We start from the raw sequence: 105,197 nt of genomic DNA on the forward strand, positions 1-105,197 counted from the left end.
TCTTAAAAAGTAAAAAAAGCTCTTTGACGGCAATGAAATGGCTGTTTATTTTGTATTTATTTAATTTTGAATAAAAATGAAAAAAACTACCAGTAAATTATTGGAATTATTACAATCATAAAATCACATAATTCCCTAAACAAAGCTTTCATAATAAAATAAGAAAACATATCTAGAAAACATTATGGTGAATAAATAATTCACGAAAATTTAAGCTATTTAACAAGATTTAAATAGTACAACTGACAATGAGTTCAGTTGACAAGAAATATTTTCTAAATTATAATGATTTCTTTCTTGGGTTTGGTAAAATTTCTCAATTTTCTTATTAATTTTCATTGACCTGGTGTGTATCTTGATACTATTTGCACGTTTAAAACATTATTAAACAAAAAACGCGTGTAAATTTGAATTGCGACTGACAAAGTTTTCGCCTGCAAATTTTCTACGAATTTTCAATGGCATCACCTGTGGAATTCCAAGTGAGAGAAATAGATTGGTGCTCTACAGTAAAAAGTTGTTGACGTCAAATCTCACTCAATTTACTTCATCAAGCGAATCACCGCACGGAGAGATGAAGAACATGGAACATCGTGCCTGAGCGGTACTTGTGAACTTTGCGAGCTTTGCACGGCAAACTGCTCTCGATGAATGATCGCGTAAAGTTTTTCACCATTATTTCGCGGTTTGCTGGTTAAGTATGCAAAACATAGGGAAAGATTTGAATAACTTGCTTCAAATTGCTTTTTGATTGGAATGCTTTTAAAAATTTCTTTTAATCGATGAAATAAGAATAACGATTTGCATCATTATTAACTGAAAGAGGGCTGATAATTATGAAATTAGATAATTTAATGAATTAATCAACAAAATTGGAAATATTTGTTTGCAGTTTATTTAAATTAAACATAAAATTTTTTATCAGAGCTTACTTAATGTTATCGAATCGTTAGAATCATCCATAATTATATTCTTTTTCTAAAAAGAAATAACAAATATTTTATTATAGTAAAAGTGCTGTTTCGTTGTACAGAAGTACTATCAATTATATCCATAAGAACCATGCTATTATTCCAATTATTTTCTTCAGAACGCTACAAATATCTGACCCAATTAATTTTAAAAATATAACGCATTTGCAGAAGGAAAAAAAATGTAAATTAAGAATATTATTCTTTATTAGTATATTCAATGATAATAATATAAATTCAAAACAATTTTATATTTAAGATATAATGACATCTGTAATTCAATTAATTTTATTTTCAAATATTTTTTGCATCTTTATATCAAAGCGGCCAACCAATTATCTATTATTTTTTTTTCTTAAAGAAAATTGCGCTTGAGAGGCAAATCATGATAAATGATAAACAAGATTCTTCCTAAATGACCGCTCAATATTAGAGTTGTTTCGAAAATAAAAACTGACTTCCTTTCAGCCGTTCAGCTTTTAGCTGCAGCCCCGATTTCATTATTGGCTTGGTTAATAAGGTCGTCAGTACTGTTGTGAAATTTTGGTTGCTTCGCTGTTGTTGATATTTTTAATCTGATAATTTTTGTCTTGTATTTTTTCTCGTGAATTAGAGCTTATTAGCCAAAATAAGCCTTGATTTTTAATAAAAATAGACAAAATTTTCGACTAGGAAAATCTCCGTACATCGTTTTTAATTTAGTATATCAAAGTATTTACAAGAAAGTTATTTGATTTTTACAATTAATATACAACTATATTTCTTAGGTGAAATAAATTATTTGTAAAAACTTTTGTTTCTTTCACAATTAAGATTGATGCAAACAAAATTTAAAATTAATTGTGGATGGCAACTGTAAACTGGTCAGAACTGCCACTCTTGTTTTGTTAATGCTACAGTAGAGCAAGTTTTAGCCGATTTAACGTGAATTGTGTAGCTGCTGGAGAAGTTTTGTAAGCGAATTATTCCAGTCACTTGGAAATGACCTCGACGCGAAGTTGGCGGCAAATGGCACCTTATTCACTCTTGCTGGCATAATTTCCGCGAGACTGTGCAGCAAGTGATTTAATTGTGAGGAAAATCCATTAAGGGAGCGAAGAAAAATGTGAATGTTTTAAAACAATTTGCTGCGAAGTTAAGTACATGATTGTTCCGCACGCCACGTGCCTGATTGTGAGATGCTCGCTTGGTACCGATTGCCGGCATCTCGAGTTCGCTGAAATGATCCGCGAGAGGCAATCATCGCAGAGTTAATTAATTAAAGCACGAGACACGTTTGCAGAAATGTGATGAGCACGCGCCGCATCATTGTACATAATACGAAGAGGAGTGATGAAAACAAATATCTCTACTCCTGCTGGTTGAAATTTGATCAGACAAAAAAAACGAAATAAACAAAAAGAAAGAAGCGCGCAACAGCATCTTCTCTAATTGCTTTCAAATAATCTTGATCAAGAAAAACATTAATTTCCGCTTCTTTCAAGGAGAATCTAGGCGTATTTTTTCATTTTTTACTGGAAATTTTCTTTGTGAATTGAAAGAGTCAACGCGGTAATTTTGATTTTTTTTTATTCTGGTCTTGATTTCAAACGAAATTGCGTGATTAAAAAATTGCTCACGTAAGCTTTGAAACCGTGTTTGGCTCTATCATTATTTATTTAACCTTTGCAGGAGAGTCAATATTAATTTCCAGAATTAGCAGATTATATCGCTGTGTATGACAATATTCAATTGAATGATTTAGCAACGGTGATTGAATTCCCTTGTGGCACAAACTCATTAATCGAGGTGATGATTCTTGGAATGAGAAACTTTTTAGTATAAAAGTACAAATATTTTTAGCACTGTTAACTCTTTCAGCATGTGAAATTTTTAGCCTCCCACACTAAAAAAATCTAAAATTAACCTATTTACGGCAGGTACGGCTGACTTGGCATTTTTGACAGAGTTAAACAAGTACATAAATCATACTTATTTAATTGTGAGTTTCATAGGTCAATTTGCAAAGAGAGAATGAGAAGGGAACTTACTTTTCCGGCTGCGAGTCTGGCTTATGAGCTGCTCTGCTGACTCACTTCTCTGATTCGCTCACTAGAACTCTCCTTCTCATGATGTATTTCGGCGGATTTTTGCCTATTTCGGGTAGAATTTGGGCTCATTCTTGACCCCGGCATGGCGCGATGTACTCCGTCAACAAAGAAAGCCAGCTAATCATATGTGGACGTGTCTGATTGTCTTGTGGGAGAGAGAAAAGCGGGAACGAGTTTAGCAACCCGACAAAGTTGTCCAGACGGAGTTATTCAAAATATCGCTGTGATCGAAAGTTATATAATATTTCTAGCGACTGAAAAGTTTACATTTCCTAGAATCATTAAAGCATGAGGAAAATCGCGGTGTAATTTATTTTTTGATCCGAGCAGCCGTTGTCGCTCTGTGAGTATAAATACGCGACGGCCTCTACTTATGTACTGTACTTTTTCTGTATAGTTTTTTTTGCTGTATTCATGACTCATGACTGTATCGAATGGAGAATAAATAAATAATTTTCCATATATTCTAGAGTTCAAAAGTGCAAAAAATTAGAGACGAAATCAAAATCCCAATTTTTTTATTATTATTTTTATTATTAAGGAGGCATTTTCTTGCAATCAACGAACGTTGGGCCGATGTTACGTAATCAAATTAGTGCGAGCAGGTTGTTCTCATTATTTGCCAATTTATTTGGCGCGCGCGACACGCAATTATCCGCGGTCGAAGGAGGGCGACGGTGCGGCCAAGTCGAGGGTGGTGTATCGCGCGGCGGGGTTCGAGTTTGAGGGTGTGCTTTGCAGACTTGGCAAGTTGTTATCTGGCACAAGCACCCTTGGGCGCCCCCGCCCTGCGAATGTGCCCCTCTCGCGCCTCCCCCGCCGATATAGGCTCGGCGGACGCTTTTCCACTCATTGTGCGCGTTTGCTCGGCTGATTTTTCGAAATGCCCATTCGTTTTTCGCAGATACATTCTCATTTTGATGACCGCCGCTGGCTGGCTGCTCTCGCATTGTTTTCCGCGGACTCTTTCCACTTGGCCGTTTGTTATTTTTCGTCGAGTGTCCTTATTGCTCTTTCGGTGCCGTCGTGATTATAATAAAAATCGTGAAATGATTTTTATTCCTATCGTCCGAGTGGACACGCGTCGGCGATTTCCCAACCCTCGGTGACGTCAAGTTGTTGTATTAATGTTTTGCCATTGGGCATCACTCGAGTTATTGTGGAATTTATCTCCCTATGGAGACGGTTTTCATGATTGTCGAAATCAAATTTTGTATTTTTATTTTTGAACCACCTTGTTATACAGTTTTGTTGTCCAACGCGGTGCGGATCTTAATCGTTTTTGATTAACCACCCATGTAGATTGCAAAATATTATTTTCAAATATTTTTTGACACAGCCAATTTGAATGACAATTAACCACATTTCCAACTTGCAGATAATTACTTGATCAATTTTTGATCAACTTTATATTTTTGAATTATTATGAATGAATGTTGGTTTATAACGAAATATTCATGGTGAAAAAAATAAAAATTAAATCATTTATCTTAAACAACACTCTTTAGGGAATTTAACTGTTAAATAAGGTTAAATTAGATGTTTTTAAGAAGTTTTCTCTCTGTTTATAAATAATGGAAGCCTTAGAAAAGTATTGTTAGTGCTTTCAAAACTAGAACTTTTATTTTGAAAACGTCAAAAAGTTGTTAAAAGCTGATAAAAATCTCAATTTAAATGCAATTGAACTCGATTTCAAGATCATGAAAAAAGATTTGCACATTGAGATAGGAATTTTCTGTGTATAGTTGTAGTTTTATTTGAAGTATGTAGAGACTGCGAATATTTCATGAGGCTGAAAAAACAAAATGAATCATTTTCTACTTGCAGTTCAGACGATTTCAAATTTCCATCAAAATATGATATTTCATGTATATCTCTTTCAATTTTTTATCATCTCCTCTCTCTCTCTGTCTCACGAAATAGTAACAGATCATGAGTGAAATTAGTGGTGGGTTTTAGGTAAAGTAAACAAAATTTAATCCGGTGTTTTAAAATGGATTTTATTTTTAGTGCAATTTTGTTTTGATAATTTTCAAAAATTTACCTCAACGAATATCTGCAAACTTTTAAAAATTTATATTTTCTAAATTAATTAGCAGTTAATTAGGGTTCATACCAAATTTATATTATAATGGTTCAATATTCGTTCAGTGGTGCCTCATTCATGGATTAAAAAAAAAAATTCAAACGTAAAAATAATTATCAACTTTTTCTTGCAAATATAACACAAACACTTGTCATGTGCAATATAAGGAACAAGGAAGTGTGAATTCACAAACTAAGTTTGCCCAAAATTTTGTTCAAAACTCTCAGTTGATTGTAATAATATCAAAGTTCGTGAACTTTAACTGACAATGAGTGGTTTATAGTTATATAATTCTTCCCACAGCTGTACGCCTAAGTTTATGTTTCGATAAGGTTTTTGTCGAATCTCCAATTTGGCACAGTGCGTGGGACGAATCCATGTCCACCCAATTTTCAATATAATAATAAAGCTTTGTGCCAATAAGGGACAATTTGCTATCCAGAAACATTGATAACTGTTTCTCTGTCGAAACTAGAAAGTTTAGTGGGCGCAAAATTCGCCGAGATCAAAACGCAGAGAGGCGAGTGAATCTGATTCGCCCACGTTGAGCGACTTTTGTAGTACGTTAGGGATGAGCGCAAAATGCCAATATTATCGTTTTTTCTCTCAAACATAATGTGCTGGTTGGATCGAAAGCTTGACAATGAGGGCGGAACATATTATATTCAAATTGGAGCGTATTGCTGCAAAGTCAATATTTGATTTATTTTCCATCCCGTTCTATATTGGCAGCCAGAAAATAACAATAAAAGACACGTTTCGTCCTCGAATTTTTCCAGAAAGTCTACAATTTTTAGTTTGGAAAGGTTGATTATAATTATGGGAAATGGGAAAATGGCATTACTTTGGTCAATATATTTATTTATTGTAATTGTTTTTTTTTATATTGTTTATAAAATTTCTATTTACATTAAGTTGAAAATGAACATTTTATTGTGAGGTAAAGGGCGCGTTGAAAAAATTACATATAGATATTGAAAATCACATCTATTTATTTAACTAATTAACCAATTATTTCTTTAATTTTACTCCGAGTTCCACTGAATTTTAATTGAATAAATATTATAAGAAAAAAATATGTTACTTGCACAAATCTCATTAGCATAATTAGTGAATATGCCACAAATGTCCAGTAACAAAGGTCCAAATCAGAAGCAATTCAGCATAAAAATTTATCACAGTGCCTCGTCATTTTTCCAAGTTGTAGGAGTTTGGTGCACGCGTTGTGTGTTGACGGCCGGTGCGCCGCCGGTATATTCAATTCCCAGCGGTGCTCATCATCAGCGCGGCAGCAGCTCAATCAAAATAATGTTCTGCAGCGTCAACGCCGACTGAGTTTCGTAAAAAATACAAACCTGCATTCGCTGGTTTGTGTTTTTTGCGGCGGGACAAAAAAGGAGAGCTTTGAAGTCTGTTCGCTGTGGATAATTATAAATTTGTGTTTGCGAGGCATTGCGACATGTATTGTTAAAAATCAAATTGATTTTAACACAGCGCAAGTGGTTTTGAAAAATCTCCAAATCCTAATTAATATCATATTAATTAATGAAGTCAATATTTATACCCATCTGGGTAAAATTCAATAAAATCATGTAATTAAATTGTCACTAATTGTTAATGTAGTACAATTCCAAGTTAAATTTTTTATAATATTTTGATACCAATCTTTCATAAGTAACATTTCTATTGATTTTAAGCTTGTCAATAATACATATAATAATAAATAATTAAAGGCGAAGACATTTATTTCCATAGACTATAGATTTTCATGATTTTCAACTATATTTTTCATAAATATTATAAAATTTTGAAGCACCGTGTCACTTGCAATTAATTATTAGATAAATTAATAATACTAATAATTAGTAATTAGATTATTTATTTATTATTTAAATGCCAACTTTTGGGTGAAAAAAGCGACAATTTAAATCATATATAACTGAAAATGAACTAATATATTCCCCTCAAAAATTAACTGTTTTTTTTTCATGCTGGAAGTTTTTGATTGTTTTAATGTCTTTTTTTGTCCATTAATTTCCCTTTGAAATTGAAAAGAAGCACTTTGAAACAAGTATAAAACCCGCAGAAAAGGCCTTCCGTATTTTCTTCTTTTTTTGTGTGCATATAGTGTGAGCAAACTGACTCAATTTGGCTCGCCTGGTGAAGATTTGGCGCAAAAGGCGGACCCAGCTGGCTTTTAGCACCGCCGTAAATGGAGTCTGTGTTTCACTTGATTAAAAACAATTAATCTCTGTTTACCTTAAAAACGACGAAACTCCATTATAGCAATTGCACCGAATTTATCAAGCTCGGTATAATCAAAAGAAAGGAAAGTAAACAATCGACCTTTTTCGTCGGTGCTGATTTTTATTTAAATACTGCATAAACATTTGCGTACACACAAAACCAACTCCGTCCATCATGGTGTGTTGCGACAGTTTGCTGAATGTGCACATGACACTGATTTATTTACTCGCCACTCGAGATGAAAGTTAGCGGAGAATTTACTCATCGCTCCCCTGTTTTTGGTGTCACTCACAGCACGAGCACAACAGGTGCAAATAAACAAACAAAAGCAGCAGGAACGGACCAAGTGAGATGAACACGCGGTGCACGTGCCGCTGCAATCCGCGGTAATCAAGCTGCCTAGACTTATCGATTCTGCACACGCACCGCACGGCCTTCTCTTGTCTGTCTGCCGGACATTCCATTAATTAACACCACGTCCCACCAACTTTCAACAAATGTGTTGGAGTTGAAGCTAAATAAAAACAAAGGCGATTTCGATTTTTTGTTTGTACAAACTTGAAATGACTCAGTAGAAGAGAATGATTTAAAAAAAAATTTAAACACATATATTAATTTGTATCGGCAGTGAAATTGAAATGAGAGCTTTAGAACCTTCATTATGGTTTATTTCAGTCTCAGGATTTAGGAGCGGCGCATAATTGAAGTCGCCTTGATTTGGCCGCTCCAATTTAACGCGGCTCTATTTAAAATGCACGACGCAGAGACCTTCTTAAGAAACTGTGAAATTTAAATACTATTTATTTTAAATGTATTATTAAATTGAAGTTTTTAAACCAACAAATTATAATTCTTTTACTGCGTATATTTGCAGATTTTAATTATTTAATGTAATAAATGTATTTTAATTAATATTTTATAATACAATGATATAATAATATAAATATTTTATTTTTAATTTGTTATTTAATTCTGTAATAACATAGTCAATTGGCTATTAGCAAGATATTTATTTTTATTAAAAAATTACATCAACATCAGACTTAATTATTAATCTTCACAAGTCTAGTGACAACCTTCCCATATCTGTCGGTTTCAATGAACTTATACCTCTTTATTAATTGCATATTCATCGTTTCCATTCCGCTCAACGTCTGGTTACGGCAATAATACAAATAGAAGAACGTGATTAAAAAATCAAGGGTCTAAATGAACTCATTCCATTGTCTTAAATGAGAATTAAATCGCTTCTAGCGCTAATCCTGGTGGCGTTTCTCATTCTCAATTGTCTGGTTTAAGTAAAAAAAGATAAAAAAAACTTACATAATTCTATGATTTTATTTGAGAAAATTGAATTTGTTCAAAATCTTCCTCCTTTCATAATATTTAACTCCCAAGTTATTTACGGCCACTTGGGTTCCACTTTATTTTCATCATTAATTAATTTAATTATCCGCTCGAATTAATTAACGTATACTTTACGTCCTGCCAAAAGTTTCAAAACGTTTCCTATTTATATACATCTTTGATATCTTCCTGCAAAGAAGTTTCCCCGCATATATTACAATCTTCTCACTCACCGTAATAAATTATAAACTTGAGTTTCCGAAAACTTATATCCCATTCCTAAAATACACGAGGAAAAATATGTGATTAAAAGAGTTTTGCAATCTCCGCAACCCCTTCGTCGGAACGCGCGACGGCACAGCGTTTCCTCAACCTATGGCATATTTTTTCGCGAGCACACTACAGACGTAATCTTGTTTTTTCATCGCCTTTTATTCGATGACAACGAAATCGTTTTCCTCTCTCTTTCTTTCCAAACCTTATCAGAGGGCAATAAAAAAATCAGCGACTTGAAAATTAGAAAAAATAAATTGGAAAAACGGGCAAATAATCCCGCCCCTCCAACGAAGTGATTTTTCCACTCATGTGAGTCTTTTGACGTGAGCTCATCCTGGGCGGCACACTTGCCCGTCCTACCGATGAAATTATACACAATAATTTCCAGAAGTAGTGGTGTATCAGCCCAGGACAAATGGAGCAAATAGCTCTCGCAATTTTCCGGCCGATCGCTCCACAAAAGCCGCTCCAACTCATTTCCCCCTTTTTATTGCCACCGCCGAATGTTTAGCCCCATATTTTTTTACTCTATTTCGTTTTTCTCGTCACAGCTTTGCAGCAAATAAAGGCAGAATAAAAAGGAGAAAAAAATGAATCAGATTCCGACCCACCCATTCGTCTTTTCCGAGGGAGCAAAAATGACGTCGAGAGAGTTGTTTGCGACTTCTTCGCGGGGGACACTTATTTGAGACACTTAGCAGCGTTTCTAGGGTCTGTCGAGAGCACGGCCGCGCATATTAAAATGAAACGAGAGGGACCCACCCTATGCCCGGCCGGCTCTTCACTTTTATCTCCGCAGCACGGCCCTTCCGAGCGAGTCTGCATTAATCCAGCAGAAGACGCATCGGCCAACTAAATTCGCAGAACTTTGTCTTTTCTTCGCGATGGACTAGCTTTCATCTTTTTTTAATAATACAAGATTATAAATGAAGGCCGAATTTCAAAGACGGCACCCTCTGCATTGCAGTAGTTCAACACACCACGCGGTAGTTTGAGAAAACCTGTGCAAACAGTTAAGGACCTCATCACTGGAAAAATTATTTTCAGCAAAATGGGGAGGAAACTGCTGTGAAAAGTTTGTACCGGTGATGAAATTTGAGTGGAATCAAACAGGAAACTCAAGAAGGAAAACCATTTCTCTCATTAACATAATTAATTTTGCGTTTTTAAATGTCAAACTTAATTACTTAATTGGTCAATACTTTTTATTTTTATTTATATTTATATTGAATCACGTCAAATAAAATTTTATTGATTTGACCTAAGGTAGTTGAAAATTTAAAAAGCTTCTTGAAAAAAAGTCAAGACTAATTTTAAACATACAGAGGCTGGATAAAACATTCTATCCCAATTTTTTTGTGCGATGTGTTTATAGGAGCAGAAAGGCGAATCCTTTGACTAGATCAACTGTTAACTGTTACCAGAGCGCCCAAACTTCTTTTTATGATGTTATTTTACAAAATGACCCTTAAAGATTGAAAATGAAATTTACATATTGTATTATTTGAGTACAGTAAAAATAGTTATTTGCACAACGAGTTTTTCATTTCAAAGTTATGTTTGGACAAATATTGACTTTGCCGGGCGGAAACTATTTCACTAACCCATAAAAAGGCCAATGCAAATAATATATGGCTCCCCTGGGGAAATTTTGCAAGTTAACCAGGCCTTCAATTTTTGTCTAGAAAAATTATTTCCTGAAAAAAAACGTTCAAATCGCTTTGGAAATAATCTCATTCTATAAAATTTTCCTTTGACCTTTATGCAAAAATATTTTCAATTTGAGACCATCGCAGAGAAAACTGAAAATGTGAATTTCCTCCTTATATAAACACAGAATGAAAAATTATTGAATAAGTAGCTCACTTTTAAAAGCTTAAAAGAGAGATACTTCATAAAACCGTTTTGCTTTGAGTTTGGCCTCGGCATCGGAGAACAAGGCGCGGTTCGTTCCTCTGCCTATTCGCAGTTGGCAACTTTTGCGCCAAAATACGAAACAAACGAGTGCAGTGCGCAAACAAGTTAACGAGTTTAAAGCTGCCGACGCTGAATTGCTTATGAGAAAACGAAAAAGTTGGGCCTCGCAACTTGACGGAGAGCTGCTGCTGTTGAGAGCAGCCTATTTTACGAACTTTGGCGTGTGTACACACCCGCTTGATTTTCACACAGGCTTTATTATTTATATTCGCTCTCGTGGAATTGAGCTACAACCAAGGTTCCAATAAATCCGCATGGGATTTTCGTTGACAAGGTTGAATGAAAAACAAAAAATTACAACAACAAAAACTCGTCACCTGAAATTGGCAATGGTGTTCTTCGGAATCATTTCCGCATTTTGCCAACACGTTTTCTATTGAACGCTCAAACAAGAAGTTTTATTGAGAAAAGCACGTGTTTACCTTGATTGATCACAGCCCGCAGCAATCGAGTACACGTGAGCCGCGATCACATTTCCTTTCTCCCTCGCGCTCCCCCGCTTCATCCGACGCAATTCTCAGTAATAGACTCCCACACCAATTCATACACGTCGCTAATCCGGGCAGTTACCCCTCGGGTATTGATTGATTCCAATCTGCAGGCAAGATTTGTTTTATTTCAATGGGGTCTATAACAAAGTTTGCCAGTTTCGCAATAAAAGTATAAGGTCAGTCGGCACGCACCCCCTTTCGTAAGACCGTAATCGATTGTCTAGAGGCCTTATTTTGGGTTGAGAGCTCTTTAAACCTGTCAGTCAGCGAAAAAGATGCCAATTTTGAGGACCGCACTTCCTTTTACTATTTTTACTCTTTCTTCAGCTGAAAATTTGAATGAATTAAGAGGATCATTTTAATAGCAGCTGCCAATTACACCTTCATTTGAACATCCACACGTTAAATTGTCATCTTTAGTAAATATTTCTGATTATTTTTAGCTAGTTTGAACATAAATAAATAATTTTTTGAGGGGGGGGGGGACATAATTAGTGCAATAATTTTCATGATAGAGTTAGAAATATCTTTACCACACATAGAGACTTGGTCAACTTAATTTGTTTGCTTGTCCTTATGTGCTTAAAACTGCCTTTTTATTAATTTTTTTTTAAATAAGTTTTTAAACTTTATAATAATATTATTTAGTAATTTTGAAAGTTTTAATGCTCACCAATATTGGCAACAACTTTTTTCTACTGCTTCTTTTCAAATTTGTTGAAAATTAAAAAAATAATGTATAATTAAATTCTTTTCTTAATTTTAAATAAGTGTATGTATGAATTTCCTTCTTCCGAGTAGCAAAATAAAAATTCATTTTTATAGACTGCAAAAAGCTTTAAATAAGATTTATTTTGCCTTTATAAAATAAAAAATGGTTTTATTGGGTTAGATTTTACTTAGAATTTTCAATTAAATTTAAGTAGTTAATTGACTAATGGTATCTTATATAGTTTTGCTAACAAAAAGTTCATGTTTGCTGAATCTAAACTCAACTATGCTTTGGTGAGTTAAATAAAAGACTATTGTGTTTACCTGCTGACTTTAAATTTGTTTGAGCAAGGCAGGATATTGCTTTTCCATTTCAATTAAACATCACCATGAGAAACAATCAAATGTCATTTACAAAACTCATCAAGGAATAATAGCAGAGTCGACAACTCAACAAAAGTAAAATTAATCATATACCTCAAATACATTTGATTAGAAAGGAATAAAACATTCCAAGATATCATTTTTGTGTGTAATTGGAAATTTCAGCAGTGGAACTCTCAAATTTTACTTAATTTTAATTTTTTAAAAATTATCACAATTATTCACCAGGGTCATTTAAACATTAAACATAAAATTAGTATTTAAGGTTCACCGAATCAATAATAAATGATTCAGCGAGAGCTAACCACCTTTTTTTGTCTGACTGACAGAGAAGAAGAAAACTGGCGCAATTAGTTGTGCGTTAAAAAAAGACCGTGAAGGCGCTATAGATGTGTAGGCTCCACGTTCTTACATTCACAAAACACAAGGCAGCGCAACGAGTCAAGAACAAAAATAAAAAATGACTCTTTTCTTGTGCTTTCTCATCTCTTTCAAAAGAACAATGAAGACGATTTCAAAAGAGCGCCGGATTACGAGAAAAATTGAGAGGGAGAGGAAAAGAGAAGCGAGGGCGCCGGCGTTTTGCATGTTTCGCCCGACATCCCGTCTCTCTCTGTCGGCCAAAAGCCTATCTCGCGCTCGCACACGTCCAAATCCGATGATGCGTATTTTCGGCCAACTATATATGCATGTCCCGAGACGGTTTTTTAATATTAAAAGGGTCGAATTTAAAACCTCACACTTTCGTCTGGGGAGCTTTGCCCAGTGGTTTCACCCGTGATATATATTTTAATGCGACTTTGGCACGAAATTCGCAAGGATGCTGGATTTCCAGAGCAAACCGTGCTGCTAAATAAGCAAAAAGCCCGCCTGTGCCGGAACTCACGGCTCTCTTTGATCTGCGCCCGCTGCTATTCAGGACGTATAATATATACGCTGGCCAAATTTTTTCCACCAAACGGACTATGTATCTTTTATCCGAATTGGGAAACTTTCCTTTCACTATAGCGGAATTTGTATTCAAAATGAGCTCCGTATCACTTTTGAGTGGAATTTCGTTCGGATTACTGAAATGTTTGGCCGTCCTCTTGTTCAAGTATGTTCTATGTCAAAACGCTTTCACTTTCAGCAACAAGGAAATAGGATACATGCATAGCGATATGTGTACAACAACAAAATTGCTTAGAAATGTAATAACATAATTATTTTTATTTCAAATCACCAAAAAATTCATAATTTACAAGCCATGTTAGTAAAATAATGCTCAAATCTGTGAAAAACAAACAGATTTTGGGTGAGCATAATATTGTATGTTTTGTTAGTTTAAACGATAATTGCGTGAATTTCATTTTGTATACAAATTGAAATTGATCAGCTAGATTCCATCCTTTCTTGAATTATGGCCAGGACCTGACCAAGATGAAAAGAAGCTTTTTTCATTTCCTCCGAAGCCTGGGTTTTGAGAGATGATTTACGAGGGTTGGTCGTGGGTAATGACGCAAGGTTGACTATCACATTCGACCAGGCACCCGCAACACACGCCTCCAAACAGCGAGCTCCGACCTAGGATTAAAATAAATAGATTAAATTGAATTAAGATTTAAAAAAATATATAATTTATTTTATTAAGAGTCCAAATTCAATTGAAAAAGGGCTAATAAATAATTGATAATTAATGAACATTTTATTTAAATAAAAGCCCTTCGGTGTTCCTCGATTTTCATAATTAAATTTAAATATTCAATTTTTTGAGACTGAAATATTTGAATGTGAGACAAGCGCTTTTGGAATTGAATTTTATGTACATACACGCAAATACATGGGTGAAAGGAGGAAACACAAAATCGGCTAGTGGGCGCGCTTTTGCATTTTTTAAGAATAATGCAAATACGCCGCTAATTGAAGCCAGTCTTTAGCAAATAAAGCGTCTAACTGCTGCAAAGAGCAAATATTTGGTATCCGTTAGCACACGGACAGGAGGGATTAGGGGTGCAGAGCGGCGTGCCGGTCGTTTTCAATGGCAAAATTGTACGGAACGCCGACGCTCGCTCGATTTACTGTCTTTCTTCGCTCCGTATTCCCCCATGAGCAGAACACAGAGCTCAATTTTCGACAATGGCCTAGTCTGCTCCAGTGAGCCCATTTTGACAAATGCGCGAAATAAGAGTGGTTAATTTAGTCTGTTTGCAGCCGAAATGAGCATTTTGAAGAGGGAGCAGAATAAAGGCGACGTCAAGGAAATTAAATTATTTGTGGAGGAACGAGTCTGAACGTCGCTTTTGTTTCTTGTCAATGAAAGGCACTCAAGAAAATTCACCGCGAATCCAGTAGTATATCCTAGCGTGAATTTTTTTTTCCAATATTTATATTATTTACTAGATTTCTATTCAGAGCATTCTGTTCAAAATTAAAAAAAAAATCTCTTCCTTTTGAACCTTAAAAATTCGATAATTATGCCTTCAATCCCATTGAAACGTAATATGTATTAATACATTCCCCCTCCCCCCCCCCCATCGCCATTTTTACATGTAAGTTTTTTTTTAATTTTATATCTGAAATATTTTTAATATTACCGGCTGCTGTTACCATTATTTTTAATTTGGCAATGACTGATAAAACTTTTCCAGGTAACAGAAATATCTTGGAAAAGCTAAAAATGTTATAGAAAAAGTTACAGAAAAAAACATGTTTCATTACAAACATTATAAAATGCATTACTTCGATCAATTAATTTTTTCACAAATTTATTTTTTATTTTTCCAAAATCGCAATGACTTACCTGCATGTCTGACGCGGTTTGAATGTTGCAAACCTTTGCGATTTCAGTGAGGACGGGCCATGTTTCGTTGGCGAGGGTGGCTACCTGCAGCGGAACTTGAATTGCCCTGTCCAAAGCAGCCGACAAAGCCCTTTCTCTGGCGGCCACTTCCTCGGCGGTGCATTTTGGCATTTTGCTGGCGGTCTGGAAGTTGAATGAGAAAGAGAGAGCATAAAACACATGACATTTCCGGCCCGGTTCTGAAGTTCCCGCTGGAAAATGAATGAAAACGCGGGCAAGGTGGGCGGATTGTTTGCGCTTCTGCTTTTTTGCTCTGAGCGCATGAAAAGAGCCAAAATCATACTTTGTTGGTTCCGGTGGAAAGAGATTTGCCAGGGAGTCATAAAGTAATCCACTTGGCTCTCCCATTCATGCGCATTAATCTTTTCAACGAGCAGTAAAAAAAATGCGATTGAAAACTTGAAGAGATGAGTTTTTATCTCAAATGTGTGAATACCATGTACTGATTGAATGCATCGGAGTCCGAGTCGATCATTGGGATTAGATTTTTCATCGAGAGGTGAGTGATTGGCAGATGAGTCCTCATTGTTTGGTCTAAATGATCCCATTGTTTCTTGCCGTAGGTCATTAGGCCACACATCGTCACCAAGCCGCATCCCTGAAAGTAACAATTTCTTGAACAAAATATCTTTTAATGTCCAAATTTTAAAATGAATTCATTTTCGTTGCATGAAGTCAAATTTAATTTGTGAGAAAGCTTTCCCTTTCACATTTCCTTTCCCAAAATGCGAGATCCAAAGTAAATATTTGCTAACGGAGAGAAATCAATTCTAATTAATTAATATATGTATTTGATGACACAATGGGAATGAAATTCTTGATTCAATTTGCGTAAATTAGTACTTACAAGAGAGCCGAGAAGAGCTGCGACGGAGCCGCCTCCGGGGGCAGGGGTGCGTGCGGCGACCGCCTCCACGAAGCCCCTGAGCGAGAGGGTAGTGAGGGGGGCGGCTTGTGCGGGCAGCCGGTACTCAATCACCCTCTCCCTGCGGACAAAAAGCAGAAGTCTCTTTCACAGGCGCAGGCAATTTTGAACAACTTAAAGTGGAGCGCACACGCGTTCCCGAAAATGGCACGCGCTGTTTTGACACATTTTTAACTTCACTGAAAAGATTTTGTATTCTGATTTTCCTGTGGGATTTTTCTTTTTTATAACAACAAACGGCTCAATACACAGGAAAAACTAAAATAACAATTAGCAACTCTTGATCTTGAAATATTTTTAAAAAGCTAATAATTGAATTTTCTCCTTGCCTTCTAAATGAAGAAAATCCCAATTACGTCTTATGTATTTTTTCTCAATCCAATCGAGTAATGAAAAAAATTATTCACTCTTTCACTTTCTCATTAAGCCGCGTCTTTATCAATCACCAAAAAGAGTATGCGAGAAAAAAGACCGTGCAATTATAAAATAAAAAATCAAAGCGGCTTCAAACTGACGCACTGGTGCGACTGGTGGCCGCTTTTTGCTCTCTCAAAACGGGAGAGGCAAAGTATGTACGCATATTCATTATTAGCACCAGCAGTCACGGTCTTTCCTTCAGCGAGAGAGCAGTTCGGAAGCGAGGATATATATTAATATTTTACAACGCGGCAGCTGGATTTGGGCGATAAGCACGCGCTCCACGCTGGCTGATTAGTCGTACGTTTCAAGAGCTTAATCTAGTTGGCCAGCCATTCATTTTCAAGTTTGACGTTTTATTCTAACCACGTCAGCCAAGCTTAAACTCCGCAATGGTAATATAGTAAAAGTATAGTGAACTTACGAGTTACAAGAGATACACTCAAGATTGATGCATTGTTGCAGAAGAGCTCAACTTTTGTTATTATGGCTTATGTCTAAGAACTCCTGGATAAAGCCCAACATTTAACAGAACCTGATGGAAATCTTACATTTTACTCAAGTTTTTCTAACGGAATAAATATAAAAATAAATTAAGTCAAAGCATTTAAAATAATTAAATTTTTGATTAAAAATCAATCATTTTTTTTATAGAGAACATGAGACTAATATAAGTGAAAAATAAGTATGATTTTAAACGTTTTAAAGTTTCTTATACTAAATTTGTTAGAACTATTGAAAAATATAGTTTAGAAATAATTTAACTTGTTCTCTAAAAAGAGCTACGCACAAAATTCAGTGATGCTGTTCAAATGTAAATTTTAGAGCAAAAAAAAAATAAATAAATAATAAATTAAGCCGACTTAATTACGTTTCTTAACGTAACATAATTTCATTAAATACTTTTCAAGATTTATAAACTTTCAATTAATTGATAAGTAACTTGTATAGATTTTTTTATTATTATTTGTAGACTTCTTTTCTTCTGTTCCTTTAACTTTGATACCCTTTTTTTACAAGACATAGTTTCTTAATCTTTACGATCTTCCAGCGCAAGAAAAGTTCTCAACAAACCGTGTCCGCCAGCGTACCAGCTTGTTTGAAAACTTTTTTGTCTCTCGTTAACAGTTACCACACCTCCCTCAAGCCGTAACAAATTATTTAGGCTCGTCGCTTGGCATTAACCCTCAAAGGCAGCTACAAACAAATTGCTTCCAGCAGTCTGATCTAGTAAATCAATCAGCTCAAAACTTTTAACAAACGCACCCGCCTTTGATCCCGAGATTTGCTAGTTTGGGAAGGTATGCAACCGGGCGGGCGAGAAAGCGCAGCGGGTTGCCTTTTCGTTCCAGCCGCTGCGAAACGTTTCTTGTCTGTAGCTTGCGGCGATTGCTCGTATATCCAATTTTCTTTCACGGTGCCTCTTTTTATATTGTTTGGCAAATTTACCTCCCACGTTAGCCGAGTTTGGTTGATTTATACAAAATATTTTGTTTCGAGAAGAAAGCATTTTGGTTCATTCTGTTTTCGTCAAAAGGAATAAGGATATTTAAATATAAATGTTCTTACTTTGGGTCGAATGGGTTTATTGAACTGAGTCCTAGTCTAGAAATGGCAAGTCGCACTTTCTGGTCTTCTTCCAATATCATCAGTCCCTCTTTCTCCATAAAGAACTTTGCTGCCTCCAAGAGTGCCTCCAAAGGAACCAGCCCGACCAGCTCGGAGCCGGCGACCCCCACTTGCAACTCTCCAGCGTCTTTCACAACCTAAAAAAGCAAACAAATCGAGGGAAAGAGATGCAATCAGAAAATTAATGCCGTTTGAGTGAGGGTAAAAAGGGAAGCGCCTTTCATGTCAAGAAAAATTTAATTAAAATACCAGGCTCAGTGGGTGAAGAAGTTTGATTTAAATTTTAGATCAAAAGAAGCATACCTCATTGAAGGCCACGTGCAGAGGGGTGACTTTGTGATTGGTGATGTTTAGCGAAACCTGGGCCAGATTCGCCTCTTCCAACCACCAGCCCATGCCCTGGACAGCTTTCAGACGTCCGACCTGTCCAGAACCACGACCTTGTTCACGAATATTCAAAGCAATTCTGCAAAAAATAAATAAGTACAATTAACATTTGGTAAGAAAATTAAAATCAATTTTTTTAAACAAACAATTAAAAATAATTAATTTTTTACTTCTTGTCGGCAGCTGGTGGTTTTTCATAGTTAGTTAAATATAAAATATAATAGCAGAAATAAAATAAATTAGCAAAATTATATAAATTGTTCTTTTTTATTCTCCTAAAAAAATAAAAATTTGCGCACGTTTTTCTCGTCATCTTTCTGGAAATCAAAATTTAAAAGTAGTCTTGTAAATTGGAGTCGGTTGACATTTTGTTTAGCTGCTTGCAAAACTAATAAGCATGAATCATCCAATTTAAAGCCAAAGAATCAATAAATCCTTGGCCAAATAATGGCTTAAAATAAGTTTCGGAAAAACCTTTAACCAAATAAAATTTTTAAAAAATTAAATTGTGCCGTCAAAACTTTTACTGCCAATTATTAGATTGAATTTTTAAGACGGAATTTATTTCGCCACTTAAAAATAATTTTTATTTTTAAATTCCACTTAAATTGCTATAAAAACAATGTCTATAATTTTGCTGGAAAAATAATCAAAATTTTAAACACTCTAATCGTCTGATTCAAAATCCCCCCCGCCCAATTTTTTTTATGCTCATTAGCAGTCAACTTCGCACGAGGCCAATGTAGAAACCTCCAAATAACGCATCCCCCAATGGGACTTCAGGATTTGTATACCGAAACTTTCAGGAGTTGACTGGATTTACATTAATGAAATCTTGGCAAAGTTGCTGCCGGTGTAGAATTGAACCAACTAAGGGAAATTGTTGGCAGCTAGTTTGAATCCTTCGCACGAAGGTCACAAACTTTTAAGGTGGCAAAAGTTTCTTTTCGCGTAGATCAAACGACACAGCAGGTCTGTGTACTTTCGGCAAAGTCCTTTTAATTCAAGTAGAAACACGTGTCCGTGTTAAAAGCGTTGAATTATATTATGTGCAGGCGGAGGGTATCAGAACTGCACAAAATAAACCCGAAACTTTGAGCACGCTTTCGTAATTATTCCTCCCTCTCTCTCTTGCAAATTCAAATAATACCACTCGCTGTCACAAGAGAGTCAGAAGTGCGGCACATTCGCAAACAACACCTCACACGAATACCAACAAATAATAATTTTAATGCGCCTCGCCGCCATTGTTTGCTCTCGCGGTGGCGTCGAAAGGGTTTCTCTTTTGCAGCCTAATTACAATGGACAACTCGTGTTGAATGTGCGTTTTGTGTTCAAAACTAATTAATTAATTTTGCGCTTATTGTAAATTGTAATGCTGGCAGTATGACGAGGAAATATGGGCACACAAATAAATTAATTATTGCGCCAAAGTTTGTCCGTTAAAATAATACTATCAGAATAATTGAAGTGTCTTGGCGTCCCTTAGCAAATATTAACCAAAACCGTGATATTTAGAGCATAATTTATGGTCTTTGAACGCATTCGCAAGCCACAATTGACATAATTAAGTTTAGCATTTTGTGTCAGATAGACGCTTGGAAGATATATTTTCATTAATGATTTTTGCAATTTTTAGGGAAATTTGCCTTGGATATAAATTTAAATTATTATAACTCCTCTTCATCTTTGCTTTCAGTCATTCAATTTAGTTTTTTCCAATTTCTCTCTGCGTATCCAAATAATTACAAGCAATTATATGGGTGAATAAATCAATTATGTCTGCTCTTTTGATAAAATTGGTGTTGAAATCATTATTTGGAAAACATGGGTATAGTTTTGCCTATGTATGACTTTTTTATTTTTACCACATTTCCCCTTTTATTTCAGTGTACTGTCCACATTCTGAGCTATATTTTGAAGCTAGCCCTAATTTTCCTGCCAGGCTCACTTTCATCTATTGTGAATGTGTTGAGAGAGAACTCCTTTCACATCATTCCTCTTGTATTAATATTACATCTCCCCCTCTTTGCCATTCACCCGACGAGCCATTACGCAAAAAGCTCAATTCACAGAGAGTGCGTGTTGTTCGCATACTTCTGGCAAAACCCGTCAAAGCTTTGAACCTGTTTATAATGTGCACAATATATTATCCAAAAGCTGTGCTTTTCACATCCTAATCCTCTGCATTATCAAATTAATAAGCTAATCGACGGAAGCCAAAATAGAATTTGGTGGAACAACTGATTGGTAGAGGGGGTAGAATTTTCAATATTGGAATAAATCAAAATTCAATTCAATTCACTTTTACAGAAGCGAAAACTTGTGGAGTTTAAAAAAAAGGTATTGAAATAGAAATATTGGGAAGCTCTATAAATTTTCGTCTAAATTTGCTTGAAAGACATATATGGATTCATGGCGCGAAGTTTTAACAGATTTTCTCAAACGCGCTTAATAAAAGAATTATTATTAAATACACGGTATTTTCAGCTTTTTTAAGGATGCTCATTTCTACACTTGCTGTTCTATTATTAGATGCGCAAAAATGCAAAATTTAATTAATGTTTAATTCAACTAAAAAAATCCCAATCAACCAAACCAGGCTATTTTTTATTTTTTTTTTTTTTTTTTAAAAACAGACAACTTAAAAAGTAAATTTCAAACCTGAAGATTAAGATATGTGTAAATTTTTTTCCCATTCTAGCATTATTTTTACTACAATTTCTGCAAAACAAAAGATATATTAAAATTTGGCGCCTAAAATTAATATAATAATCACCTGAGAAAAAAAATGTAATTTTAACCGCGATTAGCAGAATTATCTCCTTAAAATATAATTATGATTTTTCTAATTTTTTTTCTGCCTAAAAACCTACTAAACCATGTACAAAAGAAATTAAAAATGGCAAGTGGAAAGCAAATTTGGCAGGAAAATCCGTGTGTCCAAATCGCACACATGACCTTCTCGGTATCAATATCGTGATGGATGGAGGGCAGCCGCCGACCCGAACTGCGGTAACGTGTGATATTTTGACACCCAACGTGTGCATCCTTGACGGATGTTTTCGCGCCGGCGGAAAATTCGGCGAGCACGCATTCAAGTGGAAAAGAGGGTTTCACGCTTCACTTTGACACATGGAGTGACGGCGCCATGTGACTTGCCGCGTGCAGTGACATTATTTATGTGCTTTGGATCCTGGTTGGTGATCAGTGGAGCAACATTAGATTCGCCTTAATAGGACTAATAACGCAATCAATAATTAACGGAATCGCTGCTTAATTAAACCACGTTGTTTTGATGTGGTGCTGTGACTGGAATAATGCAAAATTCCCGACGGTGCTGGTTGGGCGTTTTAATTAAAATTCATTTTCCAAAAGGCTTACATATTAACGGAGAGTTCAAACGCACTAACGTGAATGAATTGCCCCCATCGGAGTAATAAACTTGAATATATATGCAAATAAGCTGAATTATATAAATAATGCGCATCTTCAAAAGTGTGCTCGAGGTGCGAATCATTGGAGGAATTGCTAATGAGGATATTGAGGGAAAATGGTGTTAAATGGAAAGGGCTTTGTACTCAATGCGCGAGTTTCAAGCAGGGAAGATATATTATGTTTTTTGCTATAATACAAAACTATCGCAGATCTACAAAAAAAATCTTGTAAATAGAAAAACTGGAACTGAATTTCTTAATACACTTGTTTTGGTCTAAAATTAAATTGTTAAAATGTTACTTGGAAGCAAATATTTTATCCAAATTTTTCTAACAATTGCAATAACAAAATTCCGGGTAAAAATTATTCATAGTCAAAGATTATTTTTGTATTTATTTTTAAACTTTAAAATAATTGATAGTAGGTAAATGTAAATAAATAATTATTAATACGACTTTAAGAGTTTTATAAAAAAAAAACTTGAATTTTACATAATGTTGTTCTGAACAATTTTTTATTAATGGTAACAAAAATTCAATGCTCAAACAGACCTTACTGAATTGAATTGAATTAATACTACCCATATTTTCTTTCAATTTTCATCTATTAAATCTAAGAACAGAATCTAAAAAAATCCCATTTTTACATAAATTAATTCGTGCTTTTGCACTTCACTTTGCAACTGAAAATTCCTCATGCGTTTAATTTTCATATAACAAATATAAAGACGAATAAACCTTGGGTAATGCAATTGATAGCAAATGATAAAAAATAGAGTTGGGCCAGATCTTAATCTCTAGTCAATCTCACCTATGTGCCTGCTCCTTGGTGCCAAGAATATTGATGTTGTACGCCAGCAGGAACGGACGAACCCCGACCATGCTGGCGCCCCAGTTGCTGACAAAACTTTTAGGTCCATAGTCGGGCTTCCATTCATCTTGGAGCAACTAAACTCACAGATATTTTATAATGTAAATCTTTTTAAAATGAATGTTAACATCATTTAAGTTATATTTGGAACAATCCTTGGTAAAATAAAAAAAAGCAATAAAAAATGATTTAGTTTTATATTAAACTTGGAATTTCCAAGTAAATGACTTGAATTTTGGCTACTTTTTTACTCCCATCTTTAATTTATTTTTAGAAAAAATATTATGTAAAACAAGAAATCTTCAGTCTATAAATTATCAGCAGCCCGTAGGTCGCCTTGAATGACCTTTATTTTTTATTTTATCATATCTAAAAATCACCTAGAATCTTTGTAAATTTTTATTTGTTCTCATTTTTTTACCTTTTCTTGCAGCCCCTCATACTCCCCGCCTCTGATCTGCGGCACAGTGACGCGGTGCTTGCCCTGTCTAGCGGCCGTCCCGTACAGGAAGACGGGCACCTGCAACTCGGACGACAGTTTTTCAGCAAGGCGAGTGGCGCAGAAGACGCACTCCTCGGGCTCCACGCCCCGCACCGGCACAAAGGGACACACGTCCATCGCTCCCAACCGTGGATGTTCACCTATCAAAAAAATTACAATTTTTATTTATAAATTGAAAGCGAATCTCCACTGGCTCATTTTCTAAAATAATTTCTGCAATTTTTGTATATATTAAAAACAAATTAAAATTTTGTCATTATTCTTTTTTCAACAAAAGGTAAGGCGCATTTTCAAATTTTTTAAAATAATATGATTAACTTTTGGGTTTTATAATTAGAATAAAAATAACTTCTTTAAGATTTTTTTCAAACACCTGTGTGCTTGGCCATGTCGATGAGCTTGTAAGCGACGCGAGCCGCGTTCAGGGCTCCCTCGATGACGGCGTCAGGGTCTCCAACGAAGGTGTAAACAGTCCTGTTTGTCGATGGACCAGGATCCACATCCAACAGGGTAACACCCTGGGTCGACCTGATTGCTTCTGCAATCGCATCGATTATCTAAAGCAATTGATTCATTGAATTTATAAGTATTTGAAATAATTTAAGAATTTAATATTTTCCATAAATTTCTACTACTTTTAAGAAATTTTTATTGATGTTTTTTAATTAGAACAATTTGAGTAAAAAAAATCGGATTTTTACTTTGCAAATTAGAAATCAGAACAAAATTTTTATTCATTTATTGGCGCATTATAAAATTTTCTTTTTGACTTAAAATTTTTTCTTCAAAAGACATTGCATCATTTCAAAAATATCCAAATATTCTAAAGTTAATCTTACACGAATGCTGAATGAAAATGAACATTATTTTTGCGCACAGAAGAAACAAAAATGATCATTAAGTGCTCCCTCGGCTTTTGGAAAGTCTCTCTGCCATTTAAATCACAAACAAAGGCAGTTCCCAGAACGACCATTTTTTATGAATGATTTTAAGCCGCTTTTTTACATTTCCGAATATTTTCTGGGAAAGGGAAAAATAATTTCCCTCATTCTTTCACGACAACGCACCTTCTTGTCCCGGCCCTCGCTGAAGTTCGGGACGCACTCGACAATTTTCTGCATTTCTGCTGCTTCGGAAACTGAGGCTTCGTATTCTTTCAAGAGATGCTTGGCAACTGGAGACCGCGCCAAGAACGATGGAAAACAACAAACCGACCTTGGCAGTGAGAATATTTAATTTTACGACGCAAGCAAGAAGAGAGTGTGTGTCTCCGGACGAGCCAATGGGCGCCAGGTCGGCTCTCGATGCTAAGGTTAAAGGGACACTATTATATGACCAAAGCGAGGTCGGTTACACAATCTCTAGACGTTTTTATAGTTCCACTGCCACTTTTTTCACTTAATGCGGGATGTTTTATCACGAGAAATATAAATGATAAAAAAAAAATCATTCAAAACCTGCTTTTTGCCGTCCGAAGCTGCTTTTCCTCCAAGCAGAGCTACATAATATACTGCGTGTTTGTTTTAGCCATCGGGGCAAAAATTTTTATCAGCCAGTGTGAATGTTTGGTTGGAGAGTTTTTTCGTTTTACGGTCGCTTTTTACCTGCGCCCATGGCCAGAGCGAAAGAGATGCGCTCGGCGAAACGCGCGCACCTTTTTTGTTTGGCAGTCGGAGCGCGCATGTAGTAGCGATAAAAACTTATGGATGATAAGTTAAGCACACACCTACACCAAAGTAAGCGGGTTGGTTAAAAAGTTCTGCCTTTTAAAAATAATTACTTTGCTCAAAAATGGAAACGTACGAAAAATTGAAGGAAAAAAACTAAAAATTCTGCGCCAGTTCGCTATTTATTTGGCACAGACTACAAGAATTATAACAAATATTCCTATTTAAAATACATATTTCAATTGAAGTAAAAAGTATATTTGAATATTTTAAACATTTATTTACAAAATTTTTATTCGTAGTAACAATTTTAGTTGATTTTTCTTTTTATTGTCACAAAACTAAAGATAAAAAAATGCACTGTAAATAAAAAAAAAGTAGAATTTTTTATTAGACTTGAATTTGATTTTGATTCGACTTTTCCATTAATATATTTCAGATCGAGAGATAATTATTATCTCTGATGTATCTCATGTCGATGTCAATGAAATTTTGTAAAGTTCTTAATTGTTATTTTTTAACCAAATAAATTTAAACGAAAAATGCTCCTCTCTTTACACCCCGCCAGTGACACGCCCCCTTCAGTAGGTTAATAATTTGTTTTCCTGTCGTCACAGGCTCGCAAATAATGCAGCAATTCGTGGTGTTTATGTTATTTTTGTGCGACTGATGGGAGCGAGCACGGCCTGAGGAGAGGCTGGAACTGCTGAAAGTCGAAAATTTGAGTGAAAGGTCGTCAATATGCCAGGCACGTCCGATTTTCTGCGCCGAAACAAGATCAAATTGGCTACGGTGGGTGGTCTGTTGGTGGTGATTTTGGCGCTCACCCTCTACTCGACCACCTCGGCAGGTGGCAGCGATGAGGAACTGGTCAGGGTCATCCTGCAGGAGGACATTGATCCTGCAGACGTGCAAGAGCAAATCAAGGCCGCGAATCGCACGTCGGGAAATTCGACTCTGATATTCGCCTCTGTGGTTAGAAAAATTTTACAATAATTTGTTTCCTCTCAAATTAACTATTTTGAAATCAGATTTTTCGCCACGGTGACAGAAATCCAACCAACCCTTACAAGACTGACCCCTACGCAGATGGATCTGATTATGTAGGAGGATGGGGAGCCCTGACTACGGTAAAAATTCAAATAATACATCATAACCTTCTCTATGTTGAATCATTTTGGTTAATCAATATTTTTCAACCTTAGAAATTTTAAATTTTATTCTATTTTTAATTAATAATTTTTTCCACCCTCAGAAGGGAAAGCGGCGCATGTACCTTTTGGGCAAGCAAATACGGAAGAGGTACACTGCCCTGATTCCACCGTTGTACCTGCCAGAGGATATTTATGTGCTGAGCAGTGATGCCGACCGCTGCATAATGAGCGTCGAGTGCCTCCTAGTAGCTTTATACCCACCACTGCCCTTCCAGAAAATCCACCCTGGTCTCGATTGGCAGCCCATTCCGGTCCACACAGTTCCAAGAGATCTTGACAGGGTAATTATTTACCTAGATATTCTTTTATGATCAAAATCTGCCGTTTTTTAAGTAAATTTAAAACTTTGTATAAAAAAAAAAATAAAATTAAATTCTGTTTTATTTAAATTAATGTTTGAATTCAATAATAATTTTAGGTATATATCAATTTTTATCTCTCTTGAAGCAATTATTTTCTGTATCTAATTGCAATTTTTTGTCTTGTGCAGGTTGTCAGCGCGAAAAGTGTGTGTCCAAAGTATTCCGAGGCCCTCAACTGCGTTTACAACGGCTCTTACTCGGCCCTAATCAACTCGAACCACAGTCAACTTTTGACCATGCTGACCGAGAAAAGCGGAGAACCAATTAAAAACTACGCCCAGGCTGAATCTCTCTACAACACTTTGGCCCTTCAGAAAGAACTGGGATTGCAATTGCCCCATTGGGCCTCGGAACAAGTTCTGCAGAGTATGAAGCAATTGGCCATCGATTCTCTTGCTGCTTTCACGCACACCAAGTTCATGCAGAAAATCAAAGGAGGTTTGCATTTTGCTGAATTTCAATTTGAAACTTTTGACTATAAATTAAAATATTAGGCCCACTTTTGTCTGAAATCCAAGATAGGATGCAGAAAAAGAAATCTGGTGACAGTCGGCTGAAACTCTTCATGGTTTCTGGCCACGACCTCACCCTGATAAACCTCCTGCGAACTCTGGGTTTCACGAATGATCTTTGGAAACCAAACTTCTCGGCTTCGCTCCTTGTCGAACTTCACAGAATCGAGAAAAATGACATAGTTCAAGTAATTAATATTTATTATTATTATAATTTTATATTCTATTTCTTTTGTAATTTTCAGTTATGGTACAATAACGGATTTGAAGAAAATGCCAATTTTGAGCGTCTTCAAATACCTGGCTGTGACCTCGACTGCACACTCGAAGCATTCCTTGAGGTGACCAGGGACGTGATTCCCACTACTTGGAACCAGGATTGCACAACAGGACCTTCTGATAACGAGGCTTGCTTGCATTTGTGATTCGTAAGTTCCTAGACAAATATTTCTGGCAGTGCCTTAAAAGACAGCATATTTTGATATTTTTTCTTGAGAAAAACCATGAGATATTTTTGGTAACTTTTGTGCAATAGATTATTAGATCCTCGCATTTACTAAGAAAAGTATTTGTACAATAAATACATTAACTAATTGAAATCCAAACTTTTTCATTTAATGTAAAATATTTGAAGTCGTATAACATGCCAAATGTTAAGGTCCTATTGGTTAACCCTGGCAGCTTCAATGATACAGGAGATGTGTGCTCTAAATACCTCCATTGCTATATTGAGGTTTGGCAGGTTGGTGAACTCTCCCTGTGAAGCAATAATTATGTTATTGTTTGAAAACACAAGAGATTTAACTAATTGTATGTGCTGATTCTGTGTTCCTTTCTCTTATCGAAGCGGCAATTTATTTATTTATATTATTTAATCAGTTTTATGTATAATGAATTAGTTGTCTGTCTTTGTGCTTCGCATTTAGATTGCTAGGAGGGTACTTAAATATTTTCTTTCTTCTCTGAAATTAATTAAATTGTTTTTATTCCTTTTTTTAGTAGGTATCAGAATTTGAATTTTAATATGCAGATCCCAAAGTTTGACAAATTGTTGAAATACACTTTTACATTTATTATTTAAGCAAGACTTATTCACCTCTTTGGTCTTTGCCTTATCTCTGCGTCGCAGGCTCAAAGAATTTCGAATTTGATCCAAAGAATTATAATATTATTATTTTGTGCAACTGATAGTCTAGAACCCGGCCTGAGGTGGAGGTGCAAGTAGAGAATACAATGTTCCCCAATTTGCCAAGCACAGCCGATTTCCTGCGTGGAAATAAGATCAAATTAGCTACGGTGGGTATTCTTTTGGTGGTGATTTTGGTGCTCACCATCTACTGGACCACCTTGGAGAAGCAGGTCAGGTTCATCCTGCTGGACGATTATTCTGCAGACGTACAGGAGCAGATCAATGCTGCAAATCGCACGACAGGAAATTCAACTGTGATTTTTGCATCTTTGGTTAGTGTTAAGAAAAATATTCGTGAATTTTCTCAAATTATTTATTCACTTGATAAATTTTCATAGATTTTCCGCCACGGCGACAGAAATCCAACCAACTCTTACAACACTGACCCTTACGCAGATGGATCTGATTACATAGGAGGAATTGGAGCTCTTACTTTGGTCAATGAAAATAAATTTAATCCTTTTCTTCATTATTAATTTTTATTTTCAAAGAAGGGAAAGCGGCGCATGTACCTTTTGGGCAAGCACATTCGAAACAGGTACACTTCCCTGATTCCACCGTTGTACCTGCCAGAGGATATTTACGTGCTGAGCAGTGAAGCCGACCGCAGCATAATGAGCGTCGAGTGCCTCCTAGCAGCTTTACACCCACCACTGCCCTTCCAGAAAATCCACCCTGGCCTTGATTGGCAGCCCATACCTGTGCACATGGTCCCATTTCGTCATGACAAGGTATTAATTACCTTAAAACCAAACAAAGCTATTCTTAATATTTTAATATTAAATAACAATAAATAATGTTTTTAATTAAATCAATTTGATGCTATCAAACAATCCAAAAGAAAACTCCCGGCTTTCATAATTTTTATTTTTGCAAATTTGCAGGTTGTCATAGCTAAAAATCTGTGTCCAAAGTATTCCGAAGCGCTCTCCTGCGTTTACAACAGCTCGTACTCGACCCATATCAATTCAAACCACAGTCAACTTTTGACCATGTTGACCGAGAAAAGTGGAGGACCAATTAGGAACTACGCCCAAGCAGAATTTCTCTATAACATTCTTATCCTCCAGAAGGAACTGGGATTGCCGTTGCCGGAGTGGGCTTCGGACCAAGTTTTGCAGAGCATGAAGCAATTGGCCATCAATTCTCTCGCTGCTTTCACGCACACCAAGTTCATGCAGAAAATCAAAGGAGGTTTGCATTACCATTTCAAATTAAAAAATTGTGAATATAGATAAAAATATTAGGCCCACTTTTGTCTGAAATCCAAGATAGAATGCAGAAAAAGAAATCTGGTGAGGGTCGACTGAAACTCTTCATGGTTTCTGGCCATGACCTCACCCTTGTAAACCTTTTGCGAGCTCTGGGTTTCACGGACGATCCTTGGAAACCAAATTTTTCGGCTTCGCTCCTTGTCGAACTTCACAGAATTGAGAAAAATTACATAGTTCAAGTAATTATTTTTTATTATATAATAATTTTATATTATATTTTCTTTTTTAATATTCAGTTATGGTACAATAACGGATTCGAAGAAAATGCCAATTTTGAGCGTCTTCAAATACCTGGCTGTGACCTCGACTGCACACTCGAAGCATTCCTAGAAGTGACCAAGGACGTGGTTCCTACTACTTGGGACCAGGATTGTACGACAGGACCTTCTGACAGGGAAGCTTGCTTAAATATCTGACTATTTCCTTGAAAATATTTTATTTTTTGCAGTAGACGAGAACATTTTAAAATATTTTTAGAGAAAGATTTATGAAATTTTGGAACTCTGGTGTAATTAATATGTAGTTTTGCTAATATACTATAAAAAGCATACGCCAATAAATCAATTACTTTATAATTGATATATATATAAAACAAAAACTTGTATACCTTTGTCGTGAAATATCAAGCCCTGAAAAACTAGAAGCACATTTATGTTTCCTGTTTGGGAATTCCAGCAGCTCTGATTATACAGGAAGTGTGTTGCTACAACTCTCCGCTTCCATTGCTGCATAAATCTGTAGGTTTGCAAGTTCCCTCAGAGTGCAACAATACGTGGTCGTATTTGAAAACTGTCGCAGTAAAATGAGGAATTTTACTTTGGCGTTGATTTTCTTCGTCTTTCTTTCTTTGATCATGACGGTAATTTTTTTTTAATTTTTCAATCATAAGCATATCATTTTTGAATCTAGACTTCTGGATTTGCTTTTTACTCTCGCTTGTTGGAGGGTAATGAAATATATTTTCTCCCATTTTCAAAGTTGATTATTTAAGTCTGTTATACTTGACAGGCAGCAAGAAATTGAAAATGGAGAGGGCCATGGGTCTAAGACACTAATTAATGGTTTATAGCTCCATAATTTATGAATTTGGCAGTTATATAATTGTGGAGGCAAAAAAAAAAATATAACAAGGGAGTGGGGAGTGGGGATTTGAAAACTTCATAGCAATCTGTTTTTCCCCTCGTAAAAATGGAATAAATTCGCAAGTATTTCCAAGCACAAAACATCTTATCTTATTAATTTAATTACAAATTAAACACACCTTTTTCTTGAAAAGAATCTTGATTTATGGCACGCATTACATTGATATATTCATTATTTTAGCACCACTTATTACAATTTTTAGTGTAGTTCTTCCAACGTAAAGATTTATCATTAGTGATCCGTTTGGATATATTAGTAATAAAATTTTTTTCTTTCCTAATCTGCAGCGTAGAGGAGTGCGCTGATTTTTCATATATAAATTATAAAGAATGTTCACAAAGAGTACAAATGCATTACGTCATATTTTACATATTTCGGAAAAAGAAAAGGCTCGGAGCTGATGATACTTAAAATAGGTGTATAAGAACACAACAAACAAGACTTCTGAGAGATATTATATTAATTCACTTTGAACGAATCACTGCCAATTTAAAGTTACTATCGTGCTTTTATTGTCTGCATAGGCACCATTATTTTCATTACTTTTTGCAATTATGGCACCGGATCATCCTAATATTATGATTTGCAGTTACCAATAATTAATTTTCTTTATCAGATATACATTTATATAGACTCCCCCAATAAACTACCTCTTTAAATAGTTTTGATTTAACTGATAATATAATAGCAAAAAGTGAAATAAATTTTTTGGGTACCATCATAATGTCCTAAAGAAAATGTCCTAAATTGAGGTTAAAGACAATGTCCTAACAGAGAATGTCCTAAAGAAAATATCCTAAAGATAATGTCCTAAAAGCTATGATCGCACATTGTCCTAAAGATTTTGTCCTAATTGAATTTAAAGAAAATGTCCTAAATTTCGGAAAATTGGTTGATATATTATAAAAGTTTAGTTTTTTCAACAGGGACTAACATGAACTTCATTCCTTATCAAATGAATTCACTTATGCAGAAAGAATATGATGCTAATTGTCGAGCTTCTCTGTCACATTTCTAACGAAAGTTGATCATATAATTCAAAATATTAAAGTGTATATAAGTTTGAAACAATCATATTATATTCCACAAATACAAATAATTTAAAAAAATAATATTATTACTATAACGTATATTGAAAATAAATTTAACGAATATTTTCAATTAGAATTTTTCAAATTTTTTGTTTTGAAAAAAAAATTCGAATGATATTTCTAAGTAAACTTTTTCATAGGAAACAAAAATACATTTTCCTGAAGATTTTTACGAAATTCTTTGAAACTATTGTATGGAAGAAAGATTAATAGTTATAATTTCTCAACTACCCGTAGAAAAAGCGAAGAAAAAAATATTTAAAAAAAAATATTTAAAAAAAAATATTACAGTCATTACAAAAGCCTAAAATTACTAAAATTAGTTCAAAAGTCTATAATATATATGTAATTATGTATATTTTCCGATAAAGACTATATATGAAACGTAAAATAATATTTTGAATCAGGATAAATTTTAACACAAAATTACTTGAAAGGATAAATTAAATTTTTTTTGCACATGACACATGACTTGTCATAACTTTCAGGCGTTAGGATATTTTCTGTTAGGACATTTTCAATTCTCACTTTTAGGGCATTTTCTTTAGGATATTTTCTGTAGGACATTTTCTTTAGGATATTTTCCGTTAGGACATTTTCTGTTAGGACATTGTCTTTAGGACATTGTGAGGCACCCCAATTTTTTATATTTGACCAAATTCAAAAGGGAGTCTTATTTTTTCGTCTCGAAGCGGAAAGACTAGCAAAAATAATAAGAGGTGGTAGAGTACAAAATAATAACAATTTTGGTCCAGAAGAACTATGCAAATAAGTAAAAGCTCTCGTCAGGTTAACAATATTCATACCTTTTAGGAAATGCGCGGAAATTAAAATTAAAAAAGCCACTTTTTGCCGAATTCAAATATATAAAACACATCTCACAATCAGCAGAGCGGCGCTTTTGGAAACTAAAATAAAAATTGGGCCGTGGGCCTTTTCTCTAAAATGAACACATAATTGTCAAAGTTTGTGTGTGATCGATCAAAAAATTCGATCTAGTAGGCTCGGTTGAGCTGCACCGACAGATCTTCGGTGTCTTCAGGTTCTTCTACGGGACTTTCGTAGTCGTTCTCGAAAGATGAGCCGCTAGAAAGGCGGAAAAGTCAATTAGAACAAATTTGGTAAAATCAAAGGAAGTCACAGATAATAATTATAAAGCAAAATTCCAACAAAAAAAGGAGTCCTCAAGCCGAGTGCACTAAAATTGCGAGGAGTTATTTTTCAAAGTTTGAAACTAAAAAGAGAAAAATTCACAAAGGCCTAAAATAAAACAAAAACTAAGGACCTAAGAAAAGGTAGACAGAACACAAAACGCAAGCTACAACTCTGCAACACAAAACATCCACAGGTGCGGCGCAAAACGCGGACAAGTCACAAGAAAAGGAACATTTATTTATCCTTGGAAATAATTCCTTTTTCTTTACCAATCTAAATAATGTGGTAGAAATTGCAGTTGAAAACGGCGAGAACGACCGCGTTAGACACGACGAGCAGAGGCAACAAGATCAGCCGCACGGACCCTGACGACGAAGAGCCTGGCAGAGCGCCGAGCCTGATTGTTTTGTGGGGCGCGTCATCTCTCAGCACCAACGACGACGGCTCCCAAATACCCCTTATCACGATTTGCAAGAGAAATTCACTTAGTAAAATCATGCGCAAGAGGAAAGAAATTCAAGGAAATTATAAAAATCCAAATTTTAAAATTAATTCTGAAATTAATTTTTTAATTTAAAATACCAAAAATCTTTGATCTCAAAAAGTTAGTCCTTTCTGTTCATCAAAAAGCAAAAATCCATGCTAAAATTTATCATTTTTTAAAGTAAAAAAAGAACATATTCAGAGAAACTAAAGTAAAATTACCTGGAACACTTCTGAGCATTGACTGAAATGATCGCCTTTTCGAAGAGATTCAAAAGCGCCGAGTTGTTGAAGCGCACCGAGTGGATGCACCCTGTGAAGCCCTGGCCATGCTTCCCACCAGTCATAAACTGGAGCTTGGGTAAACCACCTAAAAAATTTTAATTTAAAGATAGATTAACATTTTGTTTTTCAAATTAAAGAATCTAAATTTACCCAAGAAGATGTTTCCATTTGTGTTAAGCAGCTTGAGGGTGCCAAGGCTGACCCCGATGACTGGTTCGTCCGAGTCAAGCGTCATCGAGCCGTTGTTGGCGTGGCGCCAGATGCGGACAGTGTGTCGCTGTTTGTCGTCCACCCGTCTGCGTGACACGAGTTTGGCTGGACCCGAGCCGAGCTCCCAGCCGAACTCGAGGTATCCGTCAACCACGGCCAGGGAAAGGTAATCCTCCGAGCGGCCAGTGTTCTTCAGGCCGGGCGTGCTGGGCGATTGGCCGTGCCAGAGCAGAAGACCATGGGCACTGCGCGCCGTGAACTCAACCTGCAGCTCCTCAGGTTGGTTGGAGTTGATGTGTGGCAGGAAGGTCTTGTTCAACTCGAGGTACCCGTCACCAGCAAAACCAACCTCTTCACCATACTCCTCGCCTGGGAAAATGATAATTTAAAAAAAAAATACATTATTGAACATAATTATCAGAATTGTTTTTAGACATAATTCAATTAATCTTATTATCCAACAGTTAAATTTTTTACAGTATTTTATTAATTGAAAAATTCCTGTTTCTACCAGTTGCTCTTAAACTTGCAATGTACTAAAATAAATTTAAAAATATAGAGAAATAAGAGCTCTTTTGTTATATTTCATGATGTATTCATCAATAAATTAACTTACGGATCTCGCAGTTAAGTCCGGCAAAGCCTTTGGGACAGTTGCACTTGTACGAAGTGGACGTACCAACGCACACGCCATCGTTCTGGCAGAAGGCCTGCGTGCTGCACATGTTATCCTCACTCTCGCAGTTCTTGCCTCTGAAAATAACATAAATTGTTAGTCAACGTAGAAAGTGTAAAACAAATATAGGCTTAAGAATTATATAATATATATTCAAGATTAAAATTAATGTTAATTCATTGTTTCAAAAAAAATTGAAACAACAAATTAAATTTACTGTAACCATGATTTGAAAAATTCCCAATGTTATAATATTAAAAAATTTTAAAATTATGCTTACAATTGGAATAAAAAGAATTATTGACCGAATTACCACTAAAATTATATTAAATTAAAAACCAAAATATAAAAGTGAGTAGGTTTTCAGATGCGATTTGAACTTAAAAAATTAAAAAAAAAATATTAAATAGTTTTTTTCATTTTATTACAAATAAAAATTAAAATAAATTATTTTACCTGAATCCTTCAGGGCAGTAGCAAGTGTAATCATTCTCAAAGTTTTCACAAGACGCGCCTTGCAAGCATGGTGAACTGTCGCATGGTGACTCGATCAGGCACTGCGCCACATTCGACGCGCCAACAGCCGAGTTGATGATGTCCAGGCTGACACCAGTGACGTTGATCTGCGAGATGCATCCTTCAAAGCCCCTCTTGACTCCAACCTGCGAGTTCAGGGTGACCTCTGACTTGTCCCAACCGCCTAGATAGAGCAACGTGCCCAAATTCAAGCCTCTCTTGGATCCTGGCGCTTTTCCGACCGTCGGTTCCTCGCCGTCCACCGAAATCGATCCGACCGCCAGAGGTCCCCGGCTGACAGACACTCTGTGCCACTTGCCAGGGCTCAGGGTCTTTTCGCTGCGGATGGTGGCCAGGCCGGAGCCCATGTTGAACCGGAACTCAGCCTTTTCGTCCTTGATGACGACTGCGAGGAAATCTCCGGTGCCGTCATTATTTTGGGCGGTGTATAGGAGGAGGCTGTCGTCCAAATCCTTGGGCTTGAATCGAAAGCCGATGTCTGACCTGCAGATTAAAGAATATTATGCAAGGGATTTATTTTTATTGAAGAGAAAATTAAATTTGTTGGTTAAACAAACATACTTAATAAAAAGTAGGCAATTTTACCTACTAATATGTCGCGCAGGTTGCATAATATAGCTTTTTTAACTTACTTTCCAAACGTCCTGAGTTTTGGGTAAGAAATCCAAGCATTTTTGCTGAACAGGGGCTCAGATATTTTGATCTGCTTGTCACATTTAGCACCCTCAGTGCCAAGTGGGCAGTAGCACTCGATACTTCTGTCCTTTTCCTCGCAACGTCCTGCACCACAGGCTCCTGTTTTGAAACAAACGTTTAAAATTACTGGGATGCGTTACATTATTAAAAATTTACCAGGGTAGCAGACTTCACCCTGGAACTCGCAGTTGATGCCTGAGTAGCCTGAAGGGCAGATGCACTTGTATCCCATTTCAGCGTAGGCTTCTTGACAAACGCCCTGATTGATGCACTTGCTTTCGGCGCAAGTTTCACACAGGGTCACACCTTCCTTGACCAAGGCCTCCTTCATCAGGTCGACTTGCTTGGATCCGAGGATCAGTTTTCCAACACAACCTATTCATAGCAATTATATGTAATTTTCCCAAAAAAATTTCAATAAAGATTCTGACCAACGAATCCTTTAGTGAATCCATTGAGTCTGTGGATGTTGGAGTAATCAGGCACTCCTGCAATGTACAGCGAGTCCTGCAGATCCAGACCCAGGAACCTGCCAGTTTCGATGCCAACAAATGGACTGCCACCATTCACCTTCATCATGCCCTCTTTGTTGATTTTGCTGATTTTAACCGTGTGCCATTCGCCCAACTTCAGTTGCTCGTTGCCCTTGATGATCACCGGTGAGAGACCAGTGGAGAACCTGAACTCAGGGATTCCACTATTGAGACCAAAGGAGAAGAAGTCACCTGAGCCACCCAGTTGCTGACCGTTGTACAGAATCGAGCCTGAGGAACTTGGTTTTCAAAACTTTCTAGATAATTTAATTTATAATTTACCATTAGGGTTTTCAGGTTTGAACGAAATCTCAATGCTGAAACTAGAGTATGCGTTGCTCAGGGTCGGAAGGGCCATGTATGAGTTGGGGCTTTGGCCGAAATAGGGCACTAAGCCTGTGACCAGCAGGACTGTTGGGACCACCTGGGGTCCTTGCGAGTTGCTGGCTGTGCACAGGTAGGTGCCTGCGTCAGTAGAGTCCAGCTCAGGAATTACGAGCACGCCCTTTAATGAAAAATAAGTAAATAGGTTTGAATTTTTATAAGAAAGATTCACATCTCGAGAGTAGGCTTTTTCGGGCAGGATGGCGTTTTGCCTGGTCCAGGTATACTTGGCGTTCTCCAAGTTGCTTCGGCACTCAAGCTCGACTGTGCTGCCGAATGCAGCAGATCTGGTCAATACTGATGGTTTTGAAGGGTCAATTGTTGGCAAGTCAGGGACATCAGCGTCCACAAATCGGTTCCGATTCGGAATGAATGGAACGCGTTCAATTGACGTTGATCCTGTAAAATTCAAATTGCATTAAAATAGGCAATATTTTTATGAAAAAGACAACAAAATTTAATCAATTATTTCCATTTCATACTCACCAAAGTGTTAGTAAAGCAGCATAAAAATTTAAAAGAAATAATTAAGAAGTTTTGCAACAATTATTTGGAAATTATTTCAACGCACCTACAATGGCGAGCGAGTATTCGCGCGACTGCACTCCCGTAGGCGTGCGGACGTTGCACCGGTACAACCCGCCGTTGGTGCTCCTCACGTTGTTGATTCGCAGGAAGCCGCCCTGAACCTGAATGTTGTTGGCCAGGTCGTCACCCACCTTGGACCACGAAACGGCAGAGCCTGGCACGGTGGACTTGCACTGCAGGTCAACAGTGTCTCCCAGATTGATCCTGTCCTGACTGGCCTCAATTTTGATAGTTTCCTCGCGCGGTCTTGGCTGGAGCGGAGGTCGCTGTCTTGCAGCTGAAATTTTTTTCAAATTTACAAATGTTCAAAGGAGTGTGGAAACTGTGGACTATTAAGGCGGACATTTTTTAGGATAGCAAAGAATTTTGCAATTATTGTTATTTTTTTCTATCACCAAAATCTTATGTATAAACTTACACACACCCAAGGCAGTTGAATTTCCCATCACCACTCTGCTGCGATAGATTCACATCACACGTAAAAGCATTTCAACAAACACACAGCACTAAATTCTATGGTTTGAAATGTTTAAACTAAACTATTTTTTAAGAGAACAACAGCGATAAGAATTTAAATTTATTTAAATAGAAAAATTTGTTTGAATATCAAGAATTTCAGTCTGTGAGAAAAGAAAAACACTCATTTGATAAAAATAAATTACTAGAAGATGACTACATTGCGTTTTTTTTTTAGAAAAGGTAGTGAAAAACACGGATATTAATGTTTTGCAAAAAACAAACCCCTTCTCGACCGGCAATAAATCTCGTCCGTTCTGTCATCGCAGTCAAAAACGTTGTTACACCTTTTATTAAGGCTGAGGCACTGTCCGCTCTTGCACTGGTACTGGTTAATATTGCAACGACCATGCGCTGGTATATTAAAAAAGCATGCAGGAGTTAAAATCTCTCAATCAAAAATAAACTTTTGTTCAGAGTGCAATACAAAAATCCACCAAATCAATGTTAAAATAAAAAAAATCATGTAGATTAAAAATGGAATAAAAAATTCTAGCAAAAAATAATAAATTTTAAATATTATCAAATCAATACTCACGCGTCACTATGAGGTCAATGTAGTCCTGATTTTGGCCATAAGAATTCCTAACAGTGCACAAATAGCGTCCGGCGTCCTCGAGCTGAGTGTTCAAGAAACTGATTTCATTGCCTTGGGCGCTTGCCGTGGGCGGGAGACCAAATTGGCCATCCTTGCTCCACAAGACACTGTCTGATGACTCGCAACGCAAAATAATATTTGAGCCGACCTGAGTGGAAACCTGCCTTGTTCTGGCTTTGACAAGTGGAGGTGGAGCCGAGTCTGACGCAAAATTAAAAAGGAAAAATTGTGAAATAAAATATGAAAATTATATAAACCAAATCATCATAACAAATGATAATCTGAGGTACCTTCAACAATGACATCGGCTGTGGCGTCGGCAGATCCATCCCTGTTGGTCGCCCTGCAGATGTACCGTCCAGCGTCAGTGACCTCAATGCCTCTGAACTGAAGGCGTCCGTCGGATGTTTGCACAGATCTGGGCATGGGCTGACGCAGTCTTTCCCAGCTAAGGGTGATTGGTCCTTCGCCTGAAGCCTCACAAGTGATCAGGGCGTTGTCTCCAGGACGGACAGTCTGCCTATTCGGATTCAACTTGACACGGAGGGGCTCTAAAAATTTGTAGAACAATTTGAAACCAGCAAAATAATAATTTAATGGAGATACATTAAAACATAAATGGTGCATAAATGAGCAAAATTGTAACCCAAATATATAAAAAATATCTCAATTTTTAACAGAAGAACAAAAAATATTCAATAATGTTTTTTAACAAAGTGAAAATGAATTTTTCAATCTAAAAAAATAGCAAAAATATTTTTGAAACATTAAATTCTTTTGGTGATGTCACACATACCTCTTTTCTTGTTGCAAGAAACTTTACGCAGCATTAATAATTGTTTTTTAGCCCCAAACTTAACAATAGTTTAATTTTTTTTTCTCACCTACAACCTCCAGGTACGCGTTGCCCCTGAATATTTCCCTGCCATTGTGAATGCCGACGCAGGCATAGCCACCAGCGGCGCTCGAGTCCACATTGGTGATGGTGAGAATTCCGTCTTGGATTCTGTGCTCTCTCGGCATGGGCCTGTTATCTGTACGAATCCAGTTGAGGAAGATTTGCTCTCTGCGCAGAAAATAAATATTTTATTTAGCCAGAACTTTTAATTTTTTATTGTTATTTTACCCATTATTCCTCACGTAGCATCTGAGCTCGGCAGTTCCTCCAGAGCTCACTCTCATTCTGTCTTGGTCAAGAATGATCTGACCACCTCCACCCCCTGATGACGTGGGAGGTCGCGGTCTCACAGATGGTCCAGGACTGGGTCCAGAAAGGGTCCTTTCCTCAACAATAACCTGAACTCGTTCCTCATGTACGCCAGCTTCGTTTGTGGCCACGCAGCTGTAAGATCCTTCGTCTTGTCTTGAAACTCGGCTGATCTCGTAAACCGCCATCAAAGTGTTTTCAGGGGTGATTTCACCAAGATTGCTGGAAGTTTTCATTAGTTGGTTAATTTAGAAAAATTAATTTTTAAGTTTTTACTAGAAATTGGCAGGTCCAAGTTGGTGTTTCTTCCAAACCACTTTCGGAATTGGATCGCCATCGGCTCGGCACTCCAGACGCAGAGGTTGTCCTATCTGGATGGTGATTGGACCAACAGGGAGACCCCTGATGACAGGTGTTGACTGAACAATCACTGACACCATGGCGCTGACGGTTCCGACCGAGTTCTCGAGGATACATTGGTACTGACCAGCTTCGTTCTTTGAAACTTCATTGAAACTACAAATTTATTAATTAGAAAATTATTATCATTTACTAAAGAAAAATTGAAATTTTTCATTACCTGAGCACTCCACTTTGGAGCTCTTTGATTTTGCTGGACAGAGGCTTGCCATCAGCCCTTTTCCAGGTCAAGGTTGGAGTGGGGATTCCACCAGCAATGCGGCACTGAATTAGGGCGCTGCCTCCCTCGAGGACAGTTTGGTCAGTCTTGGGATATATTTCAACCAGAGGGGCCTCACGCACTATTTAGTGAGAAAAGAATCAAATAAACTAATTATTTTTAGGGAAAATCAAACAAACCTTCGACTTCGATGATAGAGTAAGTCTGCGCATCTCCTCCGGAGTTGGACGCCTTGCAAGCGTACACACCTCTGTCAGTAAAGAGTGCGCTCGTGATTCTGAGGATGTTGCCTGTGACTTGCACATTCCTGCCGAAGTCATCATTGACCTTGCTCCAGGTCACGATGGGTGTTGGGTTTCCGGTAGCTATGCAACGCAGCTCACCGCTTGTTCCCTGAACAATTGTCTGCCTCTCTGGCTCGATTCTCACACTCGGAGGGTTTCTAAATTTAAAATTGTACGTAAAAAGTTATAAACATTAATTCTATATTATTTCATCAGAAAATATATACACTTACCCTGCTGTGACAATGGTTATTCTGGCCTGACTTTGCTGCACATTGCCGTAGGAATCCGTGGCCGAGCAGACGTAAACACCCGAATCCGATGGGCTGACGTTGTAGATAATGAGCTGGCCACTAGTTTCAGAGGAAGACGCTGGCAAGTTTTCGCCACCCATTCTCGACCACCTGACTGTGTAGCCAGACGCGGCTCCCGTGCAACTCAGACGAACCGTCTCTCCAGGCTGTCCTTGGAACTCTTGGGGCTCCACCCTGATTGTGGGCGCAGGAATTGACGGCGGCTCCGATGAGCGCTCTATAATTGCATTTGATTTTTATTTAATGTTTTGTAACGAATTAATAAAATATTTAAAATTTAAAATAATTAATACCTCTGACGTAGAGGAAAGTAGAAACAGAGTCAGACCCTTCACTATTGGTGGCCGTGCACTTGAATTCTCCTTCGTCAGTCCTTCTGGCATACGGAATGCGCAGAGTTTCGCCATCAACTTCCACCTGCTCGATAAAAATTGTTTAGAATTTTTATTTAAAAGTTTAATTAATTTTAATTACACTGGGGCTTAAAGGTCGTTCATTAGCCATGTTCCACCTGATGTTTGGTCTAGGCGAGCCTGTCACGGCACACCTGAACTCTACAAATTGACCTTCTTGTACTTCTTGGAACCTCGGGTTGATCGTCGCCTGAGGAGGCTGAGCCAGAGATCCTACAAATTTCATTGAAATTTTTTATAAAAATATGCAATTTTTTTATATTTTGCTTCTGTATTTGTCAGAGAGATACCTGGTCTATCCAAATAATGTTTCGGAAAAGCTTGCGCATTTAGATACAAGTCATGGTTAAAATATGATAAAAAAAATTAAATGTAGTGCTCACCTCCAACTGTTAGAACGGCTCGTTCGGAGACAACAGAGAATTCGTCAGTGGCCACGCAGAGATAGGTGCCAGAGTCAGTGACCCGGACATCTGTGATAATCAAGAGACCCCTGCCGTCATCAGATGCCCTGGATCGAGGCAGCTCTCCGCCTTCCTTCTGCCAAGAAAGTCGAACGTCGCTCTGAAAATTTGTTTCAATTTTTTATTTCAAGGTATATTTTTTTTCTTGACTGCGTACTCTGCTCCTAAGCGACCTTCCTGAGCATTTGAATCTTGCTGTAGCTCCGATTTGCACAAGTTGAATGTTTGGTTCAGAAATCGAAATGGAGATAGTCGGAGGAGACGGCGGTGGTCTTGGCGATGGCGCAACAGGTGGCAGTGGAACGTCTAATTTTTAATAGCAAAATTAGTCTTTAAGAACCAAAGGACTTTTTTTTTAAAAAACATAAAAAATTCAACAACATAAATGGTACTCCCCAAATCTAAATGTTAGATGTTAGGTTAGGTTAGACGTACAAAAACTCTAAAGTAACACACAATTTGACGAAGAATGTAAAACTTTTGTACAGCAGTTTTTGATACTCCTTGTAAAGTTGTTATTATTCTCGTAAAAACTGCCTGTTAGAGGATTAGTTTTAGGAAATAAGATAAAACCGTTTTCCACAAGTTTGGATCAGGACACCAATAGAACAAACCACACTCCACATTAAAAAAAAGTACTAACATGAGACGCTTCTCTACTAATTTAGCTGCAAAACGCTATCTAAAATTAATGCAAATTGCAAAATAAAATAGCAGAGGGGAAAATAGAGAAGGATTTTCAGCGCCACAATAAACGCAAAAAATCTTCTCCTAGAAAAATAGATTATTTAACAATTATTAATGAGTCGCCTGCTGGGTCTTGAATAGTATAGGTCCTCCTGACCCTAAGAGACCTCCAACTGCGCTCCAATAAATTGATGATGACAAAAACTCTTTTCCACATTACAATAATTTCAGAAAATTTAAAAAGCTATTTGCAAAATAATTTATTATATAAATTTTAAAAATGTAATTTATTGGAATGTGGAGAAACATATAACAAAAAATAAAAACAAAATTTGTGCAAGAAAGGACCCTTGAGTGCTCCGAAGGATATAACAGTAGCAGCGACGCAGACAAATGATTGGCCTCTAAATGCGAAAACTTTAATTTATGCGGCATAAAAAACAGCAGCACAGCACGAGCACCTGAGGGGTAGACCATGGAGGATATTGATCCGACTTCGAGGCCCTCCATGTTGTGCGCCGTGCACGTGATCGAGCGCAACTCGGGCCGAATGACGACCTTCTTGAGTCGCTTGGCGCCCATTTGGTAAGGATCAAGCGCGTGTTGATACGGGGGGCCCCCGTCAAGCGTCTGGTTGCCCCGCGACGGGGGGTCCTCGCTGAACTCCAGCTTGAGCTCCTCGTTGCTGTGGAAGCTGCATGCGAAGGTGACCTCGTTGCCCGGCAGTGCGGACACGCGGGCGGGTATCATCTCAAGCATTATGCCCCCTACGCCCCACACAAAAGGTCATGCATTTGGAGTTTTGTCAATAATATTAGATATGGGTAGCGATGCATACAGACTTGAGTGCAACAATTTAAATTTTGATTGTTTTTAAAATATCAATCGTTTTGTAAACCTTCAATAAGCTTTTTGAATTTTTAGATTTTTTTCTGGAATATAACTTTTTTTGCACTGACAAATCCTACAGCTGGAGGCTTCCTGCAATTTGATTTAGGATCTACTTCATGCAATTTTTAGTGTTAAATTACTCTCACTGGATGATGCAGTGCTTGAACCCTTCCAAGGAATTATTAGGTTCACCACTCACCAATGTTGTTGCAGTTTCTTCCTGTGTAGCCAGGCTTGCAGTTGCACACCACCCTCAGATCATAAGTCTGGCTGCAGCTCTCCTCATTGTCATTGCAAGGGCACTTGCGGCACGAGCCCAGAATTGACAAAGATGTGTCCGAGGAGTCTCGATAGTAACCAACGTCACAACGCTATAAAGTTCAAATTTATTAACATCCAGTTTTGTAGTTAAAAAATTTATCTCTTCAACTAAAAAGTTAAATTCATTGTGATATATAAATTTAAAATAAATATTTCAGTCACTAACCTCACAAGAAGTGCCTCTGTAGCCAGGTGGGCAGCGGCACATTTCCACAAATTCTGCCGGTGGCTGACCAGGGAAAGTTTGCGTGTCGAGAGCAATGTCCATGGTCACATCGGACAAATAGGTGGACCTGGTTGAAGTTCCTAGTGAGGCCCTGACGAGCAACAACTCCACATCGGCCAAGACGGTCATCAGGTCAATTCTGGAGGCAGGCAGTGGGCCGCCTGGGCCCAACAAGCGCCAGCCGTCCTCCATCAGAGGAACTTGGTAAGTCTGAATATAAATTAGAAATTAAATTTTAATTTCAAATATTTTATGAAAAAATCTTACGAATGGCTCGTCAGGTCTGACTTGGGCTGTCAAGTTGGACCAGAAGAGAGTCTTTCCATTTCCAATCAGTTGCACATCCTGGCCGCGCTCGTACGCCGACCCCGAGTACCTCTGGGTGATGGTGATGATTCCTCCATAGGAGAGCACCTTATTTCCAGTAAATGCTGGTGGCAGGGACCAGAAGAGCTTCCGGTTGTACTGGCCTGGTTCAAAAGTGTATCCAATTTCATTTTCGGCGACGTTGAGTGTGAGATCGCTGTTGAAGAAGTCCTTCCTTCCACTAAAAAAAAATAAGAAAATAAATGAATTAAAATAAAATTTCTCATTAAAGAAAAAAAAATCACCTGTCAGTCAGAGTGAATCCGTGATCCTCGTCGAGAATTTGCATTGGTATAAGGTCGCTGTACAGAGAGGAAGACTGGCACTCCTGACTGACACCTGAGCAGAAGCACTCCAGGCATCCAGAGGGAAGTTTTTCGGACAGGGCAAAAGATCCTCGACGGCAACGGTTACATCGGTCACCATCAACATTTGTCTTTTAAAAAAAAATCAATAAAAAACATCAGAAATTAGAAACAATTTAATATTTTCTCACCTTGCACTCGCAAATTCCGTTTCTGCACCTGTTGTTTATGGTTCCTCGAGGGTCACACTCGCATCTGCTGGGTGTTGGACTTCCTGAATTGATTGGCACACAACGCCTGTCTGAGGACATGCTGTAGCCACTCTGGCACTCTTCGCATCTTTCGCCTGCTCTGTTTTCTTGGCAACGCTAATATTTATCATGCATTATATAAAAGTTCAATAACAAATATAATAAAAAATTACGCATTCTCCACTCTCAGGATCGCATGGGTCTCCATTGCACTGGCAAGGCTCACACTTGCCCAGATAGATTCCTTCGTCCAATCTGGTGTAGCCGACTGCACAGCTCTGGCAGGACAGACCTCTGTAGCCCACGGGACAAGAGCACTCCTCGACAGCACTGGCGCGCTGTTGGCCAGTGTTGCGGTCTTCGGCAATGTCCAGACTGACGCTGGCCAAACTAAAAACAAAAGTGAGGAATATTAACAAAAAATAAAAAAAAGAATATAAAATTATGCCGAAATTTAATTGAATCTAACATTTTTTTTTTAATTAAATTCAATTCTGGAAAAGTTTATATTATTCTATGAGAACATTCAACTTACGCAGCCTCCCTAGTGTTGGTTGTGTAGGTGGCCTTGATGAGAATGACGTCCAGGCTGGAAAGGGCCATCAGCATGTGCTCCCGATCCGCCGGCTGCCCATCAGTGCGCTGCCAGTACTGTTCGTACAGAGGCACAGACACGGTTTGCGGCCTGTTGGGCAGCAGGGGCTCCTTCAGGTGGTACAACAGGATGATGTCTGACGTTCTGAGGCTGCGCAGCTCGACGTCGTAGGCATTGTTCCTCGAGCTTTGCCCACCAGGAGCCGGTTCGTAGCGCACCGTGTAATTCAGGTAGCCGCCGTAGGATGTGACTTTGTCTCCCAAAAAGCGGGCAGGCAGTTTCCAGTAGTAGACCTGTGTGTTGGTTGAACTTATAATTTTTCTGTAGAAAAATTAGGCAATTTTATTACGTCCGAATATCTGGGGTTGAAATCCTGGTAGGTGATTTCCCTTGTCTGCGGATTGAGTTGAATGCCGTCGGAAATGATCTTGTCCTGTCTTGTTCCCACGACCAGCTTGACGTCATGTGTACTGCTCGTGAAGGCAAGACTGATTTGTTCCCTGAACCAGTTTGAACTGCGGCAGGTCGACTCAATGCCCATGCAGAAGCAACGGATACAACCAAATTGGTGGTTCTCATGAAGATAGAATGTGTTTGCCTGACATTGGTTGCAAGTTGGTCCAGTGACAAAATCCTAAATTGTATGTAATATTTAAGTTTTTTTTAAATATAATATGGATGAAAGGTTATAAAAAAGGAAACTTAAGATATTAAATTTAAAAAGAGAAAAAAAAACAATGGTAAAAATTGTCACAAGATAAATATACTTACAAACATATTTCACATGTTAGCATGTTTTATTTTTTAGTAGGAAAATTATTTTAAGAAATTTTTAACGTAAATAAATAACTGACCTTGCACTGGCACCTTCCAGTTCGTGGGTCAGGTTTGATGGTGACTGAACCAGCAGCGTCACAGAATCCTCTTTGGCACGGCTGGCCCGAAAGAGGGTTTCCAGTGTAGCCCGCGGCACAGGTTTCGCATCTCCTACCCTGATAGCCTTCAGGGCAGTTGCACGTCTGCTGACCGTCCGAGTCGAGACGGCAAGTCGATGTGAATCCAAGCCTTTCATAAAGTAATTTTTCACAAAAAGTTGCAAAAAGTATCAAAACGCTCACTGTCCACTGGGGCCAGGGCACATGCAGGGTTGACAGGCGATTCCGTTGCTGGGGTCTCCGTAATAGCCTGGTGGGCAAGGTTCGACAGGAGGTTCAATGCAGTTGCCGAGCCAGGATCCACCTTGTCTTCTGATGAAACCGGGCGCACAGTTCTTTATAATATGAAAAATTAATTGAATCAAATTAAAATTTTTATTTAAATTTGTTTAACGTACTTCGCAAGAGAGTCCAGTGTATCCTCGTGGGCATCGGCACTCCTCAACATAACTGGCCTGACCCTGACCAACATTGGTGCTTCCAGCAGAGTCCACTTTGAAGTTGAAGACGGACGTGTCAATCTGACTGCTGTCATAATATTGGATCCTTTATTTCAAACAAAATTTATTATTCATGGTTCATTTATTTCTATAAAAATAAATTATCACTTGATGAGAATGTTGTCCATGCTGGCCAAAACCATCATAATTTCCGCTCGAGAGGCCAGTTCAGACCTTTCGGCTGGAATGTCTCCTCCTGCCCGTCCACTGGTCAATCGGTACCACTCGCCAGTGAAAATCCTTGCCGATATTTCATTGTCGCCAGAAACGAGTCGCTTGCCTGGATACATAAGCGTTTTTCCATTTCCCTGGTTTAATTAAAAAAATTAGATTAAATTTTATTTTACGACTTCAAAAACTCTTACGCTCATTATGATACTTGGTGTGTTGATGGGTCTTCCTTGAATGCTCTGTTCCACTCGAACTGTGAACTTGATGTACCCTCCATAGGACTTGAGTTGATTTCCAAGGTAGTTCTCGGAGAGGGCCAGGTATGGATATGAACCTCTGACGCGTGGCAGGGGGCCATAGATCTTTCAATTTTTAATTAATCAATTATTCTAAATTCATTATTATTTTTATACCTGGAAACCTTGTTGGATAGTCCTGACCTGAGCAGTGCCAAGGGTGAATTCCCTTCCGACTGAAACGTCCTGTTCCAAGTTAACACCCACAACTTTCAAAGTTCCAATTGGTGGCTGAAGCTGAGGAGTTTTAAAGTTAATAAATTAACCTAAATAAAATAAAATATTTAATTTACCTGGTAAGTGTACAAGTCTGCAGACTTGCAGTCGGAAGTGACTCCAAAGCAGAAGCACGAAAGACACTCTTGGGGCGAGACGGCAAGGTCGTTGAAGGTGCCCTGTCTGCAAAGAACAGGTTGCCTGTTGACCACCAGAATTGTGTCAGGGACAGCAAAGGTTGAGCCTTGGGTGTTGACGGCCTCGCAAGAGTACGCTCCAGAGTCAGACTCCTGAATGTCCCCGCACTCGAGTCGGCCTTCGCCGTTGTTGGAGGTCTGGACGCACTTTTCAGGAACGTGGCCCCAGTTGAGGCGCCAACTGACCTCAGGCGTGGGCACTCCGATGGCTGTGCAGGTGATGGTCAGCACTGCACCGATGTCAAGGGCAACCAATGGAGGCGGCATTTTGGTGATTTCAGGCGCACCTGGGAAGAGATTAAAAAAAAATTTAATTAACTAAGCCAAAAATAGTTGTTTTATGGGGAAAAATAGACGGAAGGTCACGGAAGGTCAAGAATTAAAACAAAAATGCGCTTCTTTTTTATTTTAAACTTTATAACTGTAACTTTCCAGAAAGCAAGGGAATTACTGGAAACGTAGTTAAAAAAAATTAAAACCTTACAAATATACTTTCTTATGTAATTTTCTTTTTTTCTTTAAAAATTTAATAAAAAAAATCTCTTACGGCAACCAAGTTCATCAGAACCATCCAAACAGTCATTTTGGCCATCACAGTGGAAGGACTTGGGGATGCACTGGCGGTTGGACCTGCACTGGAATTCGTTGTACCTGCACGCTGAGCCAGGTGGATTCTCTTTGCAGTTCTCTTCATCTGAGCCGTCTCCGCAGTCGTCCTCGCCGTCGCACCGCCAAGCCTTCAGGGCGCACTTCTTGTTGCGACACTTGAACTCATTTGGCTCACAACCGTAATGTCCTATTGGAATAAAATTCTAGTCCAAAATTCACTTATTTCAATTCAAATTTTTACCGCATCTAGTCTCATCCGAGCCGTCATTGCAGTCCCTCTGCCCATCGCAAACCCTGAATTTGGAAATGCACTGGCCATTTCCACAGGTGGCTTCATCAATTCGGCAGGCAGAAGGTGGTCTCTCGGCGGGAGGGGGTGTGGAATCTGCAAAGAGTAGCAAAATTATACAAATTTAATTTTATTTACTTTAATTTTCTTACGAGCTTCCACGGTCAGATCGACTTCCTTTTGTGCTCCGGGGGTGTTTGCCGGATATCCAACGGCCTGGCAGATGTACTTCCCTGCATGCTCCAACTTGAAAATTGATTTTTAACAATTAAAAAATTCCGAAAATTCTAAATAATATTCAATAAAAAAACTATATAATTTTGAAATTGAATAATTTAATGCCTGGTGTTACATAAATAAACGCGAATTTCAAATAATTTATTAAACAGCAATTTCTTGAACTATAAATTAAGCCAAAATGATTGAAATTCAAACCTTGGATATAATTGAAAAACATTACATACCTGAATATTTGGCATCTCAAGTCTTCCATTGTTGTCCCGAGAGCCTGGTGGAAGAGGTCCATTTGCTCGGATCCACTGGACACTGGCTCTGATGTGACTTTCATCACGACATTGGAACACAACCTCACGCCCTGCATTTTAATTTAAAGTTAATGAATAGGTCCACAATAAAATATATAAACTGAAAATAAATATCAGATAAGTTTTTGGCTCAAGATAATTTTATGTTTTTATCAATCTGAAATTGAAATTTACACAGAACACAGACGACCAATGATCATGCACTAAATAAAGAAAATAATAAAAAAATCTCTGCATGCGAAAAAAATTGATCATCCAAATTCTTTTATTTTTTTTATCCACGCATGCTCTTTTCTCCTATGAAAGCATTCTCGATACTGCCAACTGCTAACTTACCAGCTGAAGTTCCCAATTTTCAGTGAAGACAGTTCAAAAACAAATCAGAATTTGTTAGTAATTTACTTGAGAGGTTTACGTCAAATTTTTGGACTATTTTCTACTGCGCCCTAATTCATTTAACTTTAATTGCATGCATCCGCTTTAATTTTTATATTTAGAAATTTTAAAAGTTTTTAATAGGAAAACCTGTTTGCAATGCTTTTCTTTACTTTTTCCGAGAAAAGATTGAAATTTTACTGCCAATTAAATTCCAAAGCCCGGCTATTTTAAAGCTCTTTTAAAATCTGGACTCACCTGTCTTAATGATCTGGTCGTCTGGGTAGGTTCGCAGCAGAAGCCGGTCGTTGTTGGGGCCTGCAATATTAAAAAATAGTGTTATTTTCCTTCCCGGGCTCCAAACACAAACACTCATTATGATGAGAGGAAAATATGCCCAAAATATGTATGAGAACCAGCATTATATAGCAGGCAGAGCACACAGTCGCAGCGTATTTTAGCTACTTGCATGTTTAATCCGTGGTGTTTAAATTACCTCTTGTTATATTTGTATTAAATTGCTTCTTTTTAATTCGTGGTTTGGTTAAAAATTTCATCAGCATAGCAGCATATTATTGTTCTTTTGTTATATAAAAGTTAAAATTGGTTTAAATGTGCGCACCTTTGGTAGACTTTGCAATGTGCGTTGAGTTAGTGTTAGTTTTTATTTCAGTTTACTTAAAAAATTTAAGTCTTTTAATTTATAAAATATATAAATTATATAATTTTTTTGCTTTAATTTATGTTTAGGTTGAATGTTTTATGAACACAAAAGATTTACAAACATTTTCCTCCTTTTGACATACAAATAAATGAAAATAAGACGACAATACAATGAGAAAAAAAGAAAAACAAAATAATAACGATTAAAGATGTTGAACTGAACGAAATCAGATTTTTAGAATAATGGAAAAAATCATTAAAACCCATCGCCGAACACAAAACAATACGATTAATAATTAATAGAGTGAATGGCAGCGGTGAAAAAAGTTGCCGGTATGTGCAGCTGATCTAGACTTACAGTCCAATTCGTCACTGGTATCGGGACAATCAATTTTATTGTCGCATCGCGCACTCATAGGAATGCAAGGGCCGTTTTCGCAGCGGAACTCCCATTTCGAGCATGGCTGCCATTCTTCAATTTTGCAAATTTTGATTTTACTCAATTTTCAAAAGTACATGTTTTTCTTTAACCTGCTTTTGAATTATTTCTAAAGTTAAGCCAAAATACTTACGACAATCGGCGCCGGTCTCGTCACTGTAATCGTTGCAGTCGTATTTTCCGTCGCACACCTGGGCCCTCGGCACGCACTGGTCCTTACTGTTGCAAGTGAACTCGTTCCTCGAACAGGTAACGAAAGGCGGCTGAGTGCCTGAAAATTTCAAGAAAAAGGGCTGCTTTCAGAAAAATAATTCTTATTTTAGAAAAAAAGAACAATTATTTAGGAAGGTGCAAAATTCATGCCAGCCAATTTTTTGTTTTTTTCACTGGCTCATGTTTCATTTTGGTTAAATTTCTGGAAAAAAATCAAAATGTTAAATTAAAGGTTTTTGTGCTGTTGATGGACGAGTTTGAAGTAAATAGGGTGGTGCAGAGGTTCATTCAGGTGGTGAGGTTAAGAATTCACAATTCTCCGGTTATTTCAAAACGCCAGGTCCATCACTTGGAATCAGTACCTATGTGCCAGCAATCTTTCTCGTCGGAAAAGTCGGAGCAGTCGTAGATGTTGTCGCAACGGAACTCGATACTGATGCACTGGCCGTCGCTTCGGCACATAAATTGGTCCTCTTTGCTACACCCTAACATCGCACCATAATTTAAAATCGCCTGTTTTGTAATATTTCGTCAAAACCATCAATAGGATGAAAAGAAAAAAAATATATATATAGTTGCAGTAATTTAAAAAAAAAATCAACTGAAAATCAAATCGTTTGTAAATAAATAAAAAATTCAACTCACTGCACTCTTCCTCGTCCGATCCGTCGCTGCAGTCGTATCTCCCGTTGCACTTGAAGTCCCTCGGGATGCACTGCCTGTTTCTGCACGTGAACTGGTCCCTCGTGCAACCGAAAGGTCGCGCTGTGTTGTTTTAAACGTCAGTTGTGGAATTCGAATAATTTTGATCTGAATACCCGTGGTGGTGGAGCTGGTGGTTGTCGGACAAGAACGCTCGTCTGAGCCGTCCGCGCAATCGTACACTCCGTCACATCTCTTGGACAGGTCAACGCAGGAACCGTCGTAACAGGTCAGTTCGAAACGGCTGCAAGGGCGTGCTAAATATTGAAGATAAAAAGAAGTGGCTAAATAAAAGTGATAAAATATTTTACTGCAAAATAAGTTTTGTTACTTTTTATTTCAAAGACAATTTTAAATCTGATTAAATACTGATTTTTAAACAACAACTAATTTGTTCGACCTGAAGCTAAATTTTTATAATTAATTTTCTTACTTCAATTGTAATTTTATTTTATATCTAAATATTTCAGAGCCAAAATCTTAAATTGTTTGTAAAAAAAAAAAAAAAATAAAGAAAAGGAGCGCCTTGAATAGAACAGTTTATGCAACAAAATTACGCATGGGTTTCGCAGGTTGCATAATGTCTAAAAAAAAACTTATCTAGGCTTCTTGGCCATTGACTGACTAATGAAGAACAACTCACGAGTGCTGGGACACCTTTCCTCATCAGAACCGTCCGTGCAGTCTCTCCTGCCGTCGCATTGCAGTCTCCTGTCGACGCATGAACCGTCGTTGCAGGTGAACTCGAATGAACTGCAAGTTTCTGAGAACAAATTTATAAAAAATTACCAGGTTGTTAGAAAAAGTCATGAATAACTTATTAAAAAAATTAATAACAATAAAACGCTGCCACAATTGGTTTCAGCAATTTTTTTTTTTAATTTAATGTGTATTAATTAAATGTGTAAGGGATATAGACATTGAAAAGAAACTTTTTTATTTCAATTAAAATTTGTTATTTTACTTACTTTGACAGTTAATCTCGTCTGAATTGTCATTGCAGTCCATGGTGCCGTCGCATTTGTAGTCGCCGTTGATGCAATTTCCGTCATCACACCTGAATTCATCAGGCCTGCAGGTGCCTGTTGATGAAATTAACAGAAATGTAAAAACTACGGCAATAAAATTAATTGGCAAAATTTTAGCTCGAGAACATTCTGCAGCAGCGAGCGAGGCGACAGCTGAAAAGAGCTTGAAGATGACTACATCTACTGAGAGACAGAGAGAAGAAATTTTTTTTCAGAAAAATAGATTCTCGAGAGGGAAGAGTTTCCGAATTTTGATCTGCCAACAATCTCTTGTTTAATGATGTTTCAATTTTTTATACAATGAAAACATGCAGGCTGATTTTCGTAACAACATTGTAAGAGAAATCAAATAAGCTCTCCCTTTTTTTCTATACATAATTAGCACTCGGAGAGAAAAGATCGAAAGATTGCCTAAGCCTGCGTACGTCTCTTCAGCGCATTTCATAAAAAAAAACATTGCAACTGTATGCGAGAGTGTAAAATTGATATTTGCCACCAAAACCGTCGGGCACGTCGGTGCTCTCGTCGGAATCGCACTCGGTTCCTTCGTCTGAGCCATCTTCACAGTCTACAACTCCGTCGCAAACTCTGTCGGACGGAACGCAACCACGCTCATCCACACAACTGAAATAGCCGTCACCGCACCCTATCGAAAAGGAGCCCGTTCAAAAAAAACACGAATCATAAATTATTCCATGAACAAGCGTGACAAAAAAATAAATGCGCCCCCAACAAAAATTAACAGAAAACACAAATATGTACATCGACTTTTATACTCACCGCGATCAGGAAGCAGACTTAATTATTTTTACACAAAATGACTTTGATGAACTTTTAGTTTTTTACATTTTGTATCTTATTGAGACCTACCGTCGAAAACTGTGGGCGGGAATGCGACCTCATTGCAGTTCTCCTCGTCGGAACCGTCGTCGCAGTCTTTGTAAGTGCCGTCGCAGCGGTACCTCTTAGGAACGCAAGTGCCGTCGGTGCACTTGAACTGCTCCTCGGTGCAAGGGTAGTTGCTGGGAGCTGGGGTGGTCGTGGTTTGCGATGCTATTGAATTGTGAGGAGGTGAAAACAGAGAATGAACATCAGCAGATCAAAACTATTTTCTGATTTGAAATTGTTAATTTTGAATAAATTAATTGCTAAAAAAATGCAAAATTTTCATTGTAATTTGCTTTTAAACAATTTTATTTACGATGAAAATAAAAAAAATGTTTGAACTTTTTTAATATTTTATAATGAATAAAATTTAACTTTGATTTCATACTTTTAAAAAGTATAAAAATCATGAAGATTATCTATAAAAAAATTCAATTGTGAAAATTAATGTTGTTGTTATTTTTAAACTAAAAAAATGTGAAAATTTCGAAAATTTGATTTTTGCGTGGATCTTTTGTTGTTTGATTGGTGACACCAAACTACAATGTGTGCGGCCAGTTTACACCCATTTTGCCAATTGTTATTATTAATTTAACCAAATGACCAAATCAGTTTGTATTCAAGGGTCTGTAAACGATCTCAAAATCAAAATTGTAAATTAATTATAAATGATAGATCTTTGTGTAACATTTAAAAAGTTTTATAGAAAATTATTTTTGGACAAAAATTGACTGATTTTCTTGATTTTGGAATTGTCCTTATTAAATAATGTCTGAAAATAGGAAATCTTAGGCATAATCCGATAAACTTCGTCCAAAATAATTTTCCAAGAAGCTTAAGAATTATTCTTATTCTGTAAATAACTATTAGAATATCAAGTAAAAAAATTTGGGGTTTTTCTGAAAATTTTCAGACCCTTTAAATTAGATCTGCTGCATGCTCTGATGTTGGTATGTGTGTTTGTGTTCTTTTTACCTTCACAGTTTGATTCATCCTCCCCGTAAGGACAGTCGAGATAACCGTCGCACCGCCTGCGTTCATCAACACAACGACCATCACCTTGACAAGCAAACTCGCCACTTCGGCACGACGGAGCTGCTGCGGGACACCGGGACAAGACATTTATATTTGCACGTGGGTGGACAAAAAGCGAAGCGTGAGTAGTGTCGCATGCCACAATCATTACATATCGCAATTAATCGGAAAATACCTGTCGTGTTGGTGTTAGTGCAAAATCGTTCATCCGAGCCGTCCGGACAGTTTGGGACGCCGTCGCAGTGGCTGTTAGCGTCGATGCACGTGTATCTGTCTGCGCACCGCCATTGGTACCCCATGCAATTTACCTCAACATCTAAACGTATCATGCACCCCGATTACTTTTCAAATGCAATATACATGCTCCCGTTTGTTATATTAAAATTTTTGATCCACTTGTCGTTAAAATGTATTCAACATATTTACAAATATTGAGTATTAATTTTGCAGCTATATGAGTACTTTTAGCGGATGAATTGCGGAATGTGATGGATTTTTGTTTGTTGATTATTACGAAAAATTAAAAAAATTAAAATAAAAAACCAGTTTATAAGGGATTGATCAATCATATGCGTACCAACAGATTCCAGGACTTAATGATAAGAGGGTATTTTCCAGAATAACAAATTGTTTGTAAACTTTCCAGAGAACAAAATTTGATATTTGAAGCCAATACCAATAAAAAAAAAATATACTACCAGAATTATTTATATTTTTCTTACATAAAAAATTAATATGGATTTAAGTTTTAATTTAAAACAGGTTTAAAAATTCTTTAAATGAATTTAGTAGTTTAGTTGAATTTTATTTACACAGAGAGATATTGAAACATTAGATAACAAAATATTTAAGAATTTTTAATTGCAACTACTTTTAATTAATATGCCTAGAATTGTAAATCATATAGCTTGATCAACCCTTAAAAATCTGAATAAATGAATAAATATTTCTCCTCATTTCAGTGAGATAAAAAATGTTGAGTGTTAAGTGAGATGCTTGTTATTGCTGACGATGACAAAATATGCATGTAAATGAAATTTGCAAACACTTAACAGACGCACTTTGATTTTTACAATAAAAATAGAACAAAGGACACTGGACATTTGGACAGCACGTCTCAGCACCTGCATTCCCTCTTCAGCTGCTTTCTTTCTTTCAAAATAACATTCGGAGGCAAACAGTGAAAATTCAAAAGGACACTCACCGCAGTCGTCTTCGTCCGATCCGTCCCGGCAGTCGCTGGTGCGGTCGCACTTGCGGTTCTCGTTGATGCACTCGCCGGTGCCGCACTTGAACTCGCCTGGCAAACACAACCTGCCGCAGTTCCTCTCGTCCTCACCGCCGGAACATTCGCGGATTCCATTGCAAACGACGGATGGGTCATGACACGTTCCGTCGACGCATTTGTATTGATCAGAGGAACATCTAGACGCTGGAAACAACATTTGATTCAGAAGTTAATTTTAATCTTAAAAAAAATTTGATTCCATAATTCAAAATTAAAATTCGATGATTTCTCCAACTATTTTCAGTTTTAGCCAATTGCAATCAACTGATAAAACTGTCAATATTTAACTTATTATTAACTTTATCTATGGAATTTTTATTCATTTTTGTGTATTTTTTTTGGGCAAGTTGTTTTCATTTTTTAAATAAACAAATAAATTAATAAAAAAGACAGTCAATATTGACATTATTGTTAAATATTTAAAAAAAAAATAGTAAAGATTTATTTTAAATTACAAAAGATTTATAAATTTCTAACAAATTAATTTTAAAAGTTTATTAAATCAGAAACTTTAAGTAATATAGAAACTAACCGTATTTTGCCACATTATATTTATGTATTTTTTATTTATTTTGTCAAGAGCTCAAGAAGTGGCCTTTGATCTCCGTCCGTAACAGTATTTTGTACTTTATATAAGGCCTAAAGTAAACTCAATTTGGCAAACATCTATTTGATTTTGCGATCTAGCTATTTCTGATAAGGGGGCACTTACGGCATCCCGCCTCGTCTGATCCGTCGGCGCAATCCACGCGGTCGTCGCATCGAGCTCCTCTGACGCAGGTTTTGTCTTTGCACTCGACTTCGTTTCTGGCGCAACTCGCTGCAAAATTATTCAGCATTAAAATCCGCGAGACGACACGATTTTCGCGGATGGGCAAGAGCACAGCGATACAAAGACACACACATAAAAAATTGATCATAGAAGAAGATGACATACCAGAGATCTGAAAATCAAGAAAGAATTTATATGTCAGAAAAAATGTTCCGACGAAGAATGTTTATTTCACGTCGCGTGTTTTATATATTGAAAGGGTAAAAGTCGACAAGACATTATTAAACCGCAAACTCCTGACAGAGCTGTCGTCGTATTAATATTAAATACACCTTTTAACGTTCTTTATGGAAATGAAAGGACGCTCGCTTTAATATATAATAATTATTACAGTAGTTAAATTTTCATTCAGCATTTAAATCTATTTTATAGAAAGACAGAAGGGAAAATTTAAAATGACACATTTATTTATAATAATTACTGCAGGAAAAAAGAGATATTATTGTGAAGAATATCTATCGTCTGGAAAAGGAGATGAAGAGAACAACAGTACAGAAGCCATGACTGACACAGAAGAATGAGTATATTGAGACGCTCCAAAAAATACGATAGGGAAAAGACAGATGAACGACACATATAAAAAATAAAAAATTTGGGTTCGTATCCGTACTGCACGAAATCTCGTCACTGCCGTCTTGGCAGTTAAAAACGCCATTGCAACGAAGTTGAGGGTGGATGCAGTGGCCGTTGTTGCACACGAAGTAACCTGGTTTGCACGCTGAAACACGCGGAAATTGTCATGTGAACTGTTGGTGCCGAGTTCGAAAGAATTGGCAGAGTTAGTGTAAAGGAAGATACATCTGCGACACGTAAAAAGCTGAGAAACGAACACAAATTTTAATACAATATACAGAGAGCTTAAAAATGCAAGAAACCTCTTTAATTGTACACATTTAAATGTCAATATCCCATCACCCTATAAAATATTATCAAACACAGTTTAATAAATTACGTTTTTGTTTAAATGTTAATCTTATCATTCTTTTAAAAATGTCAGATTCTTAATAGTAAAAAACAAACAATAACGAATACAATTAATATTAAATAAGCGTACACAAGTAGTTAGAGAGCAAAAAACTAATAAACTAACCTTTACAAAAGATTTTTAGTTTTAATTTCATCATATATTTTTTCTCATGAAAATATAGCAAATTTAAGCTTAAATTGTTGTAAATTTTAAAGAAATGTACATCAAAATATAGTAGCACCAATAAAAATATGTATATTAATGGCATTAATTGCAGCAAAGATAATGGCAATGGGATCAGTGTAATTAATTAACTGGTTCATCCCCCGTTAATAGTGGTAAATAGATAAAAAATTAAAATATCAAAATAAAATAGGATGTAAAGAGGGTTTATGTTTAAATTAATTTTTCAACTGGTCGCAAAATATTGCCATCTGCTGTGAAGTTGATTTTATTTGATATTTAATAACTCATATTTCCATAAGTGTAATTTCTCCAACATTCAAACAAATACAAATTGTTAACACGCCCCAGGTTAATTATATTCTGCAAACATCCAAGTGAAACGAAAGACATAAATAAAACAATAACATTGGCACTAACTACTCTTAGATTTCATATTACTAGAACAGCGAATCTGAAAAGCGTTATACGGAAGAGACACATTATACAAATCTACAATTATTTTGACCATTTTTTTAACTGGTGCACCCTCATAGCCACGGACAACAGAACATTCTTGTTTTGCACATAGAAAACACGACCCTGAGCAGAAAGAAATTCGAAGGAATTTTATCCAATTATTTTTTTTTGTCCGCCAAACGGGACAAATCCGAGAGACTTACGACACTGTTTCTCGTCCGTGTTGTCGCTGCAGTCGTAGTTGCCGTCGCACTTTTTGGACTGCGGAATGCATTTGTTGCCGTCGCACTGGAACTCGTTCGGTTTGCATGCTGCAAAAAACGGCGGACACGCTCAGATAAAAAAGGATGGCAGATTTTAAACAACTTAAGCGCGCAAAAGACAAAAATCCGGATCTAGAAAGCAGCAGCGACCAAAACCTGCATCTGATTTGTTGATACAAAACTCTGCAAAAGCAGCGAGAGACGGGAAAGGGTGGGTCTGCAGGAGTGGTCGGTGCGGCCTTTTTATGTGTGGGTGGTTTTGCTGCAGGAGAAAGAGTTAGTTAGGCGAAAAGGCGGCGGCACTTGAGAACACACTAAGGAATTCTAATTGTGCATCAGACAGAGGCACTCGAGGCGCCACTCGAGCGTCGCTTCTCTCTCGGCATCTAAATCATCTGCACCTCTACTTTGCTAATCAACGCGCGGCTAAAACCTTTCGGCCAAAAGGCACAGAGAGGCTAAAACACGCTGCCAGCATTTCTCAGCTCCGGTTTTGATTTTTTCCAGTCTGATGTGGAGCAAAAATTTAAACGACAAAGAAGAAGTATTTATGTTCAATATTGGATCCAAACAGGTGATTTTGATAAGGTTTTAATATTTAAAAAAATTTTCATAAATATTACATGAAAATAAGAGATGATTTTAATTTGATAAATCAAATATTTTTTAATTCTGCTGTTACTGTAAAAAAAGGAACAAAAACAGGCTTAAAAACTACATAAATAATAAATGTCATAAATATAATAAAATATATTTAGAACCTAGATCTTGCCAAAAAAGTTTTAAAAGCCTATTAGTCTAGATATTAAAAAAATTATTATCGTTCAAATTTTGTATTAAATATATGCATGGATTTCAAAATATAAATTTTTTCAAAATTTGAGACAATCTTGAGATAAAAAGGGTTAATTAATTATTCAAAAATTTTTATCCTAAATCGGGATCCAATATTGAAGTAAATATCTAATTTTGCTCCACATCAAGAAAAAAAATTCAATTTAAATTTCAATGGCGGCGGTACACACTAGCTGCATTTGCTCTCAGCAAGGACATACCACACTTTGAAGGCACTGGCGAACAGTTGGTATTGGTACGAATGCACGTCGTCTGTCTGGGGACACAACACACCCATTGCACCCTCTGGATGCAGCCTGATCGAATTGATTGATTGATTTTCACAAAAAATTCTAATCATTAGTTCTTTTCATAAAATACACACGAATAGAGGAAAATTTGTTTGCTCTTGCAAAAAAGGTGGAATTCAAGTTTGTCTCTATTTTCACGCAAAAAAGAACTTACGAGTCCAACAGCCCTCCTCGTCCGACTTGTCATCAGCGGGACAGTCGTATTTGCCGTTGCATCGCAGCCGGCGCTCGATGCACTGACCGAAATCGCACTGGTGCTGCGTCTGCGGGTCGCACACTAAAATCGACAAATGATTTTTTGTTTTCCTCCCGAAAAGGTTTGAAATTTTTCACACAAAACCAAATCTAAAAATACACACTAACTAAAAAAGAGACAAACTGAACAAAGAAAGAGTTCTGCATTCACCAAAATAACAACCAATAATCTGAAATAAAAATTCGTAAATAAATCATATATATTTTAAATTAAAATTTCTAAAAAGAGAATTCGAGTAATCCAAGAAGAGCCCTTACAGCAGCCGTCCTCGTCGCTTCGGTCGTAGGGGCAGTCGACCTTGCCATCGCACCTGAGGCCGATGGTGATGCACGAGTTGTCCTCGCACCCAAACTCACCCTTGGGACACAGCTGAGCAAAACCTTGGAGCCCAATCAAACATTGGTTCGTTTAAATTTGACACCCCCAAAATTGTGAATTATTTCAAGGAAGAAGCGAGTTTGTACCTGGCTGGAGGGGTGCCGCGGTGGTCGGCGTCGTGAACACAGGTGGTGGGTTGGTTGGAGGAGGGTTGGTTGGGCAGTCTTCTTCGTCATCGCCGTCTTTACAATCGGGAGTGCCATCGCAACGCAAGGCAGAAGCAAGGCATTTGCCGTCGCGACAAATGTAATCGGACACGGCGCAAACTGGCGCAAAAGAATTGGGCGAAATTTAGCAAAATTTCTTTGCTTCAAAAAATATATAATTATCATTGTTATTTCAGAGCTCAAGTTTCAAAGTTACAAAAATCGACGCGAAATTTTAAAAGAAATTGGTGGAAGGGAAAAACATTCAAAATGATACAACGTGAGTTGTTTTACATGCAATTTTTAGTTTAAATTCCAATAATTTTGAAATTCTCAGATTTTAGGCTTTTTAATTTCTAAATTGCCGTTAAAACTGATATTTAAATTTAAAAAAAATGTGTTTTTACTTAAAATTAGTACTTGTGAATAATCGCCTAAACGTGGAATTACGTTCCAAGACGCGAGATATCAAGTTAAAATCTACAGAATCAACAAATAATTTATTGGATATTGTGATATGTAATATTAAATTAGAGCGTTAGATTTAAAAAGTTATAATTATTCTCATCCCTTACATGTTTTTTTTCTTCTATTTGTCACAGATTGTTACAAACGAGAAAGCGTTTTAACTCTTTTACAAAATAGTTGCATAATATTCCAGGAATTTAAAGTAGAGCATGATATTGTTTTTTCTTAAACAATAAAAACTCACTAAAACCCATCGAGGAAAAGCCGAATTTTAAATTCAAATCAACATAAATCAACCGTCGATCGCGAAATTCTACTACAGAATTTAAATTAGTTTGAAAAAGTATAAAAAAATAGTATTTATTTTTCCATTTGTTTTTTCATTTTTTAATTTCTAAAAAATAGTGAGCCTGATTTAAAACTAAATTACTCGTGGCTTACTTCAGGCAATATTTAAAGGAATATAAGTTATAAAACGCTTTATTCGTTTGAAATATTTAACCGCTTTTTCAAACAAGGAAAAGTGATCCGCGGGCTAACGAAGGCGTCTTGTTTCACGAATGTACGCGCATCCAGATTATTATTTCTGCAGTCACATGTAATTTTTCTGCCGTACATGGCCGAGGACATGACGCAGCTTATGCTGCGGTTTTGAAATTCAATCCGGCTGACATTCACCACACGATATTCAGGGATGCAGAAATATTCAAAACAAAAGTTGTTAATTACCTCTCTTAAATAATTCAATTTTTATTACGACTTTGATAAATTTTTAGCCAATCAAAAACGTAATAAAAATGACAAGATTAAAATTCGGTCACTCTCATGGGCAATAACTCGCGGGTTGCGTCATCGCGCGTTTATATTTCACAATTAAACGGACCACACACAAGTCTTATGTACTCTGAAGTGGGCAGTAGTGTTGTAAAAAAAATTGTGTCTCGCCAGAGAGATGCACATTTGGTGTTGGATTTTTATATGCGTGCAGTACCAGAGACGTTAATTTGCTTTGCGACTGGAGAGAGAGACACAAGTTGGTCTGTTCTATGACTGGTATGAACATACGGTCTTATCTGAAGGGAAAAAGAGGTTGAATAAATCTTTGTACGAACTTTGCAAAGCATAATGCACGCGCCATAAAGCAGCTAGACCGTAAAAGCCCATGCAAGAAGTGGCAGTTTTGCTTAGCAGGGCAGATTTTTAAATATAAATTTTCTGATTTGACTAATTTGTTTTATTAAAAAAAAAAATACTGAAAAATACAATTTTAAATTATTTGAATAGATAATTACAATTGTTATTAATGAAAAATTTAAAAAAAAAATGTGAATGAAATTTCATATATTTTAGATAAATTTATCATATCATGGAATTGTTAGCAGCACATTATTATAAATTGAAACATCTCATCTTTTTAAGATAAGAAAAATATTAGAAATTTCAATAATAAAAAATTCTTAAGGTTTTGTTGGTTTAATTTTTTTTTTTAGCACTTTAAATATGTGAAAGGGTTTATTTTTAGATATGATGAATCTTCTGTGGTAAAGAAACTGCTCGATTCAAGTGACATTTTGAACGTGGTTTAACATTTAAAATGCAAGTCAAGGTCGGTTAACCGCTTAATAAATTGTATACTTTATTGACAAACATCCCCCACCGTTCTCTACACGCAGCATCGATCGAATTTTCTTTCTTTTGCACGTCCATTAGCAAAATTAAATCGTATGAATGGCCTTGTGTATTCGGCATGAATGGATTTTGTTCAAGATTGAAAAAAACAAAACAAATAGCGTGATTTACGCGGCTACTTTGGCAGTTTGCGTCGCGATTGTTGACACTCTCGCCTTCGACGGAGTGCAAAGCGAATGACATCAGACCTAGACCAACAATTACGTCATTCCCACTTTTTATTGTTTGTCCTCTCCGTGGCACACACACATAATATAAGCATCATTTTTTCTTTCTGCCTTTTACTGCCGCACCCACGTGATAGCATCGTTTCTCGCCAGCAGCTTCTTCCTTTTTATATTTTTCTTTCCAAGGAAATTATTATTATTACTCACGAGACAGATTAACATAATTTATGAGCGCATGTGTGTGAGGGTTAAAAAGCCAGACGCGATAATCCACAAGAAGTGTACAAATTTGTATAATTGCTGGAAAGTAATTGATTGGCTCGAGGGGCGCTTGTTGGGATTTTGGGCAATAAAGTTCTGCTCGGATGAGGCTAACAAGGGCCTGTGTTCCTTGAGCAAAATGAGCAACTGACGTGGGTTTGGATTCGTTGCTCTAACGAGCACGTCGAGCCGATCGCCATTTGACCCAAAGGCCTCGCTCTGTTTTATCCATCAGACAAACGGCAAAGGATATTAATTATTTATTCAATTTGCATGTCGCCATGATAGACACTTTTATTGATGGCAAATTAAAGGCTGTTAATGCCCCATATTAAAATAAAATATGAAGAGGCCTCTTTTCATTTTGTTTAGGTCCATAATTACAAGGTACTTATTTTAATTAGATTTAATCATATAGTTTTTAAAATAAAATTCGAAACACGTTAGTTCTAATCAAATAATTTTAGATCAGAAACAATTTGAATGCTTTTAATTGTGAACTTCAAATTTTCTTAAATCCAAGTTTAAATTGCTAAAATGCTAATTGTGCTGCGACACGGTACTGGAAAAAAATATTATTTAACTTTTAGAGTGCAGAAGAGAAGAGTTTAGATTTTTACAATCTTGTCAAAAGTAAACAAAAATTGAGTCTTCTGAGTAGAATTTTTGTGTTCATTAATTTAAAATGCCAAAGTAATTAAATTCATACCTTTGTATTTAAATAGAAAATTTATCTTATTTAAATTTTTTTTTAGTAATTTCAACTATTTTTTACTTTTAAGTATTTTCCTTTCGGTTACTATTTCTTATTGTTAGCAATACACATGCTCAGTATTAAATTTTGAAATTCTCTTCTCTATTTCTGAGCGTCATTAATAACTTAATAAATCTCTTTTTGAGAAAATAAATCTTCTGTCAGCTACAAATAACTGTTGAAATTTTAAAACCTAATAGAAACACCAGTCTGTGTGTGTTGGCAAAGATGGAATTCGCTGTAAAAACGTCACACACAAATCTCGTCTCGGAGTTAATTAATGAAAAGTCGCAGAGCTCCGAGCGACTTTTGAGCAGACGAATTCAACCAACAACGGCGCCCTTTCATTCTCGCTTTTTGTGCATTATGATTGCAGCGGACGAGCCCAACAGGCGCGCACTAGACTTTTTAATTCAATTTGGAAACCCAATCTTTACAGCTGATCACATTTTTTATTTGTTTATCTGAGCCGCCCGAGGGCCTCTCTGCATTTCATTTTTCCACTCGACCCTCAATCCTTTCAGGGCTTCCGCATCAAATTTGAGAGATGAGATGAGCGAGCGAGCGCTTGTTTGTTTTCAAGTCTTGCGACCGGGCGGTTCTTATTTGGCTTAATCCAAATCAACAAAACTTTTTGTTTATGTTCACGCATTTAAAAATATGCCTCAATCTGGGAAATTTAGCCCCTAACTTTTTCTCAGAAGGATTTTTAAAGATTTTTATGAATTTATTTTATTTAAAACATAAATAAAATCCTTACCAATCTATTTTTGAGGGTTGTAATATTTCAGACGGTCAAAATTCCTAATTGGGAATCCTAATGGAAATTTTCTTTACGATTTAAGCACATTTAAATATTGACGGCGATATTAACTTCTAAGTTTCCCGAGCGGAAGTCATATTAGTGTTGGGTTTATGGAAATGCTGCCGCACAGGAAACTTTGGAAGTTTATAACTCTGTCAAAAAGGGTCATCTAAAAATCAAATCAAAATCAAAAATAATTTGAATCGTTGCGCAAAAAAACCCATTAGGATAAATATTATTAACATGAGTAAAATTGATAATAAAAAATATTTTTAATAAGTGCGCCACATAATTAGATTATTTTTATTTTAAAATTTCAAGCTGATTTGGAATAATTAAAAAAATTTGCCCTTGAACTTGCTTGAATTAACCCGCACCCGCACCCGCACCACCACTTGTCTCCTTGTGGCGCGGCCGTTAAAACGGTGCACATGCCGCGTCTCTCTTGGAAAATCGAGATTCGTCGTTTATTTTCTTAATAAGTCGTCATTCTCTGTGGGTCCCCATGTGAAACATTTCTCCCGCGAGAGATGTAAACACACAGCACACATAATGCTTCAGCCCTCCCTGCCTCCCTCGGCTGGACCAGCAGGCGCCCCAAAAATGTACGCGCGAATACCAAAATAGAGCGGCCAGACCCTTAACAAGCTAGCGAATTTCTGCAACGCCTTTTAGGTGCGACGAGGAAAAAACTGACCTCGTTTTTTATGTTGCATTCACGACTTAATTTATATTATGAATGAAAATTAAAAATTATAACCTCCGCCATAAAAGGCCAGCTGCATCCTTGGCTGGACGGCCGGATGAATGTACTCTACACCATCAAGTTCCATTCATTGTGTGCTACATTTTACACATTTTTTTTTTCATTCCTCATCATAATATCGTATCATTTACCCCAGCTCTTTCTCTCTTTCAACTTGCTGCTGGTATCTCTTGGTGTGCACAGACACAAATTTTTATTGCCGTCGCCTCGGCGTTTCCACTTTTTTTCTTTAATAATCGGGATAAGGGGACTAGCAGCTAATAATGCGTTTCGTATCCTTGCCTGCACAAAGCATGCAGTGTCGTTGTTTGCCTTTTGATATACATAAACACACCGAAAACGCGTGCACTCGCCAACAACCCACTTCTTTCATGGGTTGGGAAAATTTATCAACGGGGAACAGAGGAAGAGAGAAATTAAACGAACTATGCAGGAAATGAAATTTGCAAGCTTATGCGAACAATGAGATAAAAAAAGCTTGTTTAGGGACAAAATTTATTCGCAAACTTCCCTAACCTTTATTAGCTAGATTCGTTTGATATTGGAGGAATAATTTGTAAAACTATAAGAATTTTAATTATTATATTTTTTTCCAGATTTTATTAATTCAGCTTTTATCAAACTTGCAGAAATTTTCAAAAGTTGGTATAATTCAAACTACTCTTCTCATCAAACGCAGTTTGTAATTTTAATCTGGTGCTTCCCCTCTACAATTTGAAACGTAAGCTATTATCTTCCTTTGTCTCATTTTGCACAAAGGAATCATATTGTGAAAAGTGAAAAGTGACAACCCTTTTCTCCAGACAGGAAATTACTTTCAAATTTAAATAAAGAGCTGTCATTAATTTTGATTTATAATAATATTGTTTTATAAAATAGTTCATTAAAATTAGTCATCTGCATTCAAATAATAATATTTAAAAATATTTTAAAAATTCTCCTAGTTTTTTGTTATTTCACCAATTTATTGCAGAAATATACTTGGACTTTTTGATAAATTTCCCCTTTCATGACAAATTTAGAGTTGCCAAATCATGGTTCAATATATTAATGATAATGTCATGAGAATTATTCAAAAATATTATTCCTTATTAAAATATCAACCTTTCCATTTGTTTATCTTTGTCAACATGGAAGAGAATTTCCTATCTTTAAATTGGCCAACAAAAACATGTCTCTCAACATTTGTCATCTTCAAAATGTGGATTTTCGCCCTTTTTTCGGGTCACTTGAGAATCAGAGTGGGCTGCACTCAAGGGAGAGATAGAAAAACAGTGAGTGCTGTTGATTTGTCAAGAGGCTCGCCGTGATTCATAAAAGAAGTGAGCGAGTGATTCTAAAAATATGTAAAACAAGCGCGGCGTGCGTAATACACTGTTCGCCGGCAGAAGCAGCGTCTGGGGGTGTTCGAATCAAGATAAAAAGAAAAACAAGTGCGCGCGGACCGGTTTGCTTTTAATCATAACCATCAAAACTGCGAAGCCTCCTCCGTTCGATAGACAGAGACGCACAGACGAGCAATAAGTTGTATTCTCCGCCGAGTATATAAAAGTCGATGACCCCGATTTAAAATTTAAATCGGAAAAAATTCCACGTGCCCAATCAAGTGGTGACAGAGCGAATCGTTTTGATCTTGGCTAAAAAAAAGTTCCGAAAATAAAACAGAGAAACAGGTCTGTTGAAGATGAGTCTGGCTGCAGGTGTCTCCGAGCGGCTGTCCTTTCTTGTACTTATTTTTCTGCACACGTGACAATTTGACGCGTAAGTATCTGGCTTGAAAAGTTGTCCTTATGAATTTTGAGTAATTTATGAAATGAGAGAGCGTCATCTGCGAGCGAGTATTGTGTAAGTTGTGGACGCTATAAAACAGGTTGATCTAATCTCTTGTCATAATTTAAATTCACCGTTGGCGACAACTTCCAGTGATCTCGGTTAAGAAAATACAAATGAATTGATGTTTGAATTAAAAGTCAGCTTTACTTCGTTTTTGACAGGAAAAATATTCAGCTTCACACGCATGAACTGCAAAGATAATTAATTTTCAACTGAGGCTGAGAGAAGAAACAATAAACGACTCAAAAACTCGCCGAGAAAAAGCCGACTTGAAATTCAAACATCACAAATGAACCTTTTCAATCGTAGAATTCTACAAAATTTAATTAAAACTTGGCATCTCTGTTATTATCACATAACTTTTCCGCCTTTTCTTTGTTTATGGAAGCCAAATTTGGGCAAATTTGAAAAAAAAACGGGGAAAAATGTATCTACAAATGTACAGAAAGTGATTTGAAGTTTCCAACAATCGCAAAAATTCAAATTGGCGTCTAATGTTGCAAGGAGTTGATTTGATTAGGCCAATAAGGAGTTGCTAATTGCATGTGATCGTTGGAAAATATAAACGTCTCATTTTTTTCTCTGGTGACACCTTTCAGCTTTTGATAAGACTGAAGTGAATAATTGATTATTCGTGTATTCTCCGTCAGTTTTGGCCATATACGTAGCATCTTGTTAGCCAAACTTCAAGTCTCGGCAGTTTCCTCCCCGATAAAAGGGGCAAAATAATCCAATTTCCCGCCATCTTGGCGGAATATAATTCCATTTTGGTAAATATAGGTTCGAGTTGCCTCCATAAAATACAGTGAGCGCTTTGATTTCTCCTAGTGGGAGGGGCCGAAAAATAACATTAAGGTAATTAGGCACTTTTTTATCTGATGTTGCCGATTGATTTTTGTCTCCGCGTGCAGTGTACGTGTGTGTGTCAATGTAAACAACTTTTTGGGGCACATTCATGCCAGCGCAAAACTCGATTCTCATTTGCCAGCACGTATTTTTTTTAATCACAAACACCGCGCTGAATTTGCAGCTTGATTTCACACTGACGAGAATTAATTAATGGGAGAGGAACAGGGGAAAAGGATAAAAAAGTTTCAGCTGGAATCAAAAATTGACACCAAAAACGCGCTGTTTAATTAATCAATTCAAACTCCCTTTTTAAAAAGGAAAACACTAGAATATAATTTAAACCAATTTTCAACCAGGGACAAACTCGCTTAATTTTTTTTTTAATATTTTAATATTTTTGATCAGTACCTTGAGCCTGGGCAAGAGGTGCCAGCAGGAGGAGCAGGGCAGTCCCAACGAGTGGGCCCCGCATGATGGGCCTGGGTCCTTGGTTTGGTGCCCGGCACTCGCACGCTCCCAACGCGCACCACAAGGAGGCAGTCGCGAGACTGAAAAGCCGGAGGAGCGACTCAAATTCAGTGCCGCGCTCTCCCACCACGCACCGGCGGGTGGGGCGGCCCGGGGGCGGCTCCGGGGGTGGAAGGATTCACTGACCTCGAGAAAAGTGTGAATGGATCTTTTTGTTCGTTCGACGCTAATTGTATTGAATTCCTTTCAAATTTTCGGTCTATATTATTTAAATTTTTTGATACGTCTGGAGGTGTTTGTGATTATGCAAAATGGTTTGGCGAATCCGGTTAAATTACAGCACTCGACCTTAATAATATATCACAGACAAAAATTATGCCCTGAGGAATTTTTTTCGTTTAACGACTGCGAAAGGCGAATAAACTTCTTAAAGGCGAACCGTAAATAAATATAAAACCAAAATTTCAAATGTTCGTACCTTTGACCCAGCCGACTACTTTCTTTCTCGGGTCAACGTGTTTTAAACTAAAGGTCAAGTATGCGCGAATTCCTTGCAACGGCAGCCGAGGGCCACACAATAAATTACAATTAAAAATCGAGTCGGTCGCGCCGCCGCGTCTGCATTACTTTAGCTTTTTTGTTTTTGCCAGCTGAAAAGGGCTTGGTGGAAAAAATTTAAATGAGCCGGATAAAATTACTCTGCGGCTGCGAATGTGCGCACTTGAATTGGAAATATACATTCATACTGGCGTCACTTGGTGGCGGCTGCAATAAAAATTTGAAATTGCTCGGCGAGCGCGATAATCCATCTTTGTCTGAACGGAGAATAAAATTGCCCTGACAAACTGGTCAAAATGTATCAGGATAATAAGACACCAGCGGCGGCTGCACAGTAAATTTAATTTTAAATCGTTTCGCACAGCATGGGCCCCGCACTGACGATAACGCAAGACTGAAAATAAACAATAAGTGTTAAGAGTTCTGACTTGGATTTTAATACAGATTTTATTAATAGAATTTCTGAGTGTGAAAAATTAAAAATAAAAAAATTTACTTCTCGGTTTTTTTAAGTCATACCACTTTCAACTCCCTATTGTTAATTTATTTAAAAAAAATTCAAATACTTATCAAAATGTAGACTAATGAAAAATTTATTGGTTCCAATATTCAAAATAATATGGAAATTATGCCAAATCATTTATTTATTTTATTTTGTTAAGACTTGCCGCAATTTCATTTCATCGCTTTATATAGGATTTGCAATGAAAAGAACTTCTCCTTTTATTCCACCTCTTTAAAGACGCCTTCGTCTGAAAGTTCCTTTTACGATTTCAAGCACATCAATCTCATCAATCAGGTGGGATTGGAATAAATTCGAGCACGCGCGACTCGCCTCATAATAATCCGACTTGCCAGAATCGGCTGCTGAATAAATAATTCCAAACAACCTTCATTTATTTTCATGGTTTGATGAAAAGGCTTAAATTTAAATTCAGAAAATATCGTATAGATAAATAAAAATAATGGAGAGAAATAACTGATATATTTTTTTACAGGCATAAATTATTTAATTATTTTTTTTCTTCACGACTTTTTGCATCGAAACTGGCTTGCCAGACGACAAGACTTCCTTTGCCAGGGCAAGTCAGGTCGTGCTGTGTCAAAGGTGTGCCACACCCTGAGTGCAGGCTGGCGAGTGCACGCATAATTTATTGCAAACGAGACGAGAGACGCGATTGCGGCAGACTCGGCACGAATCCTTCTCCGACGTGTGTCTGAATCGCTCGCTTTATTTTGTTTTAATTGGCACTTCTTGTGGTGTGTAATGCCGGTGCGAATGAAGAAGGAATTTGCCTCGGTGCACCGAACAATATACAATAATTACTCGTTCATTATATTCCCAGCAGGGCACGCATCGGAATTTCGCAGCATTAAAATTCTCTATTTTGATAACGTTCGGTGGTTGAAGTGCTGGTCTGTGCGGTATTTAAATTTGCATTTAATGTGTATAATACCAGATTGCAGTAATTGTTTCTTGGTAAAGCAGACGTTTAGCTGATTGCATAATACAACGGGTGTGTGCTTAACAATTAGATCATAAATTATATAGACGCTTTCTTCAAGTTTGAAAAGCTGATTTTAAACATGAGCAATTAAATGTGTGTCTGTTTAACAACGTTTAACAGTATATAAATGAAGTTATTACAAAAGAATAAAAAAAAATCTGTAACAATAACAATAAGGGTTTGATTTGTTGTTGCTTTTTCTTTTCAATAAATTGAATGTTTTTCCGTTATTTTAAATTTTAATAAAATTTATTTTCCTTAGATTTCAAAACATTTTTACAAATACTAAATTTTTTTAATAACATATTACATACAATCAATTTTATAATTAAATATTATCGTATTTATTAAAATAATTACATTATTTTGTATTCTATTTGACCTTTTGACCTGCACTGCAAGAGAGTTAGAGAAAAACAATATTCTTGTCAAAATCTTTTATACTCTGATTTTCCAGACGCCTCAAGCAATTTTAGAACCACCTAACGTCACTCTTAAAATATTGGCTTCCTTACTGAAAAAATTGTATATTGCTCGGTTGCTCTCTTTCAATCTCCATTGAATGGGAAAACGCGACGCTCCCTTTTAAAAACAACCATAAAACGTGCTGGGAAATAAACCACGCTAAAAATAAGCCTATGGCCGATATAGCATTCGAAAACAAGAGACGCAAAATTGCCTACAAAAGCATGCAAATTTAATTAGTCGGTTTGTTTTGATTTCAACTTCCGTCCATGGCTGTAACTGGAAAGCACTCTGACTTTTTGCACCTGAAGTTGCCGCAACCACTCTAGCGGTGGGAGATTGTGATTATATCAGATTAGGGGTTGATTACGGTCGTGATTAAAAGCAGCACCCTGCTGGGCGTCGGATTAATTATCTTGAAATTCGCTCGGGCGAAATTTTGCACCATAAATAAATTTCGCACTTTGTCCGCCTCCTTCGAAATTAATAAATCAAACACACTTTTTGCCCATGGGCCAATTACTGTAATCATCGGCCTAATCGCCACGTTGGAAATTAATCGACCAGAATAGTTTGTAAAACCTGTTTTGAAAATATATGCATGATAATCGACCGACTTCCACATTTTATAAACGAGCGCACGTCTGCAGGAATAAAATAATAATAACTGGTTATTCAATTGAATAATTAGCAATTATGATCGGCGAGGAAGATTTTTTTCTCTCATTCCGAGAAGAGTTTCTTTCAAAGCTTTCTGATAGTTGTGAAAAGCAGCACGTGCGCCGGCCGTCAGAGTTATTCTCGAGGAGCGCAAATTACTCATTGCGAAAGAGCGGGTCGGAAAGTTGAAAAAACAAAACGTTCAGTCATAGAGGATGTGCATTTCAAACAAAAGAATGGAAATTATGCGTGTCCAGCCTCACGCTCTGCCATCGCAGATCTGAATATTTCATGACACGCAATCGCGGGGATGAAAAAATCAGCGATTTATCTCTCAAAACACAAAACTGTGCGTCATTGAAGCATTTCACCGCATTTTTTTAAAAACAAAATTAGAGTTTAAGTTGCTAATTGCTATTGTGTGCAGATACATTTCTGTGTTTCTGTTTTGTTATTTTCGTTGGAGCTACAAAATTTCTGAAAATAAAATTTTACATAATATTTAATCTACAGTTTATTTATGAGGTTCCTAAATTAAATTTTGTTTTTACGATTTGCAATTATAACTTTAAACTCAGTTTAAAATCACTGGTATTTTTTTCACTCATATTCAGAATTTGACGTTAAATTTCTAATAAAAAATTCGGTTTTCTGTGAATTTCCGCAGGATTTCGTATTTAATTTCTACGTGGAGCTTTCCCGAAAGTAAGGGAGAATTTGTGGAGGGCACGCAGTTAAGTCTTCAACTTTATAGGTGAAGTGGCCCTCCGGTTTGTGTGCGAAAAGATTTACCCGCAGAGTCCTTCACGCGCAACTTCGCTCTATTTGTTGCGAGCAAGAATAAGATGAAAGAATAAATACTAAAACAAATACGGGCGAGGAATGGATGCCTTCGAAAAAATTCATTCTACAGGAAAAATGGCATGCAGAGCTGAATAAGTTCCTTGCATCAAACTTATGACAAATAATTAATGAATAATTTAATTTCTCAATACGTAATATTTATTTCATGTCAAAAAAAAAAATTAAATTTTTACTAAAGTTTTTTCTCACTTTTATAAATTTTATATTTATTTTATAATGTGGAATCATAATTCATGTATGTTATTTATTGATTGTTTCAAATATTTAAATTGGTTCAAATATTTTTTTATTGAATGAAGGAATTGAAAATTGATTTGGATTTTATTTTTGAATTATTTCAATTTCTAAAATTTTCCTGAATAAAAATCGTATTACGTGCAGTGACGTCAGCAATAAATCTGAACAACAATCGGTCACGCATCAAAAATAAAATTGAAGTCATCGGGAATAATAAACGCTCGCATAACTCATGAATGGATGCACTTTGTTGCGCCAACCAGAGTCGTAAAAATAGAAATACGGTGGTCTTCTCTCTCACACACAACCAGGCACGAATTTCAATGAGAGGACGAGAAGAAAATATTAATTCAATCTCGGCAGGATCCTTTTGGCAGGGGCACCTGCATTCTCACTTCACACTGACGCGCCGAGAAACTGCACAAAAGGCGAGCATTGAAACGCGGCGCAACCAGAGCGCAATTCATTCTAGTCCAGAATCAAGCTCGCCTGAAAGCGCGTTCGATTTCATCGGCTTTTTTCCGACCGGCCTTTGAAGCAGAAACCCAGCAAATAATTTCATTTGCCCGCACAAAGGACACTTCATTAAAAAAACCTCCCGTTTGGAAATTGCACGAGTCATGAAAGAATATCGCAAAAATAACAAACTTACAGGTGTAGTATATGAAAAAAACTAAAATGAAAGGAAATATGATATATTTTATGAATTTCATGACTGTTTATTTAGTATGTTCTGTCTTTGTATTTTTAATGTATGTATTTTCTCTTTCTCTCTCTTGCTACCAATTTAATTTATAATATTGAATTTATGGATGATGTATTTGGGCGGAGAATGCCCGGTGATACATTATTAAACATGATTGCAACTATTTAAATTACTATTCAATGCTCATTAAGTTAATTTAGAGCTTATTTTCACGAAAAAAAAAATCATTTTGGCCATATTTTTTTGCGTGTTTATGCAGGTTTGTTTCTTTTCACGCTGAACTCGTAGAAACAAACGCCATCTTTGCTGTTTTATATTGACGGCTTTATTTATTCAGCCTGCTTAAGCCAATTCAACATTATTCACAAGTAATTTGTCGGAACTTTAGTGAAGTCCACCTTTGACCCGCTCGGCGGAATTGGACCAATCAAGTGGTGCGAGGAATCCAGCCCAATTTCGTGCGAGTCAAATAAAAAAAGGCTAATTTGAGCGTCCATAAAAGTCACCACTGCGGTACGAATTTTATTGTTATTTTTTTACAACCGCATGATTTCACCGCACCCAATTTGCATTTTATTTATTAACACCACGCGGCCACCAATTTGCACTTTGCTGAATTTTTCCTCGTCTTTTGCATTTCGCGTTGAAATTAGTTTGTCTGGTTTTGCGTGTGGTCCGCGTCGCACTGCTGATTAATTATTGCCGTCGCGCTCCTTGATTAGCATATTTCACAATATTTGGACTGGCACGGCCAGGGGTACGACAGATTTTGTTCGCTCCGTAGATTGAAATTTATGTTCCCATACAATTGGGAAGCTGCACTCGCAAAATAACCATTAAACTAACAGTCTACAATTGATTTTAATTCTTATGCATAAATTAATATAAAAATCTACATCGTACTTTAAACTTGCTTTAACGAATTCAATCTTTTTATTGGGATAATTTATTTTTATGTCTAAAAATATTTAGTTTAATTGTAATAAAAAAAACACACGACTGCAAAAGACTTCCCTGGGCTTTTTCCACTCTCCTTTTTTTAGATTTTCTTTTATTTTGTCTATTTTGAGACTCTCGATTTAAAATATCAGGACTATTTTGAGTTACTATAAATAAATTTTAACATTATATTCGCAGATAATAAGTGTAAATTTCATTATATATTCTTACTTTGATTAAATTAACTTAGCGTTTATTTCTTATCTGAAATTCAGGTTGCTATTTTCCAATTTAAATAGCAGAAGTTTTATTTTAATTTTAAATAAATTAATAATTTAAGACATTAAAACTTGAGCAATGAAATTCCCCTTCCAAAATAATTTTCTGGTACTCACCGGGAAATGAAATCTCCTGACAGCCCGCTTCGTCGGACTGGTCGTCGCAATCAACTATACCATCGCACTTGCGTTTAATGTCCATGCACCTGTTGGTGTCGCACTGGAACTCCAATGTGCCACACACGGCTGAAAATAATTTAAATTAAAAATTAAAACAAGCCTGTTGCTAGATGAAATGTTGAATACACTGAACATCAAACGAATGTTTTTTTTACTAATTAATTACAAACTTGTTGAGAAATTAGATTTAAAAAGACACGATAAAATAATTCCTAATGCACATAATTTCAAACTGGTGGCATTATTAAAATCACTTCAAATTTTAATCTTTTAAATTAAATGCTGCTCTTATTTGTACATAAAAATGTTTAAAAAATTTAAAATAAAAATCATCTGTATTTTTCGCACTTGCTGGTGTCGTGCTTGTGTCGGGCTTGTCGGGGCAGTTTTTCGGGTCTTCGTCGGTGTCTCCAGGGCAGTCGGGGTTTCCATCGCACAGCTGGGCGCTGCAGATGTATAAAGTACCTCCAGGGCACCTGACAGCGTCGTCGGCCCTGCAGCCGTCGCGCGGCGGCGGCACCGGCACGGGCACTGACGCGAAGATCGTGGTGCGCGTTTCGGGAACGATTTCTGGCGACATGATTTTTTTTGATGTCAAGAGAAAACGTTGTAGCAAATTTCGACTTCCGTCACCCGTTAAAAACTCCCTCAACTCACAAATAGAACAATTGCATTTACAGAAGAGGAAATTTTCGAAATTTTACAATAAAAAAAGAGCAAAAAGCAAATGGGAAAAATATTTACAGATGAGGACTGGTTTTAGTGAAGCGCTGAGAAGCTTCTTTTCAGGATTTTCTTACATTTTAGATCCAAACTAAATGGTTACAATTGATGAATATTATACTTATTATTGCTATTATTGGGGGATATTCACTAAGTAAGTTAGCTTATGGGAATTGCAGGTACTAGCTTAGCAGGTGAATTTGAATATCCTCCATTAATATCAGAGTAACAAATATTTTCGTTCATATAACAACAGAATTTTGTGAAAGTAATCATTTTAAAGGTTAAGAGTCCAAATTGTTATAGAATCTTATTTTTTTCTAGATTTTATTGCAAAGAAGGAGAAGCACAGAATAATTTGCTAAAATAGAGAAGAATATAGCAGTTAGTTCCCAAATCTCTCCTGAGTAAATTTTGTGCTCCATTATAATATCGCACTCAATAAAAACTAAATAATATAATTTTTCAATACTTTTTCTGCCTTTTTTCAGAACTTAACTTTCCGTAGAAAATCTTGCTTGAAATAAAAATGAGAGGTGATCATTTCAAATTTTATGTGAACAAAATCTTTAACTCTTACTATTATTTTTTACTGCTTTTGATTGTAAGTTAAGTAAGGAAGGTCTGGTTCACTTGAATACAAAACTGCAAGGTATAAAAAATTTCTGTGTTCATATAACGCACAGAAGCATTTTTACTTCACATTCCTCCAAGAAAATAGGGACAAGAATTTTTCATTTTTCATTCCTCTCCTTATAAATCTTATTTATATTCTAAGAAAAAGAGTATTAAATCAAAAAAGCCGCGAGTTAGTGCGAGACCTTTCATGGATCGAGTCCCTCTAGCTTGATAATTATTAAGGTTTGCAAGTAACAATTTTGGTTATTGAATGAAGGCAGGAAATCGATCAAAATCGATCTTATAATTGGCCAACAAGCTGTTAAGGCGCGTTTATAATTTGTAGCTACAGGCTAGCTATAAACTAGCAGAAAGCACGCCAGCCGATTATTACACGCTTCTACTTTGTAAATAATCAGCGACTCTCCTAAAGAGAAGCGATGGTATCTGACTCGAATTGGCGCAAAAATACACACAGATATTTATATGTACATTGTGAAATCCACCACCAAACAACATTAACACAAAGTAAGTTTCACACTGTTAGAGACTATTTGCTAGAGCAGAAATATATAAATGTAACAATGAAATTTTATACAACAGCGAAAATTGCGCACCAAGGTTTAAGCATTGAATAATTATTGACAGCAGCAGTAGAAAAAATAGTGATGTATATTTTTATGTACAGAAAATTTTGCCTGATAAAAATTGCAGGCTGATTGGATTAGATTTTAAAAATCTGCAATTTTTATCTGACAATCCAGCACCATTTATGAACACACATTTTTTTTAATATTAAAAAAAGTGAACTACTAAAAAGCAATAACTGTGCAATTCACAATGACACTTACCTGCTGTCGAGCACCCACTTTCATCGCTGCCGTCTAGGCAGTCGTTTTTGCCGTCACATCTGACATAATTGTCGGGACACTCACCATTATCACACATATTCTGACATTCACCTACGCGAAAATAAAAAGAAATAAAGAAATAAAAGTTCTAGAAACTGAACTGAAAATCGTAAAAATCTAAAAAAAGAGGAAAAGAATGCAAACCTTGAATGTACTTGAAGGAAAAGTTGCTGTCGTAGAAAGCAGTGTTTCCACCAATTTTGCCAGTGTTTTTAATGTGGTTGATCAACTTCTGCTTGAGTGACAGAGTGCTGTGGAACTTGGTGCTTCCCACGTCGAATCGAACCAAAATTCTGAATGTATCCGACTGGTATTTCCTGAGGAACAGAAATCGTTCAGTAAATAGAGTTAGAAATATAAATATTTTAATATTTCAAATTGTTATACTTCATCATAAAATAAATATATATAAACTGAAAATTCAACAAAAAAAAGTTTTTTATTTTAATAAGCCAACTTACTCAAATGAAAGGATGTTGACCATGAACCGGCCTCCCTGACTTCCGTGCGTCTTCTCGTACATATTTTTCACATCAGAGGAGATGCCACTAGCCAATGATTTGAACGCATCCGAATTTCTGTTGGCCAAGTTCGGGTTGTAAATCTCTTCCATCAATACTGCCACCCGGTAAAAGTCTGCAAAAAGAAAGTTTAATGAAATAAAATTTTAGAGTCATCAATGCGCAAATTTTAAAAGTTAGTTTCCGAGACATCTTTCGGAGGGCGCCTGAAACCGCACGGGTATGCAACCGGCGTGACTTGAGCGCCGTGCCGGCTGCCCAACTAACAACGCCCAACGATATTAAAAATTGCGCGAGAATTTACCCCTTCTTTCAAACTTAAATTATATCTAGTCTTAGAATTTAATTTTGAACCAAAAAGATAAAAATAAGAATTCTTTATTATTAATTTATTTAGTTTAAAAATTTAGATACAAGCAATTTTCTTTTTCATTTTTCAATTTGAATACTTCTCATTTCGCATAAAAAATTTTTATTTCTAATACTGTTAATTAAATAAATTAAAATATACTTAAAATTCCAAGAGTTTTTATAATAGTTAACTTATTCCGAAATTTTCAATTTTTTTCCAGTTTCATTTTTCATTTTTGTTATTTAATATTAAAATTAGGATCAATTTAAAAACTCACATGGCTTTCCATCACTATGTACCGGTGACGTCCTCGTCGTCTCATTCTCGCCCGAGAAGTTGTCGATGAATCCATCGGTCGCATCGACGCCAGACGACGCGTCGTCGTCATCGTCGATCGGCGCCGTTTGTCTCCGACGGTGCTTTTTCTTCTTCTTGAGCTGTCTCGGCGCCGCTCTTCGCACCCGGTCGTGATTTTCAAGGTCCGAAGACGGCTCGTCTTCCTCGTTTCCGGCGCCGAACCAGCCGAGCACCATGGACCGGAGGCTGCCTAGAGGACCCCGTTCGCTTCGGATCACGTTTTCCTCCTCCAGCAATCCGTCCAGAGGCTCTTCCGGCGACTCGAGAGCGCCGTCGTCAAACACCAGGTCACCATTGGGCTCACTCTGTGAACAAAATATAGGAAAATAAGTTAAAATCAATTTACTAATAATAAATTGAATATAATAAAATTCTGATAGTGAAGAAAATTGAACTTTGTGAAATATTTACTTATTATGTTCCAATATAGAGTATTAAAGTTTAGACTCAGAGATTTATCCAATTTAATTTCCCCAAAAGGAAAGATTCACTTTTGAGATCATCCAACACGTCATAAGCCATTTATTTCCGCCGCTGTATATAACATTCGCCCTGACTTTTGAGCAAGACGAAGGAAAACGACTAGCTGGACGATGAATGGAAAGAATGGAGTGTGGGTTTGGTGAATCTGACGGTTATTGTGGCCTGTGTGGGATTTCGATCTCCAGAATGAAATCATTTTCTTTTTTTTTCGTGACCATAACTTCTATATTTTTATTTCCAAGGAACGAAAGTCTATCTCTCGAATAATTTTTTGGTGCGTCTTTTCCTTTAATTTCGCTCATGCAAATGGAGCCTTTTGTGGACGGTAAAAAAATTATGTAAAAGCTGGCAGTCGCTAATGAAGACAAAAAAGACGAGTCATGAGTCACGTCGTCGGATAGCGAAACGGCGACGGGACTGTAAGAGGTATAAGTAAGGCCTTTAAGTGGATGCAGCATCAGGTATGTACATATAAGTAAGCGTAATTATTTTCTTGTTCAAGGATGGGCTGTTTAATCATATGAAATGTGGTCCTTTCAGGCTATGACGGCGGATCTCTTTTTGCTTTCGAGATCTACCCGATAGCGCGAAATTCATTTTTAAATTCCAGAAGCTAATTAACTTGTTAATACATCAGTCGAGCGCAAACTTAAAATATTCGTGCCAAATAATTGCAAGATTTTGCCTATTGCAATAAAAATGGAGATTTTCTATGAGAAAGTATTCTATTATACGAGGGTGACCTCATTTATCGAATGCAAATTTGCGCACCGGCTATGAGGCAAGAGTAAGTGCGGAGCTAAATTTATCCCCCAAGTCGCAACCAATCTGTCAAAGCTTGAAAGCTAAAACAGTCCAGACGTGTAACTCACACGAAAATGCAATTTAAAATTCATGTGGCGAAATTCCAGTGTAAAGTTTTAGTGAATAATTGATGCTCTTTGAAATAATATTGCTAGGAGGAGGAAGGTTTTGTCTTACAATTAATTAATTAATATTTAGAACAAATTCTACATTTTTTATCTACATTTAATTCATTAAAAAACTAAGATAGCTAGTTTGAAATATTAGCTGCATTAATTATTATTTAAGTTCAGTTCGATAAAAATATTTTTATTTTAAATTTTCCTTCTTATTAATTCTTCATAAATTACTACTTTTCTTAAGAAAGGGAAACTTAAGCTTGAGCAATGTTTCAGTAAAAATGAGGTCGCGTACATACTCGTACGTAACTGAATCAGCATCCAGGAATAAAGACCCTTGAGGAAAGAAAAGTCGGCGGCATAAACTGAAAATAATTATTGTTTGAGAGGCGTCGGCAGAGCGAACGCGAAGCATTTGTGAAAAAAATTGAGCATGACCGCCGAGCGTTTATTCCATTCATTGCGGAAAGTAAAGAGCTTAAATTTCCAGAAGCACAGCGAGCACATAAACAAACTATACTTAAACGGCGAAGTGCACGCCGCGGATGAATATAAATCGCGTATGCCGATTCCGAGAAAGAAGAGAGAGAGGCACGGAGCTTATTTTAATTTATATTGCAGCGCCATCCTTGTGAATAATGCAGGTATGGAGAGGAGACACAAGGAGGGCTAGGTTGTGCACAGGCACGTTCTCAGAGCTTTAAATTAGGAATTATTTATGAATGCATTGTCTCCATCTTATTTATAAAAACATAATTCATCTCGCTGACTCATCGATTTTGGTCAAAGTTTAATTTTTCGGATTCAAAATTTCAAATATTTAAAAGTTTACTAAAATAATTTTTAATTACTCTCTAAAATTGGAAAATGAATAATTTAGGGAGTAAAATAAGTCTCTTTATATTTCAATATCTAGATTTTTCACTACCACTTATTAAACTATATGATTTAGAGAAACTATCACTGGTTTTTTTTTCGGGTCAGGCCAAAACAAAAAAAGTCTTATCGGCCCTGCCCTTTGTAGAGATTACAGAGGGCAAGCGCAAATTCTTTTGAATATATTTTGTACTATAAAATTATTATCATTTAAAAATTGCAACACCATTTTACTAAATATAGACGATTTAATTTACTTTCCTTTTGGTTTTTACTCATTCAATCTTGAAAATTGTCTAGGACCTCTAATTCCGCTCCGGTTCGCTCCATGTAATTAATAACAATTAATTATAATCAGTGATGCCTGAATAATCCTGGAAATTACACATAAAACGGTCTCGCAGCGAGAATTCCGCCTACGGGCGAGATTTCATTAAAGACCACCCAACTCAATATCTGCGCCGCTCCAGCTAGAGTGGGCTGAGCCGATTCAAAAGATTACTTCAGGAATTTATACCTTTTTTCCATTTTCAGGAAATGCATTTCTTCTGCAAAATTACGCATTGCTGTTAGTATTGCAGATCTCATTGTGCTGAATAAGACTTTGATTAAATTTCCGGATGCATTTCTGGCCATTGTTGCTGCAGAGAGGGCATTATTGTGCTGATATATGTGTACATTGTCGCCCGGCCGAGTGTCGGCTTCTGCCGCGGGAAATTGCTTTTTCTCTTGTATATTCATTCATTCAGTTCTTTTATTGCGTCGTGTAGTGGCAGCCACCCACAATGCACAATTTTACCTCCAACAAAGCGGCCACGGGATTGAGAAGAGGCGAAGATGCATGCGGCAACTTGGGGGCTTCATTGTTCGGTGGTGCGGAGCATCTTAAGAAAAAAAACTCAGGAAGAACTAAGAAAACAAAACCTCATATAATTCTTTTTAAAATATTAAAATTATGATACATGTTGTATAATTATTTCGAACACATATTTAAATATTTTAACTTTTGCAGTATTTAATTTATTGAAAAAATTTTATTTTGTTTATTTAAAATGGAAGCGTTTTTAATTTAAATAGAATAATAAAATTAGGGATTGCAAAATTTAGTGAAGCAAACTTATGTTGCGAATAATGCTATTTTTACTCCAGATTACAAAATCATGGATCAACTGATTTGAAAATATCGGAAGAGTTATATTTGACAGGATTTCCACTTTATTTACTTTATTATTATTTGAATTTTAAAATGGTTACGGTCCATAAATTGTAATTTTCTGTTGAATCATAAATCATAAATTTCGGTTCCAACAGAATTGAGGTTAAAATTAATTAAAATCAATCAAATTTTTGTGTTAAATATTTATTATCCTTGCTTATTGTTAGTTTCAGAATTCCAGAAAATATTGCTGGTGTTCTCTTTTTTTATATATGTTTTAAATGTTTTTCGTAGTTCAAGATTTTAAGTTAAGATACTTGAAGTCTATGAAAATTCACTCCAGGCCGCTCCAGGCAAAGTATTTATCCTATACGAATATAAAAATATCTTGCCGAAACCTAATAATAATTTGCAAACTTTGATTTCTGGAGAAGTATAATTCTCTCAACAGCTGCCAGTTGAAAGGCTTTTTGTTAAAATAATATTTCCATGCAAATACACCACCCCCTGCAAATATAAGTGCACGCGAATATCCCTTTTCCGTCGAGCCGCCGGCTTTCAGCAGGAAAAATAAACACAGATCAAGTTTCTGCTCCAGAGGAGGTCAATACAGAGACGAGTCCCTCCGAGAAAGAAGAGATCCCGTTTTCTCGCCAGCGGGCCATTTATTAATAACGAAAAGAGCAATTTTTCTTTAATTAAGATGAATCTGTGCAAATTAATAACGCTTAACCTTCCTTCTCCTCTGCGTGAAAAAAAAATATAGAAAAATGTATGAATTCTTTTTTGTTGAATTTTTCGAACAGAAAAAGTCTCAAGGCTGACCATAATTCAGCACTGGTTTTCTCTGTTTATTATGCAAATCAGAGATTTCGTGTGTATTTTTTTACTTCTTCTGACAATTGGTGCCAAAAGAAGTTAGACTTGACGTGATTTGCGGGCAATTTTTCACAGCTTTGGCACCAAACGTGTGATTTCGCGGCTGTCTTGTGAGAGGAAACGCGAGATGAAAGAAAAGTCCGCCCTCGCTCTCGGTTGGCAGACAAAACCAAAGCGGCGAGAAACATAGAAAGAGCCAGACTGATTGTTATCAACAACGTGTGAGCAATTCGGAATGATATTGTATGAATTATTCAGGTGGAAATGGTCTTTTATTTAATCCTCCGCGGGCAAATGTAGCGCCAAATTGTGGAATTATATAGATTATCGGCTCGTTACCAAGGTTTCTTGGCTTTCGTTACCGAAGTTTTGATCTGCAAATCTCGACCACAGGATAATAAATCAGTCAAGTTGGTTTACATTTGAAATTATTATTGTTTGAGGGTGTAGCTAACTTTTAAATTATTTATTATACATGAAATTTAGAGGCTAACAAATAATTCAAATTTTTTATTTTAAAGATTCTGTTCAAATTTTTGGTTATTATTGAGCTTGAAAGAAATGGAAAATTTGTGAATGAAATTTAAATCTCGCAATCAAAAAAATTTCCAACTCAAAAGTTTTGGAATCTTGAGGGAAGTTTTTATCTCTATCTTGTGAATTTTTTATCACGTCTTTTTTTACCAAATTAATTGAAAACAAAATGCATAATTATGTCTGTAAAAAAATAATCCCTTATTCATTAAGATTGACTCAGATCCTTAATTTATTTTCATTTGACGTGACGAAAAGTTGCACTTTTACAGCTCTAGCAAGTCTGACACATGATTCACTGCACATATTTTTTTATGCTTTTTACTGCCAAGATCTCAAAGACAATAGTCGAGAAACAATGGTGTGCCACAGGCGGTGACGCAATGGGGAAAAGTGCTCCCAGTTGGGTTGAATAAGAATCTCTTATCGGACATTTCACAGCAAACATTACGCCGGAGAGAGTCTAGCTCTACAGCATGCAATATACCATTGAATTTCTGACAGGTTCAAGTTCAATTCAAGCAGACTGTTAATGAAAATAAAGTGAACAAATGTATGCGAGAAAATTCTGTAAAAATAAAAATTATAATAAAGTAACAACTATAGATTGCATTGATTCAAGAATACCATTTTCGTAATAAAGCATCTGCTTTTTTATTTTGATTAAATTATAAATTTTAACAGGCGTTTCATATTTCCTTTCCATTTTCATTTATTTTTAAAATAGAGTAATTTTGTGCTGTTATAATCTAAAAACATCCTCCAGCAAAGTATTTAATTTTTTTATAGTCGAAAGAAACGAGAGGAATTATGTATTTTTCTGGAACACATTGGCCCGAGGACGGTCATAAAAGGGGTGCTGCTGCATGAATCTGTACCGAGCGCGGCACCAGAGGGAAGAGGCAGGAAAGAGGTAGGGTCTCTTGTTGGCGTGTGTTTGCCCAAGCAATGCAGGTGCTTCCACACACCGGCAGAATTGCCATAGCCATGCTCCTCGCGCCTCCTAGACCTTTCTTATCTGTGTGTGCTCCTGACAACGCCTGATAACGTGATAACAATAAATAATAGAGAAAGAGAGAGAGAGAGAGTGAGACAGAGATCTGCACCACGTTCGGATGAGTCTGCCACATTAATTTCAATTAATAGCAATTACGAAGCAGGAAAATGGGACAGAAAATTAATTTATGAACCCTGCATTAATTAACTAATTAGGGAAACTAATTGTTTTTCTGCATATTTTTGTTTCAAAATTAATTGAGGAAAAGTGATGACATTAATTTTTCCTCTGAGTGCTTCATTTCATCATAATTTGTAATCATTTTTTTTCAATTTACATTTTTATATTATGAAAATGAAAGCGTTTTCCTTTCATTAGTTACATGATTGGTCGATTACATAATAAACAAATATTGATAAGGAAAAAAGTGGAAAAATGAAAATAATTTCTTCCTTTTTATGGCAAAAAGTTAATTTTCAGCACTTGCAAAATTGAATTAAATTTTAAATATAAGAGTGCTCAAATTTTGTATGGAAATGAGAAAAAATTTATGTTCCAATGGATGGGTCGGTCACCTTTAAATCAAACAAATATGTGCCAATTTCGAAACTGAAAGGCGGCCCTTGATGCTTGTTTATGCAGCGTCCGCGGCTTCCAACTTCAACTCGAGCCGCGAGAGAGTTAAACCGGGCACATTATGTAATTCATGAGACGCTGCAGCGATTTTTATACTTTCATCTCGGAATATTCTCCGATTCTATTTCAGACTTTATTCTCACGCCTTTATGCAAAAGTCATAACGCAAAAAGCTCCGGGTGATAATTGGCCGGCGCACCTAGAGGGCATGAATGAAACAAAACCCGGCATAAATTAAATTTTTAAATAAATGAAGAAGTGTAAGAAATTAGCATCGGGGCGGCAAATTGGACGTGGGCGCTGAATGGAAATGATCCCTGTCGGCTTGCATGCGTATATATTTTTCTGAATAATTCACACACAATTCAGAGGCCAGAACGTGACGTCACCGCACGAAAATACGAGATGCAAAAGGGCGTGAAATTTGCCTCGCCACGCGCATAAATCACCGAGTCTTTCTTTCGCTAAAAAGATTTGGGCTGACGAGATTTTTTGTCTTTTCTGGTATAAATCATTTGATGTATCTGAACTTCTAACAGTGACGAAAAATTGTGCAAACAATACCAAATGGGTGTCCTGAAGAAGCGCGTGCGATGCCAAATTTATTGCCCCGTTGAAAAGCGTCAGCGGAAGAAATGATGACAAGCTACATTTCTACGAGCTTCTGAAAGATTTGACTGGGTTTTTTCCCACAAAACTGATATATTACTAATTTTATTTACAAATATTGGTTTAAAAAAAAGGTCGCCCCTTTTATTTTTTTCTTTGGTGGTCTCTGACAGTGAGATTTTTTAGCGACGGATATGCACATTATAGTTTCACCAGATTCCATCAGGAAATTTTAGGAGCATTAATTTTCTTTCGAATTTTTAATTGAAGATATTATATTAATTCCATGTTGGAAATTCCCAATCGTTTTAATTTACACTCCCCATTACCACTGAACAAATTAATTTTTTGAGAACTTTATAAGTATTAAATGTGTCTATATTTACTCTAAAATTCAATTGAAAATCAATCTAATTGAAATAAATTAAATTTTTGATAAAATAGAAAATATATTTAAATATTAAATAAATTTCAATATAAAAAATTGAACAAATCCATGATAGAATTATAAAAAAAAGTACAAATAAATAAAAATTAATATAATAAAATTACAAACTATTACTTTTCAGGCAGCTAATAAACAATTTTGAAATTACCAGGCTTATTTTTTAATTTCTTCTATATCTAAATGTTAGAGAACATTTTTTTTTATTAAAACATGTTTTTTTTATTATTGTGTGCTGTAATTTTTATACGATTGATGGAAAAATGAAATTTATTCTAGAATTTCAATAATTGGATTTTCTTTGCTTTTCTATTTTATATAATTTATTTATTCCGGTGAATCATCAAATGATCCGCTCCATCTAAGTCAGGCATGAGCACTCTTCAGCAACGCGATTTTTTCACATTTATCTTTACAGCCAATTAAATGCAATGGCCATGTTTCACTTTTTCTTTGCCCTCTACTCTAAAAGAGCACATTATTTTTTGTCTTTGCACGTGGATCGCATCTCTTCTTTCTCTTTTTTTCGGTCAGCGTGTCTCGCATGGATGTAGGAAAAGAGTTACATAATTCGAGCATGTATTTGCATTCTGTGACATAATAAGGAGCAGTGCCATTGTGTTCACATGTGCACATAATTAAATTAGCACTGATTCGAAAATAAACATTACGCGCGCGCGTTTCCTCCCGACGACCAAATGCTTCGACCAAACCGCCACCACATCTATGGCATTTTTTTTTTTCATTTTAATTACAAACCAACAAAATAATTGCAAGAAACAACTATGCGTAATTCACCACAACAATGTCCTTTTCGGTCATTGACCCCACACTAATAAAAAATTCTGAGACTTAATTATTTAATATTTTTCAAGAGTTGCCGAATTTTAAGCACACTTCACTTTCAAAAAGCTTCTTATGCACTTATACTATTGTACTTATTAGTTAAAGACCTGTAGAATTACACACAAAATTTGTTGCAGGGTTTCGCAAGTCAAGTGGTCTCGCAGCAAGAATTTTTTTAAGTGGCGCCTCATTAGCGAACTTCTCATTCATAAATTTCATCGCGGCACGTCTCGTCGGCCACTTTGAAAATTATCAGCTTGCCGAGTTATTTTTCCCCGATTCTCATTGGCCGGTTATTACTTGGGCAAACACGTGCTGGAACCAGAGAGAGAAAAAGCTCGGAATATTATTACACACACACAAGTTGGTGAGTGTGCGTGAAAATTCGTAAGTCAACAAACACTCCCAGTCCCTCTCGTATTTTATGTACAGATGAGTGCATTCATATATAATTTTCGTCGGCTTCTCCAGAGGAAACAGATGAATATCCAGAGGAATATTTTCGTTAGGATGAAGTGGCTACCAATACGATATTGAATTTCCGACTCGGGAGAGCTGAAGAGAAGATTTTTCTCTGTTTCGGCGGCGGAGGAAATTTTGGTGTTTGTTTTGTAACTTTTTATTCACTTTTGTCGAAATACTGCTCCTCTGCAGGCAGGATGGTTTTGTAGAATCAGTCAAAGCCGCTCTCTCGACCTTTTGACCCACACGCCAACAAAACAACAGGTATATTTTGAGTTTTTCGGTGTTGATTTCGTCCACGGGTTATTTTAAGTGTATGCAAAAGAGTTGCTGTTGAACAATGAAAAATAAAATAAAGTTTTATTCTATTCCTTTCTTTATCTAGTTTCATTTAAAGTCTTAGAACATAATTAAATATAATATTTAAAAAAAATTAAAGTTTCTAAAATTTGCATTTTTTTATTATTTTTAATAAATGAATAAATTTCATCTCAAAATTCTGGGCAGGATTCCTTACATTTTATTGAAAGACACTTCCTTCAGTCAAGTGACAGGTTCGATTGTCACTCGCAAACTGATCAAAATAACAAAATAAGCGCGTCATTACGCAATGCAACCGCATTCAGCAAAAAACTTGGAGGTTCCCATCGGCAGTGGTAGCCTGAAAGTGAAGAAGACGCGTGTAATGGATAGTGTTTTAGCCGGCAAAACCTGTTATTAATTTGCTCTCACGGCCTCTCTTCCACAGACGGAAAATAGTGAACAAAAGTATAAAGGTAATAAATTACTGAAAGTGCACTTCTTTTCGTCTCGCCGATTTGCTCGTCCGATATTGAAATTTACTCCTTCGAGCCAATTTGCTCCCAATAATAAACTGCATTAAACTGAAATCAAGCTGCATTCCTCACGACGAACTTGATTTTGAATTTAAATTGCAAAAAGTCGAAATAAAATGACCAGTGTGGAAAAAGAGAATCTCTATTGTCTAAAAAGGTGCGTACGAAATTTATGTTTTCTCTTTCTTTTGGCGTGCGCTTTATCATCCTTGTCGTTTCGCGAAAAAGAACAAGCTAATTTATCTCCGGTGCGAGATGAGAAATGTCCGGCTAGAGTGGAGAGGCCACGGAGCTTCGCCGCGTGAGACCCGAACAGTGTGTTTGCCACATGTCCTAAAATCTTATTTGAATCCAACTCCAATGCTCCGGAGACCGAGTCACTCTCTCGAGCTTTGTTGCATCTCACTTAGAAACTGGGCAGAGCACGCGTTTTTTGCTCGCCCCAGCTGGTGGAGGACGTGCTAATGAAAATTTGATGAGCACTTAAGACGAAATTCTAGAATCAACAATGAGAAATTGCTTTTCGCCTACTACTTAGTTAAAAATAAGCTTATCCTCCTAGAAAATATTTGATTTTTTTTTTATTAAAACGCTTGAAAATTTGTTTTCATAGCTAAATTTTATTCTGATTCTCAAGTTTGAAATTATTTGTTTGATTTAGAAATTCACTTAGAATTCTCGCAAAGTCTGTTATATTTTTTATTCCAGAATTTTTTTAAATGTTTTTATTAAAAAAAATACCAGAAATTTCAAAATGCCATGGTAAATTCAGATATTAATATTTTGCTTGTAAGTTTTCGAAAGCAGTTTGTGTGCAATCATACTTTGAGCAAGTAGCAAAATAAGGAGCTTGTATTGTTTGCTGCATCTGCATGGTACAAGAGAGGAAAGCTTGAGAGCATCCGGCCAGGCTGCAGTTGATTTCAGATCGGCGTGATTTATTGTCATTTATTTATTATGTGCGCCGATCTCACTAGCCGAGAACAATAAGTGCTCATTATTAGCTGGGGGGCTTTCTTTCAGCTGGCGTTTTATAATCAAGCGCGGTATTATGTTCCTCAACATTGTGGCAAAAGAAGAAAAATGCCAAGCAGCGACAAGAAGATGAATATAGAGGTTGTGCAGTGTGGTGTGACGCAAGACAAAATTTGGGTCACTTGCAGTCATAAACTACAAAAGGATAGTAAAATTTTATAAATTAATTTTGAGAAATTTCATTATTTTACCATCTCATGTGACATTTGAAATTTTGAGAAGGGAAAGATTGCAAGCCATTTTAAACTGATACAAATTGTTTGAAAAGTAACCAAAATTTGATCTCTCCAAAATAAACATATTAAAAATAGTACCAGCAACTAATTTACTTTAATTTAAATGGCTTCCTAGGCAATGATTTGTATTCATGAAATTAAAAGCAGACAAAATTTGGGCCGAAATTTAAATTGAGGTAACAAAAGAACTTTCTACAAAAAGGGTTGAAACTTTAAACAGGGGCTCATAGAATTTTCAAATAATTTTTTCGAGAAAAAATATTTGATAATTTCATCTTTCATCCCTTGAAAGTGCAAATTGTATCTTTTAATCGCAATTTTAAGTTCAGTGAGGAAATTTTGTTTTTTGCACTTTTCAATAATAAAATTAAATAGGAGAGGCCCTTAAATTTTAAAAATGTTAACGATTTGATTTTTTTTTTTTTGCAAAATAATATATAATTATTTAAATATATTCTTGAAAAAATCAGCTCTCAGGAACTCAACGAATTGATTGAAAAAAAACAATAAATTTTTCAGCTTGATTGAGTTGCATCAAAACCACAAAATCAATCAGCTGTGTGAGTTTCTGCATGTATAAGCCGTCTGTTCCTTTTCGGCCACAGAGTCCTCCGAAAAGCAATAAACGGCGGTTCGGATCAGCAATTTAATTGCAGACAATAAATAGTCGGCGGCACCACTTTCACTCTCATCCAGCAGCAATCTCTGGATTTTCGGAGGAGACTCGGCTATGGTGTGTGCTGTGCGCACGTGACGTAACTTGATTTTTTTTCCATTTCAACTCAAACGCGCGGTGCGGCCGTGGCCAAAGTCAACGGCAGGTAGACAACACATGTGCGCCTACTCACGAACCCTCCAAATAAGGAATGCAGCAGCACCAAGAGAGAGACCCACTTCACTTCACGTGTCCCAATCGCGCCGCCGAGTGAGTTTATAAGCCATAGGCTCCGTCTGTGCTGAATTATTATTAGCGAACCAATAAAGAGAGAGAAATGGGGATAATCACAGGTCGAGTGACCTGCTGACTGACGGCATTGAAGACAAAAATTAAAATTCTTCTCATCGGCGTGTGGGGAAACTTGCAGTTTTGTAACAAATTATAAAGCGACAAAGATGAGTTGTGGAAAAAATATTTCTTTTTCTAACCCAATAATTTATTAAATAAATAAAATTATTTTTTTAAAAGAGAAATTAATAGAGTTTTTCCGAATTTTTTTTTTATAAAACAAAACAACAGAAGGGCTATTAATAAATCACTTGTTCAAAAATGGCTATTAAATTTGTAGATTAGGCTTTCTAATAAATTAAAAATGTTTTTATATTTTAATAGTTAAAAAGTTAATCAAATATATTTGCGAATTTTTGTCAAAATAAATATTATGACAGAAAAAAATACTCGACTTCTGCAAAAGATTTAAAAAGTTTACAGATTTTCAATGAAATTTAAAAAAAAAAAAAAAAAAAAAATAGTAAAAAATCTTGAAAAATTTTTTGTATAAAAAGGCGTAAAAAGGTTTAAAAAAAAAAAAAACAATATTTTGAATCTTATTGATATAATTCGCAAAGATCCATTGTCAGAATTAATTTTGAAGCAAATCAGAAAAGAAGTTTAAAACTTTTCTAGTCTATTGATGAGATGAGATAAACAAAAGTATAATTCAATTTTTTTTTAGCTTGGTGATTGAAGACAAGCGAAAGAAACGCCCTTGTCCGTATTTAGAAAGTGTCACCGATATTTTAAAAGGAGTCATCAAATAAATTGGAATTATATCGACAACTCACTTTGACGACCTGAAGTAAATCTTTAAATCTTCATCTCTGAGGAGGATTATTTTTTGAGAAATCTAACCAACTTTTGTGTTAGTTTGGAAATTTCTTCAATGGAACCGATGGTTGCTCATTAAAATTATAATGGCTTCAATGGGAAATAAATTGGTGCGTCGCTTTATCACTCGAGTTGATCTTTACAGCCAAATTTAGCCTCTTGGCTTGTTATAAAGACCCAGCCGCTCCATCGCTCCTTGAGAGCCCCTCATTTTTTTACACGACGTACCACACACTCGTGTTCTAGGATAAACACTAATTCACTGACACGTGATTGCTATTTAGCGCGCTGAATAAATAAACACTTAGCATTCAGCAAAAATAAAATTTGATAAACAAATTTTAGAGCTTTTTTTGCAGTAAATATTTGAATTAATACATTTGCGGTGTGGAAATCATTTTTATTCCCCCCGTGGATTAATTTTCACCTCCACAAAATAAATTCCACGAAATTCGGATCGATATGAATTTCAGGTTTAAATATTGTTGTGCTCCATTTATTCCAGCGTCTATCTGCTCTTTATCCGTGCGTGCCCACGCACGATAAATTAAAAGCCGTGACTGCTGCGGTCCCCTATACACCTATATCGCGCATTTTGCAAACTTCTTTGCCGAGTCCCATGCGGTCGGTTGGGCAAAAAGTGTCGCCGTGCGGCCACGACCAACAGGTTCTCTCCTCTCATTCTGTCGCACCAACTTTGAATAAGAATATTATTCAACATTATTTGTGATAGGTACTTTTATATACGTGTATAAATGCTGAAGCATATAAAAATACGTGACCGGTGATTCATTCGCTCTTTTCTTTACAGAGTCGCAGACCCGTTTAATATTTTCAGCTGGATCGTATTTCAGGACCACTTTTGTGCCTCACAGGATGAGATCTAAATATATCTAAATAAATTATGTATGGATCAATCACTCGATTTTGTTGCAATTTAAATTATAAACTAAGCATAATTTAAAAGTCTAAAATCCAGAAGTTCAATTTTTATTTTAACATCATTTCTTAGGTACTGACCAGTTTACCTTTCACAACCTTTATTATCATTCTTTATCAAAGCAAATAGTTTAATAATTGTTCAATGAGCCAGAAACAAAGCATATTGTTGCGAAAAATTCCATTGTTGAATCATTAATGTGTGTATAGTTAATCTCCTTGTGCAAATTTGATTTTACGGAGAAATTTTCTGACGAGTTGATACCGTATATAACAATTTACCCCAAAGGGGATTAAAAAATATCATGAATAGTGAAAGAAATTTTTGATTTTTGTAATAATTCATAATAATAAATAATTAAATTAATAGGATATTTAACTCTAAAACTTTGAGCAAGTTACAAATTAGAAATTAGTATTGAAAATTTGATTTTTGTTTTTAAAGCACTTATCATAAATTAAGTACGAGCAAAAGAAAATTGCCGCAAACTGAAAGGAGCTGACGTATTATCCAGTTGTGGTCCACGAAAAATCGAGACAAGGTCGGTCGGATTATTGTTTCGGCGGCAGCTTCTTTCGGTGCCGGTGAGGTTGGCTCCTATTCTCATCTCTCGATCGTCGGATTAGTGGCCGGTGTTTGCTTGAAACGACGCGAGTAGTGAATTCAATAATAAAATATCTTATCTGTCCGACAGAACGCGTCGGGCGCAAACAAATATAACGCAACATCTAAAAACTAATCGTGTTGTGTTGGACCAAAATTCTTGTCAAACACCTTTTAGGCGCCCCTCTCAGATAAATTCGTTAATTCAATGCTCGATCGCCTCACGGGTGAGTAATAGGCCGAGGTGTGCTGGGACAAAGAAAGAAGGGTTTCGCTTGTTTTTTCTTTGTATATTCTAGAAGATCGTTAAAATGAATAATGCTGTCCACGGAAAAACGTGTTTTGGCAATTGCGAACATAAATTTTGGACAAGGAAAAAGACTTTGCCTCTCGTGTTAGAAAAAAGAACAGAATTTTCCTATGTATCTTAATTTTGTAAAAAGCAAGAATAAATAAATTAAATTTAATGATGTTATTCATATTTGAATTTTTGCAGCAAAAACTAAACAAAAAATTTTTAAAAGAAGTATTATTTTTAATTTATTATCCCTTTACACACTTTTATAACGATTAAGATTCTTCCGATCACTGCGCTAATTTTTTTCTAAGATAATAATATTTGGTGTGTTGATTTGAGGTTGATACATTTAAATGCGGAACTGGTATAGAGACGCCCACTAAGTCTCCTTGCTTGATTTGGTCAATTAATGCCTATTTAAAAGCAAAAACTACCTGTGGATGCCACTCGCACGGCTACCGGGCGGGTGTGTAGATTTTATAAAATTTATGCGTGCGCCAGCTCAATTTATATATCTGAAAAAGCGGCAAAGCGTCGCCCTTTCCTCCGATTTTTGGAACCGCCTATGTGCTGTGTTTGAATAAATAATTCAATTCATACAGCGCGACTCCTATTCTCTCATCGGGGCTTGGGTTACAAAGTGAAAAATAATATTTTGAAAAGTCACGCCGTGCAGATAATTCGACAATTTATCATCGGTGGAGACGCCCGGCTGAAGAATTTTCCAATATTTTTTTTTACTGCGTCTCTCATTGTAGAATGAATGAAAAGAGAAAAATATAAAATAAATTAATTTCAGTACTGCTTCTCGGTACTGTAAATGTCAGAGCAATAAAATTTAAATTTATCGCCGCGTTCATTTCGCATTAACACGCAATATTCGCTTCTGTCTGCAAGGAGAGTCAAAGGAAAAAAAAGAATATATATTTAATTCAATGCTGCAGAATGAAATGAAGGCATTAATTTAATGGGAAATGACATCACTCGAGCGGAGGAGTTGTTTTATGTTTCTGTCTATGTGCTTTTCGTCCGAGAGTCTGTCCATGTGGGCAATTCTTATACTTCGTTATATTATCTCAGCGTTAGATTACATAATAGATGGAGCGCGAAGTTGGCCGCAAAATCTGACTCCACGACAGCTGGTTGGTGGCCCTGTTGAAAAATTCAACTTCGAAAGTGACGACTCAAAAATTAGTGTTGGTCCGCGTGAGAGCAATTTACGGCCTTTGTTTGTGCTCACAAGCGATTACCAGTCATTAGTGACGCGGTTGTTTGTGTAATTTGGTGACAGGTTAATTTTCAGGTTGATATTGGCAGCGAAAATTGTAAAGATATTGATTTTTATGTGCTTTTTGAATAATTAAAGAAATTGTAGGGAAATTAAATTTTTGCTCAAAACTTATATAAAAAAGAATTATTCTTTAGAAGAACATTTTAAGGTTGATTAGGATAAGTTTAAATTTAAGAAATTTAAACTTCTTGGCTTTGTTTTTATTACAATTTGATTACTTTACAATTTGAATTGCACAACTTTTAATAGCCCTTTAATGCTAACGGTTGATTAATTATTTGGACTGACAGTTTCCTTCAAGCAAACGGTACCAGAACAAAATCTGATAATGTTTGTAAAGAGAAAAACTGTGTCCTTCTCAGCACAAAAGGGCGTCGTCAATTGTTAGACGCTTCAGTGTCTGTCCAGAGAGAGAGACACCCGAAAGCGAGCGTTGCATTTTCCTTCAATAATATCGACTTTATTCAATCTTTTTGTCCGCGAGAGAAAGAGTTAGTGACACATACTCGCTCATAAAGAGTGCTATTAAAAAAAATCTCGCACCGACTGCGAGAAGGACCCGCCCGGCTTTTGCCACAACTCGTTTCCCGCCCGTCAGTTCCAATCAAATTAAGCAAAAATGTGTAATAAAAGTACTCATTCTTTTGTAAAAAAAAAAGAAGAGAGAATAATGTAAAAATCTCAGTCCACTTCAAAGGCTTTCAAAACCATCATATGTGAGGAGAAACTTTTGTTTCAAAAAAGAAAAGATGTGGAAGAAATGATTAAAATTCTCTTTATATTCGGACACTCGCATTTGAAGTTTTTCTTCGAGTTTTCCTTACTGGACAAAATAATGTGCTGAAACTTTCTCACCAAAGCGCTAATAGCGTCACCAGCTGTGGTGGCTCATTCCACCCATCTTAGCAATCACAAAGATTAGCCATCAATCAATCATTCAATCAGCAAACACGCGAGACTCGCCTTTCTCTCTTTCTCGTTTTGACCCACAAAAATCGGCGCAAATGGCACCCATTCATTTTTTTCCTCATTCGTTTTTTGCGCATTGCACTTATTTTTCGAGCCGAAAAGCGTCGAGGTGGCGCGAAAACGCGAGAGAGACAACGGGAAACTGTCAGCGGATTCCGTCACTTGAGAGGGCTGTAAAATTGCTTGTTCAGTCCCGTGCATGTGTTAGAAATAGCAAATGTAAGAGGAAAAATGTTATGGTTGCAACATATTTTAAAAAATGGAGAAGTGCAAAAAATATGAATGTCTAAGAAGTAATGGAAGTTTGAAGCTTGAAAGTAAAGAAGAAAATAATGCAACTAAAAATGATAAAATATTTCTTACCATATAAGAGATACAAAGATTAGATTTCTTTATTTAAAATTCAATTTAGGTAAAAAAAAATTTCTTTTAGTGAGATAAAAATAGCCAAAACTGGTTTCAGACTGCAGTCAGCAGTTAAACTTAAAGATTTTTATATGAACATTTAAAAAGAACTACAAAAACACTAAAAAAAGAGTAAAAAGATTTCTTTCAATTGCTCTTTCAAATTTTTACTTTTCTTTCCTCTTTACAATTAAAGAAGTGAAAAAAAAATACTTGAAAATTATTTTTAAACAAACATCCCATTGCAGTGAATAATTTTTTTTATTTTTACCAATTTTCAAATTATATAAATATGAAACATAATCTTAAATGAAGGCCATTAGCGTCATTAACATTAAAAAAATAAAATTAATGATCGCGATTCGTGCACAAAGGTGCTATAGCGATATGAATAAATTTTTATTTTTATTACGGCCTATTTAATGCTCGCACTTACGCGGCGAGTAGCTGCAGCACAATCTCCTATAGCGACTGAAAAAGAGGTTAACTCGCCAGACAATATTGAATATGAGCCATTCGCCTTCCTTTTAAGGTGATGAGAGAGCATAATGTGTATAATATCACAACAAACTTATGTACATATACTTGCGGCTTCACTCACAACACACACGCTGAGCCTTATTTTATGCATAACGCAACGCGTCACTTACTGACTCACTCACGTCAACTGCGAAAAGGAAAAAAACCTGCGGGAAAAGTCTCTCCGCGGCATTGCAAAATGCACGTCAGCGACGTCTGTTTCATTTATGGCCACTTAACTACCGAAAAAACTTTTATTTTTATTGCGTGAAACTGTGAAGAACCATAATTTGCATAAAATGTATCTCAGAAACTCAAGAGGTGCCTTACTTGTAATTTCATATCTTGATAAAAATTTACATGTGATTGTGACTTTTGGGCTCGACGGCGCCTCAAGAGGTTTGTGTTAAAGCTCGAAATTTTTATTTATGCTCGACTAAATAATATTAAATTGCGGTTTGGCCGGCGGCTCATTTCTTGTTTTATTTGACGTTCAAACGCCCAGCTGACGCGTTTTTTCTCGGGCCGCCTCCGTCGGAATCAGAGCAACTTTGGATCCACAATTACCAGCGCGAGAGCACTCGCCGTCTGCTGACCTTTCTTTAATGGCCAACGGAGACGCCGGGGAGCATTTTTTCCAGCGTTTTGTAATGCCCAACCGATTCTTAGAAGGAAATAAGTACGCCTGCTGCATGCATAAACTCGCAATTTATATAGTTAAAAGCCACTTTTGACGATATCATATAAATTGATCGTACAAAAATTTAAATCTGCAGAAAAAGTCTGTTTTTTTATTTATTAATATCTAGCTATTCCAGCATTTATTCTGACCATGGAGCTTTGTGAACTGGGCCATACTGATTAAAAATAATAAAGCAATATTAAATAAGAACAATACTTTTTTGAAATTTGTGTGCTAGTCATAATTAAAATTTTTTAATCTTTTTAAATAATTTTTTCAAAATATTAATTTTTACTTAAATACTTTTGCACAATATATTAAATAGGTACTTCAAGAAAAATTATAATTATTTAAGAAAAAAAAACAATTAAATCAAAATTTCTTGTGCCCTCTTGTCTCTTCATCACAAATTTTAGAAGAAAACTAGAATTTAATTATTTTCATTGCTAGCAACCTATTTTTACATTTTTCTAATTAAATCAAGGAAATTACAACACTTACAACATTTTCACCAATTATCATTGTGAAAAATTATTTCAAAATATTAAATATTTTTAACCGAGAGAACATTGAACCCTTCAGATAGTTTAATGCTTGAAAAATGGGCTGACGATTTGGAAATGATTCCAAAAAAGAGCCAACGCCTTCACCATTTATTTTTTCAGAGTCTTTCTACATATATTCTTTATTCGGCAGCACGTGTAAAAACAAAAAGAACCGGCGCATCATGCGCCAAGATAAAACATAAACACAATAAACTCTTCACGCCCGCACTCGAACAACTCGAAGGCGGTTTATTTTCATCTTCAATCAACACCAGAAGGGTATAAAAGCGATTATCATGCCCTCATGGTCTAAATTCAAAATTGAAAAGGAATTTTTCCTTTCCCTCTTGTTTTGAGCAGAGACGAAGTACAAATGCAAATATTGTTGTAGTTGTAAAACTGTTTGCAGACAAATTGGCACGCAATCTTCTCATGCTTTAAGAATCATTAGCCAAGTGGCAATTTGGCTCATTTATACCCGCTTGCATGCACCCGCAAATAATGGGCCGACACTTGTTTGATCGCTTCAAATATAATTCGCGCCGAGCTTCCAAATTGCCCAATTACATACACATGTCCAGTACACACTATACTTATTCAGGCGCAATTCTATATGGTTGAGGATCTTTCAAGAAAAGCATAAGAAAAAAACTGAGAAGAAAATTGTAACATTTTTCCATTAAAACATTTGATTTTAGAGATTAACAAAGTTTTTTATTTAAAAATTATAAAGAGTCTCGAAAGGTCTATTTCGTCTAAGCACTTTTCAGCGTAGTGAGTGGATGAATGAGAAGTGGCTCCAGGCTAAGGTTTGGGTCTCGAGACGGCTCATCTCTCTCTATTTCTTTCTCCGAGGTGCATTTGACCCCGTGAGCATGCATTTTGTTTTGATGTCTATAAATCAAGAGAGGTTAAAATAAAAGAGAGCATGGAATTAGTTTTGGTTATCCTGAGTCGAGTAGTTAGTCGCTTTTGAATAGGGTCTAAATTTAACCCCACGGGGTGTCTTGCAGAGAGGCTGCGAGGGAGAAAGAAAAGGAGTAGGAGGCCGCATCACTTTCAGACTTCAGGCTGATATAGAATCCGTGAAAAAGCAGCTAATAAAAGTTTTTGTGTCGTGCACTTATTCAAAAATAGAATCCAGCACCACTTTGCTGCCTGGACGAGAAATACAAAAGTTAACTTTTTACATATTTTAAAAAATTGATTAGAAGTAAAATTATCATCCTCCTAAGTCCTAATTCTTTAAAATCTTTTTTCAACATCCCGGTTTGTTTAGAGTTTTGAAAAATAAAGGAAAAATGTTTAATTTTGACACGACAATACAATCTTTTGTTTTTTTTGTTCAAGTGCTAAATTTTTGTGCCACAAATACTCTCGATTACATTTATTAACTCTTAGAACTTGTTATGCTGTCATGAATTTTCCAGAATTAATTAGTATGGTGAATATTTATTTATTAATTAATATTATTAATTTACGGTGTACTTTTTAAGCCATGTATAATAATTACAAATGAAGGAAGAATGAATCAATAAAATTTAAAACGAAATTTCATTTCTCATTGCATTAATCCTTATTCTGCTTTTATTAGATAATTATATTTTAAACCAAAAAATTTCCTGCATTTTATTTTTATTCCTGTCAAATTTGTTCCATTTTTTTCAGCAAGAATGAAAATTGATTTGTTTATTGACGCAATGAGTTCCACGAACTGACGAGCGATTAATCGCAGCTGATAAAACTGCTTTCATTTAAAGTGTACACCTTTGACCCTCCCTCGGTTATAAAACAAGCACCACATTCATGCCCCATACTATCTCGGTGTATTTTACGCCGGACGTCGTCGGCGGTAAGTGAGCAATTTTTCTCAAAAATTAATGTAAGTCACGTCGAAAGAGGACGAATCATTCGTACATTAAATCAGCGTTTATTTTCGATGATGACTCGAGCAGCCGGACAAAATTTGAAACGCACACACAATGTGATGAAAAAAAAAATAATGAGAGAGCGGAGCTGCTGTTTGAGAGATTTGCATTAAGTTAAAAGCTATGCTAGAGAGCATCTCTGTCAACACTGAAATTTTAGCTGTCGAGAATTTTTGCCCAGAACAAAAACACATGCACGCAGAGAGCCGCTTTTTGATGATGATGACGACGTGTTTGTTTATGAAATCATAAATGGCGACTTCAAGGGCCGAAATGCGATTTGTGAATTCAGAGCAAATAAATACAATTCGACATCAAAGAGAGGAAGATGCAGAGGTGTGGAGACATTTCGGTGTGACTGATTTTTAGTCTTCAAAATTCTTCAAAAAGATTTTCTTTGGAAAACATGGAATATTTTATGGGAATATCGATTAAGGATAATAAAATTTTAGATTCTACTGGAATAACTAAAATCTCTAGATTATTTCAATGCTTCTAATTTTAATAAAATAATAAAAATGAAAAAAAAGATAACAATTTAATAATTAAAAATATTTTTCTTGCTAATAAGGAATTTGGTTTTTTAAAACAATATCTCAATTATTTTTCGGCATAAATTTTTCAAAACTAGTTTTCAGTTGCCTCAAGAAACTTCACTTTATGTTAAAGGTGTTATTTTGCACAGCAGGTCAAAGTGCAAAACTCATTTCATTGAGAATTTTTATCGTGAAAACTTCGCCAGGAAATATCACGGCAGTTGCACGGGACATATTGTTCTCTTCTTCTTATCAGCAGGACAGCTTTTGTTTTATCGCCGCCCTTGCCCGTGCATAAGGGACCAAATTAGAGGCAACAGAATGTCGACGCGATATCTGGCCCTGATAGCAAAAACTCCGTGACATCACAAATAAAAAAAATTTACACCTACACGCTGAGATAAGAGCGGAAAATGAGCCAGTACACGTGTAGTCTCAACCAGAGAACTTTTAGCAAGAGGGAAAATTGGAAAAATCCGTAAATATGAAAAAAAAAATATGTTTTAATACAAAATGTTTTTTTGCTATCGAGCAGAGTTTGGTTTTTGGCTTTTCAAAATTAGCACTAATTAGCAAGGAGTTGAGAAAAAAACAGCTTTTTGGAAACAAACCCAAAAACAACAATGCATCCGTGTTTTTTAAGATTTTCTACAAAACGTTTCCTCAAAAATATTTAAGGAGGAGCCTGATAAAGTCAAGCCTTTGTTTGTTCTTAATTATATAGTCAAATCAAGTCTAAACCAGAATGGTGGTTTTAATATTTCAATTGTTTTATCAATTATTGCCTAAAAATTACTCCTTTTGTTGTAAAGACTTGATTTGACTTTTACCATATCGACAATTATTCTTTAATTTTTGAACTCTGGAGACCAAACTTTCTCTCCTAAAATATGGATTCAATAGGTCAAAAAAGAAAGAAAAAGCTTTTTTTTCTCCTCGCAAAAATTTTATATTGCAATTTAGAGCGGATATTGTTTAGGCTATTTTAGCATAATTATTCTTTCAAATAATAAAAAAATCAAAATAGGCTCCAGACTAGTAAAATATTATGTAAAAAGATAGATCTATTTTTACCAGATTTGTTTTTAAGGTGAAGATTTTTGTATACTTTTGTCCCACTTCACTTTCACGTCACGTCTTTTGCCCAAATGTTTCGAGTCAACATCTCGTGCCGGTCACAATTGAAATGGATCGCGAGTCGTAAAAAGGCGTGTGGGTAGGCGCGAATGTACAATGATGAGCATTAGAGTCATAAATGCAGCGAAAAGCGGGGAATTTTGTTTAGTCTGGCCGAGCCGAATGGAAGAAATAAAAAACGAATCGCAGGCTGCAGAGAGAAAGAAAAGCTGGTCCGCCGCGCCGAGAAGAGAGATGAATAAAGCGAGGGCGTTCACACGAAACATGGAGAGCTGCGAGAGGTGCACTCCACGTGTTTGCTCCGTCCAGCGTAAGATTACACCAAACACATGCGTCGGCAAGAAAAACGGCAGTTGCAATGTAAAAATAAAATAAAAACGGTCCACGCGTTTCCTGGCCACAGACACTTGAAATCTCCAAATGAGAGAAGATTTGAGTAAGTCTAGAAAATAATAAGATTGCCGAACTGATAAAAAAAAATTAAGTGTCAAATAAGATGAAAAACGCGGTCATGGCTGTTATCAATTAATACATTAGTTCTCAATTGGCTTTTAAAGGATTTAATGTTATCAAATATTTCAAAATAAGTTGGAAATGTTTATTTCAAAATTTTGTCAATGTCAAATCAATTTTATAAAAAAAGGGGGAAAATTTTCAGAATTTTTTAAATGGGTTGACTAAAATCTGATCATCAAAGATTTATTTTAGTATGTTACGTTTCCTTCTCTTTTATCCAAGTATGGCAGTTTTTTCCCACTATTAAGACAAACCACGCCGGACATTAATCAGAAAACCAACTGTCACATTAGTAGAGCGTTTTAGCGAAACGAGGGCGATAAATTAAACATTCTCTGGTCCCTCCCCTGATTATGTCCGTAATTAATTGCAACGCATGTCTACCAATTTTCCAAGAGCAATAATATTTATGGCTCCATAAACATAACTCGGCGGACACGCTTCTTTTTATCTCCGACTGACTGACTGCCGGGCCAAAATTCTTTTTACCCGACAGATCGACGGGCAGGGAATCATAAGTTGTGTGCTTTTCGTCGATAAAAAAAATGTGAGCTATCTGGATGACACGACTAATATTATATTAATCCAACGTTTTATGCCCCCATCAGTGATAACATCAAAACCAGAACAAATTACCTAATTAGTATTCTGTCTGCTCTTCATGGTAATTATCTTGGTTCAAAAGGATTTAAGTTTTAAGTATAATTAATACTTGAGAATGTTTTACAAATAATAAATTAAACTTAATCAATAAGTAACTTATTATATTTATTTACTTAAAAATAATTTAAATCAATTTAAAAGTACGAAATAGTTATTTTTGCTTTTAATTTTATGAACAAATTTGAATTCAGATTAGAAAACATTAATTCAACCATTAAAATTGAATAGATTAAGTTCTTGTAAAACTTGATACCGTCATTTCTGCCTGTCTTAATCTCTGCTTGTCTCAGGCTAAATTTTGGTGACACTCGGGCAAAATTTGTCTTCGGTTTCTAGACTGAATGAAAAGTTAATCAAAACTGTCCTCTTTCATCCCCTGGTTATCTCAGCCATGTGACCGCGAATGGAATGCTTGATTGACACCCAAAATTGAGAGTGTGTGAGGCCCCAACGAGGCACAAAAGCCCAAGCAGATCGAAGATTAAGATTGTTGCATTAAAGGACCTCTTCTAGTTTAATAAAAAAAAATCTCCACAAGAAGGGCTTTAATTATTTTGACAGGAGAGCGGTTTGTCTTTGAAGATTAGAAAAAAATTAATTAATAAAAACTAAAAACCTGTTCCAACATGTAAAAAATTAATAAACAGAACAATCATCTGTTTTAAAATTTGGTTTGAAAATTAAAATTTTTAATCTGATGATATGTTTATAAAATTTTGCGAAAAAACTGATATGAAAGAGTGGAAGTTCGGAACAGGTTACTCACGTGTGCGGCATCAGGTAAAACTAGAAGTACGCAGGTTGATGTTAAGAGGAGCGCCAGCAGCGTCCAGTTCGGGCCCATCGTGGGGTGCTTGAGGGCCCCAGCAGCACAGACAGCCTTGCTGTTCCCTCCGTGGGCGTGGGTGGTGTGTGTCGGGGTTCAGGTGGCGCTTCTGCGGTCACGAAGCCGGCCTTTTGCCAGTGATCGACACCCAACAAACTCCGCTCGCAGACTCACTTTACTCGGCGGTCGTCCCGCGAGCCTCCATGGAGCATGCAGGCCCAACTGATCGGTCCGACCGGCGGAGGGGGGATGACACACACACACGGCTGGAGGGGCACGGCGCAGAGGAATGTACTCAGGGCGCCGACAGATAGCCACAGCCCTCCAGCCTCCCCTCGACAACCTCAGCAGGTAGACTTTAATTTTAGTCACAGGTATATGATTTTTAATTCATTAATTATTTTTATTATTACAATTAACGCCATTCGTCCGACTCCCGCGAAGAAGGAAAAAGATTTCAAGGAACGATTTTTGCAACTTTTAATTGAAAATCAAACTTTTTGATGATTTTGCTAAATAATGAACAATTTTCTTTAATTAAAAATATATTTAGCTAACTGTGCAGCTATTTTAAATTTAATTCATGTTTTAATTAATGAATTATCTGAAACAGAAATTATTTCTTACTGGAATTAATTTTATCTTTAAATAATGTCGAAATAAAGGATACTTTTTAATACGAATACCATTTGCATTAATTTATAAGATTTTAAAATCTACTTTATTGGTGGCATTTCAAATTGCAAATGGCACGACGAATCATGATGCTTTTATAAACAAGCAAAATTAAATAAATTAAGAATACACAAATTTTAGAGCAAAATTGCTACTTTTACAAGAAGAATATATAAGCAAATGAAGGATTGCAATTTTAGGGGTTTGAGTACACTTAATATTTTTTCTATTAGAATATAATTGCCAAATTATAATATATTTATTATTAATTTAGAGATTATTTCATAATATAAATTGACAGAGAGTTTTAACTTTTTGTAAAAAGTGATATTTTAAATTTCAAACACACCACCTCATAATTCGCTTCTGAAGCTAATAATTGATAGACAATTTCTATGTCAGACTAGACGTTGTGAAGCGTTAATAAATTTAAATTGGAGAAAGACGCCCAATATTAAATAGAGAACATCAAAGTCAATCGAATAAATCAGCAAGGAGCTAATTTTAAAAAGAGAGGCTAGACTGCGGCGTTCGTTATTATACAAGAAAGTTTCTCTAGTTTGGCAAGAAAGATGAAAGACGCAGACTGAAATGAGAAAAAAAAATGTGCTCACAATGAATCAAAATGCTGACAATAAACTCTGAGGGGGTTTTTGAAACAAAAGCGTTTGATCCCTCACGCAGAGGCAATTTGTCATCTCACTTGGAGGAGCGCAGTGGTAGAAAGCATACGTTCCTGCTCTTTTGTTTCTACACAGCTCAAGCCCATTTTTACACGGTCGGCAAATATTGGCAGGCTTAGAGTCTGACCATAAATTACGTTTTACATCCAACACTTTTTGCCACTTAATAACTCGGGCCTTAATTTTAATTCGGGACGAGTCGCAGCTTCAATTTGCGGCGCAGAGCGCAACTTCTGAAAGTTCTTCAAGAAGAACTAACTTATGGTCTTCTAACATAGTTTTCCTTTTTTTATGTTATGCTCTCGAGAGCTTTTTTGCAGTTAATAATATTTCGCGTTGTGACTCATCTCACAACGGCGATGCATCAAAATTAAAATACATTATGCGGTCATAAAAGTTTATGGACAAGTTCCAGACCAGACTATAAATATAGTAAATTTCCAGTTCTCACGCTAATAAACCGATTATTTCGGGGCGGGATTTCATTAATTTTTGCATGTAATAACTAATAACTTAATTCCAGCTACTAACAGTAAAATGGTAACAAGGAAATGATTAATATGTTTGGCGTGTTTGCAAAAAAAAAC

At 36.2% G+C, this 105,197-nt stretch overlaps 3 protein-coding genes across 26 annotated transcripts; 1 reads left to right on the forward strand and 2 right to left on the reverse strand.

Annotated features, from left to right (window-relative positions):
• Nucleotides 1–13,764: 13,764 nt before the first annotated feature.
• On the reverse strand, nt 13,765–25,200 carry LOC132205800 (formimidoyltransferase-cyclodeaminase-like). Of its 3 annotated transcripts, none has more exons than XM_059635106.1 (11): nt 25,045–25,199; nt 24,655–24,894; nt 23,961–24,144; nt 23,507–23,727; nt 23,026–23,162; nt 18,694–18,856; nt 18,331–18,527; nt 16,267–16,405; nt 15,856–16,017; nt 15,360–15,542; nt 13,765–14,143 (listed from the first exon to the last, which is right to left on the reverse strand). In XM_059635106.1, exons 2-11 carry the CDS (start codon nt 24,706–24,708, stop codon nt 13,952–13,954), a joined length of 1,632 nt encoding a protein of 543 aa, XP_059491089.1. In that variant the 5' UTR covers nt 24,709–24,894; nt 25,045–25,199; the 3' UTR covers nt 13,765–13,951. The 3 variants fall into 3 exon arrangements, with proteins under 3 accessions (XP_059491089.1, XP_059491090.1, XP_059491088.1); XM_059635107.1 differs by having other exon boundaries at nt 24,655–24,802; nt 25,045–25,198; XM_059635105.1 differs by having other exon boundaries at nt 24,655–25,200.
• A 561-nt stretch (nt 25,201–25,761) lies between these two features.
• LOC132205771 (uncharacterized) lies at nt 25,762–31,032 on the forward strand. Its single transcript, XM_059635039.1, has 14 exons — nt 25,762–26,229; nt 26,286–26,384; nt 26,510–26,749; nt 26,959–27,268; nt 27,325–27,530; nt 27,588–27,749; nt 28,534–28,803; nt 28,870–28,968; nt 29,023–29,262; nt 29,416–29,725; nt 29,779–29,984; nt 30,042–30,664; nt 30,715–30,751; nt 30,814–31,032. The coding sequence occupies exons 1-12, from the start codon at nt 25,996–25,998 to the stop codon at nt 30,219–30,221; spliced, it is 2,556 nt and encodes an 851-aa protein (XP_059491022.1). The 5' UTR covers nt 25,762–25,995; the 3' UTR covers nt 30,222–30,664; nt 30,715–30,751; nt 30,814–31,032.
• On the reverse strand, nt 31,014–103,438 carry LOC132205798 (basement membrane-specific heparan sulfate proteoglycan core protein). 22 transcript variants are annotated; one of them, XM_059635083.1, is made up of 69 exons: nt 103,193–103,438; nt 78,537–78,921; nt 77,848–78,022; nt 77,531–77,703; nt 77,327–77,437; nt 75,483–75,704; nt 75,072–75,200; nt 60,620–60,799; nt 60,054–60,176; nt 58,695–58,802; nt 57,493–57,600; nt 56,763–56,870; nt 55,967–56,194; nt 54,703–54,822; nt 53,713–53,895; nt 53,336–53,488; nt 52,783–52,896; nt 52,458–52,577; nt 51,931–52,071; nt 51,758–51,877; nt 51,475–51,597; nt 51,033–51,170; nt 50,819–50,932; nt 50,056–50,115; nt 49,342–49,472; nt 49,030–49,123; nt 48,830–48,973; nt 48,527–48,775; nt 47,860–48,266; nt 47,684–47,803; nt 47,465–47,632; nt 47,208–47,407; nt 46,998–47,145; nt 46,783–46,934; nt 46,519–46,729; nt 46,014–46,298; nt 45,605–45,957; nt 45,243–45,459; nt 45,010–45,186; nt 44,759–44,949; nt 44,415–44,694; nt 44,088–44,357; nt 43,800–43,971; nt 43,171–43,476; nt 42,180–42,328; nt 41,942–42,122; nt 41,620–41,771; nt 41,439–41,562; nt 41,065–41,362; nt 40,727–40,989; nt 40,488–40,668; nt 40,184–40,423; nt 39,827–40,129; nt 39,585–39,766; nt 38,991–39,251; nt 38,641–38,901; nt 38,328–38,456; nt 37,570–37,863; nt 37,171–37,397; nt 36,897–37,119; nt 36,513–36,845; nt 36,238–36,456; nt 36,018–36,180; nt 35,305–35,868; nt 34,789–34,925; nt 34,113–34,541; nt 33,900–34,047; nt 33,464–33,651; nt 31,014–33,125 (listed from the first exon to the last, which is right to left on the reverse strand). In XM_059635083.1, exons 1-68 carry the CDS (start codon nt 103,268–103,270, stop codon nt 33,468–33,470), a joined length of 13,434 nt encoding a protein of 4,477 aa, XP_059491066.1. In that variant the 5' UTR covers nt 103,271–103,438; the 3' UTR covers nt 31,014–33,125; nt 33,464–33,467. The 22 variants fall into 22 exon arrangements, with proteins under 22 accessions (XP_059491066.1, XP_059491065.1, XP_059491077.1 ...); XM_059635082.1 differs by having other exon boundaries at nt 54,703–54,825; XM_059635094.1 differs by lacking the exon at nt 75,483–75,704 and having other exon boundaries at nt 54,703–54,825.
• Nucleotides 103,439–105,197: the final 1,759 nt, after the last annotated feature.

This window comes from Neocloeon triangulifer, unplaced genomic scaffold (assembly GCF_031216515.1).
Source record: "Neocloeon triangulifer isolate White Clay Creek 2 clone unplaced genomic scaffold, ASM3121651v1 ptg000003l, whole genome shotgun sequence".
Lineage (NCBI taxonomy): Eukaryota > Metazoa > Arthropoda > Insecta > Ephemeroptera > Baetidae > Neocloeon > Neocloeon triangulifer.

What these genes read in the sequence shown, in the direction of transcription:
- LOC132205800 (XM_059635105.1), bottom strand. Translation starts at nt 24,708, where the DNA reads ATGCAGAAAATTGTCGAGTGCGTCCCGAACTTCAGCGAGGGCCGGGAC. An exon ending in ATAAACCCATTCGACCCAAA is followed by an intron (nt 16,406 to 18,330) that starts GTAAGAACATTT and finishes TTTTGTCCGCAG; the next exon opens with GGAGAGGGTGATTGAGTACC. An exon ending in AAACCGCGTCAGACATGCAG is followed by an intron (nt 14,144 to 15,359) that starts GTAAGTCATTGC and finishes TTTTAATCCTAG; the next exon opens with GTCGGAGCTCGCTGTTTGGA.
- LOC132205771 (XM_059635039.1), top strand. Translation starts at nt 25,996, where the DNA reads ATGCCAGGCACGTCCGATTTTCTGCGCCGAAACAAGATCAAATTGGCT. An exon ending in CTCTGATATTCGCCTCTGTG is followed by an intron (nt 26,230 to 26,285) that starts GTTAGAAAAATT and finishes TTTTGAAATCAG; the next exon opens with ATTTTTCGCCACGGTGACAG. An exon ending in TTCCAAGAGATCTTGACAGG is followed by an intron (nt 26,750 to 26,958) that starts GTAATTATTTAC and finishes TGTCTTGTGCAG; the next exon opens with GTTGTCAGCGCGAAAAGTGT.
- LOC132205798 (XM_059635082.1), bottom strand. Translation starts at nt 103,270, where the DNA reads ATGGGCCCGAACTGGACGCTGCTGGCGCTCCTCTTAACATCAACCTGC. An exon ending in CGCGGCACCCCTCCAGCCAG is followed by an intron (nt 60,177 to 60,619) that starts GTACAAACTCGC and finishes TGTCGATTTTAG; the next exon opens with TGTGCGACCCGCAGACGCAG. An exon ending in ATAACCATTGTCACAGCAGG is followed by an intron (nt 40,990 to 41,064) that starts GTAAGTGTATAT and finishes TTTTAAATTTAG; the next exon opens with AAACCCTCCGAGTGTGAGAA.